This window comes from Pinus tabuliformis, chromosome 6, assembly GCF_031772625.1.
Source record: "Pinus tabuliformis cultivar Carrire ecotype Pingquan chromosome 6, CPIR1, whole genome shotgun sequence".
NCBI classification, from domain to species: domain Eukaryota; kingdom Viridiplantae; phylum Streptophyta; class Pinopsida; order Pinales; family Pinaceae; genus Pinus; species Pinus tabuliformis.
In genome coordinates this window covers 1,982,290,706-1,982,434,884 of record NC_142292.1, presented here as the reverse complement: position 1 = coordinate 1,982,434,884, position 144,179 = coordinate 1,982,290,706, and the positions used below count along the sequence as shown (strand labels likewise).

The following is a 144,179-nucleotide window of genomic DNA, read 5'->3' as shown; positions in this document are numbered from 1 at the left end:
AGGTATGGACTCGTAAGAAACCTTCTCTTGTACATCTGAGGGTATTTGGATGTGATTCATCTTTACATGTTTCAAAGGAGAAAATAACAAAGTTGGATAGTAAATATAAAAAGAGCATCTTTATTTTGTGTAAGGATGGTTTAAAAGGTTATAAGCTTTGGAGCCCAGTAACAAGGAATGTTGTGTACAGCTGATATGTGGTGTTTAGAGAGGTGAAAGATGTTATTAAACATGAATTCCTACCAAAGGAACCTGAGAAGATAGAGTTTGAGCTAAAGGAGGAAGAATTAGACTCTACAACAGAACAGAAATCAGAAGATGAAGAACCACAAACTCTGGTTGTGTGAAGATCAGTTCAAGAAACAAGGAAGATAGAAAGGTATAGTCCATATGCTTTATGTTCAACTTTTTCTTTATCTATTACTGATGATGATCCCAGAACTGTGAAGGAAGCGGTAGATTCAGAGGATGGAAAACTTTGGAAAGAGGCCATGGTTGATGAAATGGCATCTTTGCACAACAATGAGGCTTGCGATCTAGTGTAATTGTCAGCTGGAAAGAAATCCATTGGTAGAAAATGGGTGTTCAATAAAAAGATGAATGCAAAAGGAAAGGTGGAGAAATACAAAGCTCAATTGGTAGTAAAAGGTTATTCCCAGGTGCTGGGAATTGATTTTGGTGATATTTTTTCTCCTATTGCCAAGGTAGCTTCTATCAGATTACTTTTATCTGTTGTTGTTGCTTTTGATTTTAAGGTAGAACAGATGGATGTGAAGATAGCATTTCTTCACAGGGATCTGGAAGAAGAGATCTACATGAAGCAACATGAAGGCTTTGCAATGAAGGGTAAGAAAGAACTAGTATGCAAGTTAAAAATGTCTTTGTATAGGTTAAAACAGTCACCAAGGATGTGGTATCAGAAATTTGATACATTTATACAGGGACTTGGCTTCACTAGAAGCAAAGTATATCACTATATGTATTTTAAATTAATTGGTGATCGTGTTATTTATCTAGTCTTGTATGTGGATGATATGTTGCTGGTTGGAAATGACAAAGAAATTATTCAAGATTTGAAGACCAAATTGTCCTTCAAATTCGACATGAAAGATATTGGTGCTGCAAACTATATTTTGGGCATGGAAATTAAATGAGATTAGGCAGAGAGGAAGCTCTAGTTAAACCAGAGGAAGTATGTCGAGACAATATTACAGAGGTTTAATATGCAGGATAGTAAACCGGTGAAGGTTCCTATTCTTGTAGGTGTAAATTTATCTATTGAATAGTGTCCCAAGACACAAGAAGAGGAAGAGGACATGTCCCGTGTTCCATATTCAAGTGCAGTTGGTAGCCTGATGTATGCGATGGTCTATACTAGACTAGAAATTACACACGCAGTGGGAGTATTGAGAAGGTTTATGTCAAAACCAAGGAAAGAGCATTGGACAGAAGTGAAGAGGGTTTTTAGGCATTTGTGTGGAACTAGTGATTATGGTTTGTGCTACCAAGGAAGACCAGGATTGGAAAGAGTTTTGGACAATCATGGCTTTGTTGATGCAGACTAGGCTGGAGATCTGTATCAAAGAAGATCTACAAGTGGATATGTGTTTAACCTATTTGGAGGTGTAGCAGCTGGAAGAGTAACAAACAATATGTAGTGGCACTTTCAACTACATAGGAAGAATACATGGCAGCCACTCATGCAAGCAAGGAAGTAGTTTGGTTGCAGAGATTGTGTTCAAGTATGGGGTTAATACAACGAGCTATAAGGATAGACTGTGATAGCCAAAGTGAAATTTTCTTGGCAAAGAACCTTTCTTATCATTCAAAGACAAAGCACATTGATGTTCAGTATCACTTTGTGAGGGATATGGTAGAAGACAAAAATATGTTGTTGGTAAAGGTGGACACTTTGAAGAATACTGCAAATGCATTTAAAATGTTTGCGATAATTGAGAAGTTCTCTTGGTGTAGAGAAGCAATGGGTGTTGCAGGGTTGGATCAATGACTAAGCTCTCTTGTGGCCCCCTATGGAAAGAAAACAACAAGTGGGAGAATGTCGGGGTTGTGTTGTATTCTTTCCACGACTAACCCACGCACGGGGGGGTGATAGCTCCCCCTGTATGTTGTGTTGGGTATTGTTGGGGGGTATGCAAGGGGGCAGTAGCCCCCCTACACGGGGTCTAGGGCAGTGCCCCGGGAAAAAAAAATGGACCCTATATTAGGTGTGCGGACCTACCTATGGTTTTGTGCATGGATTTCGCACATGGTTTTGGGCATGATGGTTTTCGGTCCATGGTATTTTGTAGATCCAGTCAATGGAACTACGGTTATGTTCTAATCCAAGGTTAATGGATTTGGGTTTATGGATGCTTCAGCATGTATATATATGTATTGTAACATTGAAAGGAACATAATGAAAAATCAATCTAGTAGTCCCGGTTTTGGGACCCAAGGGAAAATCTGTGTGTATATTTTTTTTATGTGGTATGCTCTCGCCATTGTTTATTTTTTGTTTTTAGAATTCGTATGCAGGTAATTTTTGTACAGGGTTAAACCTACACTTTCACAACTCAACAAAGATGCGTAGAATCATAAACCAAATTGACATTATAAAGGTAGAAGAAGACAAATAAATCAGAGGTTAAGAAGCTTTAAAGAGGAAGCTTACAGCCACTTTAAAAATCTTCTAATAGCATAATTAGCAAATTCAAATTATGGAACCTTCATCCAACATATTCCCGATAAAATAAGTGAATAAAAAAACTTGAATCTCACTAAAGAATTCAATGAGAATGAGATTCAATCAGTAGTGTGGGACCTTAATCCGGACAAAGCACCTGGCCCCGATGGATTTTCTATTGCATTCTATCATTTCAATTGGCACATTATCAAAAAGGACTTGATAATAATGATAAGAAATGTTCTTAGGAAAAAGAATTTAGGAGGTTTCACCAACTCTTCCTCCCTTGCTTTTGTCCCAAAATAAGCAAGGCCCTCCACTTTCAACCAATTCTGACCAATCTCCTTGTGTAACTCCTCTTAAAAAATTATCACAAAAATCCTAGCCAATTAGAATAAGGCCCCTCCTCCCTAATCTGATCTCAAAAAATCAAGGAGTATTCATTCCTAATAGAAAGATCCTAGACAATATTATGATAGTCCAAGAAGATTTGCACTCAAGTGTATCAAGGAAAGAGCACAGCATCACTGTAAAATTAGATATGAAAAAACACATTCGATAGATTTAATCTATCCTTCCTATTAGCAGTCCTCAAGAAATTTGGATTATCAAGTGAGACAATATAAGCAATCAGAGGATACGTAGTGGGACCTTGGATCACCCCTCCGATCAATAGAAGTCCAAGTGAGTTCTTCCAAAGTTCTCGAGGTTTGAGGCAAGGATGCCCCTTATCTCCTTTTATTTATATAATAATGGCAAACTTGTTGAGCAGAACTCTAGAAAAGAGCAGAAGAGAACGCATATTAACTGGCCTCTCCATAACCTCTGGATTCAAAAGCATCAACCACTCTCTGTTTGCAGATGATACACTAATGATGGGAGGGTCTTCTTGCATAGTAGCCTGAAGGATAAAAAAAGTGTTGAATAATTTCATGGAGGTCTCAGGAGGACTCCTAAACAACAAAAAATGTATAATATATGGCTGGAATGCGCCTCCTCATACTCTTCAAGGAATATCTCATATTTTGGACATTCCCTTTATAGCAAAATGGAGTCATTTCCTCTATCTAGGCCTCCCTATATCTAAAGAAATCCTGAAGTCAGAACTATGGAACAATCACATAGATAAAATGAAAAAAAAGGTACAAAATTGGGGGATGAATTGATTCAATTTAGCAGGCATAGTGATCTTAATTAATTCAATGCTCATATCTCTCCTAATCTACCAGTTTGCTACAATTTTAGCACCTACTAGCATACACAAGAAAATAGAGTTAATAATAAGGGTATTTATATGACGAGGGAAATCAGAATCAAAAAAGTTTAGTTTAGTAAAATGCGATCAAGTTACCTTGCCATATGAAAAAGGAGGTCCTTCCATAAGACTCCCAGCTCATTTGAATTTGGCCCTTGGGGAAAAAATAGCATGGAGGCTTATCAAAGGGTAGGATTGCTAGTGGAAGAAAGTCTTGGAATCTAAGTATATGAATCATGCACGATCTGTCCTCCTTGAAAAAGGAATTCCGACCAGGCCATGCTCTCAAGTTTGGAAACTAGTTAAAAAATTCCTCCCGCTCATCAAGGAAAACACATCTAAACTCTCTGGCAATGGAAAAGGTACTAACTTATGGGAATATAGAATAATGGGGAACCCTTGCCTAGCCTCTCATTATTATCTCCTAAATTTAAGAAGATATATGATCTCAAAGGGAATAAGCACACTCGAAACAATCTCTCTTTGGAAAAACAGTAATTGGACAGATTGGAAGATCCACATCCTCCCTCAAAATCTCAAAAAACAATGGGACTCTTTAATCGTCCTTCTCAAGGGTGGTGTTCCAATTAATCAAGATTCCCAAGATTCATTTATATGGGACCCTAATGGAGGAGAGTACACGATGAAATCGGTATATTTGACCATTCAAGCACATCAAGATAAACAGGATTGGGCACCTTGGAGAATGGTGTGGAAAACTAAAAGCCTACCAAAGGTAAAAAAAATCATTTGGACTCTACTAAAATGCAAAGTCCTAACTATGGACAACCTCGAAAAAAGGGAATTTTAGGGCCCTCTAGGTGCCCTTTGTTCTTAATGGTTGAAGAAACCATTCAACACCTTTTCCTCAACTATCCCTTTGCAAAAGAATGTCGTAACCTCCTAGTTAGTCCCTTGGAGATCAATCTGAATCTAACACGGTCATTCAATGACTTATTTACAACTTGGAAAAGGGAATATCCATATTCTCTTTTAAAAATCACTCCATCAAAAGGTATTATACAAGTCTCCCTATCTTCCTGTGCTGGCAGTTGTGGTTAGTAAGAAACCAACAAATCTTCAATGATCGCCCTCCAATCATCGACAAAATAATGTCTAGGACTTGGGGTCTTACATCTGAATTCCTTTCTTCAAAAGCAATGAAACCAATTGATACAAATCAACTTCAGCAAAAGGAGATAAATTGGATTAGCTATGAAATTAGTAGGCATAATTGACCATGCACCCCAAGTTAAAGTTGGCCCTTCAGAACTCTAAAATAAGGCTAAAAAATGAAGAATTCATCCTTTGGATGAAAAATTTAAACAGACCCTACCTTTTTTTTATGGTGCTTCAAAGGAAAATCCGGGCAAAGCAGGAGCAGGTGGCATCCTCCTAGAACTAGGTGGAAACAACCCTACCACCTATGAATGGGGTCTTGGAAAAATCACAAATAACAGGGCAGAGGCCTATGGTCTATTGTTGGGCACGATGATCCTAAAAAAAAGGAATATTCATAATCCAGTCATATTGGGTGACTCGGTTATAATCATTCAAGCAATGGTTAAAAGAAGCAACCCAGCAAATGTTGCTCTGAGCCAATCCATAATAAGAATCAGGCAAAATCTATTAAATCTGGGCCAAGTCTCTTTCAAGCACATTCTGAGATAAAATAATATCTCAGCTGACATCCAGGCCAACTTGGCAATGGCACAGCCTCCTGGTGAAACTCATATTTGTTATAAAAATTATATATATGACAGAGAAAAGTAAGACATATAATATGCGAAAAACACAAACACATAAAACCAGAGAGACACAGATATACGTGGTTCACCCAGTTTGGGCTATGTCCACCTTGAACAGCGAGTCCTTCCTTTATATTATCCAGCAAAATGAAGAGACACAACCTACAACAAATCTGCTGTAATATCCTCTATTTTCTCTCACAGTCTCACCTCTCTGTTTCTCACTCTGAGAATACACAGATATTCCACAGCCTCAATACAATACCCTCATAAAGAGAGGGGTTGCCTTCTAGGGCAAAAAAACCCTAAACTAAACATAAATTCTACCATCAAATCATCTGCCTAATGAATGGCCCAGATTGACTAGAAATTAATATACTTTTACAAGGCAATTTTACATCTGTTTTTAGCTTCGAGGGCACTGCCCCCGAAACCCCCAATGGGGGACCACTAGCCCTCGGACCCCCCAGCCGGGGGGGGGGATTAGCCCCCCCGCCCCCGCCGCACCCCGCCACGTGGACGGGTGTACAATATTCCTAGGGTATACATCCGGTTGAAACAAAGACCTATAAATAATCATGCTCCACACCCAACAATATTCAGCAAGATATTACACATATTCCAATCCCATAAAATCTCCTTTAGAGCGATCTTGTCCATGTCTCTTCGAATTATGGATTGGAGTTTGACCAAAAGTATTTTTATTCCTCCTCTAAATTTAGATCTCCCTCATATCCTTATCGTAATCCTCACCTGCTCATGCTCATTTTCCAAGTCTGACGAGCCACTTCAGGCTTCTCGTGACTGCACTTTCACCTTATCCTCTCCTTTGTCTCCCCTTTGTCTTCTCCCTTATATCTACCTCATTTTCTCTCCCTTCTTCATCCCTTGTCATGGCTTCTTTTCTCCCTGCAATCCTGATTTCTTCCCTACTGTTGTGTCTCCCTCTGCGCATCGTATCACCTTCCTCCCCCTCTCCTGTTGGCCTACAATCTCTCTATCCAACTCTCCCTGCATCCATCAGTTGACCTCATGGTCTTCTAGTTTCTCTCTGCCAGATATCTCAGCCTCTGTCTTCCTATTTGATTTCCTCCATCAGGGAGCACCCTTTGCGGATCTTCCTTTCTCCTCCTTATTGATCTCTCAACTTCCTCTTACCTCTATACATCAGAGAACTATTTGTCCTTCCCTCGGCGTAGCAATGGAAATGAATCCACTAGATCGAACTTCCAAATACGTTAAGTGTGTAGTGTGCAGAGCAAACAAATTCATGATAGACCAGCTCCGCAAAATAGTGAAGGAAATAAGGCAGTAAGCAAAGTCAAAGAAATATCTCCTAAAAAACAGCTTAATGAATAGAACACTGAAATTGATTTGCTCAAATAAAAATTCTCCCACCTTGAGGAATCAATCATCTATCCCAAGGGACTCATCATAAACCAAACTGGCAAAAACTCAAAATTCCAAGGTAGCAGGATCAAGTCTCAGCAAGAACCTTCAATCAATCAGTTCTAAAAGACCACAGTAATGATTCTAATGTAGCATTCTTTGCATTTATCATAAGTTTTACTCATGTTATGTAAATGTATATTTTTTCTTTATCAGTTTGTAATACGGTATAATCATAATGTAGTTGGAAACCCGGGCTATTTTGGATCTAATGCCTAGGGTAATCGGGACTGCTCTCCTTCTACTTCCACTAAAATCAGGTCGATCTCCAATAATCTATATGTAATGGGAGCTTGCTCCATTTTTCTTTTGGAATAGAAAACAAAATAGTTGATCTTGTTAAAAAACAAATAATCCCAACTTCACTATGGTCATTTGATTCGTTGTTGATAATACAACCCAATGTGGCAAAAATATTTCACTCACTCTCAAACATAAATAAAATATTTCAATGCCCACATGACTTAATATAATTTCATATCAACTTTAAAAAGAGATAAAGTAATTAGAAATATAAAAAATGTGTCAGATATTTAAACCTTATACTTTTTTAAAACATTTCAACACACGATTTAAATAATTTATTTGAAGTTTTATGTTAACTAATTTATGTCAATATCAACTTCATAAATATTTATATATAGAAAGAGAATATTAAAATAATAATAATGTTGTATATGATGTGAAGTGATGCAAGAAGGAGATGCTTTGCGGGCCGAAACTCTGTGTAGAAATTTTGAATAATTTAACACATATTAAATGGAGATTATCCTGATCATGTACTATTGCGGAATACATACACAATACATAAGCTCCTCTACGTTGATCATCAAGATAGCAGCATCAATAACAATAAAACATCAAGAGCATTCACACATTAACACAGTATGTAACCCGGGGAAATCTTACAGCTGAAAACCCCACACTATCTGTATATTAATGATTGAGAACATGTAACATTACAAAGTACAATGCTTATCACAAGCAATCCAGTACCAGCTCAACCTATTACACACAATATAGCTCAGATCTGATCTCCAAATCTATTCTACTGCTTGCCTGCCTCCGCTGCTCAATACCTGCTCAAGAATGAATGAGAATGGATTAACCAAACTCGTATTTACCTCCAAAGAATCACTCACACTGGGAAAGACGTGAGCAGAGGCTATAATACTGGGCATATATTGGGCAATACTCATTCGCATACTCAATACCTTGATTGTGCAAATCCTCATGCCTAACAATAGTCACAACTGATAGCAATCTGATCCTCTAACACCTGTCCCTGTTGAACTGTACATGCATTGACATGCAACTGAGTTAACTGGTGTATTCTTTAGTTGCATTATGAGTTAATAATTAGTTTAACAACTCATCATTAGTCTATTTGCAGTTAGACTAATTACAACTAGTTTAACCAAGTCAAACTGAACACAACTCCATCAACTCCACAATCAACTCCACCAAACTCAACTGATTGAGTTCTAACTGAAGTCATGCATGCTACAACTCAACTGACCCACAAAGAAAGTGTATTTCCTTCTAACAGCTGCATGTGCCACATCTGTAGCTCAAACTTAAGTGCTCCAAGAGAATAAGATCAAGTTTATAGTCCAAATATTATTGTCTCATATTTGACTTTTCTATTTTTGATATCCAGTCTAAAAATAGACTTTGATCACTCCTGCTATGATCACTCCTGTTGTGATCACTCCTACTGTGATCATCCCTGCTGTGGTCACTCCTACTGTGATCATCCCTGCTGTGTTCACTCCTGCTGTGATCATCCCTGATGTGATCCAAAAATAGAACTTGCGCCATAATTTGCCTGCGGGCCCACTTAGTGAAGGCGACTCTTTTCACTAAGCTCCATCATCTTGTTGCAATCTCAATACTCCCTCTCGACAAGATATGGATTATCAGCAACCGCTATCCTGCATCGGTGGTATTCGAATTTTCTCCCGGTGAGAGCCTTCGTCAAAATATCAGCATCCTGATCCTCCGTTGGAATGTATGAAAGCAACATGATCCTCCGCTGCACACAATCTCTGATATGATGGTACCTGATGTCAATATGCTTAGATCTATCATGAAATACAGGATTAGCCGAGAGTTTAATGCAACTCTGGTTATCACAGTAAATCACAGTAGGATCCAAATGAGAACCGAACAAACCAACCAGGATCTTCCTCATCCATATAGCCTCGCATGCAACCAAACTTGCTGCCATATACTCGGCCTCTGCTGAACTGAGTGCCACGGATCTCTGCTTCCTGTTGTACCAAGAAATTGTTTTCGATCCAATACTGAAGACCCCTCCTGATGTGCTCTTTCTGTCCGTTGGGCTCCCTGCCCAATCTGCATCCGTGAAGCCACATAGCTTCACCTCATCCTCCTGTCTGTACCACAAACCATATCCCGATGTGCCTCTTAAATAATGCAATACATGCTTGCCCGCCTTCCAGAAGAGCTTGGTAAGATTAACCATAGCTTGTGAAAGCTAGTTAACTGCATAGCATATATCGGGTCGTGTATTGACCAAATACATCAGTGACCCCACCAACTGTCGATAAACAGTGGCATCCACTTCTTCTCCCGAAGTGGCATCCTCCTTCCTCCAACCTCCAGGAAGAGGAGTATCAACAAGCTTGCAGCCATGCATGTTGAACTTCTCCAGTATCTCCCGAGAATACTTGCCCTGAGAAACAAATAGTCCACCACTGTGCTACCATATTTCCAATATTAGGAAATAGTGAAGGAGGCCCAAGTCCTTCATCTCAAACTCCTTAGCAAGATCATCCTTGCATGAAAGTATCAACATCTCATCACCCGTTAGAATCAAATCATCAACATACAGTACAATGATAAGCAACTTGCCCTCCACCACAATCTGGTATAGGTTAGGATCCGCCTCACTCTTGGAGAATCCAAGTCCTGTGAAATAGATGTCTATCCGTGTGTACCAAGCACGTGGTGCTTGCTTCAACCCATACAGCGCTCTCTTGAGCCTGCACACATGCGACTCGCTGCTGAATACCTCAAAGCCTTCGGGTTGCTCAATGTACACCTCCTCCTCAATGACTCCGTTGAGGAACGCAGTCTTCACATCCATCTGATGAATGTGCCATCCCATCTGTGTTGAGAGAGCAAGAATCTTCTGTATGGAAGAATACCTTGCGATAGGTGCAAAGGTCTCCTCATAATCAATCCCCTTTATCTGTGAAAAGCCTCGAGCAACAAATCTTGCCTTGTACTTCTCCACACTCCCGTCAGCTGCCTGCTTAACTTTGTAGATCCATCTTGAACCCACCACTGATTTCCCTTCCGGTCTAGGAACAATCTCCCATGCACTGTTTCTGACAATAGAATCATACTCTTCCACCATGGCGTCTACCCATGCGGGATCCTCCACAGCTTCCTCGAAAGAGGATGGCTCGGTCACAACACACTTGCTCATAAGAGCCATGTATCCAGTGTACTGATCAGGTGACTGTCTCTGCCTGTGTTGGGCTGTAGGTGGTCCTACAACTTTCTCTGCATCTTGAGCCAGTCGCTCAGCTTCTGTCAAGCGCTTTCGCCCTCTAATGGTTGGAGCTGCATGAGTGGTCTCTTCCACTCCATGAACCTCGTCCTGTGGCTGATCCACGTCCTGAAGCTCATCCTTAGGAACTAATAGCTCCTCATCTGCATGCAAGTGTAGCTCCCTCTCAAACGAACACTTCATGGCTTTCTCCTCCTGAAATTTTATATCCCGTCGCACAACAGTTTTACCACTGTCTAGCAAATACACACGATAGTTGTGGGGCGTATCAGTGTACCCCACAAATATCCCAACCTCTACGGTCGGCCCCAACTTCTTCCTGGCATCCTTCGTCACATGCATGTAAACGTTAGCACCAAAAATCCTCAAATGAGAAAGATCAGGCTTCTTACCAGAATAAGCCTCCTCGGGTGTACTCATGCCAAGTATCCTATGAGGACAACGGTTCTGCACATAAACTGTTGTATTGCATGCTTCCACCCACAAGTGAAGGGGTAGGCCCTGATCATGCAACATTGCCCGTGCAGCACCCACAATCGTTCTGTTCTTCTGCTCAGCTACCCCGTTCTGCTGTGGGTTATGGGGAGCTATGAGCTCTCTTCGAATCCCTTCTGCCTTGCAGAAATCCTTGAACTCATCCGAGATGTATTCACCACCATTATCGCTCCTAAGAGCCTTCACCTTCTTCCCCGACTCCTTCTTGACCAGTGCTTTGAATTCACAGAACTTTGAATATGTCTCGCTCTTCTTCTGCATGAAGAAGATCCAGCACTTACGAGAGAAATCATCAACAAAAATCACATAATACCTGTGTTTTGTTGTCGAAGCAACTGAGAAAGGTCCACACACGTCTGTGTGAATTCTCTCAAGGATCATCGTGGCGCAACTATCCTTCTCGTGAAAGGTGGCTTTCACAAACTTCCCCAAAGTACACCCCTTACACTGATCTGACTATGCAAGAGTGCCTTTAAGAAGCCCTGTAATGATCTGCTGCAGTATCTTCAAGGCTCCAAGGTGAAGGTGACCCAATCTCCTATGCCACAACTCGCCATCATCCCGGCTCACCAATCCTTCTGCCTTGCCTACCATTGCTGCGCATCCATCTACATGCAACTGATAAAGGTTCCTCACTCGAACCCCTATCTTCCGGGTCTCACCAGTTGTCTTACTGCGCAGGAAAGCTTTTCCCTTGCTGAAAACAACATCATACCCCTTGTCTTCTAACATCGCCACAGAGATAAGATTCTTCTTCAATCCTAGAACATGCATGACTTCCTTCAATATGAAAGGTTTACCAGACTCCCTCTCAAAGGAAATGGTACCGATACTGGTCGCACTGTATCTACCATCATCGCCCATCTCGATGTGCACTCCAAGATCTTTGTCCTCCAGATCAGAAAACAAATCTCTATCTCCCGTCATGTGAAAAGATGCACCACTGTCCAAGAACCACACCGATCCCATCACATTTGAAACCAAGCATGCGATCAATGAAAAATCAAGCTCAAACTGTGAGGCTAGAGCCTCTCCTGCTGCAGATCCAGCAGCCTGCTTGTTCTTCTTCTTCTGCGGACAATTAGTGGCATGGTGTCCGTGCTGGTGATAGTGGAAACACTTCACCTTGGACTTGTTCTGCTTCTTGCCTTTTGCACCAGACTGAGAAGCTTTCTTGCTCTTCCCTTTCTTTTCTTTGGCAGCCAAAGTGCAATTCTCTTCATCAGATACCTTTGATGAAGATCCATTCTCACACTTATTGTTTCTGAGTTTATCCTTGAGCGTCAGGTCGCTCTTGCTTTGGAATAACATTTGCAATCCGTTGAAAGACATTTCAACAACACTGCTGCAAATTCGATTTCCACCAGCTCAAACTCAACCGCTTCAGAACTAAGATTCGTGAGAACACAATATTTCTCGTATAGAGATCAACTGTATGGGCATTCACCGGATATCTCACCTTCCAAAAGAAGGATGAATCTAGAGGCTACCTGGCCCGATTACAGACTCTGCCTGAAGAAATAGAATGTAAACACTTACTGAATAGTAGATCTGATGATCAACAACTCCAATACCATGTAGAAATTTTGAATAATTTAACACATATTCAATGGAGATTATCTTGATCATGTACTATTACGGAATACATACACAATACATAAGCTCCTCTACATTGATCATCAATATAGCAGCATCAATAACAATAAAACATCAAGAGCATTCACACATTAACACAGTATGTAACCTGGGGAAAGATTACAGCTAAAAACCCCACACTATCTGTATATTAATGATTGAGAATATGTAACATTACAAAGTACAATGCTTATCACAAGCAATCCAGTACCAGCTCCACCTGTTACACACAATACAACTTAGATCTGATCTCCAAATCTATTCCACTGCTTGCCTGCCTCCGCTGCAATACCTGCTCAAGAATGAATGAGAATGGATTAACCAAACTCGTATTTACCTCCAAAGAATCACTCACACTGGGAAAGACGTGAGCAGAGGCTATAATACTGGGCAATACTCATTTGCATACCCAATCCCTTGATTGTGCAAATCCTCATGCACAACTATAGTCACAACTGATAGCAATCTGATCCTCTAACACCTTTCTGTTGAACTGTACATGCATTGACATGCAACTGAGTTAACTGATGTATTCTTTAGTTGCATTATGAGTTAATAATTAGTTTAACAACTCATCATTAGTCTATTTGCAGTTAGACTAATTACAACTAGTTTAACCAAGTCAAACTGAACACAACTCCATCAACTCCACAATCAACTCCACCAAACTCAACTGATTGAGTTCTAACTGAAGTCATGCATGCTACAACTCAACTGACCCACAAAGAAAGTGTATTTCCTTCTGACAGCTGCATGTGCCACATCTGTAGCTCAAACTGAAGTGCTCCAAGAGAATAAGATCAAGTTTATAATCCAAATATTATTATGAGACACTAATATTTGACTTTTCTATTTTTGACAGCCAGTCTAAAAATAGACTTTGATCACTCCTGCTGTGATCATCCCTGTTGTGGTCACTCCTGTTGTGATCATCCCTGCTGTGGTCACTCCTTCTATGTTCATCCCTGCTGTGATCCAAAAATAGAACTTGCGCCATAATTTGCTTGCGGGCCCACTTATTGAAGGCGACTCTTTTCATTAAGCTCCATCATCTTGTTGCAATCTCAACACTCTGCAACGGACCATGGAAATAACCTAAATAGCACATGAATGGAGAGCTTATGGTGCTCACAGCTATGGGGAAAACAAAAATCTTATCACCATTAGCGGCCACAATAATTGTTTCTTACCTCCTGTTATTTTCACTATTTATGACCGTTCCTAGAGTACGTTGTCACCGCCTGCTAGTTGTTGCCCTCGCTCTTTGACTGCTGCTCCCCCCGATGGTTATAGTAGCCCTGATCCCACTGCAGCATGGATACCATGGATCTTGACAAAGTCGACTACACGGCTGACCCTAACCCTAACCAGCAAATTTTCAGGCGACCTAACCCTTCGTCGGCCCTAATCATCCCCTGTAACCCTGCCACCTCATTCTGCAACGGCTCTCCTCCTGTGGTTACCTTACCTGGAACATCCACCTCTAGCCTTCATTTTGACTGCCTCACCGAAACTAGACTGCCCGCCTCTCTCTCCGGTGGCCCTTCACCTCCTTGTTGCTTGCTTGCCCTCCTTATCGCCCTTCGAACCCTCTCCTCCCAATGAATTCCTCCGTGCACCCCACTTTCCTTCCACATCTGAACCTACCCCTCCAGGAGATTCGGAGCAACACCCCCACCTGATAATCCATCCAACGTTGCAGAGGTCACAAATATAGGCCTACCTTCTGGGTGTTTCAAAACCCCGACCGTCAAAATTTTCCCATCTGTTCAAGGACCACAGCACACGCCTCTGGGTACTGCTGACCCGCTTTTGGATCACCCCACCGCTCCCAGATCTAGAAAAAGGAAAACAAAGTGTGTGAGGGCTTCCCGGAAGGATTTCACCCTCACGTTCGGCAAAGGTCTCACCATGGGTGAAGTGGTCAACATGGCCGGGAAGGTCCTGGTGGGAAGGGTTAGAGGCCGAGCCTACTCTGCAGAGCGGCTCAATCGATGGGTAAAGGAAATCTGGGGAAACACCTTCAAAGACCTCCCTGAGGTACAAATTCTCCCCTGAGGCTGGTTTGCACTGCATTTCTCACTGGAAGAATACACCTCTCTGGCATTATCCCATTACTGGCACATTGAAATGGCCCCGGTATTACTGAAACGATGGAGTCTGCTTTTCGACCCTGAATGAGAGCAGATCGGGGTCGGACCACTATGGGTGAGACTACCGGGGCTCCCATTGCAATGCTGCTCTGAGGATGTTTTCGTCTGTATCGGGAATACCCTAGGTACCTATTTGGACTACAACAAATCCTACATTCAATCCAAGAACAGAACATTAGCTCACATTCTAGTGCACCTGGACACTAGGGAAGGTTTGGAAGAAAAAATCACTCTACAATGGAGGCATTTTACCAGAATACAAATACTAGACTATGAAGGAGTCCCCTTCAGGTGCTAAAGATGCCACAAAGTTGGACATCTTTATAAGGAATTCCCTCTGGTGCGAAAGGACAAGGAACCCTCTGCGGGAGCTGAGGATGCCACAAGGACACACATTGAACCCATTTCGGGACCATCTGCATCTGTTGTTGCGACAACTATCGGGTTGATATCCTCCATTCCTCTGGACACTCACAGCTAACCTCGTCCACCTTCCCCGCCGATGACCAGATCACGGGTTGTTGTTGAGGCTGCTCATACCTCGGGTACTCCTTCTTTCCCAATCTCTGATTTTATTTCCTCACTTGCATCCTTTGCATTGCATGTGCATGATGCATCTCTAGGAGACACTTTTACCCCCATTCCCTATCCCCTCACCCCTCATTCATCGAATTTCTCCACTACCCCCCCATCCTTCCCTCTTGATCCCCCCCCTTGTCCCCTCATGCTCCCCATCCCTCCCCCCAGTTTCTCCCCATCCTTATAACCTTAGATCCTGCCTTGTCACCCCACAAGATGGCAGATCTGGCCTGGGTCTAATACGCTCTGATTTTAACCATAAACCCATCCGTGGTCAAAAATCACATCTATCCAAAGCTATCCTGATAGCGGAGGCGAAAGTCGCCTCAGGCAGACAAGCCTCACTCAACCGGGTACTTAGAGCACCGAACACCCTTGCTCAACTGCCTCCATGAAGTGCCTATCCTTCAATTGTGTGGGCTTGGCTAGTTCGCCCAAAAAACTAGCCCTCAGAAGACTATTTGACTCTGAATCTTTAAACATTATATTCCTTCAAGAAAACTTGGGAGAATCTGACCTCATCTCCCGCACTCTCGGCTCCCTAAAGCCTAGCTGGATTTTTCAATCCCTGGATGTTATCGGATGATCAGGAGTATTGGCTTTAGGATATAATCCCTGCACCATAAACCTGAGGACCTCTTGGGGTGGTGACAGGTTTATTGGCATGGATATCTTCTCTTTTGATCTAGGAATGGACCTTCGTATTGTCAATGTCTATGGACCGTGCCACCACAGAGAGGCTTACTGGAATCGATTACTCAACCTATCGATCATGTCCTCAGATAACCTTATCATTGGGGGTGACCTAAACTTCTCCATTTGATATGGAGAATCTTGGGGTACCAATGCACAAGTTGACAGGATCACTGAATCAATGGAGAGGCTATTAGAACAACACCATCTGACAGACATTCCCATGAACAAGCCCCTTCCTACTTGGAGAAATCGGCGTACAAGAGAAGCTACATTAGCTAGAAGGCTAGATAGGTTCCTGATAAAGGACACTTTGATACAAAATCTATCCCTCTATAGACAATGGGTGGGATCTGGTGGAATATCGGATCACTCTCCCATATTCATGGAGATCTCGGGTCCACAAAAAAAACCGGGGGCACCTTACAAATTTAACTCCACCTGGTTAAATGACCCATCCTACATCCAAATGATAAATGAATTCTGGCGACTCCATCCCCCATCCAGAAGTAGTACTTGGGCTGAAGGTTTCTGCTGGAACCTCAAAATGCTCAAAAATCTCTCCATTAAATGGGCCAAGGAAAAATCCAAGAGAGATGATAATACCCTCACTACAATGGAGCAATCTTTGGCTACACTTCAGGATGAGCAAAACAAAGGGTTTACATCTGCTGAAGCCAAGGATCAGCTAATTTCTCTAGAAAATCATAAGATCAAAATCCTAAAGGAGAGGGAAGAAACCTGGCGACTTCGAAGCCGAGCAATCTGGTTGCAAGCAAGGGATGAAAACACAAAGTTCTTCCAAAACTACGCTAAAGGAAGGAAAATATCCAATACTATCTGGCATATGCCTTGGGAAGATGGAAGCATGGCATCTACTTTCAATCAACTCTCACAGTTAGGGTATACACACTTTAGAAATCTCTTCAGGGCTCCCCGTGAGACATCCATTGCTGAAATTATCCAAATAGCTGGACACTTCCCCTGTTTCATTGATGAGGACTCTTATGAGGAACTTAATTCCCTAATCACACTAGGGGAACTGGAAGGAATGCTAAAATGGTTCAAGAAAGACAAGAGCCCTGGACCGGATGGATGGCCCATAGAATTCTTCCTTGCTTTCTATGACCTCATTGGCCCTGACCTACTTAAGGTGGTGGAAGAATGTAAAACAACAGGGCATATGTATGATGCCATCAACACTACTTTCATTGCTTTAATCCCTAAATCTGACTCCCCAACATATTTCAATGACTTCCGACCCATCTCTCTCTGCAACAGCTTGTATAAAATCATAGCCAAGATCATAGCAAACCGGCTCCGCCCTATCCTGTCTAGACATATTTCCTCTGAACAATTTTCCTTCCTACAGAACATACAAATTCACGAAGCTATCGGCACTGCACAAGAAGCCCTTCACTCTATCAATCATAAAAAGATCAAAGGAGCCATTCTTAAAATTGATCTAGCCAAAGCTTTCGACAAGGTTAGCTGGCTATACATCAAAATGATCCTCACCCACCTTGGGTTTCCCCCTCCATTCATCAATTGGATCATGTGCTGCATAACCTCAGCCACTTTTAGTGTTCTCATAAATGGCTCTGCTTCGCATTTCTTTCATGCCGAGAGAGGCCTTCGGCAAGGATGCCCACTTTCCCCTCTTCTCTTTCTCATTGTTATGGAGGCCCTAAGCAGGCTCCTCACATCAGCCAAAAGGGATGGCCGACTACATGGATTACAATTGAATGACCTCTGCCACCTTACCCATCTACTTTTTGTCGATGATGTCCTCATCTTCCTCGATGGTAGCCAGAGGAACTCATCTACCTTCCATGACATCCTTAAACTCTTTTCAAAAGCCACCGGTATGGAAGAAAACCATACAAAGTCCACCATCACTCTCTCCTACACTTCACCCTTGGAAGCCAGATCTGCATCCCATCTTTTTCCTTTCCAGCATCATCTTTTGGAGGATGGTCTAAAATACCTGGGCTTTAGGCTTAAACCTCACAGCTACCATATTGCAGATTGGATTTGGCTCGTTACTAAAGTTGAGAAGAGGCTAAAAAACTGGAACCATCGCTTCCTTTCAAGAGCAGGCCGGCTAGTGCTCATAAAATCTATATTGGAAGCCACCCCTGTGTACTGGATGACTTTGGCATGGATCCCTAGAGGGATACTCACTCGCATCCAAAATATCTGCTGCAGATTCCTTTGGAATGGATACAAAGAAGGCAAGCCCTATGCATGGGTGGGATGGAATCAAATCGCTCTACCAAAAAAATGGGGAGGATGGGGATTAAAAGACCTCCCTGCATTTGCACATGCTCTAGCAGCTAAAATGGGATGGTCCTTACTCACTACTCAGAACCTCTGGACCAAGGTCACCTATCATAAATACATTTTGCCTCAACACCTCATGGACTGGATTCGTAACCCAACCTAGCCTCGAACTGGGATATCAATTGTTTGGAAATCCATCCTCCATACTATGCCCAGCATTCGAGAGGGACTTGCTTGGAAAATCAAAGAAGGCAACATGGCACGCATAGGTTTGGATCCATGGTCTAGTGGGGGCAATATGCATCACTTACCACCTGATCTTATACTATTCCTAAACCAAAGGTAGATTAAAACAATCGGACAGATCATAGACAAGTAAAACAGCTCCATATTTGAACAAGTCTGGTTCTCTGCATGACACTTGGGCATACTCGAACCCTGGCATCATTTCTGGGAGGGTTATATACATGCCCTCAATGAAGCACATGTTTGCATAATAGAGGGATCTGACGAACTAATCTGGTCCCCGGCAGACAACGGGAAATACTCTCCCAAAGTAGGATATCAATACCTGATATTGGATTGTCAACCACCTGCTCTCCTTGAATGGTGGTAAAAAATCTGGAAACTGAAAGCCCCCCCTCGAGCCAGACTTTTCATGTGGAATGTGCTTCGCAACAAGACTCCAACTGAGAAAACCTCATGCGCAAATCGCAATTTGGGCTGCACTGGTGTGTCCTCTATACACAGGCAGCAGAGACCAATGAACACCTTTTTTTAACCTGCCCTCTCACTGTTCAGCTATGGCAACAAATAATACACCTCCTCAAAAAACAAGGCAGTTGGCATGGACTGTCGATCACTGAGGCATGGATAATTTGGAATAGAGTGCATTCGGACAGCAAGACTCGATGCATACCCCTCCTCGTATGCTGGAAGATCTGGTTGACTAGAAACAAAATCATCTTCCAAGGTTCTCCAGCTCGATGGCCTCTCATCACTGCAAATGTTATAGCTTCTTATCATGAAATCCCTAAAGAGACACAGCCCTCTACAGCATGTTCTCATGCCCCCGAAATTATTGATCGAACTACCCCGTGGGCATACTTCGATGGTGCAGCCCAATCTCATGGATGTGGGGGAGGATCTCTTCTATACCTATCTGATCAACACTATTACAAAATCAAAATGGGATTGGGGGAGGGTACAAACAATTTTGCAAAACTAATTACTCTCAGACATTTATTGCACTTTGCACTTGCACACTCATGCAATAACATACAAATTTTTGGGGATTCAAAAATCATCATAAACTGGTTCAACAGCATAAATACCTGTCATGCACATTCCCTCAGAAACATTCTGGATGAGATTATGGTTTACAAGGCTCAATTTAACTCTATCATCTGCCAACACATTTACAGGGAATATAACGAGGCTGCTGACAAGTTATCCAAGGAGGCCACGGCACAACCCAGAGGACTGTGGATGATACTAGAACAACATGGAGCAGAACAATATCAGTTCTACCACCGGCCTTACATCAACAGATCTTATCCTCGGAGGGACCAGGCACAAAATTTTTGATGGACATAACAGCTCATTTTTTTATATATGTATATATTTATGTTGATAATCTATCTTTTTACGCAAACTCTGAACACCCTGTGTGGTGAATATGTACAACACTCTAATGGTTATGGCTTCGACACATATATTATTTTTTTGACAACTATGAACCTGGTTTCGACCATCAATTATGCATATGCCTATGGCATCTACTACATGTAATTTTTCAAATTAATGGAAGATTACGATTTTTCCCTGGGAAAAAAAATAATAATGTTGTATATAATAAAATATTCAATGTTCAAAGACAAAAAACGATTGAAAGGTAAAAATTAAAAATATCAAGTACTTCCTAATAAGAACGAGAACGAGATATGTAGGTGGATCTAATGTGCTTACAATAATTTTTAGGTATTTTCCATTAAGTTCTTAGTTGAGGGAATTGGTCGCGATGGGAGATCATTGGGGAACCCTAGATGCCTCCATATTTGGCTTCAGTTGTCGCCTTAGTCGTATATGCCTAGTTCATTGTGGCTTTGTTGTCGCCTCTTCCTCCTTTGTCGATTCACCTTGTTGTTGTTGACACTTCCTATGTTGGTCACCCTACTGTTATCATCATCGCCTAGTTGTTGTAGGATTCTTCTGGTCGAGGTTTGCCATGTTGTTGTGCCTCAGTCACTGCGGCTTTCTGCCTATGGGCACTGCCATTGCCTTCCTTTGATGGCTCCTCATTGTTGCCACATCTTCAACACTGCTCATGGTTGTGTGTGGGTTGTCACGAGTTGTGGTCTTCTCTAAAGTTGTTCTCAACTTCATTTTTTGTGGCCTTTTTCACCATCAGCCTTTGTTTTCCACTCCTTATACATTGACTCGTTGCTTAGGTTTTTAGCTTTCAAGTCTACTTGCTAGTGTGTATGTGATTTGGATTTTTTTGGAAGCCTTGTTATTTGTTATGGGGTTTTTTTCCTTGTTCTATGTATATGCTCTAATTTTATCAAATTGCAAATGTTTTTTTACTTTTCTCTTTTTGAGCGAAACCCTAGGGTTTTCTGTAAGTTCATGACAAAGAAATAAGAGTTTTTTTGAAAATGCACAATCTTATATGTGTAAGATCCACTAAATTTTGAATCTATCTATCCAAATACATGTGAGACATGTATCAACACAATGTAATTTATTTCTCTTTGATTAATAAAATTACACTTTTTTTCTGGGGTGGGGGGGCAGAAGGAGATGTGTAATTCATTCAATTCTTAATATCAAATTAATATGTTGACATTTAAAATATTCATAATAATAAAAAAATTCAATGTGGGTCATTCATAAAATGTTTTAATATGCAGTATTAAGTAATATATATTTATATTTAAAAATATATTAACCAACATAAATCTATCTTGACTTTGGATCTACCAAGCGTCAAGGGGGATCAAATTTCTCGAGATGCAAACCTATTTTTTAATGCAAAACTTGAGGCAAGGTTTGCACCTCGAGAGATTTGATTCCTCTTGGCTCTTGGAAGATATGGAGTTAAAATGGATTTATTCTAGTTTTGAGAAACAAACTAATAAAATATTTTAACTAAATATTTTTTCTATTTTTATTTGTTTTATATAATATTTACATAGTTGACATTGAAATATATTATTTATGTTTCACATTTTTCACATTAAAATGTTAATACATGCCCCCTTATATTCTGAGGTAGAGAACATATATCCATAGGATATAATCTCTCTCTCTCTCTCTCTCTCTCTCTCTCTCTCTATATATATATATATATATATATATAGAGAGAGAGAGAGAGAGAGAGAGAGAGAGAGAGAGAGATTATTTTTGTTATCAATATTTTTTGTGTGTGTAGAGTCAATTTTGGTTATCTTGGGTTGTTGGGTGGAATGCTTGTTATCTTCCTCACATGATTTCAATTCACCACTAGTGACATGATGAGGATTGACTTATTTTTGTTATTAAGATTTTTTAAGATGTTACATGTCAATTCATATTAAACATTAAAGGAATTACAAATCTCATTCATACTCTAAATTAGAAAGAACCTATTCATGGAACTCTCTCACTATCTCTCTCTATATTTCATGTTAAAATCTTTTACTCAATATACATATTGAAATATGTGATTTATATTCCATACTAAAAAAAATAGTTATTAATATTTTTTAAATGTTATATATCAACTCCATATTAAGAATATGAAAAGTGAAAATATACTTTCTCTTTATTTAAATTATTTTATTTTTCTTTGTTGATATAAAATTATGTTATTTAATAAGAACATGAAATATTTTATTTATGGATGACATTTTTTTGTGGTTAAATTATTTTTGTTTTAAATATTATATATCAATTGAACATAAAAAGAATTACACATCATGTAATATTAATTGAACAAATTACATATTAAGTAAATTATTTTTTTTCTTTCAACTACTTTATCTCTCTCTCTAAAGTTGATGTAAAATTAAGGTGGAAGTTGAAGTCATTTATTAATGGCCAGAATCGATTTTTTATTACTATTTTTAATTTGTTATGTAAGTATTATTTTATTATTTTAGAATGTAATGTTACATGACAACATCTCCCTCATACAGGGTTGTAGAGCGCCTCTCAACGCAATAACAAAAAAACCATTTTAATGTGGACAATGTAGTCCATACATAAAATGTCTCAGTGCACATGTTATGTAAAATATTTTAATGTCAGCTACATATATATTATATATTGTTTTAAAAAATTATGTATACAGAGCGATGGAGGCCGTCTATGGGTTTAGGGTTTCAGAAGACATTTGCGCCGTCGCGATCCCAAAATCTCTGCTCTGCTATGGAAAGATTAGAGGCCAAGACGCGGGATGCTCAAAGATCGTGGCTTCATTCAGGTTCTGGGCCGGAACTTATGATGGGAAGGATTTTTCGATCCTCAAACAGAGACTGGTGCAGATATCTTTCTTTTGGGCGCAGATCAATAACCACAGAGTGGCAATTTCTCTTCGCCTGGAGGTTATTACTCTAAATCGATCGGTTCTTACCCCGGCTCGATTTGTAGCACCCGCCACCTTGAATATTGTGCACAGATCTGGCAGATCTGCCTGCGAATATGGCAAGAGATTGGTCAACCTTTTGAGCGACAGGCAAAAGCCACATGCATGCATACTCAGGGGATGGCCTAAGGCAGATCCGTGCTTACAATCGCTGGTAAGGCCCTATCTTCGTAGATCAAGCTGGGATCCGTATGACAGGAACAGAGGTCACGCGCTCAGTTTTGACAGAGGATTTGCAGACTACGTCAGGCAAACGAGGGATAGATCTAACCGGAGGCCCGTTTTGGGAAACAGCACATCATATAGGGCCACACATTGTGGACCTGGGGCGGATCTATCAGATCGGGCCCGATCCAGGCAGAAGCAAATCGAATTTCCGCCAGATCCAGAATACAAACCCGAGGATGTGATCAAGGCAGACACAACGAATCTGAAGCCAATCTTTATCAGATCAACAGAAGGCAGACACGTTTGTGTTCAGATCTGGGAACGGATGAGTGTTTTGGAGTTAAAGAAAGAGATACAGGACAGATTGGGAATTCCAGTGGCACTCCAAATCCTAATATTTTCTGGGGTATGCATGCAGGATCAACACACTCTCCAGTATTACAAGGTTGCAAAGGATTCAACAATAATCCTCAACCACCGCTTGCGAGGTGGATCTAAGGGATCTACATCAAAACCTACAGGATCATATCGTGACGCAGCAAAAGGGAAAGAACCTCAAAAGGGGAAAGAACATTCAGCTGTTAATATACCTCCAGGGCAGTATATTGTGGATGAAGTACCAGAGAGCCCCTCCATTCCGCTGGATATCCCAGAGGTACAGGGCATTTTCTCAGATCTACAAAAAAAAGCAGTTATTTGTAGATTCAACGGCTTCTGGCCTAAAACGGATGCTTTGTACCAATGGATCCACACGGTCTGGACAACAAACTGCCAGATCCATCTATGCTCGAAGGGTTTCTTCATAGTAATCTTTCGCATTGAAGAAGAAAGGGAAAAAGCACTCACTGAAGGACCATGGTTCTGGGGCAGTGCGGGATTATTTGTTACCCCTTGGTTCCCGGAGTTTGATCCAAATACCATGGTGGTATCAAGGATGCCGGTATGGGTAAGGTTGCATAACCTTCCGATACATTTTTGGCACTTCAAGACCTTATCAGTTATAGGAAACACCCTTGGGAAAATGTTAAAAATTGATACAGAGAGACATTTAAAAGGAATCTTTACCTTTGCTAGAATATGTGTTGAGGTAGATCTCAGCCAAGGGTTACCGGAAAGCATCATTCTGGATTTCAACAATACTCAGTGGAAACAACCTTTGGACTATGAGAATACAGCTTTCAGATGCAGGGGATGTCAACAAACAGGCCATTTGTTCAATGCATGCAAAAGCATTAACAAGAGCAAGCCACAACAAAGGAAGCACAAAGGATGGCAGAACATAGATCATGTCATAAAGAAGAGAACTGCGGGAAAGAAAGCTCCCTCAGTATCAGAAGAGGAAGAAACAGAAGCAGAGGAGGATGATACCACCATAGAGGAAGTTGAAATAGAGAACCAGAAGGAAAATATAGCAACCAACAAGGATTCACAGCCACCCATAAATCAGGCAATGACCCAGAAAATTCAGGCAGAGATGACAAGCATGGATCAAAACATGGGAAGCATCAAACGGCAACATCACTCAGACACTTCAGATTCAGATAAAGAAACAGGGCATCCGAATGTAACAACACAGTTAGTCATTGCTTCAGCCGAGGCCACTGTGGGAGAGTGGCGCAAGGTTGATAAGAAAAAGGGGCGAAAAACCTGAAGCGTGAGTTTTTACTCACAGCCGAAAGTCAGGCCTTTTCCCCCTCTTTTTCCCTTATCTTTTCTCTTCTTATTTCTTTGTGCACGTTAGGTTCCTAACGATGCGGGCCATTTGGCATCTCTCTGAATGCTCTATTGCATATGCTGGTGTAACTTTTCATTATTTCTTTAATAAAAGGTTACCGTTTTTTCCTTTGGAAAAAAAAAATTATGTATGTATCATATAAAGCAATTAAAAAAATATTTTTTATGGTTAAAATGTTTGAAGGAGTCTCGTTATTTTAAATTTTGTCCTTTTTCTTTTTTTAACAAGAACCAAGGATAATTTTGTATTAAAGATGGCCTAAGAATAAAACTCAAATGTAAAACATGGAAAAGAAATTTAATGAGACTGTTTCTCAGAGCTACTATATATGTCTTCACCCAGTCTCTACTTTCTGAGTACATCGTATTTAGACATTTTGTGCAATTGGTCTCTTTATACCGCTTATAGAAGCACCAAAAAACATCAAACAAAAAGAAAAATTTATAGTTAATCTAGGATATTATTTCTAGTTACGTGATGGGTGATCCTTAGAGGCAAAGTTGACTTCAAATTTGCCTTCTCTTCAATCTTTAGTTTGTAGATGTAGAGTTGACAGACTTGCATTTCTTCTATATTGGTGGATATTTCCTAATGGATTGTGCTGAGATGGGTGTCATTGGCATTGTCCCATGAGGCCATAACTTGTTGGTAAATGGATGATAGTTGAAGGAAATAAGTATAGAGAACACATATTTTGATATTTGATATTGTCTTAACCTTGTGGGTTTTGTTGTTGAGTATCAGCAAGGACATTATCGAGATCATCTCTCTATCGGGAAATAAACCAGGGAACAACAATAAGATCTTCAAAGAGGCCATTTCGATTCCAGAGCCAAAATTTCCTAGGAGGGACACAACAAGGATTGGCTGAGAGGGAAGAACCACTGAAGAGAATTTTCAAATGTGCAAAGGACCCAGATAGAAGTAGAGAAAACAACCTAGGGGAAGATAGGTTGTTAAATGGAGATCCAAAACATATCAGGAGTTAACAATAACCACAATTAATAGCCTCAAAATGTAGGAGTACCTGGGGGCAAAGAAAAGATACAGGTCAGCAGATGAGTGAAGAAAAGAAAATTCAGATAGATAGAGGGAGTGGATTATCTCTATCGCGACCGATCCGAGATGAGTACCACAGATCATGAATTTCTACAAACCATGAATTTCACTGAGAATATTTCCATAGCCACGTATCTTGGTGGAACTTGATTTCAAAGGATGGATTTATAGTCCATATTGTGTTGTCAGGTGAGAATTTTTCCATCGATGTCCACTCAAAGACATCGAAATCATCATTACCTTTCCTTATGCCTGAAATCATGAATAGGTCATTTATTTTCCAAAGTGTACCATCCCACTTCCTTTGTTTATCCAAGAGTTTCCCCCTAATCGAAGTCGACCCTAAATTCATCACTGGCATCGGTTCGCTTTCCCATCATAAATGAGAATGCGTAAATGAATTCATAAGAACTTCCACTTCCCCTAGGCTAATTTTGATTGAGTCAATTTTCTATGGTCCTTCAGTTGTTGTCATTGTCGAGGTGCATCCTCTTATTTTCTGGATGTTAAAGGGATCCTTGTATCACATCCTTGTTCTAGCCTCCTTGATGTCAAGTGTGGGTTTTTTCATCTTATAAGTATATGTCCTGCCTCTTATCGGTTGAAGGGATTCCATCATTTCCTTTCTCCCATGGACTTTTCCCTATCAACCATGAAACATTTTTCTCTACAAGTTCATCAAGAAGCTTAGAACCACAATGTATGATTTCCCCATCGATGGTATATTTCACATTTAGTAGTACTTTGCATCATTGAGTGTTGATTGGTTCCTTCTGGTGTTTTACTCTATCACATCTATTCAAATAAGGGAGTATAATATTTGCTTGGTACCCATTTTTCTCATTGGTAGGCTACCTTGCATCTAGTATATATTACCATCAATGATTTCTAACTAGATAGATTCTCACATATTCAATATCAACTCATTATACCATCACAGATATTTATACTTGAGGTTGGTTTTGTTAAAAACTCTAGGTTTCAATGTTTTGGGCATGTATAACACCCATTTAGTTGATCATGAGCATATGTGTGTGAGTCCTTCCATTAAGGGCCTTCTTTGTCCCATATTTATACCCCTTCTAAGTGATATTACTTCAATTCACTCCAAGATATGTAATGATATATCATTACCTACCCCTATCATGTTTTTTCATGATCCCATTTTATTTGAAATGGCCCTTTATCATTATTATTCACGATCCCATTTTTAATTTTATTTGATACTCATACAAGCATGGGTATGTCCAAATTGTGGAAAAATGAATGGTTATTATTCACATCCATTGTTATGTTTGTAGGAATTTCCTCCTTCTTTCTAGTGGATGACATCCTCTTCTAAAACTTTAAGATTTACTTTACATATTTACGAAAAGTGATATATTTTATATGTGTGTTTCCTTCACACATCAAAGGGCATATACTAACATGTTAGTTTCATCACTTTGTGATAGTTTGCATTAATTCCTAAAAGAATTATAAAGTGGTCTATGTAATAACCAATCCAAAATTTGTTTGGAACTTTTACGAATTATAATCATCATTAATTTTATTTCCTTGCATAAATTTCTCTCTAAAAGTGTGCAATCACATTCATACCAAGACAAAATTAGCACAACCTTTTGTCTAGTCAAAATTGATTACAAGGTGTGTGTCTAACAAACAAATGGTAGACAAATTTAACTATGATCTTAGATAAGAGGCGAAATTGCAAATATCTCAAGATTCTTAAGTATTGATCATAAAAATCTTTAGACATTGTAAAAGGAACCAAAACATTATCAGATGGAAACCTTCACATAGGGTTCACATCTTTGGATTGAGAAGTAGGTTTTAATTCTTGGATTTTATAAGTGGGTAGCCATATTGTGTTGATATTTTTAAAAATCAAGTGCCTTTAGAAAGATTATCAGAGGAATGAATCCAAAAGAGTTGGAGATTGGAAACCACTTCTACATATGCATAAGGTAACATTATTATCGTAATCTAATAACATTTAATTAATCAAACATCTTTCTTCTCCCCTATCGCCAAATTTATATATTTTGATTAATAATGTTCGTGTGCTTTTGTTTATGTTCTATTAAATTATTAATGAGTCTGGGGTATCTCTCTTTTCCAAGTAAAAGTTAGGATTTGTCTTTTTAGAAGGAAGAAAACTTTTCTTTAGATGTAGGATATATTGGAAAACCATTGTGAATTTTTTTTGTCCTTCTCCTCTTCTTACTCCTAGAACTTATATAACAACCATTTATAAACTTTTTTGGATTGGTTCCAATTCTTTCCTATCTCTCAAAACCCTATTTTTTGTTTGAGATTTAATTGAATGTTTGTTTGCCTGGAAAGGGGTAGATCAAGCTATATTTTTTGTTTCTGGAATAATGAACCAACCCATTAGTGGAGTTCTATTAAAACCCTCAATACTAGAGTGTTTTGTACCAAGTTATGCTCTTATTCTTGAAAAATGAAAGGCATTAAGATACCTTAGTTTCACTTGACATCAGTTCTTTTAAATATTTTTGGTGAATTCAGAATTTTTTTGTTTAATGATCTCATGACTAAACATGTTTTCTAGCATTTTCAATGCAACACATAGACATATAAAGAATCAAGGACATGCCATGGTCACATGTCTCACTTTTTATACTTGTAGTCCAATTGTATAAATACGAGCATTAGAATTTAAAAGCAAAAAATGGTATAATATTCATAACATCACATCTATGCACATTAATAGCCTTAGTATGCCAATGTAAGAAGTATGTGGACATAGCCTTAGTATGCTAATGTAAGAAGCATGTGGTCATTTGTATTGATTTCAATATTGCAAAGGAAGATATTCACATTGATTTACAATGCAAAAAGAAAACTTCATAGAAAATCTCACAAGATTATCTCATCTTCTCCAAAATATTTAGATGGAGGGTAGTTCAATTGTCAACCATAATAACAATTGGTAACCTTGAGGGGCATGACCGAATTTGAACATATGACCTTTGTCCTCGTTGACGACATGCTTTGGGTAGATGGTTCAACTTATTGAACTAGGGCCTTGGATATTTCTTTTTTTTCCAAATGAACACTTCGTAAGATTTTCACCTCTTCCCTTTAAATAGAGAATTGTGTCATTTACCAACTACCAGAATAACTAATAATCTTAGAAAACTCAACTAAATTGAAATGTGTAACCTATAATTTCTCTTTATATAACATGTTTTCATAATTAGTTTAACCAATTTAAATAACCTTTAACATTGCAAAGATATACCTAAATAAATTTCAATAACATCTCATTATTTTAAAATATTTCAATAAAAATAATAAATTATATTACACTTATACTCTTTAGATATCAATGCAATTAAATAATTATAACTAAAATAAATAACCAAAGATATATCCCACCATAACATCTTGGTCGTAGATTCCCCATCCCTATCCCACCATAACATCTTGGTGATAATTGCAAGGTCGCTTAACCAATTTTGTGTAGTTACAAAATCGCATCCAATAAGGTGTATGGAAATACACACATAATTTAAAATTGGTGTATTAAGGTCCCTCAAGTTCACTTAACATCATTTATTTTAGGTATTTTTTTATTTTTTTAAATGAGTGATCTGGATCCCATTGTTAACTGTCACTTTTTAATTTTTCAATGCAATGCGTAGTTGGAATCTTTGTACATAATGTTGTCATGGATGTTTTTTTAGTTAAATTGTGTTTCTTTTAAATAATATTAATGATTAGTCGGTCTTCTAGTTAGCTTTTTTTTGACCAAAATAATGTAGGAGGGGAAATACGTATTATGAAAAATTGAACTTAATGTGGTGATTATAAACAATCCTTTATTAACTAATTATATAAATATAGATCATTCATTTAAAAAAAATGGTTTTGTTGTTAGTTCATAATATTATGTTTTATGGAATTTTATTTGAATATTTTTATTTATGGAGTTTTTATGGAATTTTATTTGAATATTTTTATTTATGGAGTTATTATATATTTAATGATTTTAGAAAGGAAATATATTATATGTGAAAGACAAGAAATTTTTATATATGTTATAGTTGTAGTTAACACTCGCCAAGATGAAGTTTGGATAAAACATAAAAAATTATGTTCTGGAAGAACTTATTAATGGCCATAATCATCAATATTACAAGGCATTCAAGTTTAAAGCATTATTCTAGTAATAGATTGATGTTATTTTCATTCTATAATCACTACACTTCTATTTGTATAATACGAAGTAAATGATCAATAGTAATTGATAGTACATAGGAAGGAAGAGCACACTTTAACCAATGGTTCTTACACTACTTTTAATAAGATTAAAGAGTGTCTTTAATTACCACCACTACCTCTACAATAAAAGGTTTAATTGATCAACTAAAGGTAATTTAGAAAAATAATCCAAAATAAAATACAAAAATCCAAAATTATTATGTTTAACATTGGAAGAATTATAAATATATAGTCAATGCCTGAACTAATATGCAGTTAGTAGACATATCAAATATTACATACCATGATGCATAAGTAACAAAACAATGATAAGTATCAAAGAGAACTTAATCATTTTGTAATATGCAGTTAGTAGACATATCAAATATTACATACCATGATGCATAAGTAACAAAACAATGATAAGGATCAAAGAGAACTTAATCATTTTGAACTTTTTGGCTATTTTTATTAAAAAATTAACATATTATTTATCAACAGAAATCATTTGTTGATTGTTTAACAAGTTATATCAAAGCCAATTTCTTTTTGGAGAGTCAGTTTGTATAGGATTTATTTACACAAAGTTGATATGGAGTCACTCATAAGTATTGAAAAACTTACTAGGATGAATTTCACAATATGGAGGCATTAACATTTGGTGATGTGGAAGACAACCATATAGAAGGAAATCAAGGTGTTCCATTTCTAGAGGAAGATCAAAGTCTATGTAGGGGAGAATAAAATGCTACCATTGTAGAAAACCTAGCCATATCAAGAAACATGGCAAGATATTAAAAGGAAAACAAAAAGAGCAAAAGTAAACCATCAACAACAACAATGAAGAAACTATTGTTGTTGCATCAGATGGTGAGGTATTAATTATTGTTTCTTATGAAGATGCATGTCTTTATATTTCTTGTCATAATAGTGATTGGCTTTTAGATTCTGGAACCTCCTACCATGCTATACTAACTAGAGAAAATTGTATTTCTTATTAATCTAGATTTATGGGAATGGTTTGCTTAGGTAATAAAAGTATTTGTAATATTGGAGGAGTAGGAGATGTACTAATAAAGATAGAAGATGGTTGTAGTTTATTGCTTAAATGGGTCAAGTATGTACAAGATTTTGGGATAAATTTGATTTTAGGTTGGAAGCTAGATGATGAAGGCTACCTTACCGTGTTTGGCAAAGGAGGTTGGAAAATTGTGAAGGGGTCACTAGTTATTGCAAAGAGGTAGAAAATTGGCACTCTCTACATATTAAAGTCAAAACTATAAAATTTTGATATTGTTGTTGTTAAGGAGTTTGTAATATATTTATGGCACAAAAGGATTGGCCACATGACTGAAAGAGTCCTAAAAATCCTTGTTGAGCGAAAACTTTTGCCTAGGATAAAAGGTACATAATTTAAATTTTGTGAGCATTGTGTTATGGGTAGACAAAAAGGGTATCATTTATGAGAGATGATCCTAAAATAGATATACAAATATTAGATCTAGTACATTTTGATGTTTGTGGCCCAATCAATATAATTTCACTAGGAGGAGCTACTTATTTTGTTACTTTTATTGATGATGCTTCAAAAAAAGTGTGGGCATTCCCTATTAAAAGCAAGGATCGATTTTTAGACATTTTTCGTAAATTTCATGTGGCTATTGAAAGGGAAACTAATAAATTATTGAGATGTATTGGAACAGATAATGGTGGGGAATATTACTCCAATGCATTCGAAGAATATTGTCACATACATGGCATAAAACATTTAAAAATAGTTCCTCACACTCTACAACAAAATGGAATAGCTAAGAGAATGAATCGGACAATAATGGAGAAGGTGAGAAGTATGCTTTCAAAGTCTGGTTTGCCTAAATAGTTTTGGGCAAATGTTGTCCAAACAGCATGCTACTTAATAAATCGGTCTCCCACAACTTCATTGGATGGTGGCATTCCTTAAAAGGGTATGGCATGGTAAATATTTGTGTTATGCTCATTTGAAAAATTTTGGTTGTGAAGCATGTGTGCATATTCCTAAAGAACAAAAATGAAAAATCATTAAAATGCGTTTTCTTAGGATATTTTGCTAATGAGTTAGGTTATTGTTTATGGGATCCTTTTAAAAAGAGAGTTATTAGAAGGAGGGATGTTATTTTTAATAAAGAAAAAATGTTTAAAACTAATGACGGAGATGTGGAGTTGAAAAGATTTGTTGAAATTCCAAAACAACAAGAAAATCAACCACCATTATAAGAAGACAAACCAAGAGATAATGAGCACCCATTGCAACAAAATGAAAGTGAGGAACAATAAGGAGAAAACAATGTAAACTTTGAAACGGAAACTCTGGCCAAAAAACCCCGTAAAAACATCAAAAACAGTGCTAAAAACGAAAAGTGTTGGTGCTGGAATAACACCTTTTTTTTTCTAGGGTAAATTTTCAACATGTTTTAAAAATGGCGGTGAAAACCAATTTTTTGTGCAAAAATTGTCTAAAAAAACACCCTCAAAATGAAGTGTTGATGTTCGAATAACATTTTGTTTTTTCAATGATAAATTTTGTGCAAAAAACACCCTCAAAATGAAAAGTGTTGACGCTGGGATAACAAAAAAAATTTCAAGGGTAAAATTTCAACATTTTGAAATAATGGCGTAAAATATTTTATCATGACCCCGAAAAACATTAAAATTTCAAAAAAAATTGAAAACATAAAATAAAAAACAAAAATCAAAATCAAATTAAAACAATGAAAGTGAAGCTCCAAGGTTAGCTCAATTGGTCAAGTTGGGGCCTTGCCAGATGGAAGGTCACAAGATCAATTCCCAAAAGCTTTAAGGTCGTGGAGGCAGCGTAGTGGTAAAGTCGGCCTCGTCATGACGGACCGGTCTTGTGTTCGATCCCGAGCAAGGTCGTAGCTCGTCGTGCGAGTAGTAACCGAACCGGGCCAAGCCCACTACCTTTTAAGGTCGTGGAGGCGGCGTAGTGGTAAAGTCGGCCTCGTCATGACGGACCGGTCTTGTGTTCGATCCCGAGCAAGGTCGTAGCTCGTCGTGCGAGTAGTAACCGAACCGGGCCAAGCCCACTACCTGGAAACGACTCTCGGCAACAAATATCTCGGCTCTTGTTACGATGAAGAATGTAGCGAAATCCAATACTTAGTGTGAATTGCAGAATCCCGGGAATCATCGAGTTTTTGAATGCAATTTGCGTCCGAGGCCTCGGTCGAGGGCACGTCTGTGTGGGCGTCACATCCCAGAAAAGAAAGGAAAAAAGAAGAAGTCCACATGGGGTAGCTCAAGCGGCAAGGGCCGTGGAAATGAAGTCTCACAGAACCGGAAGTCTTGGGTTCAAATCTTGGGCTACCCTGCCCCCGTAGAGGGGTACATAATGGACATGTAAATCGGAGAGTCCCACCCTAGCCTTACAAAAAAAAATAAAATAGCAAAACATAAATTAAAATATATACCAAAAACAAAACATAAAATAAAAATAAAAATAAAAAACAAAAAAAAAAAAAAAATCAATCATAAAAAATGTAAAAAAAAAAAAAAACAAATAAAAAAAAAAAAATTGGAAAAAAAAAAAAAAACAAAACAAAATTATATATAAATATATAAAGTTAAGTAACTAAAAATTAAAAAAAACTGGGAAAAGAAAAGAAAAGAAAATAAATAAAAATTAAAAATTAAAAACAAACTAAATTAAACAAAAATGGAGAATTAACCAAAAAAAATTAAAAACTAGTAAAATTAATATTAAAAACATTTAAAGAAACAAACTAAAAAAAATAAACTGAAATTACTAAAAAGAAAAACTAAAAAAACAAGAAAATTTTAAAAAAATATGTCTTTAAAAAAAAAAAAATTTAAAAACATTATAAACGTATACAAAAATGTGTTTTTCATTAAATATATATATATATATATATATATAGTATTTTTAATAAAATTTTCATTGTTAATTTAAAAACAAACCAATAAAAACATTAAAATTTTAATTTATTTTTTTTTTATTTTGTGTTTTTTATTTAAAAAAAATTATAAAAAAACTTTTCAATATTTTTTTTAATTTTGTTTTTATATTAACAAAAAAAAGTTAACGTGCCCGCCCGCCACCCGGTGGGGGCGCAGTAGTGGGCGGAGGGGCTCACGCAGCCCTCCGCCCACAGCCGCGCCCCCACCGGGCGGCGGGCGGGCGGCTGTCCGATTCAGGGAATCGGACAGCCGCCCGGTGGGGGCGCGGCCGTGGGCAGAGGGGTTGCGTGCAGCCCTCCGCCCACGACCGCGCCCGCCTGCCGCCAGGTGGAGGCGCAGCCGTGGGCGGAGGGGCTGCTTGCAGCCCTCCGCCCACGACCACGCCCCCACCGGGTGGCGGGTGGGCGCATTAAAAAAAAATAATAATAATAATAATGAAATTTTTTTAATATTTTTTTTAAATAAAAAACATAAAAATTTTCTTTTAATATATATATATATAATGTTTTCATTTGTTTGTTTTTAAATTAACAATGAAAATTAAAATATATATATATATATATATATTAAATCAAAAACACATTTTTTTATACGTTTATAATGTTTTTTAATTATTATTTTTTTGTTTTTAATTTAAAAAGACATATATTTTTAAAATTTTCATATTTTTTTTTGTTTTTTTTAGTAATTTCAGTTTATTTTTGTTTTTTTAGTTTTTTTAAATGTTTTTAATATTAATTTTACTAGTTTTTAAATTTCTTTTTGGGTTAATTCTCTATTTTTGTTTAATCTAGTTTGTTTTCGATTTTTTTTGCCTAGTTTTTATAATGTTTTTTTTATTTTTTTTATTTTTAGTTACTTAACTTTATATATATATTTTTTTTTTTTCCCAAATTCTTTTATGGTTTATGAGATAATTTTTTTTTAAGTTTTTTTTTTTTTTTTTTTTTTTTGTTTGTCTTTTTTTATATATATTTTTATATTTGTTTTTTTAACTAATCAATATTTAAAAAAAGAAAAATGAAACAACTTGAAAATTCGTTAAGTAATCATAATTTAAAAAATAATTGGAGATAATAAATTTTAAAGTGTGAAAAATAAGTCCTTTAAAAAAAAGGTATGCTGCATCAACACGTTGCATCTACACATTTTAAAATCAACATGAAAATCACTAATATTTAAAAACAAATATTTATATTTGATACATAAGAAAATTTAAAATGTCAAAAATATGCTCCCAACAAAAAGAAGTGTATTCTGTTTAACCACTTTTGAAAATCGGGTCACGTTTTTACTACCCCTATGAAACGGGTAATCGTATCGGTTATTTAAAGTGCCAAAAACTATGCTCTAAAAAAAATATGTGTGTTCTGCATCGCCCCTTTTCAAAATCGGGTCAATTTTTTGCTATCTCTACGAAACGGGTAACAGTATCAGTTCTCGTTTCAAAGTTTACATTGTTAGAAGAACAACAAGATCAACAATCATTAGCATAAATTCCAACATAAAATTCACCAATTCCACAGGTCTACCTAGCCACATAGGCCTTCGCAAAGGTATTCCCCCTTAGAATACATTTTATTGATTAATGAAAGTGATTGATAAAATAACATCAAATGTCAAAAGCTATGCAAGAAGAGTTAAAATCCCTGAATGATAATAAGACATGGGTTTTAGTTGAAAGGCCAAAAGGAAGAAAGGTTTTAAAGAACAAGTGGGTGTATCAAATAAAATATGAAGGCGAGGAAAATTAGTAAAGATTTAAAGCAAGGCTAGTGGTGAAAGGTTTTGGGTAAGAATAAGGTATTGATTTTATAGAAATTTTCTCTAGTTGTTAAAATGTCAGCAATACAAGTAGTGCTTGGTCTTGTAGCTACTCTAGATTTAGAATTGGAGCAATTAGATGTTAAGACAACCTTCCTATATGGTGATTTAGAAGAATAGATATATATGGAGCAGCTACAAGGATTCATTGCAAAAAGTAAAGAAAACTTGGTCTGCATCTTGAAGAAGAGACTATATGGGTTGAAATAAGGGCCTCGCCAATGGTATAAGAAATTTTACTCTTTTATGCATGATCATAATTTTAAAAGGCTAAATGCAAATCATTGTGTATATATTAAAAGAGATGAAAGATGCAATTTCATTATCTTAGTAGCCCTTGCCAAGGAAAGGCTATAGTTGTATGTTGACCACTAATAGTTTAGACCATGACAACTTCTAATGTATAACTTTGTAAATTATTAAAGTATTTTTTATTTTAATAATAAAAAACAATTTATTACCATTTGATTGGCTTAAAAATTTGTCTTATTTCAGCGCTTTTGACATGTGTCACATGTCACCCATGAAATTTGATTACCCTAAGAATTCGCCAATTTTCATGGAGATCATGATTGGCATTTTGTAATCAAAATAAAACTAAAACTAAATCTAAATCTATATTTAAGTAAATTATAATCAATTTTCTTCAATTTATTAACCAAAAAAATCAAGAGAAACTCTTCAAGATAATATATTTAAATATTTCCTATAACCCTTTCTCCAAACAAATTTATGATAATTTATGAAATTTCAAAATAAAAAAATAATGTGATACTTTCCTATATAATGTATAGTTGTTATACGTTAATTTATTTTAATTTAGTTAGCATTTAAATTTATTAAAACTTTTATTTTTACTTAATGAGAAAATAATAAATAATTTAATACTATATTAATTTTTTATAATAAAATGATTAAAATATATATATAATTTTATATTATATTAATTTTTTTATAATAAAATGCTTAAAATATATATTAAATATTAGCAATTCAAATTGGAAATAAATTTAAATTAGTTTGATATTTTTAATTTTTTATATAAAATTATTTTTTTAATAATAATTTAATGTAAAAATATTTCATATGAATTATTTAATTAATCTAAATTTAAATTGGTTTAAAGTTTTTAATTTTATCTTTCGCGTATATTTATATTTAAATTAATTTTTATTTAATTAATGTAACTTTAAATTGGTTTAAAGTTTTTAATTTTATTTTTCGTCTATATTTATATTTAAATTAATTTAATTTTTAAAATATTTTTATATATATTTAGATTTATTATTTTATTTAATATAATATTGTATTATGTAATGTGAGAGCATTTTCTTTTTATAATAAATTTCAAATAATACTTAAAATGAAGATTTAATTAGAACTTTAAAAAAAATTATTTAACTAGTTCAAAAAAGAAAGTTAATATAGCCAAGATTAGAACTAAATCTCATGAGCTTCATAGTGAAACCATTCATTGGGCAGTTCCTAAAACACCATGGATGGAAAGGTTTTCCCATCTCTGTGAGAATATGGACATCGAGAATAAAAATCACTTCCTCTTAGAGTGTCCAGCGTACAACCACATTAGATCTTAGTTTCAAAATATTTGTTGCAACACTGACCTTCCTAGCCTTTTACGTTGTCAAAATTACAGTGAGCTCAGGAGGCTTCTCTCCAAGTTTTTTGAGCATAGGAATAAAATCTTACATCAAACTAAATAATTCATTTCTTTAGGTCCGATAGACCAAAGTTTGGTCTCAGTGGACGTTAACCACCACCATCATCATCATAATTGTAACAACACCATTTAGTGAATACAAAATTAATATTATAACAATTTTATGGCAAAATATTTCATAATAGACCTTAAAACCAGAAGATTTAGTTGGATCTTAGTGATTGGCATATGTGATTAAAATGAAATATTTTTTTATTAGTCCTTGCCAAGGTAGGACTTTAGCAACCACTACTAGTTTAACATTGACCAACACAAGTTATAATGTTTAACTCTGATAATACAATATATATATTTCGATATTGTTGCAAAAATTAATTTTCAAACATTTAATTGGACCATAAATGAAAGGCTTATTGTAGCCTTTAGGCCATAATTATTGGATGTGGTTGCAATATTTATGTGATTAATCTTATATATTTCTAGAATGCTTTTTCATTATTAAGCTTCATAGAAAACCCAACCAAAGATAAGAAAATTTAGAATTTCATTGGATAGTAAAAATATTTTAAAAATTAAGGAACAAGACAAGAAAAAATGAAGTTAATTGTTTATTTCCATAAAATTGGTCCAGTGAGTTGTTATTTACTGGATTTATTGGACATGGAAATATCATACAAAAATGGTCGAATCCCCATTAAGATTAATAAGATTTTTTAATTAAAGAACAAAACATTAAATCTAAATAATTGATGATGATGATGATGATGGTTAACGTCCGCTAAGACCAAACATTGGTCTATCGGAACTAAAGAAACAAATTATTTATTTTGATTTAAGATTTTATTCCTATTCTCAAAAAGCTTGGAGAGAAGCCTCCCGAGCTCACTATAATTTTGACATTGTAAAAGGCTAGGAAGGTCAGTGTTGTAACAAAGATTGTGAAACTGAGATCTAATGTGGTTGTACGCGGGGCACTCTAAGAGGAAGTGGTTTTCATTCTCGATGTTCCTATTCTCACATGTATTTATATTTTTTATAAATACATGGTTGTCAATATATATTGGTATGGTTAGAAATGAAAATAAATGTGGCTTAAAAAATTAATTTTAATAAGTTTTATAGTGAAATAAAAGGTTGAAAAAGAAATAAAATAATTATTTGAAAATAAATTTTATAAAAGGTAAAATGAATAAAATAGAAAATAAAACAAACCATTAAAAAATAAAAATAAAAAACTATATATTTATAATAAAATCGAACTATATAAATTATATAGTAAAATTATCATATTTAAAAATGTTTTTTCAATTTTATAAATAATTTTGATTTCATATATATATTATATATAGATAACTTTTAATTTAGTATTCATTTTATACTTAACAATACAATCTCAGTAGAGGTTTCAGTCGAGCTTTTCAATAGGGTCCCATAATGTCAGTTTTTGCTTGGTTCCGCGGGTATCACCGCCGATCACCTAATAGCTAATGGCGGAACAACACCTATGGGAACAGTAGCAAATATTGAAATATTTTTAAATAAAATTTTATATCAATATCTCAAAAGAAACATGTATTGAATCAACTAGTTTATATTGATTCATTTTGGAGTATAAATTTTAATAGAATTTATTTTTCAAACAATTAGATTATATTAAATTATTTTTAACATTAAAATTTATAATAAAAATTAACGTTGAAATATATTATTTTATTTAGAAAATAACATCAAATATTGATTTTTAGAATTTAGTTTCAATACAATGAAAATTTTAAAATTATTAATAATTTTTAAACTATTTATAACTTTTAAACTATTATATCTTATTATTTTAATTTCTAATTCTATAAAATTATTGATAATAAAGTTTTTTTTTTATATTTCTAATTTTTAATCTATCTTAATCTATCATTTTAATTTCTAATTCTATAAAGCCATTGACAATATTGTTCATACCCTATTATGTAACTTCTAATTTGGGCTAATTCAGCATTGTTTAAAAAAAAATAAAGAAACCAAAAAGCACTTCATTATATATGAGTGAACAAAACAAAATTATGTTGTAGATTGAAATAAATATTTGAAAACCTCATTTCCTTATATTTTTGTAAACTTATGCATGGCAACAAATGGTGTATGAAGTCCATTTAATGAAATCAATGGAATACCAAACCAAAAGAGCATATAAATTGGCAACCAATCCAATACAATATGTTGAGATGAATTGAGTATATTTGTTACATAAGGTATTTAATTTACACTATCAAGGTAACAAATCCAATTCAATATGGTCAAACAAATCCAATATGTTCAAATAAAATAGTATTGGGAGATGAATTGAATATACTTATTACATAAGATATTTAACTTGGACTCTCCAAGTAACAAATCCAATCCAATATATTCAAACAAAATATTATTGGGGGAGGAATTGAATATAATTGTTAGATAAGATATTAAAGTTAATACGTCAAATTGTGAATAGAACATAATTACACGTATAACTCATAAAGTTGTCAATTAACAAAAGACTATTATATTATATTATATTATATGTAATGTACAAATTATGAATATAACAGAATTACACATATAACTTGTAAAGTTATCAATTAACAAGAGAATATATTATCTGTAAACAACAGTGTTTATGTCATTGTTAATATAATGGTCATTGTTAATATGATCTACTAATATCATTAGCAATCCAACCTCCTAGATCACAAAACTTTATGTTGTTTTTAGCAGTTGGATCATTATTGGATTGTATAACAGTGTCATTTGAAAGGAACTCCATATATATTATTTTATTATTTTCAAAATATTATATATCAACACTTGTATATCTTCTTATATTAAAAGTATCAATCCAAACTCCTAGATCACAAAATTTTATGTTGTTTTTAGGAGCTGCATCATTACTAGATTGTATAATAATGTCATTTGAAAGAAACTCCATATATATTATTATATTTTTTTCAAAATATTATATATAAACATGGTAAAACTTGCATATCTTCTTATATAAAAATATAACAATAATACATCTTTATATAAAAATATTTAAATCTAACTATCTAAAATTTATTGCCATCTTATTCACATTAATAGCATCATTTCTTTATTATCCCTGTTATCCTCATTCAGCTTTGATGAAGCATTAATGGCATATTTTGAAATAATAACTATGAAATGTCATTTCATATACTTTTCATGAACAAATCACAAAAGTTTATTAAAAAAATCTATAAAATATTTGACATTGCCAAAGTTATCTAAAATAGTGAATTGTATTTAATGTATTATAGAACACATGTTTATGATGTCCTCTCTAATGATATTTTAACATTGTAAGTAATGATTGTTTCCATTGCAAGGGAAATATTGAATTGTATCTAATGTATTGTATGACACATCTTTATGATGTATTTTCTAATGATATTTTAACATTGTAAGTAATGATTGTTTCCATTTCCACCTCGAATTAGATGATGTGAATCCAGGTATAATAGGTCATTTGAGTCAGTATAACAAGTATTGGATACATGTCCACAATCATTACCATGTAACATTTGTAGAGCTTGATCATTAATGGGCATGTATTAATGTCACAGATCATGTATTGAGACATGGAGGTGTTTCCACCACCACCATGAATATAAGTGACATCTGTCAGTTCTTACTCAAGATTGCATGTAGAAAAACCATAAACAATGGAAATGCAAATGGTTTTCTATTTCCTTTTCTTTCTTGTGTGTAGATTGAATTTTAAATTTTAGTTTTAGTCAGCATAATTTTAACAAAATGGCTGGAGAGATTTTTAGTTAGCATATTGTTAACAAAATGGCAGAATGGCATGAAAGGGTGGTGGAACGAGTAAGAAACTCAACATAGTGATGATAGATACATCAACCATAGATGTAATCATGATATTAAAATGTTTTGAATCTCATATTTTGTTACACAAGTGTTTATCAATGGTGTGCTCTCCAATTTGTGCAACAACAACCCCTCCCCTATTCACTACAAGGAGTGAGTAGATTATTCCCTTGATGGTGACATGATTTTTTTTGTTCGAAGTTTATGTACAAGAATATTGAAGATTGGGTTGTCAGGAAACAAAAATAGTATCATATTTGACAATTTTTGTTTCACGTTTTGCTTTTATATATATATATATATATATATATATAGTTAAAGGCATGGACTACGTTGCATCCAACATCACTTGTTATTATATGTTGATTGTTGAGAAAGATAAGGTAATGATTAACTAGTTAAAAGAAGAATTAAACAAGGTCTTTGCAATGAAGAATTTAGGACTAGCAAGAGATATTTTGGGGATGCAAATTATACATGACAGAAAAAGGATGAAATTATGGTTGTCACAACAATAATACCTTGGAAAAGTACTGGAAAAAAAATTCACAATAGTTGATGCAAAATCTCTAGGTACACTTCTCATTTCAAATTAACATCTAATTTAACAATGCCCCACTGCTATTGAAGAAAAAAAAGAAGTGTTCAAGATTCCATATGCTTCTACAGTAGGAAGTCTTATGTATGTTATGGTATGCACCCGCCCTAACATTAATACACATTCAATGGGAGTAATAAGTAGGTTTCTTGCAAACCTGTGGAAGGAACATTGGAGTGCAGTTAAGTGGGTTCTAAGATATATTAAAGGCTCAATTGATTATTGTTTGTGCTGCAGTATACTAATACCTTGTTGTAAGGATTTATAGATGTTGATTTTACAAGTGACGTGGATTTTAGAAGATCCACAACAGATTACATCTATACTTTCGCAGGGGAAGTCTCATGGGTATCTAGACTCCAAAAGTTGGTGGCTCTTTCTATCACACAAGTTCAATATATGGCAACAACGGATGCATGCAAGGAAGTGATTTGAATGAAGAGGTTCCTAGAAGAACTAGGCCTGCAGCAAGGAAAGTATGCATTGAATTGTGATAGCCAAAGTGCAATCCATCTTGCCAAAAATCTCACTTTTCATTATAAGACAAAGCATATTGATGTTATATATCACTCAATTCGCCAAGAATTAGATGATGGGCTACTACAGTTGGAGAAAATACACAAAGGATAATTCTTCTGATATGTTAACAAAAATTTGGCCAACTGATAAGCAAGATATTTGTAGAACCTTGGTTGGCATGTTGCAAAGATGATAAAAGGAGGTTTGGGAAAGCATCAACAAAGAGATAGAAATCTATATTTGGACTCAAGTGAGAGATTGTTGAGTGTGAGACCAAATAAATAAAATAAATGTATAATGTAGTATGATGACTTCTTGAAACTTCTCAAAGTGTTTACAGTAGCGGTTTTGGGTTTGTGGTTTTGGGTTTGTGGTTTTGGACTCATGTTTTTCATAGCACATTATATTGTGCCAATAATATTTTTATAGATTATTTGATGAGAGACTATTTATGTGTAATATGTATTAAACATTATGCTTGTGGTTGATAAGGCAAGACTATTGGAGTGAGTGAAAGCCCAAATAGTTCTAAGTTTGTATTTAATAGGAAAGTAACATATCTCTTTCCCCTTTTCCCAGTAAAGTTTTCAACCTAAATCTATTGCTTATTTTGGTTCTATGATTTTTCTTTCATGTTGTTATGCAGATCTAGGATTTGAATTAACATGCATATAGGGCATTATTCAATAGATTTGATATTTTTGTTGATAAATAATTTTTACCATTCTTATTTTTATGGGTAGATTTCTCAATGACTATTATAATGATGATAAAGGTAAAAATGGTAAAAATAATGAAAATAGGAAAAATACAATCCCCCATTTTGATCCACTCATCCCTTGTGGCAGGGATAGCAAATTTTCTTTTGTGACGTATTTTGTTTAATCTTCAAGAAATAGGTTGGTTGGTTTGACCTTTTTTCTTTAACGCATAATGCGCAATCCATTACCACCATGTTTTATGGGGTTACCAACCAATGTTAATGGTTAGTGGTCAACATCACCCTCTTCTAAAAAACTAATTGACAGAAATACAAAAAATGGCATTGACAAGATATCAACTTCGTCATGCTTAAGCACTCAAAAGAAATAAGAATTATTACTCTAAAAAATAAATGAATATAATAATAATAATAATAAATTATTTCTTTAATAATAATTATTATTATTGTATTTTGATTGAAGGTTTTTTTTAAGGTTGATTTGCATATCATTGTTATTTGAGAATATTTACATGGTATCTAAGTTTAGTTGTTTAAAGAATTATTCATCAAATGATGGAATCTACTTTGCCTTTAATTTCAAATAATAAAAAATTCAAAATTCAAATTTTTACAACCACATGTATAAAGATAAACATGTATGATATCTAAACTCACAATATAGTTGGCATTTAGTTAGAATTTATTTTTTTGCAGAAAAAGTTTTTTTGAAGATTCAATATTTTACAATCACACATATACAGATAAACAGGTATGATATCTAAACTCACAATATAATTGCTATTTAATTAGAATTTAATTTTTTTCAAGAAAAATAAATAAATAAATAAAATATTTGTTGACGTCTCTTACATTTAATGACATGTGTCAAAAATAAAGATAAAAATAATATAAAACAAAGAAAATAATAATAAAGTTATTTTTTTTATTGAAATTGGTTAATTAATTAAAAAAACACACAATAATAATATATTCACAAAATAGGCGGCGATTTGAACCCCAGAAACCTAGCTCGAAACCCTTGCAGTCATGGAAGCCACCGTCGGCATTCAGATCGGCTTGGTTTTTTGCGCAGACCTCAGGCAAGGGAACTGCAACGCAGATTCTCTAGTGCCCATCTCCCCCTTTCCCATGCCGTGGACCTAGAAGGGTGGAGTTTCGATACCAGTGATTCTTTGCGGGCATCACACGATTTGTCTGTAAATCCCGCTCAGAGTTTCCAGCCCTCTCTAGTTCATGAAGTCAGTGAGCCCCTGAGAAGAATCGGGATTCAGAATTTCACGCAGAATCACCCCTCTGTTCAACAGAATATTCTCTATGGCGATTCTGCTCCTCAGGGAAGAGTCGACAAAAAGGAGCCAAATTGTGGATATTTGTCCGACGAAATGGATGATTTGAAGGAGGAATTAGATGAGAACGCACAGCCCAAGGCATTGGTCTCCCCTAGTGCGGATCCCGGGATCTCTGTCTCATCCTCATTCCATTTTCGCGGCCGGAATGCTCCAGATCTCCTCTCTGCTGGAAGCAAGCAGCGAATCTGCTCCTCATTCTCGCCAGATTTGCTTGCAGAGGTTCCTCTTTTGAATCAGCCAGATCTGTCTGAAGAATCTCAAGAATTTCAGATCCAAGTCAAACTACTGGGCAAGACGAGGATGCATTGGGTTCGAGCAACAGATCTCGTGCAGGATCTTCTACAAAAACTCGAATGCCGGCTGGGGATCCCCTCCTCTTTCCTCAGACTGTTATATAAGGGTAAGCAACTTATGAATCCCCTTCCACTCTCTTTTTACAGCATTCATAAGGACGCCTCTATTGGGGCTTCTTTTCGTTTAAGAGGTGGTTCCTTTGGGCAGACCTCCTCTGCCCCTTCTTTCTCTTATAAAGATGCAGCTCGCAAAGACACTGCCCAACCTCAGTCCTCTTCGAAAGCAGCCCATCCAAATGGGGCTCCAAAGCCGTTTTTGGTAGACAAATCAGAGGAAATTCCTTCCATCAATTTCTCTCATCCTGAGATTGAAAATCGCTTACAGATCTTTGAAGAATCAGCACTCATTTGCAGATTTAATGGGCTTTGGCCTCGCACAGCAGATCTATACCAATGGATCCACTCCACTTGGACAAAAAAAAGCAAGATCTACTTATGCTCAAAAGGATTCTTCATAGTGGTTTTTGAATTAAATGAAGATTACCAGACGGCCTTAACGGGAGGCCCCTGGTTCTGGGGCTCGGCTGGGCTCTTTCTCACCCCTTGGTTTCCAGACTTCGACCCTTCTACAGCAGTCATCACCAAGCTTCCCATTTGGGTCAGGCTCCCGAATCTTCCTGCTCATCTATGGCATCTCTCAGTTTTCTTGGCCATTGGAAATACCTTAGGACGCTACCTGGCTACAGACTCCTCAAGAAAGGAAAATGGGCTCTTCACCTACGGCAGACTTTGTGCAGAGATAGATATTAGCAAAGGACTGTCGGATCAGATTAATCTCAAGATTGGAGATTTCCACTGGACTCAAACCTTGGATTACGAGAATACAGCCTTCCGTTGCCGCCATTGTCATCAAACGGGGCACCTCCAGAGTACATGTACCCAGTTCCTCGATAAAAAGAAAAATCTGAAACGCAAACCCAAATCCAAGCGTTGGAATCCTTGTGAGCCCCCCCGTCCTATGGACGATTTAGATTTCTCCAGCTCGGATGAGGCGGAATCTGAAGCAGATGTGCAGAATGATGAGGATACTGTAGCAGATATGCAGAAGGATATGATTCAGATGGACGCTCCCTCGGTCGGTCCGGAAGTCCCCTCTGACCCTCAGATTTCTCAGAAACGTTCTCATTTTTCTTCGTCCTCAGACTCTGATAAGGATATTCCGCCGCCAGTGCAGAATAGTCTTCAGCTTGTTATGGCTCAGCCAAACTCCTCTGGATGGGTCAAAGTAAGCAAGAAAAAAGGCAAAAAATGTCGTGTGGCAGGAACTGACCCCTCGGGGTAGTTCTCTCAGCTTAGTTCTATCTTTTTGTATTCCTGTGCCCTCTATGGCCCTTTCCTTGACTGTCTCTTTGGAGCGAGGTGGATAGCCTATCACCTGTGGCTCCCTTGCTTGTCTGCTTCGCTTGCGTGCAAGCTTGATTGTACTATACATTTCTTATCTTAATAGAATTAGTCTTTACTAAAAATAAATAAATAAATAAATATTCACAAAATAAATTATAAAATATATTTTTGTAAATTTTAAATCAAAAATTGAAAAGCAAAAAAATAATATTATTAAATAACTTGAGAAACTCCCAAGCAAATCAACATTAACAATCAAAGCAACTTGCAGTGGGATAATGCCTTTGTTATATGAAGAGAAGGCAAAAGGTGACTACTAGAAAAAGACACATATCAATGGCCTTTATAGATAAAGAGAACAAGCTATTGAGAAAAAAAAATCCCAAGAAAAATCTTAAAAAATTAGCATCAAATGTAAATCAAGATTTCAAACAATTAGAGAATGACTATCGTAATAAGATTTCAAATCCGTGAAGCGAAATATGCACGATGGATTTTTTTCTCAAGGATGAGTTGATCTCTTAGAGTAGCCTCGTCAACTTCTATTAAAAAAATGGGTTTACCATTGGATTTTCTTAAAATTGTTATTTAATATTGTATAGTTAATCAAATTAATTAATTAAATAATTATTAAGGAATTTTAACAATGGGATGATTTAAATGTGATAGTTAATTAGTTTAAAATTTGAAGTAAAATTTAAGGAATTTGTTATTTGATCTAGTCAATTAAATTGAACTATTTCTACCTTATTTTAAGGGAATTAGTTACATTTTGGTGCTATATATTGATGACTTTACTGATCAAAATCTATAATGAAATTTCTTGACAAGCTATTAGATTTTGTGTTTCTTTTGTATGATGAGTTATGCTCACTTGTGTTTAAGTGTTGGAATAATGTCTTTGGATGACGCCTTAATTGGTTGATTTAAAAGTGGTAGTTAATTAGTCTAAAATTTGAGGTAAAATTTAAGGAATTTGTTATTTGACCTAGTCAATCAAATTGAACCATTTCTACCTTACTTTACGGGAATTAGTTACACTTTGGTGCTATATATTGATGACCTTACAAATCAAAATCTATAATGAAATTCTTTGACAAGGTATTAGATTTAGTGTTTCTTTTGTATGATGAGTTATGCTCACTTGTGCTTAAGTGTTGGAATAATGTCTTTGGATGACACCTCTTCTTGGCATGTATAGCTCCTTGATAAATCTAATTCTCTATTTCTCCAACATGGAATCAAAGCTAATGGTTTGAGACCCAGCCTATTGCCTACAAGTCCTTCAGAGGTTGTCAATTGCATGTGGTCTTGATGAGTTGGAGTTGTTGTTTGGAAAATTAACTTATGGTTTCAACTTATAAACTAATTAGTGTTTAGAGCAAAACACTATAATTTTAAATGGTCACAATTATGTTGAATGTGTATAAGATATAAAAATCTTATTGAAGAGTAAGGTGCTTTGGTAGTTTACAAAGATTGTGCTTTCAGATCCTAAAGCTGGTCAACAAAAGTTAAACATTCATGAGAAGAAGAAAAAACGTTGTAGGGGTTCAACCTACATCCCTAAGGAGATTCCCTTTTGTGGTTCCAATCCCAAGGATGATACAACAAAAGTATATCCTTGATGGGAAAAGAACAAGGATGTACTAGTTCGACCTATATCTTTGGAGAGATTCTCTTTCATATAAACAAGATCCACTATTTGAATGAAATTAGGAAAAAGTTGACAAGGCCAACAAAATTCAAGTTGTTCAAAATGAGAACAAGTTTACCTATCTTGATCATCTCTCTTTTGACAAGAGTGAAGATCATTGGGCTCATGTAAAGGAGCTTCAATTGAAATTGGGTGAGGGCAAATTTAGTTTTTTGGATAAAAAGTGATTCACTCATAACGTCGATCCTTATGGATTTAAACACACCCTATGGTGTATTATTATATTTGACATTTCATGCTAGTGGGGCTTCTAGAAAAAAAGATAGTGATGATTATTCATTTCGTTCATTCTACAGTTTGCTAATTCGACCCTGGAAAATATTGTTTGCTAAAGGAAAACTTGAGATTAAGGAATATGCAGACTTGCTAAAGGGAAAAAGTTGGCGTAAGTATTGAGAAAGAGATCAAGTGGGCAATCGAGAGAGGAGATTTTATTGACCAAATGATTAAGAAGCAAAATGATGATGCAACTAGACTAAAATGGGTGGGAAAAAGAAGACCTATATCTATTACAAAAAAATTAGGATACATGGAGAAGGCTCACTAGCAAAAGACTAAAGACCTAAAGGAGAAAGTGAAGAAGCTTGAAGGAGATGTGATGATTGGAAAATCCACTGACTTGTAATACTAAACTTAGAAGGTAAGACATACAACTATATGTTTTCTACTAATGCTTCTTAGGCCTTCCACGTTCACACTTCTAAAAGTGAATGGATAGTAAACTCTAGTTGTCCCATCATATGGAAAAAGACGATGAATCTCTCGTTTCTTCATTAAGTCATAAAGGCTTAAAAGGCACTGTGATAAATGATCACACAATTATTGTTGTTGATTGTGGCATGATTGAATGACACAATGGTGTGAATCATCTCTGATGTGTATCTCACGCCTAGTTTGAATGCTAATTTGTTGCTTCTACCCTTCTAGTTATTGTGAAAAATATGAACAATAAATTTATGGTTGTTGGGAATGATTTGCTTGACCCCAACAACACCCTTTCCCAAAAAAATTCTAGGACATGCTACATTTATAGCAAAGGCTAACAGCTAGAGCAAAATTTGGCATGAAAGACTAGGACATCTAAATTTTCAATTCATAAAGCTAATGGTGACACATGATATGGTTATTGGACTACCTAGGATTGTGCCCTTAATGGTGTATGCGAAAGGTGTGTGCTTGGGAAACATCATCAAGTTGCATTTGAAATAGAGAAAGTTTGGATAGAAAACTCAATAAGAACTTGTCCATGACAACATGTTCCTTGAACAAACCATCACTAACAAATGCAAGGTATGTTTTGACTTTCGTTGTTAATTTTCCTAAGTATAGTTGGGTATATTTCTCAAAGAATAATGCTCACACCCTTACAAAATTTAAGGAGTTTAGGGCATTACCAAGAAATAAATGTGATTGACCTATCAAATGATTACGATTGAGACGAGGGAGAATATGTTGACAAGGCATTTGAAACCTACTTGTCACAAAATAGTATCTCTTCGTTGATGTGTGTACCTTCACCTCAACAAAGTGGTGTCAATGAAGGAAAGAATCATATGTCAATGAAATAGCATAGTGCTTGCTTCAAGCCAAAGGTTTCTTGACTAGCTTTTGGGTAGTTGCTTCTTTTGAACTTGATTTCAACCAAAGTTGTATAGGATATAACCCCCTTTGAAAAATGGAGTGGAAGAAAACCCTAAGGTAGTCACCTCCAAACATTTGGGTGTTAGTGTGAACTCATATCCTATATGACCAAAGGAAGATGCTTAGGTATTAGTGAGAACTCATATCCTATATGACCAAAGGAAGATGCTTGATGCAAAGAGGCATGTTCATGTTATGATGGGATATTCTAAATAGTTGAGGGCTTGCAAATACTTTTATCCAATCAAATAGGAATTTATTTCAGGAGAGATTGTCTTTGATGAAAAAATTCAAGGGTTAGAATTCCCATTTTGACTTGTCAAGGAGCGATCCATTGAAATTTTTGTAATGCTCTAGATCAACTAACTAATACACAAAACCATCAATTGGACAATTCACTTGTGCACCAAAACCAACTTAAAATCAACCTTCTATAGTAGAAACAACCACAAGAACACTTGAGCATTTCACTCATAAAGATTTTTGTAGAAGTACTCCTATAAAGAGAATTTGTCCTCTGAGATGGATAACAAAGGCAATTGAAACACCTAGCCCAATTTAAATAAGAATATGTCAAATCAGCCAATTGGCTAGGTCCAAAGGTCAATCCAACGACCAAACCTAAACAATGGACCAATTTGCACCAATTTAGTACCAAATCAATATAAAACAAATCAATTTCTCCTCAAATAGTGATGTGATGAATCCCTAAGGCTAAACAAAAAAACTAATCTAATTATAGCAATGTTGACAATCAATGGTAAAGTTAAATCCTTAAAAGTCAAAGGATCCTTTTGCTTTCAAGATGTTTGAATGATTCCAACCTTATCGAACTTCATATGGATGATTGAATGATTCCAACCTTATCGAACTTCATATGGAACAACATAGAATTTCATACCCTACTCAAAATTCAACAAATTCAACAACTTTCACATTTTTAGGATTTCATTAAATTCTATGTATGAGGATATGGGATTGGCATTTAATTAAAAGCATTAAGCCCTTTATGTACCTTGATGTTGGTGGTATTGATTGTTGGACTCCCCTACAACAAAAATGTATCATTTGAATCAAAATAATTGGTTAGGTATGTTTCAGTGTTTCAACCGTATTATAAAGTTAAAAAGACAAACCGTTGACTCGACCCAAAATAATTAATTAGGCATGCTAAGTTTTTTGTATTGTATTTTAAGGTAGAGAAATCTAGGTATTCTAAAGACTCTAAGCCAAATGATGTTCATGTAGCTCGCAGGATCTCATTTCTAGTGGTAGTGGTGAATTTGATAAGTGATTAGTAAACAAATGGCATAGTAAGCTAGTGGAGTAGTAGCTTGTAGCATGGATTCTGATCTCTGAAGTCCTTCAAAGCCATTAATGATTATGTACGTTGTTGCTAATATGTTGTGTCATATTTTAATATATTCACCTTTCCATGGAATAATTTTATTCTAACAATATCATGTTTGGAGTTTTTTAAATAATTTCATTAAAAAAAATAATTATCACGATGGTAGAGATGGAATAATTTTATTTTAATAATTCAGAATCATGTTTGGAGTTTTTAAAATAATTTCATTTAAAAAAATAATTATCACGATGGTAGAGATATTGTAATGTTTAAAACATTTTGACAAAGTCAAAATAAAATCAATTAAAATTAAATAAAAAAAAAAAAAGACAACATAAAACAAATTAAAATTAAATTAAAACAAAAAACAAAATCCAACATAGCACGGTAGAAACATTTAGTTTCCTTTAACATTTTCGGACTCCAACCCATGAATTTCCCCACAGCCATCTTCTCTAATGTAGCCTATTCAAAGTTAATAATTAAACAGCCTAGATCCATCTGCACTCCAGACCTACCAACTACCAAATATCGAGAAAGATCAAATTTCCTATCACTCTAAAAGAGAACCTAAAGAGAGAGATTTGATCCCTCCCAGTGCTTGGTAGATCTAAAGATAGAATGGATCTAGGCTAGTTTTAAAATTATTCAGTGAATCCAGTTTGAAACCCAACTTGATAAAGTTCAATGCAAAAACTGGTTCTTATCTTTAAAACTACGCTTGGGGCTAATGTAAAAGAGGTTAAGACTACAGGAAGACTAGAAGTCATAAACAACATGGCAGCAGTGCTATAATGGCAGAGGCGTGATCCTGATACATATGTAAATGCATATGGTCAGCTTGAATGGAAAAATGCTATGACCAAGAAGTATCAAGAAACACATGGGAATTATATGTCTTCACCCATCTCTACTTTCTGAGTACATCATATTTAGACATTTTGTGCAATTGGTCTCTTTATACCGCTTATAGAAGCACCACAAAACATCAAATTATAGTTAATCTAGGATATTATTTCTAGTTACATGATGGGTGATCCTTAGAGCCAAAATTGACTTCAAATTTGCCTTCACTTCAATCTTTAGTTTGTAGATGTAGAGTTGACAGACTTGCATTTCTTCTATATTGGTCAATATTTCCTAATGGATTGTGTTGAGATGTGTGTCATTGGCATTGTCCCATGAGGCCATAACTTGTTGGTAAATGGAGGATAGTTGAAGGAAATAAGTAGAGAGAACACATATTTTGATATTTGATATTGTCTTAACCTTGTGGGTTTTGTTGTTGAGTATCAGCAAGGACATTATCAAGATCATTTCTCTATCAGGAAATAAACCAGGGAACAACAATAAGATCTTCAAAGAGGCCATTTCGATTCCAGAGCCAAAATGTCCTAGGAGAGACGCAACAAGGATTGGCTGAGAGGGCAGAACCACTGAAGAGAATTTTCATATGTGCAAAGGACCTAGATAGAAGTAGAGAAAACCACCTAGGGGAAGATAGGTTGTTAAATGGAGATCCAAAACATATCAGGAGTTAACAATAACCACAATTAATAGCCTCAAAATGTAGGAGTACCTGGGGGAAAAGAAAAGATACAGACAAGCAGATGAGAGAATTAAAAAAAATTCAGACAGATAGAGGGAGTGGATTATCTCTATAGCGACCGATCTGAGATGAATACCACAGATCATGAATTTCTACAAACCATGAATTTCACTGAGAATATTTCCACAGCCACGTATCTTGGTGGAACTTGATTTCAAAGGATGGATTTGTAGTCCATATTGTGTTGGCAGGTGAGAATTTGTCCATCGATGTCCACTCAAAGACATCGAAATCATCATTACCTTTCCTTATGCCTGAAATCATGAATAGGTCATTTATTTTCCGAAGCGTACCATCCCACTCCCTTTGTTTATCCAAGAGTTCCCCCCCTAATCTAAGTCGACCCTAAATTCATCACTAACATCGGTTCGCTTTCCCATCATAAATGAGAATGGGTAAATGAATTCATAATAACTTCCACTTCCCCTAGGCTAACTTTGATTGAGTCAATTTTCTATGGTCCTTTGGTTGTTGTCATTGTCTAGGTGCATCCTCTTATTTTCTGGATGTTAAAGGGATCCTTATATCACATCCTTGTTCTAGCCTCCTTGATGTCAAGTGTGGGTTTTTTCATCTTATAAGTATATGTCCTACCTCTTATCGGTTGAAGGGATTCCATCATTTCCTTTCTCCCAATGGATTTTTCCCTATCAACCATGAAACATTTTTCTCTACAAGTTCATCAAGAAGCTTAGAACCACAATGTATGATTTCCCCATCGATGGTATATTTCACATTTAGTAGTACTTTGCATCGTTGAGTGTTGATTGGTTCCTTCTGGTGTTTGACTCTATCACATCTATTCAAATAAGGGAGTATAATATTTGCTTGGTACCCATTTTTCTCATTGGTAGGCTACCTTGCATTTAGTATATATTACCATCAACGATTTCTAACTAGATAGATTCTCAAATATTCAATATCAACTCATTATACCATCACAGATATTTATACTTGAGGTTGGTTTTGTTAAAAACTCTAGGTTTCAATGTTTTTGGCATGTATAACACCCATTTAGTTGATCATGAGCATGTGTGTGTCCTTCCATTAAGGGCCTTCTTTGTCCCATATTTATACCCCTTCTAAGTGATATTACTTCAATTCACTCCAAGATAGGTAATGATATATCATTACCTACCCCTATCATGTTTTTTCATGATCCCATTTTATTTGAAATGGCCCTTTATCATTTTTATTCGTGATCCCATTTTTAATTTTATTTGATACTCATACAAGCATGAGTATGTCCAAATTGTGGAAAAATGAATGGTTATTATTCACATCCATTGTTATGTTTGCAGGAATTTCCCCCTTCTTTCTAGTGGATGACATCCTCTTCTAAAACTTTAAGATTTACTTTACATATTTACGAAAAGTGATATATTTTATATGTGTGTTTCCCTCACACATCAAGGGGCATATACTAACATGTTAGTTTCATCACTTTGTGATAGTTTTCATTAATTCCTAAAAGAATTATAAAGTGGTCTATGTAATAACCAATCCAAAATTTGTTTGGAACTTTTACGAATTATAATTATCATTAATTTTATTTCCTTGCATAAATTTCTCTCTAAAAGTGTGCAATCACATTCATACCAAGACAAAATTAGCACAACCTTTTGTCAGTCAAAATTGATTACAAGGTGTGTATCTAACAAACAAATGGTAGACAAATTTAACTATGATCTTAGATAAGAGGTGAAATTGCAAATATCTCAAGATTCTTTAGTATTGATCATAAAAATCTTTAGACATTGTGCAAGGAACCAAAACTTTATCAAATGGAAACATTCACATAGGGTTCACATCTTTGGATTGAGAAGTAGGTTTTAATTCTTGGCTTTTATAAGTGGGTAGCCATATTGTGTTGATATTTTTAAAAAGCAAGTGCTTTTAGAAATATTATCAGAGGAATGAATCCAAAAGAGTTGGAGATTGGAAACCACTTCTACATATGCATAAGGTAACATTATTATCACAATCTAATAACATTTAATTAATCAAACATCTTTCTTCCCCCCTATCGCCAAATTTATATATTTTGATTAATAATGTTCGTGTGCTTGTGTTTATGTTCTATTAAATTATTAATGAGTCTAGGGTATCTCTCTTTTCCAAGTAAAAGTTAGGATTTATCATTTTATAAGGAAGAAAACTTTTCTTTAGATGTAGGATATATTGGAAAACCATTATGAATTTTTTTTTGTCCTTCTCCTCTTCTTACTCCTAGAACTTATATAACAACCATTTATAAACTTTTTTGGATTGGTTCCAATTCTTTCCTATCTCTCAAAACCCTATTTTTAGTTTGAGATTTAATTGAATGTTTGTTTGCCTGGAAAGGGGTAGATCAAGCTATATTTTTTGTTTCTGGAATAATGAACCAACCCATTAGTGGAGTTCTATTAAAACCCTCAATACTAGAGTGTTTTGTACCAAGTTATGCTCTTATTCTTGAAAAATGAAAGGCATTAAGATACCTTAGTTTCACTTGACATCAATTCTTTTAAATATTTTTGGCGAATTCAGAATTTTTTTGTTTAATGATCTCATGACTAAACATGTTTTCTAGCATTTTCAATGCAACACATAGACATATAAAGAATCAAGGACATGCCATGGTCACATGTCTCACTTTTTATCCTTGTAGTCCAATTGTATAAATACGGGCATTAGAATTTAAAAGCAAAAAATGGAACAATATTCATAACATCACATCTATGCACATTAATAGCCTTAGTATGCCAATGTAAGAAGTATGTGGACATAGCCTTAGTATGCCAATGTAAGAAGCATGTGGTCATTTGTATTGATTTCAATATTGCAAAGGAAGATATTCACATTGATTTACAATGTAAAAAGAAAACTTCATAGAAAATCTCACAAGATTATCTCATCTTCTCCAAAATATTTAGATGGAGGGTAGTTCAATTGTCAACCATAATAACAATTGGTAACCTTGAGGGGCATGACCGAATTTGAACATATGACCTTTATCCTCATTGACGACATGCTTTGGGTAGATGGTTCAACTTATTGAACTAGGGCCTTGGATATTTCTTTTTTTTCCAAATGAACACTTCGTAAGATTTTCACCTCTTCCCTTTAAATAGAGAATTGTGTCATTTACCGACTACCAGAATAACTAATAATCTTAGAAAACTCAACTAAATTGAAATGTGTAACCTATAATTTCCCTATATAACATGTTTTGATAATTAGTTTAACCAATTTAAATAACCTTTAACATTGCAAAGATATACCTAAATAAATTTCAATAACATCTCATTATTTTAAAATATTTCAATAAAAATAATAAATTATACTACACTTATACTCTTTAGATATCCATGCAATTAAATAATTATAACTAAAATAAATAACCAAAGATATATCCCACCATAACATCTTGGTCGTAGATTCCCCATCCCTATCCCACCATAACATCTTGGTGATAATTGCAAGGTCGCTTAACCAATTTTGTGTAGTTACAAAATCGCATCCAATAAGGTGTATGGAAATACACACATAATTTAAAATTGGTGTATTAAGGTCCCTCAAGTTCACTTAACATCATTTATTTTAGGTATTTTTTATTTTTTTAAATGAGTGATCTGGATCCCATCGTTAACTGTCACTTTTTTATTTTTCAATGCAATGCGTTGTTGGAATCTTTGTACATAATGTTGTCATGGATGTCTTTTTATTACATTGTGTTTCTTTTAAATAATATTAATGATTAGTCGGTCTTCTAGTTAGCCTTTTTTTACCAATGTGGTGATTATAAACAATCCTTTATTAACTAATTATATAAATATAGATCATTCATTTTTAAAAAATGGTTTTGTTGTTAGTTCATAATATTATGTTTTATGGAATTTTATTTGAATATTTTTATTTATGGATTTTTTATGGAATTTTATTTGAATATTTTTATTTATGGAGTTATTATAGATTTAATGATTTTAGAAAGGAAATATATTATATGTGAAAGACAAGAAACTTTTATATACAAATGTTATAGTTGTAGGTAACACTCGCCAAGATGAAGTTTGGATAAAACATAAAAAATTATGTTCTGGAAGAACTTATTAATGGTTATAATCATCAATATTACAAAGCATTCAAGTTTAAAGCATTATTTTGGTAATAGATTGATGTTATTTTCATTCTATAATCACTACACTTCTATGTGTATAACACGAAGTAAATGATCAATAGTAATTGATAGTACATAGGAAGGAAGAGCACACTTTAAGCAATGGTTCTTACACTACTTTTAATAAGATTAAAGAGTGTCTTTAATTACCACCGTCACCTCCTCGGATGCGGGTGACACGATGGGAGGTAATGAGGAGCCACATGCTAGTCATGTGCTGCCTCAGGTATAGAGCTGGCAATCAATGCAAGGATCGCCGCCAGGGAATAAAGGGCAGGGTGAACAGGGGAAAACATTCAATGCTCCGTCCGGGTTGTTGGATCGACTGCAGCGAGCAGTTATGGCGATCGAAGCTCGAGGTAACGATGAAAAGGTTAAGAAAGGTGGCGGGATGGCTCGGCATAAGCTGGTTCATGCTCAGCATTTGGTATTTGGTGTTCAGGCTCTTGCCTGGTCTTTGGCTCTCAGGAAAATAGCTCTTGCCTAGTCTTTGGCTCTCAGGAAAACAGCTCTTGCCGTCCCTCTGTCTGTTGGGTGCCGTTTCAAGCCTGAAAGGCGGGGTGGGTGCAATCTCAAGTTTGTTGGGTGCCGTTCGCTCGCCTCTGTTTCTATTCTGCCTTCCTATCACGCACTATTCCTTACCCCCGGTGCTCCTGCAAAAATGGTTAGGCCTCGACAGCGCCTGCTCAGCCGTCGAGGCTCTGCCCGGGGAGGGTCCTCTCGTCCTCCAGTTGAAGAACCCCACTCCCACTGCTGTCGTTGCCGATGCCATCGTATTGTTGAAGCCAACCCCATCCAAGCAAGCCAATTCATGGACTCCGACAGCCCAGATTCTGGCCCAGCACCTACGCCTACCTTTGGTTCCGCCATTTTTACCTTTAGTAGCTCTCTGGACAGACCCTGTATCAATGCCCACGTTTTGGTACTTTTCCTTCAGGAATCTCAGGTTGATAGCGATGGACAACGCAGCGAGGGGAAGCACCCGGGCGAGAGTTCAGAAATTGTCAAGGCGATGCCAGCGGAGGACGCAGAGCATGTTCCCAACCTTCCTCAGCCTCAGGAAGTGTCGACATCCAAGGGGGACAATGTCAAACTGGATCCCTACCCTTCTGCAAAGGAAATGGAAAAGTATGGTTGGTGTGAGGTGGTCGAGGAGGAGCCGGACGAATAGCTGTCCATCCACTCAATATACTCAGGTTTTGTTTTGGCTTTTGGTTTTTGTCATGTTGTCTCAATGCCTGTTCTTGCTATGTCTTTTGTTGCCCCTGCGTGGGATGAACACTTATGGTCCAGAGCCCCTGCGCGGGAAATTTAGTTTGAAATGGTCACATTTTTGGAAGTCTAAGACCCCTACGTGGGATGTTTTGTTCAGTCATGGAGCCCCTGCGAGGGCTGGCCTTTTGATTCCTTCCAATCCAGAGTGCCACAGGTTGGCCTCTGGTAAAAAGACTCTATGATTGTAAATGTCTTTCTTGTTCCTGTAAATAATAGATTAGTTTTAACGAGAAAAAAAAAAAATTACCACCGTCACCTCTACAACAAAAGGTTCGGTTGATCAACTAAAGGTAATTTAGAAAAATAATCCAAAATAAAATACAAAAATCTAATAGTATTATGTTTAACATTGGAAAAATTATAAATATATAGTCAACGGCTGAATTAATATGCAGTTAGTAGACATATCAAATATTACATACCATGATGCATCAGTAACAAAACAATGATAAGTATCAAAAAGAACTTAATCATTTTGTAATATGCAGTTAGTAGACATATCAAATATTACATACCATGATGCATAAGTAACAAAACAATGATAAGGATCAAAGAGAACTTAATCATTTTGAACTTTTTGGCTATTTTTATTAAACAATTAACATATTATTTATCAACAGAAATCATTTGTTGATTGTTTAACAAGTTATATCAAAGCCAATTTCTTGTTGGAGATTCAGTTCGCATAGGATTTATTTACACGAAGTTGATATGGAGTCACTCATAAGTATTGAAAAACTTACTAGGATGAATTTCACAATATGGAGGCATTAACATTTGGTGACCGTGGAAGACAACCATATAGAAGGAAATCAAGGTGTTCCATTTCTATAGGAAGATGTTATGAAACCAGCTCACAAAAAGATAGAAAAGAGAGATCCACGCCTTAGAATTCAGCCTCTTCGAGGGGGCAACCTCCTTTACATTACATAAATGAACAATTCTTGGATGATACAAATGAAAATTCCTCCCTTCTATATATAGGAGTCTATGTGGTCCCAATACAATCAAAGCCTACATAACAATAATATTGTAGGGCACAACAATAACAATAGTGGGCTTCTATGTGGCACAATAGTAACAATATGGGCACTACATGGGTACATCAATATAATAAGTGGGTTGTACTAATAACAATAAGGGGTTACACTAGTAATATAGGGGCCTAACATGCCCCTCTCCTTCAAAAAGCGTTGTCCTCAACGCTTGAGTAGTTCTTGTTGCTTCTGTATAAGATTCTTGTCCTCCCATGTGGAATCTTCAGCGGGTAAGTTCTTCCACTTGATGAGATGCTCTGAAATTGATCGATTTCGTAGCTGTCGGGTTCTTGTTTCTGTGACTGCTCCTGGTTCCAATATGATTTTTCTTTCCTCTTCAATTTCTGGCAACATTGTTTGAATTGGGATGTTTTGCAACTTTTGAATAAGTGGCCATACTTCTTTGTCCTTCTTCCATTCATCCCTTGCTTCGTTTATCCAATCTGGTTGGATAATATAAATAGCACAAAACAATGCTTCCACATCCTCATCCTTGAAGAGTCTTCCCATTCGATAAGGTCGCCATTTTTTAAGTGCATGTAGTATTGCCAACATTTCCTTCTCATAAATAGCTTGCTTGAGATGCAACAGTAAAAATACCCAATCACCTACATCAAAACATTTTTCACTACGATGTTGATCTACCTGTTGTTTCGTTTGATTTTGCACTGAAGTGGCGTTATCCTTTAAAAGTTGGAGAACTTGTTGTTGATGCTCAATGTGATCCTTCACTGCTTGAACCTTTTTCTTCTTGATATGTCCTTCTATCTCTAGAGTTTGAGGAGTGGTAATTTCTTCCAATCCTTTACAAGATGTGGTCGGATTCATTTCTTGATGCTCGATGTGATCTTTCACTACTTGAACATTTTTCTTCTTTATATGTCTTTCTATCTTGATAGTTTGAGGAGTGGTAATTTCGAACAATGAATTACAAGATATGGTTGGATTCATTTCTTCTTTCTCGATGTGATCCTTCACTTCTTGCACCTTTTTCTTCTTGATATGTCCTTCTATCTTGAGAGGTTGAGGAGTGGTAATTCTTGGCAATGCTTTACAAGATATCGTCTGATCCATTTCTTCTTTCTCTGGGGTGGGGTCCTGGCGTATATCTTCTTCTTTTTTTGTTTCTTGATCCTTTTCTTCCTCCTCTTCATATTCTATGTAAAATAATTTCTTCTCAGCACACTTATGACCTTTAGTGCATTTTCTATCACAATTGTAACAAAGCCCTTTTTCTCTTTTTTCTTCCAATTGTTGTGGTGTAACCCTTGTAGGTTGTGGAAGGCTAGGAGAAACAACACTTCCATATTTATAGTTGTGAGGGGTACACTTCCTGGTTTCCATAATTTTGCTTTCCACTATGTCACAAAGCCCTTTTACTCTTTCCAATTGTTGTGGTGTTGCTCTAAAGAAGGTGTTGCTCTTTGTATCCTCATAATGTGCTATCATTTCCTCCGTGAAAATTGACCACGTAACAAGTTGTTTACGAGAACAAAGCCCTTTGTACCATAAAAATTGATCTGGTTCTAAATATGAAGATGCAATACATACCTTTTGTAACAGTTGTACACCATGTAGATCAAAATATTGCTCCATCTGAAGTATCCAATTTACCGGATCCTTGCCATCAAACTTCCTCATCTTGCTTTTTCTTGATTTTAGGAGCTCAACCTTGAAACGACTGTAACTCTATACTTTTGGATCTTTAAGTTTTGAAATTGTGACCTGTCGTAGCCCTCTGTGTCCTCTTTCCAATGCCACCAGTCTTATCCAAATTGGATTCTCCAAGAAAAAGTTATGTGAAATCTCCCACAATGACTTGCTTTTAGACTAGTTCAGTAGAGAGAACTTGTACGACGTGCCACGAGTCACCGTTTCGACTTTTGGATCTGAAAAACACCCACAAGAAACTACAGTCCGTCCTCTTTCTGTACCTTTTTACGAAATTTCAATCTGATGCTCAGAAAGAAAGTTATGACGATTTTCCCCAGGTCACCTGTTTTGAGTGTAATTCAGGAGTCTGCAAAAAGACCAACTTCCTCAGATCATATCTCCGAAAATATCACGCAAAAAGTTCTGAAATTCGGACCCAAGATTCAGCGCGATTTTTTCTCAAATGGGTTTTTTTTGCGACTTCTGAAACGTCACAGAAAAAAAGTTATAGCGAAATTTCCACGATGACCTGTTTGGAGCAGCGAAACCCTAGAATCCAAAGCTCTGATACCAAATGTTATGAAACCAGCTCACAAAAAGATAGAAAAGAGAGATCCACGCCTTAGAATTCAGCCTCTTCGAGGGGGAAACCTCCTTTACATTACATAAATGAACAATTCTTGGATGATACAAATGAAAATACCTCCCTTCTATATATAGGAGTCTATGTGGTCCCAATACAATCAAAGCCTACATAACAATAATATTGTAGGGCACAACAATAACAATAGTGGGCTTCTATGTGGCACAATAGTAACAATATGGGCACTACATGGGTACATCAATATAATAAGTGGGTTGTACTAATAACAATAAGGGGTTACACTAGTAATATAGGGGCCTAACAGAAGATCAAAGTCTATGTAGGGGAGAATAAAATGCTACCATTGTAGAAAACCTAGCCATATCAAGAAACATTGCAAGATATTAAAAGGAAAACAAAAGGAGCAAAAGTAAACCATCAACAACAACAATGAAGAAACTATTGTTGTTGCATCAGATGGTGAGGTATTAATTATTGTTTCTTATGAAGATGCATGTCTTTATACTTCTTGTCATAAAAGTGATTGGGTTTTAGATTCTGGAACCTCCTACCATGCTATACTAACTAAACAAAATTTTATTTCTTATTAATCTAGATTTATTGGAATGGTTCGCTTAGGTAATAAAAGTATTTGTAATATTGGAGGAGTAGGAGATGTACTAATAAATATAGAAGATGGTTGTAGTTTATTGCTTAAATGGGTCAGGTATGTACAAGATTTTGGGATGAATTTGATTTTAGGTTGGAAGTTAGATGATGAAGGCTACCTTACCGTGTTTGGCAAAGGGGGTTGGAAAATTGTGAAGGGGTCACTAGTTATTGCAAAGAGGTAGAAAATTGGCACTCTCTACATATTAAAGTCAAAACTATAAAATTTTGATATTGTTGTTGTTAAGGAGTTTGTAACATAATTATGGCACAAAAGGATTGGCCACATGATCGAAAGAGTCCTAAAAATCCTTGTTGAGCAAAAACTTCTACCTGGGATAAAAGGTACATAATTTAAATTTTGTGAACATTGTGTTATGGGTAGACAAAAAGGGTATCATTTATGAGAGATGATCCTAAAATAGATACACAAATATTAGATCTAGTACATTTTGATGTTTGTGGCCCAATCAATATAATTTCACTAGGAGGAGCTACTTATTTTGTTACTTTTATTGATGATGCTTCAAAAAAAGTGTGGGCATTCCCTATTAAAAGCAAGGATCGATTTTTAGACATTTTTTCATAAATTTCATGTGGCTATTGAAAGGGAAACTAATAAATTATTGAGATGTATTGGAACAAATAATGGTGGGGAATATTACTCCAATGCATTCGAAGAATATTGTCATATACATGGCATAAAACATTTAAAAATAGTTCCTCGCACTCTACAAAAAAATGGAATAGCTGAGAGAATGAATGGGACAATAATGGAGAAGGTGAGAAGTATGCTTTCAAAGTCTAGTTTGCCTAAATAGTTTTGGGCAAATGTTGTCCAAACATCATGCTACTTAATAAATCGGTCTCCCACAACTTCATTGGATGGTGGCATTCCTTAAAAGGGTATGGAATGGTAAATATTTGTGTTATGCTCATTTGAAAAATTTTGGTTGTGAAGCATGTGTGCATATTCCTAAAGAACAGGGGTCCAAGTTAAATGAAAAATCATTAAAATGCATTTTCTTAGGATATGTTGATAATGAGTTAGGTTACTGATTATGGGATCCTTTGAAAAAGAGAGTTATTAGAAGCAGGGATGTTATTTTTAATGAAGAAAAAATGTTTAAAACTAATGACAAAGATGTGGAGGAGAAAAGATTTGTTGAAATTCTAAAACAACAGGAAAATCAACCACCATTACAAGAAGACAGATCAAGAGATAATGAGCAGCCATTGCAGCAAAATGAAAGTGAGGAACAACAAGGAGAAGAACATGAAGAACAACAAAATCAACAACCATTAGCAGAAATTCCACCACAAAATTCATCAATTCCATAGGTCTACCTGGCCACATAGGCCTTCGCAAAGGTATTCCCCCTTAGAATAAATTTTATTGATTGATGAAAATGAACCTACTTGTTTTCAAGAAGCAAGTGAAGGATAAAATAACATCAAATGTCAAAAAGCTATGCAAGAAGAGTTAAAATCCTTGCATGATAATAAGACATGCCAAAAGGAAGAAAGGTTTTAAGAACAAGTGGGTGTATCATATAAAATATGAAGGCGAGGAAAATTAGTAAAGATTTAAAGCAAGGCTAGTGGTGAAAGGTTTTGGGTAAGAATAAGGTATGGATTTTATAGAAATTTTCTCTAGTTGTTAAAATGTCATCAATACGAGGGAATATCTGTGCTCTTGAGACCTAGCCGCCCCTGCTGCTGGTTCTGGCCGCCGGCCAGCTTCGGCTCACGGGCTCTTTGCTGGAGGATTCAACCTCTCTCCTGCGCCTGACGAACTGCTTCGGATCTTTCATTTCTTGAGTGTTTTCCTGCTAGAAATGCAGTTGTTGCGCCCCATCGCAAAGCCTTGTAGAGCCCTTCATGGAGCCCAGCGGGGGCTCTGCCCCCCCCCCCTATACCCTTCCACCGAAGATTGCGGTGTTCAAAGCCATGGTAGCTGCCAGCTCGAAACGCCCTCCCTCAGCTAGCCAGCAGAAATTCGTCAAGAAGCTTGATTCCATCCCAACGGTTTCCCTACCCGAAGAAGAAATATGCAAAGCTGCCATGAATCTAGCTGAGAAAGGGTTGATAGGCCAGTTTACGGGTCTCTGGCCTTCCCCCAAGTCGGTGGAGATCTTGACACAAAGAAATTGGTCTCCCTTGATCAACAAAGGGGTTAAAAGCTACTTCGTAGGCAAAGGATTCTATGTGTTCGTCTTCGAGAGCTTGGATGACAGAAGCCTAATCTTCAGAAATGGCCCCTATTTTATGGGACAGCAGGGGTTGTATCTAAACAAATGGTCCCCGGATTTTGACCCCTCTCAGGACATCCCCTCAGCAGTTCCAGTATGGGTGCGACTTCCCCATCTGCCTCTACACTGCTGGAACCAAAAAACTCTACAGATCATAGGCAACGCGTTAGGAAAGTATATAGATCAAGCAGTAAGGAAAGATCAGTACTCATGCGCCCGAATCTGCGTAGAAGTTGATCTAGAGGAGGGTTTGCCTGAAGCAATAAAGCTCTCGGTGGCCGGGTGGACCCACGTTCAGGAACTGGATTACGAACAGCTCCCATTCAAGTGCAGATACTGTCATGAACATGGTCACTTTGCAAAGAACTGCAAGAAAAAGATCGAGGAGCAGGCAGACAAAACAAATGAGGACCAGTGGACTGTAGTCCAAAAAACCGCCCGACAAAAAAAAGGAAATGGCAAAGGCAGCTTGTCCGGAGCTCCAAGCGGTTTCAAGCCCAATCAAGAAAAGGAAGTAACCCAGAAAGGCGCAGAAAAAACCCAGACTATCCCTTCTACCTCGACTCAGGAAAATCTGGAGCACACAGCAAACCCATCCCCCATCAAAGAGGGGGAAGAAGCTCCACAGGTCGAGCCTGTGCAACGAAGCCCCTCCAGCCCCTCATATGCTGATGTAACAAGGAAAAAGCCAGAAGAAAGCTCAGGTTCTTCAGAGGACGAAACCTTTGAGCGACCTTCTAAAAGAGCAGGCAGGAAATCTCGCAAAGAGCTAAGGGAAGAGGAGGTCGAGCGACTCAAAGTCCAAGGAAGCCAGGCCACCATAGAAATGACCATGGGAAGAAACACTAGACCTAGGCCTTCCAAGGGAGGCCACACTCCCTTCCTCAAGTAAATGATGAAGCTCGCCTCTTGGAATTGCAGAGGGCTGGGGAACGCATCCAAAGCCGAAGCAGTCATGGACCTTCTGAAAATAGAACCTTCAGATATCCTCATGCTCCAAGAGACGAAGATAGAAGGGGGTGCTCTTCTAGATATCAGCAAAACAAAATGGAAGAAAAGCGCAGGCAAAGCAGTTAGTTCAAGGGGATCCTCTGGAGGGCTGGCAACTCTCTGGACCGAAGACTTATTTCAGCTAAAAAAGTCCCATGAAACCCAGCACTGGATCTTCACGGAGCTGTCACACTGTACAAGTAAGTTGTCCATCTCTTTGTTTAATCTATATGTTCCTGTCACATATTCCGAAAAACGAGATTGCTGGAACTCCCTCTCAGCTTTCCTTGAACAGCATAATCCAGACAACATTATCATAGCAGGTGACCTCAATATAGTTCTGAAAACAAAGGAGAAAAGGGGTGGATCCAGCAGCAGAGATCCAATGCTGGCTTTTGTCGAAGAGCTCTCACAGCAATGGGATTTAATAGACTTTACCCCAGTGCGCGGCCTTTTCACTTGGTCCAACAATAGATCTGGGCCGGATCACATTGCTGCCCGCCTGGATCGATTCCTGGTTCAAAGTTCGATCATGTTGAACAAAAAAATTATCAAGACCAAAATTCTGCCCAAGCTCACCTCAGATCACAAGCCGATTCAGCTTCTCCTAGAAGATGAAGAAAATCTGGGGCCCCTCCCTTTTCGCTTTAATCCTCTATGGATCGAGAGAGAAGGATTCATCGACATTGTGAAAGAAGCTTGGGCCAAACCTATCTCTGGATCTTCAAGCTTTGTTTGGGAGCAAAAACTCAAGGCTACAAAGTATGCGTTGAAGGATTGGATAAGGAAACCAGCCCCCAATCCAACCAATACAAGAAAAGAAGCAGTGCACACTTTGGAGAACCTGCAAGATAATATGGAAAGTAAAGAGATCACAGCAGAGCTGCTAGAGCAAGAAACAAAGGCCCAATGCTCAACCTATCGAGCCTTAAGAAAAGAAGAAGAATACTGGAGAATCAAATCCAGAAGTCTGTGGTTAAAAGCAGGGGATCGGAACACCTCCTTCTTCCACAGACAATATAGAGCTCGGTTGTCCAGGAACCACATCTCAGAAATAAAAACAGCAGATGGCCAAGTTAGACAGGGCTTCACCCAAGTTAAAGAGGCCGCAGACAGCCATTTCAGGAAATTATATAGCGAGGAACCTCAGGACTGCGAGGAGGAGATAACAGGTTTCCTCTCTAATATTCCCCAACTGATCAGACCTGAAGATAATGCCGTTCTCATCAGCGATGTCACTGAGGAAGAAATAATCAAAGTCATCTGGTCCATGGAACCTGATAAGGCCCCTGGTCCAGACGGCTTCACAATACACTTCTATAAAGTATGCTGGAACATCATCAAAGCTGATCTTCAAAAAATGATTAAAGGCTTCATGAGAAAAGCAAAGATTGGTGGAGGCACCAACTCCACTTATTTAGCCTTAATCCCCAAAGAATCTAACCCGGAAACTTTCACAAGATTCAGACCTATATCGTTATGCAATGCATCTTATAAGATTCTGGCTAAACTTCTTGCAAATAGGATCAAGCCCCTGTTAAAAAGGCTGATCTCCAGTCCCCAGGGAGGATTTGTGGAAGGTAGGCATATTCTCGATAATGTTATTCAAGTCCAGGAGACAATCCACTCCTTCCTCTTTAAAGTTCTCCTTACCTTTGGCTTCTCGCCCCACTTTGTCCATCTCATTAAAGCCTGTATTGAAAATCCCTGGATTGCCCCTCTAGTCAACGGACGCCCTTCCAATTTCTTTCAAGCCCAGAGAGGCATCAGGCAGGGATGCCCTCTCTCCCCCTTCCTGTACATTTTAATGGCTGACTCTCTTAGTAGGAAGCTTTCTGCTGAAAGATCTGCTGGCACCCTTCCTGGACTCAAACCCTCCCCTGGTGTCGATCCCCTGAACCATGCACTTTTCGCAAATGATTCTCTTCTTCTTGGAGGCGCTTCTTCCAGAATCGCCAAAGTCTTCGACTCAGTTCTCAAAAGTTATTGTAGAGTCTCAGGAGCGCAGGTCAACAAAAACAAGAGCGAAATCTACACCTGGAATATTGATAATCAAGAGCTAACAGGAATTTCGAATGCCCTGGGGTTCAGAGGCCATACCCGATGGGATCGATTCAAATATCTAGGTCTTCCTATCACAAATGGGCCTAATAGGAGGTCACTCTGGTCAGACATCATTTGCAAAATTAAATCAAAAATAGCAGCATGGGGCGGCTTCTGGCTATCTAAAGGAGGCAAAGTCATTTTAATTAAGTCTCTTTTATCTGCGCTTCCAGTCTATCAGGGAGCATTCTTACTAGCCCCCAGAAACGTTATGGAACAGATCTCTAAGCTCTTAAGAGACTTCTTATGGCAAGGAGGGAAAGGTAACGAAAGGAAGATGCATCTAGTCAATTGGGACTTGGTTAAAAGGCCAACAACAGAGGGAGGCCTTCAGATCCGCGACCCATCTCTAGTCAACCTTGCGCTCGGAGGCAAACTCCTGTGGAAATTGGTTAACGAACCCAAGCATCCGACCAGCGCCATCCTGCTGTCTAAATACGCTTAGAATTCGTCTCTCAGCAACTTGCAATTCGAGCCTCCTGTCAACAGTTCGCAGGTATGGGCTCTCTGTTGCAAAAGCAGCTCTTTCTTTAAAAAATCGCTTTATAAAGTCCCAGGCAACGGTAAGCGAATCAACCTGTGGAAGGATCGAATCATGGGACGTGACCCATTGGAGCAGATTGAGGAAATAACAGAGCTCAGAGTTTGGATGATGAGCGCAGGCATCAATAGGCTTCGCGATCTCTCAGTATGGGATCAACGAGGAGAGTGGGCCGGGTGGGACCTCCACGACGCCCCTGGCTGGTTATCTGCACAGAGAAATCAATTAATCGAGCTTCTGGAAGAATCGACGCCTGAGAATCGGCATATAAAAGATAGCTGGGCATGGGGGCAGACAGGCGTTTACACTACTGCAGCTGGTTACAAAGCCCTTCAGGAATTAAGGAACAACAACCACAATCTAGCCTTTTGGAAGCGAGTATGGGACAATCTTGCCCTCCCAAAAGTAAATTTTTTCTTCTGGACATTGATGCATAACAAAATTTTAACAGGAGACAATCTGGAGAAGAGGAATATAGCTGGGCCTCACAGGTGCGCGCTATGTAGAAGCAACAAAGAAACAGCCCAACATTTATTCTTGGACTGCCATTATGCTAAGGAAACGTGGGGCCTCATCCTATTGGGACTACAGATTCCTCCCTTACCCCAGTGTTCTGTAGCTGACCTTTTTGCCTATTGGAACAAGCAATACCCGCAAAGCATTCCCATTAAATCCTTCTGGAACAAAGTCTGGACAACCATTCCAAAATTTGTCTGTTGGCAGATTTGGTTGGCCCGCAATGATCAGATCTTCAATGGACATCAACTCTCCCCTCTCCAGGTTGCAGCTAAAGCCAAAGCCTTCCTTTTGGAAGCAGCCCAACAGCAGTTTCACAAAGAGGATCCTCTTCTCCTCCCTGAAGAAAGGAGATGGCTATGCCCCCTGGAGCCTTCTCCTCGAAAATCCCCTCTCACTCCCCAAACAGCAAATCCGGAATGGCGCAGAAGAGATCCCGAGGACACCTTCTCAAACTGGTGGAGATCCAAAAAGCTAACCACAATCTTCTTTGACGGGGCCTCCAAAGGAAATCCCGGAACTGCTGGTGCAGGAGGGATCATCTATTCCACAGATGGGACACTAAAAGACTGTTTTTGCTGGAGTTTAGGCCAGAAATCCAACAACCAAGCTGAAATTTATGGCCTTCTCAAAGCCTGCCAAATAGCAAGAGATCAGGGGGTAAAAGAGCTGCAAGTTTTTGGAGATTCCGAGATCCTAATAAAGAAATTAAATACGGAAGATCTTTTTAACAATGCTGCTTTAAACAAAATCCTGGGCAGATTGAAAAGAGTGCTGCAAGAATTCAACACCTATAAGTTCTACCATATCCTCAGAATCTTGAACGGTGAAGCTGATCAAATGGCGAATAAAGGATGCTCTCTCCCGAAAGGGCAGCTGATTGTAAATGGCAACATCTCCTTCCAAATACCATGAAATCGATGTAATCCAAAATCTGAAGCAGAAGGCTGCTCACTTTGTAATCGGGGCTGCCATGGCAAAGTCCCCTCTTATCTTTTCCACGTAAATAAAATTCATAACCGTTTCAGTTAAAAAAAAAAAAGTGTCATCAATACGAGTAGTGCTTGGTCTTGTAGCTACTCGAGATTTAGAATTGGAGCAATTAGATGTTAGGACAACCTTCCTATATGGTGATTTAGAAGAATAGATATATATGGAGCAGCTACAAGGATTCATTGTAAAAAGTAAAGAAAACTTGGTCTGCATCTTGAAGAAGAGTCTATATGGGTTGAAATAAGGGCCTCGCCAATGGTATAAGAAATTTTACTCTTTTATGCATGATCATGATTTTAAAAGGTTAAATGCATATCATTGTGTATACATTAAAAGAGATGAAAGATGCAATTTCATTATCTTATTAGCCCTTGCCAAGGCAAGGCTATAGGAATCGAAGGCTATAGGAATCGATTTGTTTGTTGACCACTAATAGTTTAGACCATGACAACTTCTAATGTTTAACTTTGTAAATCATTAAAGTACTTTTTATTTTAATAATAAAAAACAATTTATTACCATTTGATTGGCTTAAAATTTTGTCTTATTTCAGCTCTTTTGACATGTGTCACATGTCACCCATGAAATTTGGTTACCCTAAGAATTTGCCAATTTTCATGGGGATCATGATTGGCATCTTGTAATCAAAATAAAACTAAAACTAAATCTATATTTAAATAAATTATAATCAATTTTCTTCAATTTATTAACAAAAAATCAAGAGAAACTCTTCAAGATAATATATTTAAATATTTAGTATAACCCTCTCTCCAAACAAATTTATGATAATTTATAAAATTTCAAAATAAAATAATAATGTGATACTTTCCTATATAATGTATAGTTGTTATACATTAATTTATTTTAATTTAGTTATCATTTAAATTTATTAGAACTTTTATATAAAACTTTTATTTTTACTTAATAAGAAAATAAATAAATAATTTTATACTATATTAATTTTTTATAATAAAATGATTAAAATATATATATATAATTTTATACCATGTTAATTTTTTATAATAAAATGATTAAAATATATATTAAATATTAGCAATTCAAATTTGAAATAAATTTAAATTAGTTTGAAATTTTTAATTTTTTATATAAAATTACTTTTTTAATAATAATTTAATGTAAAAATATTTCATATGAATTATTTAATTAATCTAAATCTAAATTAGTTTAAAGTTTTTAATTTTATCTTTCGTGTATATTTATATTTAAATTAATTTTTATTTAATTAATCTAAATTTAAATTGGTTTAAAGTTTTTAATTTTATTTTTCGTGTATATTTATATTTAAATTAATTTGATTTTTAAAATATTTTTATATATATTTAGATTTATTATTTTATTTTTTAATATAATATTGTATTAGGTAATGTGAGAGCATTTTTTTTTATAATAAATTTCAAATAATACTTAAAATGAAGATTTAATTAGAATTTTTAAAAAAATGATTATTTAACTAGTTCAAAAAAGAAAATTAATATAGCCAAGATTAGAACGAAATCTCATGAGCTCCGTAGTGAAACCAGTGGTTGGGCAGTTCCTAAAACACCATGGATGGAAAGGTTTTGCCATCTTTGTGAGAATAGGAACATCGGGGATGAAAATCACTTCCTCTTAGAATGCCTAGCGTACAACCACATTCAATCTCAGTTTCAAAATCTTTGTTGCAACACTGACCTTCCTAGCCTTTTACGTTGTCAAAATTACAATGAGCTCGGGAGGCTTCTCTCCAAGTTTTTTGAGCATAGGAATAAAATCTTAAATCATCACCATCATCATCATCATAATTGTAACAACACCCTTTAGTGAAAATATAAATTTAATATTATAACAATTTTATGGCAAAATCTTTCATAATAGCCCTTAAAACAAGAAGATTTAGTTGGATCTTAGCCATTGGCATACGTCATTAAATGAAATATTTTTTTTATTAGTCCTTGCCACTTTAGCAACCACTACTAATTTAATATTGACCAATACAAGTTATAATGTTTAACTTTGATAATAAAATATATATATATATATATATATATATATATATATATATATATATAGTTGCAAAAATTATTTTTCAAACATTTAATTGGACCATAAATGAAAGGCTTATTGTAGCCTTTACACCATGTGGATAATTGTCTCATATTTTTCTGCCATAATTACTGGATGTGGTTGCAATATTTATGTGATGAATCTTATATATTTCTGGAATGCTTTTTCATTATTAAACTTCATAGAAAAACCAACCAAGATAAGAAAATGTAGAATTTCATTGGATAGTAAAAATATTTTGAAATTTAAGAAACGAAACAAGAAAAAATTAAGTTAATTGTTTATTTCCATAAAATTGGTCCAGTAAGTTGTTATTTACTGGATTCATTGGACATGGAAATATCATATAAAAATTGCGGAATCCCCATTAAGATTAATAAGATTTTTTAATTAAAGAACAAAACATTAACTCTAAATAATGATTTTTTTTATAAATACATGGTTGTCAATATATATTGGTATGGTTAGAAATGAAAATAAATGTGGCTTAAAAAATTAATTTTAATAAGTTTTATAGTGAAATAAAAAACTGAAAAAGAAATAAAATAATTATTTGATAATGAATTTTATAAAAGGTAAAATGAATAAAATAAAAAATAAAAAATAAAATAAAATTATATATTTATAATAAAATCAAACTATATAAATTATATAGTAAAATTATCTTATTTAAAAATGTTTTTTCAATTTTATAAATAATTTTGATTTTATATATAACTTTTAATTTAGTATTCATTTTATACCTAACAATACAATCTCAGTCGGGCCTGGAGTATGCCCTAAAACTGCTTCTGCTTGGCTAAGAGCTCGTCTTCCTCGGACGTAAGGAAACAGGTTAACGGCCCAAGACCCAGAGGCATCTGGCAGGAGTGAAAGCCTGCTCCCTTACGGACCACCAGCGGGTTATTTCAGGTGGCGTGGTTTTCCTTGATAACAGTGATGTGTCAACTGACATTCGTGGATAGCAGCCAGAGATGGCTGTCCTCACTGTTGGTTTGACAAACTGAGTTTGATAGGTTTTTCCACCTTTTGAAAAAAAAAAAAAAAACAAAAAAACAAAAAAAAAACAATACAATCTCAGTAGAGGTTTCAGTCGAGCTTTTCAATACGGTCCCATAATGTAAGTTATTGCTTGGTTCCGTGCGTATCACCGCCAATCACCTAATAGCTCATGGCGGAACAGCACCATGGCAGAACAGCACCTATGGGAACAGTAGCAAATATTGAAATATTTTTTAAATAAAATTTTATATCAATATTTTAAAAGAAACATTTATTAATAGAATTTATGGTTCAAACAATTAGTTTATATTAAATTATTTTTAATATTAAAATTTATAATAAAAATTAAAGTTGAGATGTATTTTTTATTTAAAAAATAACATCAAACATTGATTTTTAAAATTTAGTTTCAATATAATTAAAATTTAAAAATTATTATATTTATAACTTTTAAACTATTATATCTTATTATTTTAATTTCTAATTCTATAAAATTATTGATAACAAAGTTTATTTTTTATATTTCTAACTTTTAATCTATCTTAATCTATCATTTTAATTTCTAATTCTATAAAGCCATTGACAATATTGTTCATACCCTATTATGTAACTTCTAATTTGGGCTAATTCGTCATTGTTTAAAAAAAATAAAGAAACCAAAAGAACAAAACAAAATTATGTTGTAGATTGAAATAAATATTTGAAAACCCCATTCCCTTATATTTTTGTAAACTTATGCACGGCAACAAGTGGTGTATGAAGTCCATTTAATGAAATCAATGGAATACCAAACCAAAAATGTATATAAATTGGTAACCAATCCAATACAATATGTTCAAACAAAATATTATTGGGAGATGAATTGAGTATATTTGTTATATAAGGTATTTAACTTACACTATCAAGGTAACAAATCCAATTCAATATGGTCAAACAAATCCAATATGTTCAAATAAAATAGTATTGGTGATGGGGCCAGCCCACGTGATCCCGCCGTCAACGCGTTCCACTTGGTGGGTGTACAAACAGATAATAATGTTTAACAGAGATTTTTTTGATATATGCAAATTGTTTAACCGCGTTGAATTAAATGAGGGTTATGGTGATTAGTACGATGGTTTTTGTGTGTTGGACATCTGTCCCTCCTTGGGATTCCACGAGCCCGCCTTGGTATAGGGTTTCACCACCTTCGCGCTCATTCGGTTCATTCGTTATTCTCTCGGTCGTTTGTGCTGTGTGCTCTCGGCAGCCTCTCGCAGCTTCACTGTGGATTTCATTTTTGTTTATGGTTTGTCCACCTGATTCTCTGAGCTGTGTGCTCTTGGTGGTCTTCACGGCTTCAATGTGGGTTTCGTTTTTGCTGTCTTGCTTTACTGGTTCGGGACTCGACCTGGAAGTTTTTCCATTCGTCCGGCAAGGTTTGAAACCCTGGTAAGGTTTTCTCCCTTCGTGGTCTCCTTCTCGAATGTCGACTGTTATGGTATGCTTGGTATCCAACTTGGTATGTCTCCGTCTCTGTGCGTCCTTGTCTCGGTTCGTTATCTGTGCTTTCCATGAGTCTTACAGTCGGTTGTTGGTTGCGTTGTTCCTGGTAATGTTTCTCCAGCTCCGAGTTCAATTCCTCTACGAGCCCGGCAGAACTGAGGTGGCGAATTCCTTCGGTTCCTCCGCCAATTTATCTGGGTAAGTCCCCTGTTCTATGCTGGATATATGTGCTCCTTTTTTCTCAGTTGTCTAACGTCTTCGGCTCCTCGTGAGCAGGGAAAAACCTGGAGGAGTGGTTGCAATTATGGCTTGCCTCCGTCAGGTAACCAGATATGTATTGATTGTTTTCTTCAACTTTCGATTCCCCTTTGTTCCATTTCACAAGAACTCATTTCATTTGTCGTTTCTCTTTGCAGGTAGAGCCACCCGCGGGTTTTGGCGATGGAAACTTGGCCGTTCCAATTGCACACGAGTAGTGTCGTTCTATTCGTTAGTTGTTTTCGCTTGGCTTTAGTGCTACAACTGTAGGGTCGGTATCTTTGGCCTTTGAGCCGTTGTCTGTATTTGATTCTTTTGTAGTTTGTCACTGTCGTTGGGTTATGGTAATGAATTGAGGACTATGGGGTTTGGCTTCCGCTTGTTATAAGTATGAGTCATATATTTATGAACTGGGTTCGTTCCTTTGTTTCAAACAAAATGTAAATGAGCAAAGAATGGGATGACTGTATTTATGTTTTCTATGAATTCAACTCTGGAACTGATTTGGACTATATTTATAAATTCGCATACCTGGTGTTTACAGAATTTGTTTGCTTATCTGGACTTGCAATTTCCGACTTCGTATCGTTTGTTCACATAAATGATTTTATGTCTGATTGTTTGGTTGAGTCCGCCTGTAATCTAGGCGCTGTCACTTCTCCTCTGGTTTCGGTTATCTCCTCTTTCGTTTTATAACCTATAGTGGTATAACAACAATCTCCACGAAGTAATTTTACACAAATTATTATACACAGTGTTTGGGATGTTGTAGGGATGAATGTGCACAGAAAATTTATATTTTTCTCCTTTTTATTTCTTTGTCAGTCGAACCCTTACATTGTGCTTTGTCCCTCTTTTTAATATCAGTGTTCTCAAACTGTCACTAACTGTTGTTAGTTATGTTCAATTGGTTACATCAGTTATTCCTCATATGGAACTTTTCATGGTCGTCTAGCATATTTTCTTTTCATGTTTTTATAACAGTAAATTAACTGTCTGGAAACAATGACTCTAACTAATTCCTACTGTTCCTAATTACAATTTACTACATTAACTTAGGCAACTAAATAAAAGAAGGAAATAATAAAAAAAACAAGTACACTATCCATTCAGTGAATTAACTCCTTCGTCCCCTTCAGAGACCATATCACCTTCACTGTTGTCTTTGCCCTGTCAGCCAAATGCTCCTGCATCAGGCTCCCGGGGTAAAAGAAAATCATGGCTCCGTTCCATGAGCTCCTCCACCGAATAGCCAGCCTTCTGTATCTACGCCGCGTCGAGCCACGAACTGTCCTCCAACTTGGGTGTCACGTTCTAGCCGTACCACACTGTCTTCCTCTACTTGGGCAGTATATGGGAACAGGTCCGCCACATTGAAAATAGGTGATATGCCTATATCAGGTGGCAGCTAAATTTCGTAGGCGTTGGCTGAGAATTTACGCAAGATCTTGCAGGGACCAATTTTTTTAAATTTTAATTTATTATATGCGCCCTTAGGAAATCGTTCTTTGCGCAAGTGTGCGAGGACCTTGTCTCCAACATTAAATTGTACTTCTCTCCGCCTTGAATCTACTTGTTGCTTATATTTCTGCACGTTGTCCTGCAATTTTAATTTTACCTGTTCATGTAGTTCGCTCATTGCTTCGGCCAAATCTTCTCCATCCACGCTTCTCCGCTTCAATTTTCCCAAATCTCGCAGTTCATGTATTCCCCGAGGATGCATGCCATACAAGATTTGGAATGGGTTGTGTCTGGTGCTACGATTTGGCGAATCGTTATAAGCGAATTCTGCCTGAGCGAGAGCACGATCCCATAACCGTGAATTTTCCCCAGTCAGACTCCGTAATAAATTCCCCAAACTCCTGTTCACCACTTCCATTTGTCCATCAGTCTGCGGATGATACGCAGAGCTGAAATTCAATTGCGTGCCCAACTTTTTCCACAGGGTGCGCCAAAAGTGTCCTGTGAATTTTACATCCCTGTCAGAAACGATAGATCTGGGTAGGTTGTGAAATCTAACAACCTCTGTGAAAAACAGGTGAGCTGCATAAGTGGCATCACTAGTTTTTTGGCAAGGGATAAAATGCGCCATTTTTGAAAATGTGTCTACCACCATCACTGAGTCATACCCCCGCTGCTTTCTAGGTAGTCCCAAGACAAAGTCAATGCTGACTGAGTCCCATGGCCTGCTCGGAACAGGTAGTGGCATGTAAAGTCTAGTATTCTGACTATGTCCTTTCGCCAGTTGGCAGACTTTACACCTGTTCACATATCGCTGTACATCCCTGCGCATTCTAGGCCAGTGATAAAAGTGTCCGAGCTGCTCCAAAGTTTTGTCTATGCCAAAATGACCGGCTAGACCACCACTATGTTTCTCTCGTACAATATTTTCCCTCATCGAACAGTTCGGGATACATAACTGTCCACCTCTGAACAATAGTCCTTCCTGCAAATTGTAGTCCAACCATGGACTTGTATTCCTCAACACGGGATTTTGGCAGGCTTCAAAGGCTTCTTTGAAGTCTGTGTCGGTCTGGTACAAATCCTTTAGATGTTCGAATCCCATCACCTGTATTCTACTTTCCTGTAAGAGCAAAGCTCTCCTGCTCAAGGCATCTGCCACTTTATTGGCTTGCCCGCTAATGTGTTTTAACATGAAAGTGAAACTCTGCAAGTATTCTACCCATTTGGCATGCTTATGGTTTAATTTGTGCTGCTGCATCACATACTGCAGTGCTGAATTATCAGAAAATAATACAAACTCGTTGCCCAGCAGGTAGTGTCTCCAATGCTTTAAAGCTTGGACCACGGCATAAAATTCCTTGTCATATGAGGAGTATTTCTACCTGCTTTCGTTCAATTTCTCACTAAAGAATGCCACCAGTCTATCTTCCTGACTAAGCATAGCGCCAATAGCTGTCCCACTTGCATCACATCGAACCTGAAAAAGTTTGTTAAAGTCGGGTAGCCTTAAGATTGGCCTCTCTGTAATCTTCCGCTTCAAAAGCTGAAAGCTGTCCTCTGCTGCTCTGGTCCAACAAAAAGGCTGACTGGCCTTTTTGATGGTGTCTAGCATCGGTGCGTAGATTTCACTAAAGTTCCTAATAAACTTCCGATAAAAACTTGCCAGTCCGTGAAAACTACATACCTCAAATAAGCTCTTTGGTGACGGCCAATTCATGATTGCCGTAATCTTTTCTGGGTCCATCTTCAATTCATTTTCCGCAATTACAAACCCCAAATAGACCAGTTCCTTCTGCAGGAAAGTACATTTTTTAAGTTTATCAGCAGTTTGTTCTGTTGTAACTTCTCTAGCACCCTTCGAACATGTTGAAGATGTTCTCCCTTTGTTCTACTGAAAATCAAAATATCGTCAAGATAAACTATCACAAACTTGCCAATAAATTCTTTTAACATCTCATTCATCAATCTCATAAAATTACTAGGAGCGTTGATCAATCCGAATGGCATGACTAGCCACTCGTACAGCCATTCATTGGTCTTGAAGGTTGTCTTCCACTCATCTCCTTCTCTAATCCTGATTTGATGATATCCACTCTTCAGATCAATTTTCGTGAAATAAGCTGCCCCGCTAAGACAATCCATCATGTCATCCATTCTGGGTAGGGGAAATCTGTACCGAATAGTGATTTTATTGATAGCTCATGAATCCGTACACATCCGCCATTCTCCACCCTTTTTAGGTGCGAGTATTGTTGGTACCACACAAGGGCTCAAGCTTTCTCTGATCAGTCCCTTATCCAGCAACTCTTGCACCTATTTACGAATCTCTTCATTATCTTTCAGGCTCATTCTATATGCTGCCTTGTTCGGTAGGCTTGCTCCAGGTATGAAATCGATATGATGGCTAATGCTCCTCTTGGGAGGCAACTTATCTGGTAAGTCGTTGACTACAATGTCATTAAATTCTTCTAACAACTCCTGAATCTCTGCAGGAAATTCTGAATTTTTTGTGTTCAGCAACACTGTATTAATCCTCCTTACAATCACATAATTCACCTCGTTTTCCTCGATCTGCTTAACAAGTTGTTTTCCTCCCATTAACAATGATTTTGTTCCACTTGCTTCTGCTGTATCCTCCTCTTTGATGGGTACAAGCGTATGCTTGACTCCATCTTTCACAAATTTGTAACAATTCGTCTTCCCATCGTGCGTCACCTTCCGATCATACTGCCACGGTCTCCCTAGCAGTATATGGCACACATCCATTGGCATGATATCGCAGACAACCTTGTCCTGGTATTTGCCAATGTGAAATTCAACCTCGCATTGTTCATCAACTAATAGTTGGTGGCCTTTCTGTAGCCACGACACCTTGTAAGGTGTGGGATGCTTAAGTCGCTTCAATCCCAGCTTTTCCACCATCTCGGTGGCAACTAAATTATCTGTACTTCCATTGTCTATGATCAATTTACAACACTTTCCATGTGATTTGCAAACTGTTCGGAACAGTGCCTTCCGTTGGGTCTGCTCAGCCGTCTCCTTGGCTGGCTTCAACAATACTTTGTTTAAAACTAAAGCCTCTCCTGTTTCTGCCACATTTTCTACCTCCCGGGGCTGTGCTTCAGCTTCCTCAGGCTGCGCAACAAATGCTCCCCTCTGGCCAGCGTGCTCAGCTTCCGGGCATTCGAAGGATCTGTGCCCCCACTTATGGCACCTGTAGCACTGGACATTAGTCCCCCTTCCGCGACCATTTCCTCTTCCCCGCTGATATGGCCGACCTCCTCTGGTGCTATCTCCCTTCTCTGTTGTCCCTGAAGCTCTGGAGCTGCTGCCTTCTTCGTTGTTAGTGGTAGTTCTCCCTCTGCCGTAGGACTGTCCTCATCCTCTGCTATTTCCTCGTCCTCTCCTGTTATTATGTTTCCTGTTAATCTTCTCTTCAGCCTTTACAGCACTCTGAAAGGCTTCTTCTATATTCTGTGGAGAGAGAATACTGTTGGACACCTAATCCTAAATGGGTTAGTGTGGAAGCCGAATGGACAAAAGGAGTCCAAGAGACCTTGGGATGTGGAACCCAACGGTCAGATATTGTACTATAAATGTATATCAGTTGTTAATAAAAATTGTACTGCATGTTTTATCTTTCATATTTTCTCTTGCTGCCCATGTGTGTTTAACATGGTATCAGAGTGGGCGATTACTGGTCCTGCTCCAATCTGAGCCACTTGTTTTCTGGTTTGTTTTGTGGTCTCTGTATACATGTCAGTTCTGCCTTTCTCCTAATCAGAGTTGATCAGAATTGCCGCCTTATAAAGCATTTCACTATGTGCATTAAAACCACTCCTTGCTCAGACCTGCCATTTCTGCCCATTACTTGTAACGCTCCATTAATCTATGGTCTGCCAGAAATCCCCTGCCTCACCTGACTGGCATCTCTGTCACTGTTCTATCCCTGAGGAGTCAGTCTACTGCCCTCTCCACAGTCGCTGCTGCAAATCTCTGACATTATCTGCGGATGGATGGCAGCTTATGCGAGAGCGTTTTTGAAACCTTATGTGCGGTCTTTCTGTCTTTGAAGAAAACATAAGGTAACGGCCTCTCTTCTTTCCGGGTCTGGTGCATGGTTGTACATTGAATTGTTCCATATTCTCAAGTTCTATTTTCCGTAAGCATTTCTGCTTCTTTAGACCAACTGAGCACTGCGAATTTTACAATCTTCAATCGTGTTATACCACGACCAACAATTTATAATAGATTTGTGCGCTACTGGTTTTATCGTCTCAACTTCGCGCAAATTTGTGATATAAACGGTTCGAGATTTTTTTTCAGTAGATTTCTTGCCCATTACGTTAGCTCAGGACGAGCAGACTGCTGCGAGTTTTATAGTGTCAAATCGGTGCGGGCTCGTGTTTGCTGTTCAGCAGATTTCCTGAGGTGAAAATCCCTGAACAGTTTTGTTCAACCGCTAGCCATATGTTGAACGCTGCCCATATAAGTCTATTGAATGCTCCCACGCTGCGCTGCTGTGAACGCTGCCTTCGAATGCTGCCTTGAACGCCTCTCCTACCAGGTCACTCTTAGGCTCAGCATGGGTATCGACAGGCTTAGTGCACTTCGTTAGCCATTCCAACCGAGGGTTCTAACATCTAGGTGCTTTCTAGACCACTGAGTTTTGTCAATCGCCGGCATAAACCATTGGGTCCACTTCATTTTGCAGAAGACCAACCACAGAGAGAACTTTATTGTGCATAAGGACGGTGCACCCCGGCTCCAGCTGATCATTGTCAACAAAGGACAGAATGCCGACATAATACGCTGTCGATTATGGTTTGAATGAAACCATGATGCAAAATCCCTATGCCTATTAGGGTTTAATGCGACTCTATGATCACGATTTCTCGATCTCTGAAATTCACGTATATAGGTAGGTGCTTTTAAAACTTACAGCGCTGGGGCCTTTTTGTGAACAGCGCGGGATTCTTTTGACATAGGACTTCGTTCGGCCTTTTTGCGAACTGAGCGTGATTCGATTTACATAAAGGGACTTCGTTCAGCATTTTTGTGAACTAAGCTTGCATTTTGTGAGCGGGGTAACAGTGGGAAGCCGTGCAGAAGCCTCCGGACCCTTCTGCTTACGCTGTTTTTTACCTACACGAGCAGGCAGAGCAGCCGGCTCGTATTTCCTTTCCTTCGATCACCCCGCTTACGATCGCCCACAGAGTCTACATGGTATTCTGAATGTCATATGCTGGTGTGCGCTCTGTTGGATTCTGCGTTGAATTGAAGGCCTGAGTTGGTATGCAAGTGGTTTGTGGTATGTGTTGAGTTCTTTCCTTGAAGGTTGTGCCGATGTTCTTTAAAGTTTTCAATGACATGTATTTTGACATATATGGATTATGAACCTGTGTGATCCACAACGGGATGGTCAATAGAAGAGAAATGGTAATGAATGAAGATGACGTGTGTATACCATGTTTACTTTTCCAATACTAAAGTTTATCTCTCATATTTGAATTGATATCAATAAAGAAGCATCAGAAAAAGAATTCGATAAAGATTATGATAACAATAAGTTGTGGAACATGATCAAGGATACGAGCTCAGCCAACACTATTCCACTTATAAACATTTCTAGAAAGATACTCTCGAAGCTCTCGGAGGTGTTAGGAGTTTTTGAACAGAATTTTCTACACCATTGGTGTTGCTCGACCCTTTAGCTTTAACAAGGGAATCAAGCCTTATATGTCTATCACTTTGAGTTGATAATTTTTAAAGGAAGGAGGCCAAAACCATAGTATAATATACCAAGTTTATACATTGCATTCCCTTTCTAGGCCTGATATTCAATAATTTGGAAATCATCATCTTCCTCACCACGTGACTTCCTTAATGCTTCTTTGTTCTCTTTAGCTCCATCATTGATCCGTACTGGTTCAACCAATGGTGATCCATTGAAACTAAGAAAGCTAGCCACTACTACAGATGCAAGTTCTGCATAAAGCTTAACAGATTTCTCATACATCTGTTGTTGATAATAGGTATAGGCCAGTGTCATCTTAGATTGAAAGTTTCCACCTTCTACTCAGCAAAATTTCAGAAAGCAATAAGGCAAACACCCTCCATTGGCTACATCGTATTTCCTATTCTACTGCCATTGGCTTATATGCTCAGATTGAAGTATCGAGATAGTATATTGAAGTTGGTATTGAAGTTTTTTTTAATCAGTTTTTATCTAATCATGAAGGTAGAAAGTTGAAAATTAAAAGCAGCATTTTCTGGAGGAGAGCTCAGTCATTTCCTGCCATTAGAACTATTACACTTTGATTTTAATAGTGGTGCACTTGTTATGGCTCTAATTGGTGGTGTATTAGAGTTTCTCAAAACTCTGATACAATCTACTGTCGAAGACACAGTTAAAATCAACAAGAACACTCTTTGTGACATTAAAGCATGTCTGCAGAATACACAGGAAAAAATAGACTTTTTGGAGCTTGAATCTCAGCTTCAGCGAGCAGAATTACAGCAGTGGAGTCATCATTCTGAACCTGTTTCTGTTCAGAAGATTGAAACAGACTCCCATAAACAGCAAGTCAATAATGTTACAGTGCATTCAAATAAAGCAGCAATTGTACATGCAGATGCAGAAACTCAGTCTGCACTTCCCAAGCCCATCATTAGACCTTGGGAACAACTTGTCCACAAAAAGCACAGAACTGGTCTTGGATATGACAAGGACTTGTCCTTTCATATTCCAAACTACGCCAAGCCCATTCAATTTCAGAGTGTTGGATTCATTCATGACAGTTCACCTGCTCCTCATGACAGTTCAGCTTCAGCTGTTCCAGATTCTGCCCCTCTTCCACAGCAACAACAACAACAAAAACAACAGATTGTGAAATGCCAACACTGTGACCGAGTTGGCCATTTGAAAGATCACTGTTTTGATCTTCATCCATGTAAGCATTGTCATAAAACTAGTCATTCTTCACACAGATGCTTCAGAAATAAACATCCTGCAAGAACAAAGATTCATCTTGGATGGATCGCTTCTTGGCAATGGTCATCAACAGCCACGAAGATATTCCAAACACATATCAAAACTTGTTCCAGAGTATTGAACAGTCTTGCAGTTGAGTTTTCTCCATCATCTCACCTTGTATCTGACAGGGGGGGAAATGATGGTCATCTACAAGCTTCAAAGTCACATCAAGCGAGCCTGAGCCACAACATGTCACACCAGATTCAGAGTTGTAGCCAGAAACAAAGATGCCCGTGAACATGCCTTCAGTTGGCAATCTGGGACACTTTTTCTAGCAGAAGACTTCAGCTTCTTGCCAGTTTGGAAGAATCCCAGGAACAAAATTGAGAACACTTCCTCTAGCAGAAGACACCAGCTTCTTGCCAGATTTGGAAGAGTTCCAGGAATTGCATTAATCATTCCAGAGTTGTTGGTTATCCTTAAACCATCATAGGTTGATACTTCCCTTTTCAGGTTGAAGTTTTACCTTTTATGCGAGGTGAGGCCTCCCTTTTATGGTTGAAGGTTTCCCTCTTTAAAACAATAGGATCACTTCCTCTAGCAGAAAACTTCAATTTCTTGCCAATTTTGGAAGAGTTCCGGGAACTGCACTAAGCGTTCCAATGTTGTTGGTCATCCTTAAACCACTACCCTTTATACCAAAATTTCAGAGAGCACATTGAGCCTAGTGTTTCCATGCATATTTGCACATTTTTTATTACAGCTCTCTTCTTGGACTCATACATAACCCTTCGGATTAAGGGGGGGAATGTTGGACACCTAATCCTAAATGGGTTAGTGTGGAAGCCGAATGGACAAAAGGAGTCCAAGAGACCTTGGGATGTGGAACCCAATGGTCAGATATTGTACTATAAATGTATATCCGTTGTTAATAAAAATTGTACTGCATGTTTTATCTTTCATATTTTCTCTTGATGCCCATGTGTGTTTAACAAATACTGATCTCATCTAGTATTTCCAGCCTCAAGCCATTCATGTATCTCACTGTCTTCTCTGGAGTATCATCAGTATAACCAGCCCACAAGTTTACACGATAAAACTCCTCTGTGTATTCCTTTACGGTCATACCTTTCTGTCTTAAATTCTGCACCCGTCGATAAAGCTCAACCTGATAGTCTTTAGGCAAAAATCTGCCTTTCAGTTTTGCCACCATCCTTGGCCACTTCCTTATCGGTAGTGTTACACTAAAATTTGTCACCATGACTATTTGCAGTCAGTATGGCTCCATCAATTGTCATACTGTCCTCCTTGGCGAGTCTTATACCTCTACTCCTCATGTCAAACTCCTAGAAAGAGAGAAAGTCCTTAAAATTCAATATAACTCTGGTTACGCAGTTTCTCTTACCCTTACCTGCGTATACGCACCTCAAGTTCACAATACCTGCATACTTGTACGCTTTGTCTGTAAACGGGTGGGTGCGTACTCCTGTAAAGGTCAAAAGGCGCAAGTTTTACTTCAAAAAAGTTACGTGTGGCCAAATCTAGAGCATTCTAGAAGATGGTTTGACGTGGATTGAGCGCCTCCAGATGGTTCATGCATCCCAAAGAAAGAGGAACTTATCCCATGAAGAGGGGAGCTATCCCATTGAAAGAGGGGCTTATCCCATCCATGGTGGACCTGATTAACTTCCTCCAAAGCATTATAAATATAGGCATTGGGCTAGAGGGAGGGGAGGTTGAAAGCTGAACATTCCTAAGGGTAGATGCTGCTGAAATTAGGACTCCCTTATAGAGCTTGAGAGGAGAGATTCCAATCCTTTCTTAACTTCATTTGGAAGTGGGTGAGCTGATCAAAGTAGAGGGACCTGCACAACACCAAGGCACTGGTTGTAAGGTTTCTTTTGTTTCCAATTAATACAATTAAGTTCATTTTTCTCAACAAGTTGTTATATATAATTTGTTTCATAAACTCCTTGGTCTTTATGATGAATATGTTTTATTATATGAGTTATTCAGGTGCTATGTAATCGTTTTCTTGTTAGTGAATGCAGGCTTCAAGGAAAAGGAGGAGCTCATCTGGATCGGAGAGGCTTGGCTGCTACAAACAGCGTTGGACTAAAGGTATGCTTTAAACACCTGGTTGCTTTTATTTTAAATGCATATTTAGGGAAAGATAGTGCTTGATTGTTTTGTTTGTCACTAGAAAGCCTTAGCTTCTAGGGAGGTCAATTTTGTCCGCAAAATTGACTCTTTCCGCATAACAAAATGGCAACTCCGCTGGGGATTCCATGGATTTGATTGATTTCTCTTTTGATTGACACTTTGATTTGAGAAAAGTCGATTTCTTTCTAGTTTTTGACTGATTGAGTGTGAATTTGGGTGGAATAGCTTAGGGTTGAGTTAGATTTTTATTTTTCTTGGTTTTGAGAGCAGTACGCACCCTCTACGTTAAGCACAGTGCGTACCTGTACGCACTTCTGCTTTGTACACAGAGCGTGGCCGCACCTGTGCAAACAGGCTGCCTACTTACCCTGTCAAAAGTTTAGAAAATTTCAATTTTTTCCTTTTTACCTATTAGATTTTTTTTATAGTTTGTTTATTGCTGCCCAGATCCACTGGTTACCTATCAGAAGTTTTCATCTAAGCTTGTTTCATTAGCATCAAGGGTTTTAGTGAAATTCATAGAAATTCTAGCCCTAGGTTTGATTTTTGCATTGGTCTTGTAGTGAATTTGGCTTTAGAAGTTGTAAAAACCTTGTATATCCCTGGTCTTTTCAGTCTTCTTAGGAGTCGGAGCTTTCGTAAAATCCACCTTTGCGAGAAACCTACCTTTGTGTTGTCTCTTTGCGGAATTTCGAGAAGGCTTGTTTGTTAAGCTGTGAATTTCATTCTTAAGAAAAAGAACAAAAGCTTTTTATTTTTGTTTTTGACTGGTTTATGATTCTGCGTGAATTAGTCCTTGGTTGAATTGTAACTGAGTAAAACAACCTGGAATTATATTTTGTAGGCTTTTACCTCATTAGATTTGCTTTTAGGTAAATTTCTCTTAGATTTGCTTTCAGGTAAATTTCTCTTAGATTTTCATAGATTTTAAAATTGATTTTTGTTAAGTAGTTTTATATGCTTTGTTAAAATAGGAAAAAATACAAAATCTCTTTTGAGGAAAGTTTGTTTTAGTAGCATTTGAAGTCTTTGAAAAGAGAAAGGAAGTTTTCGTGAAATAATTAGTGGTCATGTGTTGTGTGCTTTGGAAAAGATAAAGAGATTGCTTCTTTGATTTTCATTGCCAAGAAAGTTGTTTTTATAAATTTTGCATTCTCCAACTCTCTTAGCTAGGGAATTCATTGAAAAGGAAAGATAGTTTAAATCATCTTAGGTGCATCTTTTTAGTGGATTTGAGTCGAGTCTACACACCATCAGTTTCATCTCCGCCACCTTTTGTCCTAAAGAAAAGCCATAAAAATTAACGCTTAAAGTAAAATTAACTTAGTAACTTTTTATTTACTAGGGCTCTGAAACACCAACATAGATCAGGCTAGTGTCTTGGAGTAGGAGAGTAATTAACTCTCCAAGACAGTAAAAGCAAAGAAGTAGCTCATCTTGCGATAGGATAAATCCAACTGTTACATTTATGCTCTGGGAAAGCTCCTCTTAAAGGAGAAGCACGAGATCGTGTCAGAACCAGTGAGGGGATCAATCCTCCTTCATTGGGAACGACGCCAGATATGCACGTACTACAAATGGTAAACCTCGGATTAACCATTGTCGAGGAGCCTGGGGTCACTTGTCGGTAAACCTTGGATTATTGTCAAGGAGCCGGTAAGGGGATTGAGGTTGTTACTCTGCCCTTCGTGCTATCGGATCGTAGATTGTTCCCCCAGGTATATTTGTTGTTGTTGGTGACATTAGTGACTATTATCTTTAGGGTTCTACCCAAGGTGACGGTGGAGGGAAGATCCCACTGTACCTGGAGCAGACATCGGCTAGACTCACTTGGATTTTCTGGGGGGTTCACTTCACTCGAGACGGTTAAAGTGGAGGAACTTGTGCCAGTCTATTCATTAAGTAGGTTGTCGGGGTAACTGTTCCACCCGCCACTTCTATACTGAATTCTACGATGTTGGGCTTCATCACCAACTAGTGTTTTCGGTCCAGAAGGTTACTGTTTGTGTGTGGTTTGACACCCTAGATTCTTTAGGCATGTGATTCGAATTTGTTTGGTTCTTTAGAGACTTTATGCGGTTTGTTTTGAGATTTTACTTTGTTTGCGTGTACAGTAGTTAAAAGTTTTAACTATGGTTGAATTACCGAGACAGTCCCGTAGACTTCGGGGCCAGTCTCCTGAGGTTGTAACCGTGGCCGATTTGTTGAGGAAGTCCCGTAGACTTCGGGGCCAACCTCCTGAAGACGTTCCGGGTCATTACGAAGGTTTGAAAGTCCTCGTAACTCCTAGTGGCAGTAAAGTAGGGTCACCTGAAGAAGGAGAGTCTTCGTTGGTTGTTCATCCTGATTACCAAACTCTAGAAATAGGTTATAATCCTGAAGCTATTTCGGTTTCCAAACTTGCTGGTAGTTTTTCATCTACTAGTGATTAGGCAAAGAACCTGAGATATCTAAACCTGTTACTCCAACAACGGGGTTAGTCTCTCCAACTTCTAGTGCTCCTGATTCACCTAGGGTAGAAAGAGTCATCACCGAAAATCTTCCTTCTGGTTTGATAGCTATTGAAGAGCTTGCTCCGGAAGAAGAAATAGGCATCCCTATCCCTGAAAATCAACCTACTATTGATTTAAGGGAGCGTGAATCCATTTTTTACAGTCCACCTAGAAGTACTACTTGGTATCTTTCTTTAACTTATTATTTGGACAACTTAGGGTTAAACTGTTTTTCACCACCTCGTACTCCTTATCCACCTAGAGGTTTTTATACTCCTGTAAATATGTCTGGTCAGTCGTCCATGTTTACTCAATCGCCTGAATCCTTTTTGTACGGCGGTCCTTCTGTTCCCTCTGTGTATCAGTCACTTTCTGGTACTTTTGCGGGAGCGTCTCCTCAACCCATTGAACATGGGTTATTAACTGGAAACAATGGTAATAAACCGTTGAGCGTAGGAGACATTTTTATGATGTCAGGTTCTATTCCCAGTTCTCAACCTCAAGGTGGCCAGTTACCGCCTGGGGGGCAGCCTCAATTAACACCTAGGGGGCAACCTCAAGGTACACAAATTGCGTCTGGGGAGCAACCTCAAGGACAGTATGTACCCGTGATGCAGTACATTCCTCAAGGTCAACCCCAGACTCAATATGTACCCCAAGGTCAACCTCAGTATCAATTTATACCTCAAGGTCAACCCCAGTATCAGTACATGCCTCAAGGGTATCTACCCCAAGGTCAGTACTCGAATCAAGGTTTCCAACCACCCCAAGGTCAATCTTATGTTCAAGGTATGGGAAATGTACCTTTCAATTATCAATCCTACCCTCAATCCAGTTATGGATCTCAATATCCTCAACCTGTTATGGGTCAATACCCAGGAATGAACATAGTGTGGGATCCATCGCAAATTCAACAGGTATTGCAGCCAAGTGTACAGTTGTCATCTCAAACTGGACAACCCTTAGTTTCTGGTTCACCCCAACAACCAGTCCAGTCTAATATTTAAACTTTTGTACCTTCGGTAGTTTCTCAGTCTGGGCCTATTGCACCTAGTACTCCATCTCAAACAACTGCTGCAACTACCGCAACATCTGTTCAATCTACCCCACCTACTTCTGGAGTATCGACAGCTCCGGTTTCTACTATCTCTGTAACTACTCCTCAGATATCTTTACCATCGTCTGGATCCACGATTCAAACTACGATTCAGATGCCTATAGGACAACCTGGTTTAAGTACGGTTGTCACAAGTCAACCACAATACACTTATCAACCGTACGAGGGACAGCACCAATTCGGTCCTACTGTCCAGCAGCTAGTTTACCAGTATCAACCGTATCCTGGGTACACTTATCAACGATCACAACAACCCCGGTACAGTCCGCTTAATCCTAGTTTTCCGGGAGGATACAATATCCTGAACGCAACTCCTATTCCAAGTTATCCCAGATATCCTCCTCCTGGGGCTGGTATCGTGACCCAGAGTTTTAGGGATCCTAATCGGCAGTTACCGTTTATCTCAACTTTGGACTTGCCTGATTTGTCACGCCTAACGAACGATCCAATAAATTATCTTCCGTTTTGGCCGCCAATGCCGAATAAGTTGCCCAGTGACATTCCCAAGTTCGAGAGTAGGTCTGGAGAGGACCCGTCGAATCATGTGATGACTTACCACCTCTGGTGTGCCTCTAATTCCATCTCGGATGATTCGATCCGCTTACGTCTTTTCCAGCGCACTCTCATTGGTCTTACGGCCAAGTGGTACATTGAGTTACCACGGGCCTCTTTTTATAATTTTAGCCAGTTAGCTACCTCGTTTTTAACTCATTTTCAGTTTCCGGTCAGATATGATAATGGCACGGAGTTACTAACTTCGTTAAAGTAATCGAAGTCCACTTATATTTCCGATCATATTCATGAATGGAGACGTCGAAGGCGGTTAGTGAAAGTTTTTATCCCGGACCAGATCTTAGCTGAATGGTTTGTTAAATCATTGTTACCGAAGATTACTAAAGACGTAGCTAAGGCCGGAGTAGTTACTGAGGAGCAAGTGATTGCTCAAGCGCAGTACCTTGACTTAGTTTATACTCAGTCAGGTACGTTACACAAAAAGATCCCAGATCTTCCTAATTCAAATCAAATCGCTGCCGCTCCTTCGGGATCTCATGTTGCTGATGGCATGATTGGTACGGTGAACACTAAAAGCAAGAAGAAATCCTCAAAGAATTCTTCTCCTATTATAACCTTGCCTGATTCCCCGACAGGAGATTCTTCTGCTGAGGTTTCCGTCGATATTCACGCTTTAGAGTCATCTACGGCTAAATCAAAATCCGGTGGAAAGAAGAAAGGGAAGAAGAAGAATAAAGCAGACAAAGCTCCAAAGGAGAAAACTGAAAAGTCGGAAACCAATGACGAAAAACGCAAACCTCGATATCCTTGTCTTATTTGTGAAGAGGATCATTTTACAAGAGATTGCCCTCATCGGGCAGAGGTTGCAAAAATCATCAAAGGTTCCCAAACTCCTGCGGTTTTGAAAGATCCATTTCCAAAGCAGGATAGTAAAATCATAGGTTCTTCCTCGAGTGCCAGTGAAGAACCCATATTGATGATGTCTCATGTAAGGATTGCGACTCGATCGCAAGATTATGGTAGTAAAGGTCATGTTGATGGCAAAGAAGCAGAATCTTCTCATTCTAATCCATCAACCTCAGCTCCCGGTTCCGATCCACTACAGATCGAGAAACCTAACCTGGACTTAGTAATCAAATCGCCCGCCAAGGGTATACTTCGAAAGTCTGCTTTCAATCCACATGCGAGAGTGGCCCAGAATTATAACATTGTTGAGGACTTAGCTGTTTCAGTCTCAGCAATGTCGGCTTTGGAAGTGTTGCAATCATGCCCAGCACAGCGTAAATTACTTTTTTCAGCTATAGGAGCTGTTGATGTTCAGGACCCGAACCTAATAATCTTTGATCTAGAAAATAGTACACCACGTTTACCTCATCAAATGGCTTTCCAGATCCCAGTGATAGTCAAAAACAGGCCTATTCATCGGACTGTAATTGATGAGGGAGCTTCCACATGTATTATGTCGATACAGTGTTGGAGATCGCTTGGTTCTCCTTCACTGAATCAATCCCCGACAATTCTTAAGGCCTTCGATGGCCGTGGGTTTCATCCTTTTGGCATTCTACAGGATTTGCCTATAGGGGTTGAAGGAAAAACCGTTAGTCTAGATGTGGAGGTGGTTGATGCCCCTCTAGACTACAACCTTCTCTTGGGTCGAAGTTGGTCTTACGTTATGACAGTGGTCGTTTCATCGGTCTTTCGAGTAATAAAGTTTCCACATAATGGAAAGATCGTAACAATAGACCAGCTGGTTTACTTTTCATCTGACCCAGCCTCTTCAGACAGTATTCAGCATGTCGGTAAAACGACTATCCCATATAAGGATGTTGGAGTAGGATTAGTTAAAGATGCCGGTTTACTGGGAACTTTTCCTTTCCCTCCAATCAACGCATTGTCTTCATTTGCATCCATTCATATGATTACATCAGACACCATTGTTTATGACGATCCTTGGATCGTTCCTTCTGAATTTGAGATAGACTCATTTGGTGACGCTATGCCTTTGAGTCCATGTGAAATTGCCTATGAAGCCGTGCAGTCTTTTACCGACCCGTGTTCAACCAAAATCGACCAAATGAATGTGGTCCGTGAGGAATCACTTTTCACATCAACCTCGGAGTTAATAGCGTTTCCCGAAGTTGTGTCATCTGACGAGCAACTTCGTGAAGTCCTATGTGTAGACGATTTACCATGGGAGAATCTCCATCACAGATCTTCGTTTTTACCTGAGGATGATCGTTTTGAAAATGATTTCTCATCAATCTTTACAGCTGAATATGTCAAGGAAGCTCAGAATCCCATGAAACATCATGATTCAGAGCTAAATTTGGGAAATATCTCTCGAACTATTCCCATTGACATTTCGGTTAAGCCTGGAATTCTTGAGAACATTCATATAGGTTCCTCGTGTACATATGACAAAATTCAGACATACAAGGCCCTATTTCAAGAATTCTGCGACGTGTTTGCATGGTCCTATGAGGAAATGCCAGGAATTGATCCCGCGATTGTTGTTCATGAGATCAAGACTTACCCGGACGCTAAACCCGTCCGGCAACGTTTGCGTCAGATTCACCCATGAAAAGCGGCTGCAATTGATTGAAAAACTGTTGAAAGCAGGTTTCATTTATCCGATCCCGTTAACGGATTGGGTATCGAATATTGTTCCGGTTAACAAAAAACAGGGAACAATAAGAATATGCATCGATTATAGGGACATTAATCGAGCTTGTCCAAAGGACAACTACCCAACCCCCTATATCGATCAAATAATTGATGATTGTGTCGGCAGCGAAATATTTTCCTTTATGGACGGTTTTTCTTGTTACAACCAAATCAATATTCTACTTGTCGATCAACCAAAAACGGCTTTCATTTGTCCATGGGGAACATTTTCTTATTTCAAATTACCTTTTGGGCTTAAGAATGCCGGGGCAACTTTTCAAAGGGCGATGTCTTATGCGTTTCATGACATCAAGCACATTGTGTAACCGTATCTCGATGATTTTCCTGCTCATTCGTTACATCGAGCTGATCACCTTGTCCATTTACGAGCAATCTTCATGAGGTGTAGGCATTATCATATTCGGTTGAACCCACACAAATGTGTCTTCTGTATAGAAGTGGGACGATTGCTAGGATTTGTAGTTTTGAAAGCCGGCATTCACGTCGATCCCTCGAAGGTAGAAGCTATCATCAAATTGCCTCCTCCTTCGAGTCTTCGCCAACTCCAAAGTTTGCAGGGGAAAGCAAACTTTTTACGACGATTCATTCCTAACTACGCCGAGGTTACAAAAGGTTTTACACGGTTGTTAAAACAAAATACTCAATTTTCTTGGGATGAGATCGCTCAGAAATCTTTTGATGCACTCAAGCACGCGTTGACCCATGCACCGTTGCTGCATCGTCCCAACTACAACCAGGATTACTTTTTGTACCTCGCCGCCTCCCATTCCACCATTGGAATGGTCTTAGTTCAGGAAGATGAATTCGGAACGGAACATGTGATATATTACCTTAGTCGAACGTTAAACCTAACTGAGCTAAAATACTCACATGTGGAGAAATTGGCATTGGCAGTCGTTCAAGCTGTCCAACGTTTTCGTCACTACATTTTACTTCGTAAAACTACAGTCATTTCGGATTGCAACCCTATGATCTACATTTTGACTAAACAATTGCTAGGGGGCAAGTACTCTAAATGGATTGTTATCCTGCAGGAGTTCGACTTCGAGTTTGAGAAATCTAAGTCTAAGAAATCTTTAGTTTTTGCAGAGTTAATGTGTGACTTCCCGCATGCTGACACGGAAACTGTGGCAGAGGAGCCCATTGCGGACGAATCTTTGTTTCTAATCAGCACTTTAGATCCATGGTATGGGGATATCATCATCTATCTCCAGACCCAATCCTTTCAGCCCGAAGTTTCAAAGTTGGAACGTCGGAAAATTCGATTCCAGTCCCAACAGTACAAAATTATTGGAGATACTCTTTATCGCCGTGGGGCGGACTTGGTTTTTCAACGTTTCTTAACTCACGAAGAGGCTGAAAGGGTTCTAAATGACTGTCACTCTGGAGCTTGTGGCGGTCATATGTCTGGGTATGCCACAGCCCAAAAGATATTGCGCGCTGGCTACTTCTGGCCGTCCTTGTTTAAAGATTGTATTACTGCGGTCCGAAAATGCCACAACTGTCAAGTGTTTGATCGAAAGATGTGCGCTCCACCTGCTCCTCTCCACCCTATAATTTTCGTTGGTCCTTTTGCCAAATGGGGTATTGATTTTATTACATGTAACCCTCACTCGGCTGGGGGGCATGCGTATATCATCCTTGCGGTAGATTATTTTACTAAGTGGGCCGAGGAGATGCCTACATTCGAGGCAGACAGCAAGACAGCTGCAATTTTCATGTTCAATCATATAATTGCTAGGTTTGGTGTCCCACAAGCGATAATCACTGACCATGGGCGCCATTTTCGAAACTTTATGATGACAGAACTTACAGGCCAGCTTGGTTTGCGTCATGATAGCTCAACTCCTTATTATCCACAAGCGAATGGTCTGGTTGAGTCCATCAACAAAGTTTTAGTTATCATGATCCGAAGAATCATTGGTATTCATCGGTCGAATTGGAACAACATGTTATTTTCAGCGCTTTGGGCGTACCGAACCTCAGTGAAAACATCAACAGGGTTCACTCCTTTCCAACTAGTTTATGGTTTGGAAGCTGTGCTACCCATTGAATGTGAAATCCCGTCACTGCAAATGACCGTCGAGATACTTCCAGCTACTTCCGAAGAGGAAAAGCGTTTATTATACTTAGCTCAATTAGATGAGAATCGACGTGATGCTGCATTGGCGATCGAGACTCACACAAAACGTATGAAAGCTCAGTATGATCAAAATGTGATCCCTCGAAATTTTTCGGAAGGAGACCTAGTGTTATTATATGATCAAGCTAATGATAAATTAGGTGCTAGAAAATTCGTTCCTATGTGGCATGGGCCCTATATTGTCAAGCGAAAGCTAGCAAAAGGGGCCTATGAGTTGGTAGACTTTGACGGGGACTCTTTGGGTAAACCCAGAAATGGACTTTACCTAAAGAGGTATTATGCTTAAAAGATGGGTATGGAGATTTTTAGTTAGGTTATTTTTTCTTTCTAGCTGGTGTGTTTGTTAGTTTAGACAGTGTGCTTAGCTTAGAGAGTGTGTTTTTCGTCGTTATTCTGGCTTATCTTGGTTTTACTCTTGATATTGCAGATGTCGATGCCTCTCCAAACATACATTGGTTTCGCTGATGGTGCTTGTCGTAGTACACGGAATATCTCTTCCGTAGCTTGGGTTATCTATTCGCCCTCTGACGAGTTAGTTTCTATGCATGGGGTAAGCCTCGGTCAAACAACGAACAACATTGCCGAATACAGTGCAGTGATTGAGTTATTGTCTGAATCTATTTCATTTGGGATTCGAAGTTTGATAGTGAGGTTAGATTCTGAACTCGTTGTATTACATCTTAATATAGTGTACGCCATTAGAAATCCAGTGTTATTAAGGTTATTTTTGAGAGTCCGTCTCTTGGAATGTGAATTTGATTACATTGAATATCAGCATATTCCAAGGTCTTTAAATACATTAGCAGATGAAATTGCTTCTCGAATGTTGAATAGACATTTGCAATAATCATACATGTAAATTTAAAAACATTTCATTACACATGTTTAACAAAATAAGCCGGTAATAATGATATATATATAGGAGTGTGTCAAAAATACATCGTCTTCGATCATAGGTTGAGAAACACCTTATGATCGGCAAAAATGATAAGTACAAAAAACCAAAATGTCACATGTGTCTACAAAACGACCATCCAATCACTGGTGATGATCTCTATATGACACCACTGCACAGGCCCCCCTACACAAGAACCTCCTAAAAGGTCCTGGGACCCCGACTACATAGCGCTGAAGCCTGATTGGAATGTCATCTATGGTAGTCTCCGGTATATCTGCTGTAAGACGCTCTAGGTCATGTTCCAACTCAGCTAAAGTCTCTGTGGCCTCGTCCTGTGGGGCCGGTGCCGCTGCAACTGGTATTCTCCTTTCGAAAGGTCGGAGATTGGCTAGACGACGTGGGCCTACATCTGCATTTTGAAAATTATTACTATCATTTTTGAGACGATATAAAAAACAAAAAAAATAGATAGTTTAAAACTTGTGGAAAATGAATTACCTGTATCATCCCATTGTTCTCCCAATGGAAGAACCATGTCCGGATCTCCACAAAAATCAACTCCGGCATAAGGAAAATCCTGTATAGAAAAGACCTGGTCTTCTAACCAATGAAATTACTCCTAAGTAAATCGAACAACCTCCGTTCCCTCATAAGGATGACGGGCCATAACCGCAACCCATCGCATCAATTTGGGCTCTCGAGGAAGCCCAGCCTCAAGAGTGAGTTGCTGTGGGATCAGCATCGGAACCCTCTCTAAGCCAAAACTCACAACTAAAGGCCCATAACCAAAAGTCTTCAGTTGTCCGTTTTTGGCTCTAGTCAGTTGGCCTTTTACATTGGCCAACACAGCATCACACCAGTTGAAAATGGTGCCTCGATAGCAGTCAAACCCCATCTGCATCTGGGATCCAGTGGCAATGTGTAAAGCGGCAGCCCCGCAAAGTCTGGTAACTGTAAAAGCAATCACCATAAGTTTAGGGTGGGATATAGTTTTGATCTCTATCCCCTTCTCCTAAGTCTGAGTGTTACACCACTCTAGTCGGAGACTAGCGATGGACTGGCCACCCGGCCTAGTCTCGAACAGAGTCAAGTGTTCGCCTCTCTTGGGCAAACCAGTGAGAAAGAAGATATCTGCGGGCTCCATCTCGAGCTGGTGCCCTCCAATATAAAAACATTGGTCCTGAACGTTCCATCTTTCTACCAGCCATTCTAGAAATCTCACTTGGGTCCTCATGCCAGGTATGGCCCAGAATTTATAAAGGCTGCATGCCTTCAAAGCATCAATTGACGGTTGATGATTAATGGCAGCCAAATCAACAACTTCGTGCTCTCTCTCGCGCCAATCAAGCATGGTAAACAATCTACACACCAGAAAACATCCATTAGAGTCCGTAAAATCAAAAAAATTTGGTCCAATTTGGAGAATTTGGGGTTTGAAAACACGTTTCGCGGGGTACGCACCCCGCCTTTAGGAATAGAGCGTGGGTACGCAGGTTCCCTTAAGGCAAGGTGCGTACGCCCGATATTTTCCCAACTGAGAAAATGTCGGGGTACGCAGGTCCCTAGTGTGGCACCTGCGTACCCCGAAAGGCGGTTCTTGAAACCCCAAAGCCTCCAAAAAATGAAATCTAGGGCCTAAAAAGAATTCTAAACGGATGAAAATGAAGAGGAGGATGTTGTAGAATACCTAAAAGAGACGGCGTTCGATTTCGACGGTCGGATTCTCCGCAGTGTCCACGGGAAGTTTCTTGCCAAAAGCCCTTTTTCTCTCCTCAACAGTAAAATGGTAAAAATGAATTGGTAAAAGCCCTTTTTATAGGTTTTTTGGGTAAATAAATGGTAAATTTGTTTATTTTCACCATGAAAAGGTATTTTTTAAAGTATTTTTATCTATCTTCAACAGGTATGAGTAATGTGTTGCTTTTTGTGCAGGATAAAGGATATTCAGAGAAAATTGTCATTTTTTACAAACAAAAACATCAGAGTCATCTTTAAGCCCTTTTCTAACTCCTAAAATATGAAAAGATTGCCGAGCATTTCTTTTACACTCGTTAAAACGGAATTAAAAGACGGTCCTCTTATAGCCCTTTTCTGACCGTAAAAACATGAAAAGATTGTCGGATTTTTGTCGTTTCAAATTCGATATTGGAAATAAAACGACGTGTCCTTGATCGCTTTTTACTTTTCAAGTCAGAGACACTAATCATGAAAGTACTCCTTGGTCGTAAAGATCAAGAGGTTCTCTCAAGTATTATTTTATAATTTTTCGAGCTTGGGAGACACAAATTTACGAAAAAGGTCAACCCTGGAGTCTTCTTAAGTTTTTTCAGACTCTCTAAAATTGAAAAACGTCGAGTTTCTCCTATACTGGACTCGTTAAAATTTCACAGTAAAGGACCTGTTCAATTACGAACAGGAACGGACCACTCCTTCTTAGGGTTCGAATCTAAACTAAGTTTGACTCATCCGAAGGATGAGCTTATAATCAAGCATATGTTATCCTCCTCAAGCTTGTAAAAAATAAAGAGGTACTTGCCAGAAATGGTGGGGGAAAAGAGAGAGAAATGAGCCTATTTGTTATCTTTTGTCTCAGAAAAACCTTATCACCACTCTTGAACACGACACTTTTCATTCACCTGGGTTGGGAAATCATTTGCCTAATAGTTTATCAAACCACATTGAAAATCTTCAGCCGATTTTCGGGTATTAACTTTGGGTCAATTGTCACCAAGCCATCTGTGGTGTCGTTATGTGTTCAAGAGGTCACTGCAAATAAACCATTCATCTACAAAATACCTGTCATCCATCTTGACCATCCCTGAGTCAGTCTTTACAGCTACATTTCTTCAACTTGATTTATGATTTCATGTTGTGGGCTTGCCTGCAACGGATCGCTTTCTATCTACATCAGCACATTATCTAGAAAGATGATCTAGAAATCGTCAGTACCTTGAGATCTGCATGCCTCAATGGCAGGGTTCTCGCCTTTGACGACAGTTTACATCATTGACTTTCAATCGAAGGATTCCGTGACATGTTCGACATCAACACATTCATTCACATCTCACAGATTGTACTGGGTACTTTGAGAGCCATTGACATCACTGGTGGTTTCTCTCACACTTGTTAATAGTTTACATCATCGACTGGTAATCAAGTGGTTTCTACCATGTTCGACATGAACTCATTTATTCGCATGGATAGAATCGTACTATTTCGGGAAGTAGAAATGAAGACCCTGGATCTAGTTTCAGGCTGCGAGGAGTTTTGTATTCATTATATAGTAGACTAATCATAAACAGATGGCTGTGTCCATACTGTATCTACATGAGTCTATGATTATGATGTACTGCGAAATCATTCCTATATCAGAGCAGTAGTTAGTTTGTTAGTTAAAGTTTTCAATCTGAGTATGGGAATGCCTACCTCAGCGATGATATGATCTCATATATGTATTTTGTGTTGAATATTTGCAGGTTCCAACTGGGCTCTCCACAAGATAATCCTTGAAATGGTAAAGTGCTTCACCCTTCCTAGATGATATGAAACCCTAATCTACTACAGGCTTCGCACTTTAGGGGGCAATCTGTTACACTAAAATTTGTCACCATGACTATTTGCAGTCAGTATGGCTCCATCAATTGTCATATTGTCCTCCTTGGCAAGTCTTATACCTCTGCTCCTCGTGTCAAACTCCTAGAAAGAGAGAAAGTCCTTAAAAGTCAATATAACTCTGGTTACGCAGTTTCTCTTACCCTTACCTGCGTATACGCACCTCAAGTTCATAATACCTGCATACTTGTACACTCTGTCTGTAAAGGGGTGGGTGCGTACTCCTGTAAAGGTCAAAAGGCGCAAGTTTTACTTCAAAAAAGTTACTTGTGGTCGAATCTAGAGCATTCTAGAAGATGGTTTGACGTGGATTGAGCGCCTCCAAATGGTTCATGCATCCCAAAGAAAGAGGAACTTATCCCATGAAGAGGGGAGCTATCCCATTGAAAGAGGGGCTTATCCCATTCATGGTGGACCTGATTAACTTCCTCCAAAGCACTATAAATACAGGCATTGGGCCAGAGGGAGGGGAGGTTGAAAGCTGAACATTCCTAAGGGTAGATGCTGTTGAAATTAGGACTCCCTTATAGAGCTTGAGAGGAGAGATTCCAATCCTTTCTTAGCTTCATTTGGAAGTGGGTGAGCTGATCAAAGTAAAGGAGAACTCTTGTTGGACCCTGGGAGGGACCTGCACAACACCAAGGCACTGGTTGTAAGGTTTCTTTTGTTTCCAATTAATACAATTAAGTTCATTTTTCTCAACAAGTTGTTATATATAATTTGTTTCATAAACTCCTTGGTCTTTATGATGAATATGTTTTATTATATGAGTTATTCAGGTGCTATGTAATCATTTTCTTGTTAGTGAATGCAGGCTTCAAGGAAAAGGAGGGGCTCATCTGGATCGGAGAGGCTTGGCTGCTACAAACAGCGTTGGACTAAAGGTATGCTTTAAACACCTGGTTGCTTTTATTTTAAATGCATATTTAGGGAAAGATAGTGCTTGATTGTTTTGTTTGTCACTAGAAAGCCTTAGCTTCTAGGGATGTCGGTTTTGTCCGCAAAATTGACTCTTTCCGCATGACAGGTAGCTTGTTCATCCTCTTCCTATCCGCTTGCACACTATCCCACCATAAAGTAGTGTGTCCTTTTAACTTGGTTGCAGCAAATCTGACTCTTTTGTCCTCACTGATCTCTTTGTTTTCAAAATACTTATCTAACTCACTTACCCAATCCAGCAGAACATCTGCGGATAGACTGCCATCATAGTTAGGGATCTCAGGTTTGGGTTTGCTGCTGGCTAACAGTACCGATCTCAACAGTCTTAACTCTGGGGCTTCTTCTGATCCGTTCGTAGCAGTTACTGCCTCCTCTTCACTGTCATCCCCAAGTTCTAGGTCTCTTCTCCTTCCTGCCTCCACTGCTTCCAAGCAAGCAGTAAGGGCCCTCAATTCTTCCCTCAAGCCCTCGTCTGCTACTCTGCGCACACCTCTTCCACGTCCTCGTCTTTGAACCTCCATCTCCCTTTTTTTTCAAATCCTGCTCTGATACCACTTGATGGGGCCAACCCACGTGATCCCGTCGTCAACGCGTTCCACTTGGTGGGTGTACAAATAGATAATAATGTTTAACAAAGATTTTTTTGATATATGCAAATTGTTTAACCGCGTTGAATTAAATGAGGGTTATGGTGATTAGTATGATGGTTTTTGTGTGTTGGACATCTGTCCCTCCTTGGGATTCCACGAGCCCGCCTTGGTATAGGGTTTCACCACCTTCGCGCTCATTCGGTTCATTCGTTATTCTCTCGGTCGTTTGTGTTGTGTGCTCTTGGCGGCCTCTCGCAGCTTCACTGTGGATTTCGTTTTTGTTTATGGTTTGTCCGCCTGATTCTCTGAGCTGTGTGCTCTTGGTGGTCTTCGCGGCTTCAATGTGGGTTTCGTTTTTGCTGTCTTGCTTTACTAGTTCGGGACTCGACCTGGAAGTTTTTCCATTCGTCCGGCAAGGTTTGAAACCCTGGTAAGGTTTGCTCCCTTCGTGGTCTCCTTCTCGAATGTCAACTGTTATGGTATGCTTGGTATCCAACTTGGTATGTCTCCGTCTCTGTGTGTCCTTGTCTCGGTTCATTATCTGTACTTTCCACGAGTCTTATAGTCGGTTGTTGGTTGCGTTGTTCCTGGTAATGTTTCTCCAGCTCCGAGTTCAATTCCTCTACGAGCCCAGCAGAACTGAGGTGGCGAATTCCTTCGTTTCCTCCACCAATTTATCTGGGTAAGTCCCATGTTCTATGCTGGATATATGTGCTCCTTTTTTCTCAATTGTCTAACGTCTTCGGCTCCTCGTGAGCAGGGAAAAACCTAGAGGAGTGGTTGTAATTATGGCTTGCCTCCGTCAGGTAACCAGATATGTATTGATTGTTTTCTTCAACTTTCGATTCCCCTTTGTTCCATTTCACAAGAACTCATTTCATTTGTCGTTTCTCTTTGCAGGTAGAGCCACCCGAGGGTTTTGGTGCATGGAAACTCGGCCATTCCAATTGACCACGAGTAGTGTCGTTTTGTTCGTTAGTTGTTTTCGCTTGGCTTTAGTGTTACAACTGTAGGGTCAGTATATCTTTGGCCTTCGAGCCGCTGTCTGTATTTGATTCTTCTGTAGTTTGTCACTGTCGTTGGGTTATGGTAATGAGTTGAGGACTATGGGGTTTGGCTTCCGCTTGTTATAAGTATGAGTCATATATTTATGAACTGGGTTCGTTCCTTTGTTTCGAACAGAATGTAAATGAGCAAAGAATGGGATGACTGTATTTATGTTTTCTATGAATTCAACTCTGGAACTGATTTGGACTATATTTATAAATTCGCATACCTGGTGTTTACAGAATTTGTTTGCTTATCTGGACTTGCAATTTCCGACTTCGTATCGTTTGTTCACATAAATGATTTTATGTATAATTGTTTGGTTGAGTCTGCTTGTAATCTGGGCGTTGTCACTTCTCCTCTGGTTTCGGTTATCTCCTCTTTTGTTTTATAACCTGTAGTGGTATAACAACAATCTCCACGAAGTAATTTTACACAAATTATTATACACAGTGTTTGGGACGCTGTAGGGATGAATGTGCACAGAAAATTTATATTTTTCTCCTTTTTATTTCTTTGTCAGTCGAACCCTTACATTGTGCTTTGTCCCACTTTTTAATATCAGTTTTCTCAAACTATCACTAACTGTTGTTAGTTATGTTCAATTGGTTGCATCAGTTATTCCTCATGCGGAAATTTTCATGGTCGTCTAGCATATTTTCTTTTCATGTTTTTATAATAGTAAATTAACTGTCTGGAAACAATGACTCTAACTAATTCCTACTATTCCTAATTACAATTTACTACATTAACTTAGGCAACTAAATAAAAGAAGGAAATAATAAATAAAAAAACAAGTACGCTATCCATTCAGTGAATTAACTCCTTCGTTCCCTTTAGAGACCATATCACCTTCACTGTTGTCTTTTCCCTGTCAGCCAGATGCTCCTGCATCAATTGGGAAATGAATTGAATATATTTATTTCATAAGATATTTAACTTGGACTCTCTAAGTAACAAATCCAATCCAATATATTCAAACAAAATATTATTGGGGAACAAATTGAACATAATTGTTACATAAGATCTTAAAGTTAGAACGTCAAATTGTGAATAGAACAGAATTACACATATAACTCATAAAGTTGTCAATTAACAAAAGACTATATTATATTATATTATATTATATGTACAAATTGTGAATATAACAGAATTACACATATAACTTGTAAAGTTATCAATTAACAAGAGAATATATTATCTGTAAACAACAGTGTTTATGTCATTGTTAATATAATGGTCATTGTTAATATGATCTACTAATATCATTAGCAATCCAAGCTCCTAGATCACAAAAATTTATGTTGTTTTTAGCAGTTGGATTATTATTGGATTGTATAACATATTCATTTGAAAGGAACTCCATATATATTATTTTATTTTTTTCAAAATATTATATATCAACACTTGTATATCTTCTTATATTAAAAGTATCAATCCAAGCTCCTAGTTCACAAAACTTTATGTTGTTTTTAGGAGTTGCATCATTACTGGATTGTATAACAATGTCATTTGAAAGGAACTCTATATATATTATTATATTTTTTTCAAAATATTATATATCAACATGTTAAAACTTGCATATCTTCTTATATAAAAATATAAAAATAATACATCTTTATATAAAAATATTTAAATCTAACTATCTAAAATTTATTGCCATCTTATTCACATTAATGGCATCATTTCTTTTTTCTTTATTATCCCTGTTATCCTCATTCAGCTTTGATAAAGCATTAATGGCATATTTTGAAATAATAAATATGAAATGTCATTTCATATACTTTTCGTGAACAAATCACAAAAGTTTATTTAAAAAATCTATAAAATATTTGACATTGCCAAAGTTATCTAAAATAGTGAACTGTATTTAATGTATTATAGAACACATGTTTATGATGTCCTCTCTAATGATTGTTTCTATTGCAAGGGAAATATTGAATTGTATCTAATGTATTATATGACACATCTTTATGATGTATTTTCTAATGATATTTTAACATTGTAAGTAATGATTGTTTCCATTTCCACCTCAAATTAGATGATGTGAATCCAGCTATAATAGGTCATTTGAGTCAATATAACAAGTATTGGATACATGTCCAGAATCGTTACCATGTAACATTTGTAGAGCTTGATCATTAATGGGCATGTATTAATGTCACAGATCATGTATTGAGACATGGAGGTGTTTCCAGCACCACCATGAATATAACTGACATCTCTCAGTTCTTACTCAAGATTGAATGTAGAGAAACCATAAACAATGGAAACGCAAATGGTTTTCTATTTCCTTTTCTTTCTTGTGTGTAGATTGAATTTTAAATTTTAGTTTTAGTTAGCATAATTTTAACAAAATGGCTGGAGAGATTTTTAGTTAGCATATTGTTAACAAAATGGCATAATGGCATGAAAGGGTGGTGGAACGAGTAAGAAACTCAACATAGTGATGATAGATACATCAACCATAGATGTAATCATGATATTAAAATGTTTTGAATCTCATATTTTGTTACACAAGTGTTTATCAATGGTGTGCTCTCCAATTTGTGCAACAACAACACCTCCCCTATTCACTACAAGGAGTGAGTAGATTATTCCCTTGATGGTGACATGATTTTTTTGTTCGAAGTTTGTGTACAAGAATATTGAAGATTGGGTTGTCAAGAAACAAAAATAGTATCATATTTGACAATTTTTGTTTCACGTTTGCTTTTATATATATATATATATATATATATATATATATATATATATAGTTAATAGGCATGGATTGCGTTGCATCCAACATCACTTGTTATTATATGTTGATTGTTGAGAAAGATAAGGTAATGATTAACAAGTTAAAAGAAGAATTAAACAAGGTCTTTGCAATGAAGAATTTAGGACTAGCAAGAGAGATTTTGGGGATGCAAATTATACATGACAGAAAAAGGATGAAATTATGGTTGTTACAACAATAATACCTTGGAAAAGTACTGGAAAAAAATTCACAATAGTTGATGCAAAATCTCTAGGTACACTTCTCATTTCAAATTAACATCTAATTTAACAATGCCCCACTACTATTGAAGAAAAAGAAGAAGTGTTCAAGATTCCATATGCTTCTACAGTAGGAAGTCTTATGTATGTTATGGTATGCACCTGCCCTAACATTAATACACATTCACTGGGAGTAATAAGTAGGTTTCTTACAAACCCGTGGAAGGAACATTGGAGTGCAGTTAAGTGGGTTCTAAGATATATTAAAGGCTCAATTGATTATTGTTTGTGCTTTCAATATACTAATACCTTGTTGTAAGGATTTATAGATGTTGATTTCACAGGTGACGTGGATGTTAGAATATCCACAACAGATTGCATCTATACTTTTGCAAGGGAAGTCTCATGGGTATCTAGACTCCAAAAGCTGGTGGCTCTTTCTATCACACAAGTTCAATATATGGCAACAACGGATGCATGCAAGGAAGTGATTTGAATGAAGAGGTTCCTAGAAGAACTAGGCCTGCAACAAGGAAAGTATGCATTGAATTGTGATAGCCAAAGTGCAATCCATCTTGCCAAAAATCTCGCTTTTCATTATAAGACAAAGCATATTGATGTTATATATCACTCAATTCGCCAAGAATTAGATGATGGGCTACTACAGTTGGAGAAAATACACAAAGGATAATTCTTCTGATATGTTAACAAAAATTTTGCCAATTGATAAGCAAGATATTTGCAGAACCTTGGTTGGCATGTTGCAAAGATGATAAAAGGAGGTTTGGGAAAGCATCAACAAAGAGATAGAAATTTGTATTTGGACTCAACTGAGAGATTGTTGAGTGTCAGACCAAATAAATAAAATAAATGTATAATGTAGTATTATGACTTCTTGAAACTTCTCAAAGTGTTTACAGTAGTGGTTTTAGGTTTGTGGTTTTGGACGTTTTTCATAGCACATTATATTGTGCCAATAATATTTTTATAGATTATTTGATGAGAGACTATTTATATGTAATATGTATTAGACATTATGCTTGGGGTTGATAAGGCAAGACTATTGGAGTGAGTGAAAGCCCAAATAGTTCTAAGTTTTTATTTAATAGGAAAGTAACATATCTCTTTCCCCTTTTCCCAGTAAAGTTTTCAACCTAAATCTATTGCTTATTTTGGTTCTATGATTTTTCTTTCCTAAATCTATTGCTTATTTTGGTTCTATGATTTTTCTTTCAGGTTGTTATGCAGATCTAGGATTTGAATTAACATGCATATAGGGCATTATTCAATAGATTTGATATTTTTGTTGATAAATAATTTTTACCATTCTTATTTTTATGGGTAGATTTCTCAATGATTATTATAATGATGATAACGGTAAAAATGGTAAAAATAATGAAAATAGGGAAAATACAATCAGCCATTTTGATCCACTCATCCCTTGTGGCAGGGATAGCAAATTTTCTTCTGTGACGTATTTTGTTTAATCTTCAAGAAATAGGTTGGTTGGTTTGACCACCTTTCTTTAATGCATAATGCACAATCCATTACCACCATGTTTTATGGGGTTACCAACCAATGTTAATGGTTAGTGGTTAACATTACCCTCTTCTAAAAAACTAATTGACAGAAATACAAAAAATGGCATTGACAAGGTATCAACTTCGTCATGCTTAAGCACTCAAAAGAAATAAGAATTATTACTCTAAAAAATAAATGAATATAATAATAATTATTATTATTGTATTTTGATTGAAGGTTTTTTTTAAGGTTGATTTGCATATCATTGTTATTTGAGAATATTTACATGGTATCTAAGTTTAGTTGTTTAAAGAATTATTCATCAAATTATGGAATCTACTTTGCTTTTAATTTCAAAAAAAATCAAAATTCAATTTTTTACAACCACATATATAAAGATAAACATGTATGATATCTAAACTCACAATATAGTTAGCATTTAGTTAGAATTTATTTTTTTGCAGACGAAGTTTTTTTGAAAATTCAATATTTTACAACCACACATATACAGATAAACAGCAATGATATCTAAACTCACAATATTATTGCTCTTTAATTAGAATTTAATTTTTTCAAGAAAAATAAATAAATAAATAAAATATTTGTCGATGTCTCTTACATTTAATGAGATGTGTCAAAAATAAAGATAAAAATAATATAAAACAAAGAAAATAATAATAAAGTTAATTTTTTATTGAAATTGGTTAATTAATTAAAAAAAAACACACACAATAATACTATATTCACAAAATAAATTATAAAATATATTTTTGTAAATTTTAAATCAAAAATTGAAAAACAAAAAAATAATATTATTAAATAACTTGAAAAACTCCCAAGCAAATCAACATTAACAATCAAAGCCAAGCAAATCAACATTAACAATCAAAGCAACTTGCAATGGGATAATGCCTTTGTTATATGAAGAGAAGGCAAAAGGTGATTACTAGAAAAAGACACGTATCAATGGCCTTTATAGATAAAGGGAACAAGTTATTGAGAAAAAAATCTCGAGAAAAAAAATCCCAAGAAAAAAAATATAAAAATTAGCATGAAAGGTAAATCAAGATTTCAAACAATTAGAGAATGACTATCGTAATAAGATTTCAAATCCGTGAGACTGCTTCTCAGAGCTACTATATATGTCTTCACCCAGTCTCTACTTTCTGAGTACATCATATTTAGACATTTTGTGCAATTGGTCTCTTTATACCGCTTATAGAAGCACCAAAAAACATCAAACAAAAAGAAAAAATTGTAGTGAATCTAGGAGATTATTTCTAGTGACGTGATGGGTGATCCTTAGAGGTAAAATTGACTTCAAATTTTGCCTTCACTTCAATCTTTAGTTTGTATATGTAGAGTTGACAAACTTGCATTTCTTCCATATTGGTGGAGATTTCCTAATGGATTGTGTTGAGATGGGTGTCATTGGCATTGTCCCATGAGGCCATAACTTGTTGGGAAATGGATGATAGTTGAAGGAAATAAGTATAGAGAACACATATTTTCATTTTTGAGATTGTCTTAACCTTGTGGGTTTTGTTGTTGAGTTTCAGCAAGGACATTATCAAGATCATCTCTCTATCGAGAAATAAACCAGGGAACAACAATAAGATATTCAAATAGGCCATTTGGATTCCAGAGCCAAAATGTCCTAGGAGAGACGCAACAACGATTGGCTGAGAGGGCAGAACCACTGAAGAGAATTGTTAGATGTGCAAAGGACCCAGATAGAAGTAGAGAAAACTACCTAGGGGAAGATAGGTTGTTAAATGGAGATCCAAAACATATCAGGAGGCAACAATAACCACAATTAATAGCCTCAAAATGATCCGGATTTAAACAGGAACGCAACAAATTACAGAGATAACCATATACACAAAGATGCAGCGGAAATAATACTTCATTTCATTAATGGAAAAAATATTGAAATATGCTTACAATCAGAAATGGAAATAAATCAGCTAGCGCGATGGTAGCTTATCTCTGAGAAGAGATGTGATGGCTACATGCCTCTAAACTGTGTGACAATGAGGCTCGAAGGCCTATTTATTGTTGAGAAACAATGGAAAACCCTTAACATTCCAAAACCTAACCCTAGGAGATGAAACGCCAAAATGTGGGCCCCGTTTGGGGTAAATTGGTACATCAACTTCCCGGGGTCGTAACGTTGGCATATGATCTCCGTTTGACGCGTACAATAGCTCGTTAGAAAGATCTATCCGAGCACTATCATTGTTGGAACAGGCAACATCGATCCATTCCATGGACCCATGTTTCCCCCGGATTCCCCAAAAAACGTCGTTTATGGCCTCAAAACGGCTCCGGAATTTCAGGACCCGAAAAACTGCTAAAAATAGTAAGTTGTGCTACAATTAAGGAAACTGAAAATGCTGAGAAAGACAATGGTGGGGGTCCAGGTGGACTTGGCAAGTGGCCACCAATATCCACCTGGATCATTCCTCCCCCCTTAGGAAGCAATGGTCCCCATTGCGTTGAGCTCCTCCATGAGATGAGGAAACTTCTGCTGAACTTGTTCCCTGGTGAGCCACTTGCCCTGCTGAAGGAGTTGGCATGCTTTGAAAACTCGATACAGTTGGATATTCTATTGGCGAGTGTTCTTGATCTGTGTGTCCATGATCCGATCAGTTGCAGCTTGTTCCATGCAATCTGGATTTAATTCTGTGGGTTTGAGCTGTTCTGCAATGTCGGATGTGTCTAGCAATGGTGGAAAGTATGGCCGAAGGCGGTCCACATTGAACATTGGGTGCAGGCCAAGGAATGGGGGAATGCTGAGCTCAAATGCATTGTCTCCCATAGCCTTAGTAATGGTGTAAGGACCATATCGGAGTGGTCTCAATTTCCGATAGGCACCAGTAAGGCGTTCCTTTTGCAAATGCAACCAGACTTTGTCGCCCACCTGAAACTTGTGTGGCACCCGATGTTGATCATGTCACTGCTTGTACTTGGCATTTAATTTCTCAAGAATGTCATGGACTTGCTGGCGAATATGTTGGATACGCTCAATGAAGCTGGTGGCCTTATCTGTTTCGGACTGGACATGAGCTGAATTCATGTGAGTAGCGGCAAGTGGCATGGCCACATCAATGGGGCATAGTGGCTGGAATCCCAAACCCACCTGAAAAGGGCTATGGCTAGTGGAGCTGTGAAGAGCTCGGTTGTAGCTGTGCTGAACATAGGGGAGGCTCTCGTCCCATGTTTGTGGATGCTTTGAGTTATACATGCACAGAATGTGCACAATCGTCCTATTGACAACCTCTGTCTGGCCATCAGTTTGAGGATGGAAGGCTGTGGACTTCGTGAGTTTGGTGTCCAGCATTGACCAGAGACTAGACCAAAATGTGCTGAGAAACCGACTGTCCTGATCTGAGATGATAGACTGTGGGATCCCAAAGTGAACCCACACTCGTTCAAAGAAGAGTTTAGCCGTGGCTTCTGCTGTGATATTCTTCTTGCAGGCCATCATAATGGCCATCTTCGAGAACCTGTCGACGACCACAAAAACACAGTCATTTCCATGCTTAGTGGAAGGAAGGCCTGACATGTAATCCATGGAGATGGATTCCCACGGTCGACTAGGGGTAGGCAACGGGGTATAGAGGTCGTGCTTCTTAATGGCCGGTTTGGCAATGGCACAGGCAGTACATGATCCGATGTACTTCCCAACATCCTGTCGAAGATTCAGCCAATAGAAATAATTTTGCAATACTGCCACTGTTTTCTCGACCCCGAAATACCCAGCAGCCCGACTGTAGTGTGCTTCCCAAATCATCTTGGCACGCTCGCTTGAAGGAACACAAAGGTGACCGAGGTGGCATAATAAGGCATCCTGGAGGTGAAAATCTGCAACATGCCGACCCTCCAAGAGTGTCTGGTATGTGTGGCCGAATTCTGGGTCGCTTTTGTAGAGAAGTGGCCAATCAGAAGTCTCGTGCCCACAAGAGTTGAGCATGGTGGTTAGTGCCATGATCGGTGGTCGACTGAGGCAATCTGCAACATTATTGGTGCTGCCCTTTTTATGCTTGATATTCAAGTGAAACTGTTGCAGGTATGTAGACCACTTCTGATGGCGATCATTCTGCAATTTCCCTTGGGTCTGTATGAACTGCAGAGGTCGATGGTCTATGTGGATGACCGTTTCCTTCCCCAGAATGTAATGCTTCCATTGTCGGCAGGCCTGTACAATGGAATACATCTCTTTATCATAAGTGGGGTACTTCCGGACTGTGTCTGAAAGTGTTTCATTGTGATATGCCACTGGATGTCCATGTTGAGTAAGGACTGCCCCAATAGCATAGTCAGAGGCATCTGTCTCGACCTCAAATGGTTGTTGTAAATCTGGTAACGCGAGCACTGGTGTCGTGCAGAGGCGATCCTTCAACTCCCTGAATGCCTTCTGTTGAGATTCAGACCAAAAGAATTTTGCTTTCGCCCCGCCTTTGGTGACTTGACTCAAGGGCCAAGAAATATGAGAAAACCCCAACACAAATCTGCGGTAGAAGTTGGCAAGACCTAGAAAGCTGCGGAGCTCTGTTAGAGTGGTTGGAGAGGGCCAATCCCGAATGACTTGGATCTTGGCTGGATCGACATGCACCCCCTGTTCATCAATGATGTATCCCAGATACTGAACCTGGGTCATGCCAAAAGTGCATTTCTCCAAATTGGCACATAGCTTGTGTTGCCGCAGTGTTTGGAGAACCTGTCGGATGTGGTGGAGGTGCTCTTCCCAACTCTGGCTGAAGATCAGAATGTCATCCAAGTATACTACTACAAAGGAGTTGGTGAATGGCTGCAAGATGTCATCCATTAGCCTCATAAAGGTTGCAGGAGCATTCTTCAATCCGAACGGCATGACCAACCATTCGAAGAGGCCCTCCTTGGATTTGAAGGCAGTCTTCCACACATCGGAGGGTTCGATTGGTACCTAGTGATATCCTGACTTCATATCGATCTTGCTGAAATATTTCGCCCCCTTTAGTTGGTCTAGGAGGTCGTCAATCCGCGGGATCGGGTACCTATTACGGACAGTGATCTTGTTCAGCGCCCGATAGTCAATACAGATTCTCCACGTCCCATCCTTCTTCTGTACCAACACGATCGGGCTCCCACAGGGCAATGAACTCGGACGGATTTACCTTTCTGCAGGAGCTCCTGAATCTGCCTCTTGATTTCATCTTTCTCCAGAACGGAGCGCCGATAAATTGGTCCATTGGGTAGCGGCGCACCTGGGGTCAGATCGATGGAGTGCTTGACTTGACAGTGCAGAGGAAACCCTGCCGGGGAGGTGAAGATGTCCTCGTACTCCTCCACAACCTTGTCCATCTGTAATTGTCGTGCAGAGGGACCCCATTTGGAGGCCGCGGCCACTGTCTTCTTCTTTCCTTGAGGGCGTATCATCAGGAAAACAAATTTCCTGGTTTTGGAAATGATCTTACTGCAATGTTTCGCAGTAATCAAAGAGATGGCGGCAGGTGGTGCTACCTCTGGTATCCTGAACAACTTATTTCCCAATGTAATAATAACAGCACGGGGCCTTAATTCATACACAGCATGTCGCTTCCACAAGTATGGTTGTCCTAGTAATACATCACAAACTTCAAGGGGAGCAATGTCACACAATACCTCATCCGTGAAGGGCTTGATGTTGTATGGAAGGCGACACTGCTGGCTCAAGCGAAGATCTTGTCCTTGGTGAAGCCACCCAATGGTGTATGGTTGTGGATGTGCTGTGGTCGGTAAGCCCAACCGCTTCATGACCTCTGCCGAAATGAGGTTCTTTTGACTCCCGCTATCAACAATGAACTGTATCGGGGAGCCCTTTACCCACATCTGGGAGTGGAAGAGACGCTCCTCCTCCTCTGGATCTTCAGGTTCATTTTTCTGGATCTTTGCGGTAGCAACAGTGGCGCTGGGATCCGCATCAATGATCTGCTTCCCTTTTTCATACCCCTTATCGGGTTCTGACTCAGAGTCGGAACATGCATATGATTCTACCTTTAGCTCAGCCACCAGTGACTGCTTGGCCCGACACTCACTTGTGTTGTGAGTGGAGCTCTTATGGAACTTGCACCATTTTCCAGTGTCCTTTCTCGGCTTCGCGGCGTTGTTCTTTGCTTGCAGCTTCGGCTGGTTGTCTTGGGCTGTCCCGCCTTGGCTTTGTCCTTTGTTCTGTGGTTTAGGGGCACCTTTCCCCTGCTTTGGATTCGCAGATCCAAAGTCTCGCTTCTTTTGTTTAAACTTCTGCTCGACCTTGACGGCATATCGGTATGCTGCGCCGAGCGAGGGGATGTTTAGGAATTGTATTTCTTCCTGGATGTACTTGTGCAGGCAGCCACGGTATTTGAGTATCAAATGTTGCTCCGAATCCTTGATACCCAACTTTTTGCGAAGGGTATGGAAAAGATTTGTGAACTCCGGCACGTCTTGGTCCCTTCCCTGCCGCAGCGTGGTCCACTTTATGTATTCATCCTCATAGCTTCCAACAGGGTAGTATTGCTCCTTGATGGCATCCTGGAACGAATCCCAGGTGGGTGCGGCTGAAAATAGTGAGCCAGTACTTTCATCCTTATGCTCGCAGTAGGTTTCCCACCAGTCCTTGACGTGGGGGGCTGCTTTGAGAAAAGCAAAAACAATATTTTCCCGACTCGAAAATTCATGAACAGAAAAATAACAGAATAAATTTCTCTCTAAAAGTGTGCAATCACATTCATACCAAGACAAAATTAGCACAACCTTTTATCTAGTCAAAATTGACTAAAATGTGTGCGTCTAACAAACAAATGGTAGAGAAATTTAACTATGATCTTAGATAAGAGGTGAAATTACAAATATCTCAAGATTCTTAAGTATTGATCATAAAAATCTTTAGACATTGTACAGGGAACCAAAACATTATCAAATGGAAACCTTCACATAGGGTTCACATCTTTGGATTCAGAAGTAGGTTTTAATTCTTGGATTTTCTAAGTGGGTAGCCATATTGTGTTGATATTTTGAAAAAGAAAGTGCCTTTAGAAATATTAACAGAGGAATGAATCCAAAAGAGTTGGAGATTGGAAACCACTTCTACATATGCATTAGGTAACATTCTTTTTCCGGGGAAAATGGAGTTCGTAATTTCTATTAAAAAGGAGATAATAGAGATTACATGCTATTGATGCCAAGGCATATGCAGAAGTGTGGTATATAACCACTTACAATAACCAATACTTCAGAGAAGTATGCAGATAAAGCCCTCGGACAGGGCATCCAGAAACAGGGTATGTAAACCCCAACAGGAGTGTACGCCAACCCAACAAGCTAATAACTAATAATAACAGTAAATAAACGTTGACTCAAAAACCCTCAAAACAGGGCAGCAAGAAGAATGGATCAGTAAACCTCAAACAGGAGGATACCACAACCCATCTCAATCTAAAAACAGAAAAATAACAAAGGCTCCTGTAGATAGAGCAGAAAATTCGAATGACCGCCAAGACAAAGAGGAGAGGCACGAAATGGAAAAAGGGCAGCCAGATAGCCACACCCCCCACCCCCTCAACTCTCCTGCTGTGAGTAGCCAGAGGAAGATACCGCCCATGTCCAAAGAAGCCATAAGACATGGCCGTCCAGTACAAGCCATTGAAGAGACGGCACGAATCGGTGTAGAGACAGATCCACACCACAATCCCTCAACGCTTCCAATAACTGTCCAGGTAAGCCAGCGAAAAACCAAAAATAGTACCCCATAGCTCAGCAAGTGAACCCATCAGGGCCCAACAGGAGCCATGGAGATTCGGATCCGGGGGCAGAGGCGGCTGGGGCAGCCACCTCGCCCCCATAAGGCCAAGCAAGCCCCCGCTCCCGCTCCAAGGATCAACACTGGTTAGGAGGAGCCCTCAAAATAGAGGTCCGAAGAGAGTCGAAAACCCCGAAGACCCGAAGGGGATGAAAGCAGCTCCGCCGCCGCCCAAAAACAGAGCACTAATAACCGGAACTCTGTTTTATAATATGCAAATACAGAAACTCAGAGGATGCGCCGAAAGCCGCCGAGATTGTCTCACTCCGCCGCCGCCCAAGTGCCGAGCTCCAGGCAAAACCGTAACCAGAGATGCGCTGTCCCCAGGAAAGAGGGTAGCGGTGACCGAGATTGAAACCCTGTCACAAGATACAGGAGCCGCAGAAACTTCGGTACCCCACCAGGTGCAGCGGGCCCGTCGGAGCACCAAGCAGAGTCGGGGCGGCCTGAAACCCAAGGAAGCCCTGCCGCCGCAGGCGCTTACAGCAACCAGAGCCGAAAGGCGAAAACCTAGCCCCTTAGCGTTCGCCTCCGAGATCTCACCCTGCATTAGGTAACATTCTTATCACAATCTAATAACATTTAATTAATCAAACATATTTCTTCTCCCTTATTGCCAAATTTATATATTTTGATTAATAATGTTCACATGCTTTTGTTTATGCTCTATTAATTTATTAATGAGTCTGGGGTATCTCTATTTTCCAAGTAAAAGTTAGGATTTATCATTTTAGAAGGAAGAAAACTTTTCTTTAGATGTTCATGTGTAGGATATATTGGAAAACCATTGTGATTCTTTTTTGTCCTTCTCCTCTTCTTACTCCTAGAACTTATATAACAGCCATTTATAAACTTTTTGGGATTGGTTCCAAGTTCTTTCCTATCTCTCAAAACCCTAGTTTTAGTTTGAGATTTAATTGAATGTTTGTTTGCCTAGAAAGGGTTAGATCGAGCTATATTTTTTGTTTCTGCAATAATGAACCAACCCATTAGTGGATTTCTATTTAAACTCTCAATACTAGAGTGTTTTGTACCAAGTTATGCTCTTATTCTTGAAAAAGGAAAGGCATTAAGATACCTTAGTTTCACTTGACATCAATTCTTTTAAATATTTTTGGTGAATTTAGAATTTTTTTGTTTAATGATCTTGTGACTAAACATGTTTTCTAGCATTTTCAATGCAACACATAAACATATAAAGAATCAAGGACATGCCATAGTCACATGTCTCACTTTTTATCCTTGTAGTCCAATTGTATAAATATGGGCATTAGAATTTAAAAGCAAAAAATGGTATAATATTCATAACATCACATCTATGCACATTAATAGCCTTAGTATGCCAACGTAAGAAGTATGTGGACATTGCCTTAGTATGTCAATGTAAGAAGTATGTGGTCATTTGTATTGATTTCAATACTACAAAGGAAGATATTCACATTGATTTACAATGCAAAAAGAAAATTTCATAGAAAATCTCACAAAATTATCTCATCTTCTCCAAAATATTTAGATGGAGGGTAATTCAATTGTCAACCATAATAACAATTGGTAACCTTGAGGGGCTTGACCGAATTTGAACATATGACCTTTGTCCTCGTTGACAACATGATTTGGGTAGATGGTTCAACTTATTAAACTAGGGCCTAGGGAATTTCTTTTTTTCCAAATGAACACTTCGTAAGATTTTCACCTCTTCCCTTTAAATAGAAAATTATGTCATTTACCGACTACCAAAATAACTAATAATCTTAAAGAACTCAACTAAATTTAAATTTGTAACCTATAATCTCCCTATATAATCTCCCTATATAACATGTTTTGATAATTAGTTTAACCAATTTAAATAACCTTTAACCTTGCAAAGATATACCTAAATAAATTTCAATAACATCTCATTATTTTAAAATATTTCAATAAAAATAATAAATTATACTACACTTATACTCTTTAGATATCAATGCAATTAAATAATTATAACTAAAATAAATAATCAAAGATATATCCCACCATAACATCTTGGTCGTAGATTCCCTATCCCACCATAACAATAAGGTGTATGGAAATACACACATAACTTAAAATTGGTTTTCCCGGTGCTTGAAGATGAAAAGTATTAAGGTCCCTCAAGTTCACTTAACATCATTTATTTTAGGTATTTTTTATTTTTTGTAAATGAGTGATCTGGATCCCATTGTTAACTGTCACTTTTTTATTTTTCAATGCAATGCTAGTTGGAATCTTTGTACATAATGTTGTCATGGATGTCTTTTTATTAAATTGTGTTTCTTTTAAATAATATTAATGATTAGTCGGTCTTCTAGCTAGCCTCTTTTTACCAAAATAATGTTGGAGGGGAAATATGTATTATGAAAAATTGAACTTAATGTGGTGATTATAAACCATCCTTTATTAACTAATTATATAAATATAGATCATTCATTTTTTTTAAATGGTTTTGTTGTTAGTTCATAATATTATGTTTTATGGAATTTTATTTGAATATTTTTATTTATGGAGTTTTTATGGAATTTTATTTGAATATTTTTATTTATGGAGTTATTATAGATTTAATGATTTTAGAAAGGAAATATATTATATGTGAAAGACAAGAAACTTTTATATATAAATGTTATAGTTGTAGGTAACACTCGTCAAAATGAAGTTTGGATAAAACATAAAAAATTATGTTCTCAAAGAACTTATTAATGGTCATAATCATCAATATTACAAAGCATTCAAGTTTAAAGCATTATTCTGGTAATAGATTGATGTTATTTTCATTCTATAATCACTACACTTCTATGTGTATAACACGAAGTAAATGATCAATAGTAATTGACAGTACATAGGAAGGAAGAGCACACTTTAATCAATGGTTCTTACACTACTTTTAATAAGATTAAAGAGTGTCTTTAATTACCACCGTCACCTCTACAATAAAAGGTTCAATTGATCAACTAAAGGTAATTTAGAAAAATAATCCAAAATAAAATACAAAAATCCAATAGTATTATGTTTAACATTGGAAAAATTATAAATATATAGTCAACGGCTGAATTAATATGCAGTTAGTAGACATATCAAATATTACATACCATGATGCATAAGTAACAAAACAATGATAAGTATCAAAGAGAACTTAATCAATTTGTAATATGCAGTTAGTATACATATCAAATATTACATACCATGATGCATAAGTACCAAAACAATGATAAGGATCAAAGAGAACTTAATCATTTTGAACTTTTTGGCTATTTTATTGAACAATTAACATATTATTTATCGATAGAAATCATTTGTTGATTGTTTAACAAGTTATATCAAAGCCAATTTCTTGTTGGAGATTCAGTTTGTATAGGATTTATTTACAGGAATTTGATATGGAGTCACTCATAAGTACTGAAAAACTTACTAGGATGAATTTCACAATATGGAGGCATTAACATTTGGTGACCGTGGAAGACAACCATATAGAAGGAAATCAAGGTGTTCCATTTCTAGAGGAAGATCAAAGTCTATGTAAGGGAGAATAAAATGCTACCATTGTAGAAAACCTAGCCATATCAAGAAACATTGCAAACTATTAAAAGGAAAACAAAAGGAGCAAAAGTAAACCATCAACAACAACAATGAAGAAACTATTGTTGTTGCATCAGATGGTGAGGTATTAATTATTGTTTCTTATGAAGATGCATGTCTTTATACTTCTTGTCATAATAGTGATTGGGTTTTAGATTCTGGAACCTCCTACCATGCTATACTAACTAGACAAAATTTTATTTCTTATTAATCTAGATTTATGGGAATGGTTCGCTTAGGTAATAAAAGTATTTGTAATATTGGAGGAGTAGGAGATGTACTAATAAAGATAGAAGATGGTTGTAGTTTATTGCTTAAATGGGTCAAGTATGTACAAGATTTTGGGATGAATTTTACTTTAGGTTGGAAGTTAGATGATGAAGGCTACCTTACCGTGTTTGGCAAAGGAGGTTGGAAAATTGTTAAGGGGTCACTAGTTATTGCAAAGAGGTAGAAAATTGGCACTCTCTACATATTAAAGTCAAAACTATAAAATTTTGATATTTTTGTTGTTAAGGAGTTTGTAACATATTTATGGCACAAAAGGATTGGCCACATGATCGAAAGAGTCCTAAAAGTCCTTGTTGAGCAAAAACGTTTGCCTGGGATAAAAGGTACATAATTTAAATTTTGTGAACATTGTGTTATGGGTAGACAAAAAGGGTATCATTTATGAGAGATGATCCTAAAATAGATACACAAATATTAGATCTAGTACATTTTGATGTTTGTGGCCCAATCAATATAATTTCACTAGGAGGAGCTACTTATTTTGTTACTTTTATTGATGACGCTTCAAAAAAAGTGTGGGCATTCCCTATTAAAAGAAAGGATCGATTTTTAGACATTTTTTCGTAAATTTCATGTGGAAATTGAAAGGGAACCTAATAAATTATTGAGATGTATTGGAACAGATAATGGTGGGGAATATTACTCCAATGCATTCGAAGAATATTGTCACATACCTGGAATAAAACATTTAAAAATAGTTCCTCACACTCTACAACAAAATGGAATAGTTGAGAGAATGAATCGGACAATAATGGAGAAGGTGAGAAGTATGCTTTCAAAGTCTGGTTTGCCTAAATAGTTTTGGGCAAATGTTGTCCAAACAGCATGCTACTTAATAAATCGATCTCCCACAACTTCATTGGATGGTGGCATTCCTTAAAAGGGTATGGAATGGTAAATATTTGTGATATGCTCATTTGAAAAAATTTGGTTGTGAAGCATGTGTGCATATTCCTAAAGAACAGAGGTCCAAGTTAAATGAAAAATCATTAAAATGCATTTTCTTAGGATATGTTGATAATGAGTTAGGTTATCGTTTATGGGATCCTTTTAAAAAGAGAGTTATTAGAAGGAGGGATGTTATTTTTAATGAAGAAAAAATGTTTAAAACTAATGACAAAGATGTGGAGTTGAAAAGATTTGTTGAAATTCCAAAACAACAGGAAAATCAACCACCATTATAAGAAGACAAACCAAGAGATAATGAGCACCCATTGCAACAAAATGAAAGTGAGGAACAATAAGGAGAAGAACATGAAGAACAACAAGATCAACAATCATTAGCATAAATTCCACCATAAAATTTATCAATTCCACAGGTCTACCTGGCCACATAGGCCTTTGCAAAGGTATTCCCCCTTAGAATACATTTTATTGATCGATGAAAGCGAACCTACTTGTTTTCAAGAAGCAAGTGAAGGATAAAATAACATCAAATGTCAAAAAGCTATGCAAGAAGAGTTAAAATCACTGCATGATAATAAGACATGGGATTTAGTTGAAAGGCCAAAAGGAAGAAAGGTTTTAAAGAACAAGTGGGTGTATCAAATAAAATATGAAGGCGAGGAAAATTAGTAAAGATTTAAAGCAAGGCTAGTGGTGAAAGGTTTTGGGTAAGAATAAGGTATTGATTTTATAGAAATTTTCTCTAGTTGTTAAAATGCCATCAATACGAGTAGTGCTTGGTCTTGTAGCTACTCTAGATTTAGAATTGGAGCAATTAGATGTTAGGACAACCTTCCTATATGGTGATTTAGAAGAATAGATATATATGGAGCAGCTACAAGGATTCATTGCAAAAAGTAAAGAAAACTTGGTTTGCATCTTGAAGAAGAGTCTATATGCGCTGAAATAAGAGCCTCGCCAATGGCATAAGAAATTTTACTCTTTTATGCATGATAATAATTTTAAAAGGCTAAATGCAGATCATTGTGTATACATTAAAAGAGATGAAAGATGCAATTTCATTATCTTATTAGCTCTTGCCAAGGCAAGGCTATAACAATCGATTTGTCTGTTGACCACTAATAGTTTAGACCATGACAACTTCTAATGTTTAACTTTGTAAATCATTAAAATAATTTTTATTTTAATAATAATCAAACAATTTATTACCATTTGATTGGCTTAAAAGTTTGTCTTATTTCAGCGCTTTTGACATGTGTCCCATGTCACCCATGAAATTTGGTTACCCTAAGAATTCGTCAATTTTCATGGGGATCATGATTGGCATCTTGTAATCAAAATAAAACTAAAACTAAATCTATATTTAAGTAAATTATAATCAATTTTCTTCAATTTATTAACAAAAAATCAAGAGAAACTCTTCAAGATAATATATTTAAATATTTCCTATAACCCTCTCTCCAAACAAATTTATGATAATTTATAAAATTTCAAAATAAAATAATAATGTGATATTTTCCTATATAATGTATGGTTGTTATACATTAATTTATTTTAATTTAGTTAGCATTTAAATTTATTAAAACATTTATATGAAACTTTTATTTTTACTTAATAAGAAAATAAATAAATAATCTTATACTATATTAATTTTTTTATAATAAAATGATTAAAATATATATATAATTTTATGCTATATTAATTTTTTTATAATAAAATGATTAAAATATATGATGATGATGATGGTGGTGGTGGTTAACATCTGCTAAGACCAAACATTGGTCTATTGGACCTAAAGAAACAAATTATTTATTTTGATTTAAGATTTTATTCCTATGCTCAAAAAGCTTGGAGAGAAGTCTCCCGAGCTCACTATAATTTTGACATTGTAAAAGGCTAGGAAGGTCAGTATTGTAACAAAGATTGTGAAACTGAGATCTAATATGGTTATACACGGGGCACTCTAAGAGGAAGTGGTTTTCATCCTCGATGTTCCTATTCTCACATATATGGCAGATCCTTTCCATCCATGGTGTTTAGGTACTGCCCAACGACCTGTTTCACTATGGAGCTCATGAGAATTCGTTCTAATCTTTGCTATATTAATTTTCTTCTTTGAGCTAGTTAAAATAGAGAGATACTTTTGATCTACTAGGGTGGGGTTGATGACCTTCTTATAATAACTTAATTTTCTTTTAGCCGCTAAATCTTTCTCTTTTTTCTTTGAACTTAGAAGTAACAATATCTTTAATGTTGTTAATGTTTTGCAATGTATCATTCTCGTTGATCTCCCAATAGTTTAACCAGGCCCTTGTGTCTTAATGCCACTCCCGATTGAGCCTTAGGTGGTTTTGGCAAGAATTTAAAGCTAGCTTAGGAAGTCTATGATCGTCTATGTTATTGAGTTTGTGCTTGTACAGCAGAAGCCAAATCATAGCTAGGCTCTCAATAGGGGAAAGACCTGCTTCTATAAGGAGAATAGGATAGGGTTTATTACTTTTAATTTTCAGGTTATAAGTTATAAAACGCTTCTGGATTTGCTCAATATTTCTCCATGATTCTCTGGAGAAGATGCAACCCCAAACCTCACACCATATAATATAACAGGAGTGACTAAAGTTTCAAAGAGGAACTTCTTTCGGTCCCACATTACGAGGTTTGTTGTTTTACAATTATTTTCAAGACTAAAATAAGCTTTCCACCCCCCATTAATCCTTTTCTCAATGCTATGGTTCTAGTTGAGCTTGTGATGAATATCAATTCCTAGGTACTTGTCAGAATACACTTCCTCCAAGTTATTATTGTCATGCATAGCGTAAGTGTCCTTCTTGGATTTGATAATCATAACTTTTGTTTTGTCAGTGTTAACAGTCATACCCATGGTAGAGCAGAAATCCTTAAGAAGCTTGAGTTGCTTATCAAGATTAAATGGGCACCTTGTGAAAAGAACAATATCGTCAGCATAGAGAAGAAGGATGGTGACTATCCCAGCTAAGATCATGCCATCACATCCTACTTCCTCTAAATAGCCTTCGAGCTTATCGATGTAAATTCCAAATAGGGTAGGGAGAGGGGGCAACCTTGTTTAACTCTGATGTTACATTTAATATCTTTTGACCACTCCTCATTGCTCTTTAGCTTGGCAATTACATTCTCGTATAACCTTATAGCGGCAGCTCTCAACTTGAGAGGAACCTTTAGCTTCTATTAAATATTAGCAATTCAAATTTGAAATAAATTTAAATTAGTTTGATATTTTTAATTTTTTATATAAAATTATTTTTTTAATAATAATTTAATGTAAAAATATTTCATATGAATTATTTAATTAATCCAAATTTAAATTGGTTTGAAGTTTTTAATTTTATTTTTCATGTATATTTATATTTAAATTAATTTATATAAGGTAAGACAAAGGATAGAGTGTTTTTTCGGAGCTCCGTCGGCTCTGCAATGCGACTTGCGTTGTCCCTCAAGCGTTAACCCCATCCCCTGTTTCCCTACGGCTTCTAGCGAACTAGCCACAGAACTCCCGTTGATTTCTTTATCATGGATTCGCCCTCGGGAGGGGCAGGCTCATCCCCCCCTCCACACATCAGTACCTCCTCTGACAAAACTACACTTGCAGACGCTCTGCTTAATCTAGGCGCTCTCCCAGGGAAAGATCAAGGTACAGAACCTGCCAACGATGACGTTGGGAACTTAGCAGCACGTGATGCGACAACCAATGATAAAGGCATGAACCAAAAGACCCCAACGTCATAGACAAAGGCATCTTCGGCAACATGCATCCCGAAAACTGCAGAAAGAATCAAAGTCGATCTACCCAGTCAAATAATCAACAGCCAAATCCAATATATGAGGGATCATGCACTCATAGGCAAGTTCCTCGGATTCTGGCCAACTAAAAAGGCCTTGCATGGTTGGATAGCTTCCAAATGGAAGCCTAAAGGACAAGTCACTCTACAGCTTGGTCCCAAAGGCTTCTTCACTACAACTTTCAACTATTTGGAGGACAAATCTCGCATATTTGAGGGAGGCCCATATTTCTTCAACTCTTCAGGCCTGTACCTTCGAGAATGGAAAGAAAGGTTCAACCCAGATAAAGAAGACTTCAGTTGGGCTCCAGTATGGATACGCATGTATTCTCTTCCTTTGGAATACTAGAACAAAGAGACTTTAACGGACATAGGCAACAGCTTGGGGGTTTTCATCAAAGTTGCTGAGGAAACCAAAACTCGAAGATACACCTCATACGCCAGGATCTGTGTTCAAATGCCTTTGAGCAAAGCTCTTGCAGACTCGGTAAGTCTATTTCATGATGATTTTGAATGGATCCAAACAATAGACTACGAGCATATTCCTTTTAGTTGCAAAAAATGCCATAAACATGGCCATCTTTTCAGGGATTTCCCTCTGAATCTTCAGCCCAAAATCCCAGCTAATGATACCAGCAAAGACTCTGAAGGATTTACTAAGGTCCCTAATCGCAGACGGCATGCAAAGAAAACTCACGTAGCCCCAGAAAGCTCTAAAAAACCTGACACCCGAAACAGATTTGACATTCTTACCTCTCAAGATACTACAAAGGATCAACATGTAGCTCCACTAGCGGATCCCTCTCCCTCCTCAACCCCCCAGATTCTAAAATCTTCTCTTCCATTCTTAGCCTCCACTCTCTCTAGCCTTCCCGCCCCGACCTCTTCTGAGAAAATCGTTCCAGAGATCGCCCTGCAGTCTTCTTCTATGGAGCTAGATGTTGCTCTAGCCCTCAGTACTCACGAAAAGACAATCGAGGAAGAACAGAACACTCCGATAAACATGGATGAGGATCCAGAGAGCGTAAATCTGGAAGGTCTGGACATTCTCAAATTGGAAACAGCATGCAAACAGAAATAATTCAACACAATACCACCCTGGGAAATCGAAAGGCTGGAAGGAGTTCTAACCAAAGCTCAGCATAACAAATGTCTAGGTATTCAAGCCGGCAGTCCATGGGATGGAAAGAAAATCTTGAAAGAAACGAAGAAAAGAGGGCGCAAAATGGATTTGCAAAGGACCATAATCATAGGAGAAATGCTAGTGGAATCTGGGAGATTCCCCAAGCTGACAAAGTTCTACAAAGCTCATCCCCACTGTTCCTCATGAAGCTCATTTCATGGAACGTGAGAGGGCTTAATAGCCCCACAAAACACAGAATATTAAAAAATTTGATCCAGCAAGAAAAGCCTACATTAGTCTTTCTTCAAGAGACAAAAAGTAACAGCACTGTTCTAGAAAGGATTCTAAATAAGGTCTGGTTAGGATGCCGCTCAGTCTCAGTGGACGCTTCAGGTGCTTCAGGAGGGCTGGCAATCTTGTGGAACCCGCAGGTACTCTCCCTTCAAGACTTTCATGCCTCTCATTTCTTCATCCAAGCAACCTTCCATCTCATCGGGACCAACATTCACGGCCATCTCTCCAATGTATATTTTCCACAAAATTTACAACAAAAACTGGATCTACTGGACACACTCACAGCTCTCAATTCAAACAAGCAGTTTCCCCTCTAGATTCATGGCGGTGACTTCAATATCATAACATCATTGGACGAGAAATCAGGCGGTAGATCGAAGCTAGAAAGTGACAGTATTGGCTTCAAAGACTTCATTCACAGCAATCAATTAATGGACATGCAGACTTCAAATGGAATATATACCTGGACCAACAAACAGAGGGGACCTCAGCATATTGCTTCCAGGCTAGATCGTTTCCTCATATCGGATAATTCCATACACCTGGGTGGGGACTTTCATGCCTCAAGCAGGCTCTAATCACTGACCCATTATGCTACAATGGACGCGTCCAGGTACAAAGTGCAACAGACATTTTCGCTTTGAAGCCTTTTGGTTCTCTCATCCCAATTTCAAAGCAGTAGTCAATGAGGCTTGGAAATCCTTCAAGTTCATCCCCCTGAAGGAGCCAAGATGTTCCAGTTCCAACAAAAATTAAAAAACCTCAAGCAAGTTCTCAAAACATGAAATCGAACTCAGTTTGGTAATATCTTTGAACATCGAAAAAATATGGAGCAGCAAATGTGCTCACTCCAACAGAATATCATCTTGGAGGGAAGAACAGAAGATCATGCGCAACAGGAGCAGACCCTCTTGACCAAAATTGAAGCACGAAGGCAGCAAGAAGAAATCCTGTGGTGACAAAAATCCAGAATCCGGTGGCTTAAGGAAGGGGAAAAAAATAAAATATAAAAATTCCATAGAGCCACTATCCAAAGGAGAATGCACAATAATATCGCCTTCATTAACAATCGTCAAGGGGAGAGATTAGAAGTGCATGAAGAAATGGAACAGGAATTCAAAGAGTACTTTCAGGAAATTCTTCGGGAACAACCAGGGAGTAGAGAACAAGCCATTCGATCAATCACGCAGCACATTCCTAAAATCATAATGGAGGACCACAACAACATGCTGCTCCAGCCCATCTCAATGCAAGAAGTGGAAGATTCTATGGCCCAACTTAAGGATGGCAAGGCGCCTGGCCCTGATGGCTTCACAGCCAACTTCTTTCATGACTTTTCGGAGCTCATCAACACAGAGGTATGGGAATTAGTGGAGGAATCAAGATCCATGCACTGGGTGCTCCCTTCCCTAAATACTACCTTCATAGCGCTAATTCCCAAAGGGGATGAACCCAATACGCCCGACAAATACAGGCCAATTGCACTGTACAAAGTCATCTACAAGCTCATATTCAAAGTCTTGGCGAATAGGCTCAAACCTCTTCTCCCTTTTCTCATCTCGCCAGAGCAGACTGGATACGTAGAAGGGCGACAGATAATGGATGGCACTATTCTTTCAAATGAAGTGATCCACTCTCTCAACCTTATAAAAAAGTCAGGTATGATTCTTAAGCTAGATCTCTCCAAAGCTTTTGATAAACTCAGCTGGAACTATATCCATCAGATGTTATTGGCATTTGGCTTCAGTGCAACTTGGACAAGGTGGATCATGAATCTCATCTCTTCTCCTTGTTTTTCGATCCTGCTTAATGGTTCACCCTCTGCGCCCTTTCGTCCATCACGCGGTATCCGTCAAGGGGATCCTCTTTCCCCTTTCCTATTCGTTCTCATGGCTGAAGGTCTCAGTCGCCTGCTTCATTCTGCCATCTCCTCACATACCCTAAAGGGCATTTATCTTCATGGTCTTCACCCCTTATCCCACCAACAGTTTGTAGACGATACTATGCTCTTTGGCCACCCGTCAACTCAAGAGGCTTCTGCCTTCAAGACCCTGCTCAATATCTTCTCTGAAGCCTCTAGAACCTCCATCAATGCCTCCAAATCTCAGCTCTTCTTTTTCCATACCCCTACCATCACTCAGAGGAACATTGCCAGGATTCTGGGGTTCCCTATAGCCGCACTTCCCTCGAAATATTTGGGAGATCCTTTACTGGACTCAGCTATAAAACACGCCTCCTGGAGAACCCTCCTCGACAAGTTGGAATCCAGACTCTCTTCTTGGACCTTCTGTTCGCTCAATATTGCTGGTAGGCTCATCCTGATCAAATCAGTTCTCCAGGCCATGCCTCACTATCTCTTTTCCATTTTGGCAGTGCCCAAACGGGTTCTTAAGATCATCTGCAATCTACAGAGAAATTTTCTTTGGGGATCCTTAGGTATCAACAGGAAATGGGCTCTCGTCAATTCGAATGAAGTCTGTCAGCCAAGATCAGCTGGTGGGTTGGGCTTGAGGGATCCCCTCCAAAGCAACAACACAATGGGCGCCCGCATCTGGTGGAATTGGATTTCCAAACCACATATACCTTGGGCATGGCTATGGCAAGCAAAATATGTGCCAGGCAGTCAATGGGACGACCTTATCAGAATCAGTACAACAACTCCCAGCTCTTTGATTTGGAATGTCGCCAAGCTACACAGTGCCTTTATCCAAGAGCACAGTTTTTGGGAAATCCACTCAGGCACCACAGCTAGATTTTGGGAGGACTCATGGCAACAACTCCCTAAACTAGCCTCACTCTTCCACAAGCCCATCTAGCAAGCTTCAATGCAGCAAGATGATCAAATCCATGTTCATCATTTCTGGCAGCAGCAATCCCCCAAGACTTTCAACTCTGGAAATCAGCCAGCACCTGGCAGGCAAATTGGCAAGGGGAAACCTACACAGAGATCGATCAGGAGCTAAAACTCAGGAAGATTAAACACTCGGATCAAAAGGACAAGCTGCGATGGGGACACACACCAAAAGGAATGTTCACTACCAAGGAAGCATACCAACTTCGCCATCAACCCTCGCAGGCAGACAAGGATCAGCTTTGGGACAAGGTATGGCAACCAGGAATCTGGCCTAAGGTTTCCACTTTTCTATGGCTTTTGAGCAAGCAGTGAATCCTCACTTGGGACAATTTGCAAAAGCACGGATTCATTGGACCATCTAGATGCCCCAACTATAATCTCAACTCAGAAACCATCCTGCACCTCTTGGATACTTGTCCTCTAGCAACTCAATTATGGGAGAGAACTACTCAATGCAACAGAAGATCGGGTAGACGTTTGGGAGATATTATAGACACCATCAGAAACTGGCCAAAGCATCCTTTCCAAAGCCTTCTTCTCAATTCATTGTGGAACCTCCTCCCGGGCTTTGTCTATTGGATCTTATGGAAGGAGAGAAATAATAGAATCTTCAACAACATCAGCAGGCCAATTGACACCCTGTGGCTTCTTCTTAAACAAAATCTGCAAGAAACTCTTGCTCTAAGACATTGGCAAGACTCGGACCTGCCAGACTCTCCTCAGGAACGCCTCATTCTGAAAGATTGGAACTTGGACCTCACTTTTTTGGCTCAAGCCAAGACTAGACCCCCAATCAGTTCTGCCTCTCCCCTCAATTGGTCCCCTCCTGCTTCCAACTCTTACAAATTGAACTTTGATGGGGCAGCCAAGGGCAATCCTGGGCCGGCTGGTTATGGTGGTGTCTTCAGGAATGAAATGGGCTCAGTATTGCATATATATCATGGATCAATTGGCAAAGACACCAACAACGCTGCTGAATTGGAAGGATTATGGAAAGGCATTTGCATAGCAGAAAAGGAAAACTTTTTCCCTCTTGAGGTAGAAGGGGATTCTCTAATCCTAATAACAATAGCCACAAGGATTCAATCAAGCACTTCGGCAGCAAAGATTGCCTCAAGTTGGAGGCTTCTCAGTAGACTGGAACAAATCGAAGAACGGCTCAGGACTTCCCAGAGCATCACCTTCAAGCATATAAGGCGCACTGCCAACAAGGTAGCAGACAGATTGGCCAATCAGGGGGTCAATCAGCAGCTCCCATTCTTCTCAGGTCCTCTATGTGATTCAGATGATGCACAACTCAAACATGAGTGCACTTCTTTGGTGCAATAGGATTATTCTCTCCTGGATGCGGGTGAATAGTCAGGTTAGTGGTACGAAGGAGGCGTGGAGGGTGGGCGCGTGGCCACTCACAACCGCCAGATGGATTTGCAGGAGGACGGAGATATGGTTTCACACAAACTTATTAAATGTAGCATTAACGCTGCCCTCCCTCGATTTTGATTTATCTGCGATGGCGCTTGGCCTGGACCTCATTCCTGCTTCTCCTCCGCGCGCCTTTAGGTTCAGCAAGGTGGCAGCTCCTTGCTCTCAAAACAGAACTGCGCACTGTCAGGCTCTGGTTCATGGTGCTGGCAGTTATCAGTGCGCTCAGGCTCCCTTTCATTCGGTGTCTATACTCCTTTGTCGCCACCTCGCCATTCCCTCTCCGATTGTTTGTTCTACTCACCTCAAAATGCCAAGAGAACGCACCAGGATGGGTTGCAGACGGGGCAGCTCCCGTGGCCGTGTCTCCCGCCAGCCTTCCTCAACCACTTCGGACCCCTCGTCTGAAGCTTCAGAGTTCTGCTGCAATAGATATCCTGCAACAAGAAGTGGCAGGGGCAGGGGAAGAGGGCAAGTCATCACAGAAGTCTACTCTCATCATTCACACTCGCACACAGCTCGCTTCCGCTTCCCCTGTTCTCTAGGAAACTCATCCTTCATCGTGTCAGTTACCGTCGAGATGTGCGAGGATGCTGTGGGTTCGGGGGAGGTCAATCCTGGGGCTCCTCTGGAACCTCGGATGGCAGACCAGAACGTCTCCCAGCGCAGAGATTCAGGCGGCTCGCCAATTCTGAATTCAAATGCACACGCCGGCCCGAGCGCACCAGCAGGAGGTGATCCTTCAAGTTCAGAGGCCCATCCCTCTGAATTCAAAGACACAGACCAATTTGGGTGCCGAATTGTAGAAGAACAGCCAACAACCTCGGATGAAGATTGAACAGGTCCGCGCCTTTTGGTTTTTGTCAGTTGCTGAAGGAAGACGCTCAATCCCCTCCGGATACATAGTTTTTCATGTTTTTAAGCTCCCAGAATCAGGTCTCTATCAACTCTATTTGTCGGTTTCCCCTGTGAGGGCGGCATTCTCATGTATGTTGGCATCTGTCTATGTTGGTATCTGTCTAAGAGCTAGCTGTTTACAGGTCAGTTTTGGTCAATGTATGGGTCAGTTTCTGGTCATTGTCATGGTACTGAGTCTAATGTCTTCAGATACTTCAAGTCCTGAAGTAAGTCACTGTGCAGGTCCTCCAGTAAGTACATCAAGCGTCTTTTGTAAGAATGCCATCTCTTGGGCTAGAACTCTCGAGGCATCAGCCTCTATGTAATCATATTTTTGTATCAATATAGGAGTAGACCAATTAAGAAAAAAAAAATATTTAAATTAATTTTTATTTATTTAATCTAAATTTAAATTGGTTTAAAGTTTTTAGTTTTATTTTTCGTGTATATTTGTATTTAAATTAATTTAATTTTTAAAATATTTTTATATATATTTAGATTTATTATTTTATTTTTTAATATAATGTTGTATTATGTAATGTGAGAGCATTTTCTTTTTATAATAAATTTCAAATAATACTTGAAATGAAGATTTATTAAATCTTTATAAAAAATGACTATTTAACTAGTTCAAAAAAGAAAATTAATATAGCCAAGATTAGAACGAACTCTCATGAGCTTCATAGTGAAACCAGTTGTTGGGCAGTGCCTAAAACACCATGGATGGAAAGGTTTTTCCATCTCTGTGAGAATACGAACATCGAGGATGAAAATCACTTCCTCTTAGAGTGCCCCGCGTACAACCACATTAGATCTCAATTTCAAAATCTTTATTGCAATACTAGCCTTCCTAGCCTTTTACGTTGTCAAAATTACGGTGAGCTTGGGAGGCTTCTCTCCAAGGTTTTTGGGCATAGGAATAAAATCTTAAATCAAACTAAATAATTCATTTCTTTAGGTCTGATAGACCAAAGTTTGGTCTTAGTGGACGTTAACCACCATCATCGTCATCATAATTGTAACAACACCATTTAGTGAAAATACAAATTTAATATTATAACAATTTTATGGAAAAATCTTTCATAATAGTCCTTAAAACAGGAAGATTTAGTTGGATCTTAGCGATTGGCATACGTCATTAAAATGAAATATTTTTTTTATTAGTCCTTGCCAAGGTAGGACTCTAGCAACCACTACTAGTTTAACATTGACCAATACAAGTTATAATGTTTAACTTTGATAATAAAATATATATATTTCAATATTGTTGCAAAAATTATTTTTCAAACATTTAATTGGACCATAAATGAAAGGCTTATTGTAGCCTTTACGCCATGTGGATAATTGTCTCATATTTTTCTGCCATAATTATTGGATGTGGTTGCAATATTTATGTGATGAATCTTATATATTTTTGGAATGCTTTTTCATTATTAAGCTTCATAGAAAAACCAACCAGAATAAGAAAATGTAGAATTTGATTGGATAGTAAAAATATTTTGAAATTTAAGGAATGAGACAAAAAAGAATTAAGTTAATTGTTTATTTCCATAAAATTGGTCTAGTAAGTTGTTATTTATTGGATTCATTGGACATGGATATATCATATAAAAATTGTCGAATCCCCATTAAAATTAATAAGATTCTTTTATTAAAGAACAAAACATTAACTACATGGTTGTCAATATATGTTGGTATGGTTAGAAATGAAAATAAATGTGGCTTAAAAAATTAATTTTAATAAATTTTATAGTGAAATAAAAAGTTAAAATAAAATAAAATAATTATTTGAAAATAAATTTTATAAAAGGTAAGATGATTAAAATAGAAAATAAAAAATAAAATATAATAAAATCAACTAAATTAAAATGATATATTTATAATAAAATCAAACTATATAAATTATATAGTAAAATTATCATATTTAAAAAGGTTCTTTCAATTTTATAAATAAATTTGATTTCATATATTGTTTATTTTATATATATATATATATATATATATATATATATATATATATATATATATATATATATATATATATATATATATATATATATATAATACATATTTTTTAATTTAGTATTCATTTTATGTTAAGCTCCATTGATTTTACACAAAAGCTACCTTGATTTATGGAATTGCCGCTTTTCTTAACTTATGGAAACCAACTGCAGTAGTTTCCTTAAGTTAAGAAAATTAACTGCAATTACTAAATTTATAATTGGGAGCTACTAAAGTGGTCCATCACTTTGATCTGATCTCTACCTTGATTTGTGGTTTTTCTAACACATAGCTTGATGGAAGCTTAGCTATATGTTCATCTGTTTGGTCCCCAAGCTCATATCTCAATCCCCTTCAGTTCTACACCATCTAGTTGAGATAACAGAGCTTGGAAGTGCCTTCAGATCAGCTGTCTTCTTTCCTTTTTGCATGTGCAGCTGGAGCGTGGTGTTTCAGAAGGAAATTGCATCAACAGTTTCACCAATGGCTGGAGGTAACTCGTATCCCTGAGCATTAAGTTTCAGCGATTCTTTTCAGTTCTTTCCGCATGCAGAATCACTGTTTAAGTTTAAAATTGTTTTACATTTGGTATCAGAGCGTACATTTACCTCTGCCTTGGTGTGAGATTTACTTATAAATATTGGCACAATACTGGTTTTGCAAACCAGAGCCGCGAATTGACTATGAATTTAAATCTGATACGACTGTGCTATTGTTTTCTTCTTTTCGTTACCAGAATTGAAATTTCTGAAAAATAGCATTAATTATATATTAATAATAAAGTTTTAGATCATCAACTCATTCAAAGTTTGCGTTGTATGTCATTTGATATTACTGCGTATTCTTATTTTGATGTTAAATCCAAGAAATATGCACCTACAGCAATGTGTCATTAAACTGTTTGGCTAAATGCGCCATTGAAAACTCAGTTAAATCTCAGAGATTTTAAGGGGAAATTTTGAGATATCGCAGGAGGGTATCTCATAGTAGTATGAGAACATGTTCTTGCACAGCTGTGAGGGTCAAAGGGGCAGTTTGTAACAACAGTTAATGAGGACTTCGAATTCAGTCGTTTTTTAAACAAATGACATTTTATATATTTACCTCTAGAGTGATTCAATCCAGCCACTAAGATTCTGAATCATATGAATAATTCTTTGGGCATGTTGGTTATATATTAGAATGGACGGTAAGAGATTCAAATTATTTCTCATGGCTCTATAAAAATTTGTCCAAACATATACTATTATAGGCTAACGATTCGTTTGACGATCATAATAATATATTGCCATATATTTTAGCAAAAGCAAGATTCATATGCTTTTTTATTAACATTCATCCGAGCGTTTAAACACTTATTTTCAAAGTGTTTGTAGGTGAGTATATCAAATAATTATAACAAGCGATTTAACGAATAGCTCAATTAATTAATGCAATGAGGACAGATCTTGATAGATTGGTTTTGAGATTTGGATTAGAGAAAGCGCAAGCTCTGTTGAAGATCTTGATACCTTTATTGTTGGTAATTAGATTTCCGTCATTGACTTTGCCCATATTTTCCCTTTTGCCCCTTTTCGTTCTTCCGTCTGCTTAAATTTGTATTCCACGTTTTCTGTTTGAAATTTATAAAGGGGCAATAATGCAAGTTCGAAAGCAGCGTACGTGGGTTTAATTAATTGGGTTCTGGTTACACATCCAGTTACTTGAGCTACTGATAATGCATTGAGTCTGAAATAGGAGTAATGTCCTCGATATTTATCATATATGCACTGTTTCTTCCAGAAATGATAACATGTAGAAGCGTTATTAAATTTTATATGTAAGAAGCAGCCTGAATCTCTTGTGCGGTATTGGTGAATCTACTTGAATTCTTATTTGAGGATTAATATTTCTTATTTTGTCTCGATTTTGACTGAGTAGAACATCACCTCATTTATCTTGTAAGGTATTGGTCGAACGGCGTGGTTTTGAAAATTTATTGGAAATTTAGTATTTTGTGTCTCTGTTTTTTATTTAAGTGGGTACTGAACCACATCTTTTCATGGCATAACCCTTTTTGAAAGACATTGATGAGCAACATGCAAAGTAGACGGGAATTAAAGTGAGTTTTTGCTTTTGAATTACATAGCCATCAGAAGTGGCCCTCCTTTGCTTGTTTTTTCTTTCTCCACACTCGCACATTGGGTGCATGTGGTGGGGACGTCATGAGCATATAATTGACATATTTTAATATATCAGACACATGATGGTATAGTCTAGTATTTCTTTTAATGGTTTTGAAACATGTTATATGCATGTTTGCAAATTAAAAGAAATCGTTATACATTCTTAAATATGTGAATATTTCACTATTTGAATATTTGAAATAATTTAGTCTTTGAATATTTCAAATTTGCAGTTTTATTTCCAAATTGTTTAGAGCCCATTTTATAATTAATTTAAGAATTAGTCTTAAATAAATTATGGGACAGTTAGACTAAGGAATGTAAATTTGATTTTGCTGGAGAATTATTACAGTTATATGGAGTTTATTAAAATGTCATTTTGACTTACTCCTTTCAGTAAACATTATTTTTCTCTCTGGTTAAGTTTTGTTTATGCAACAAAATAATGTCTAGTGATCCATATGATTTTAATTAATTAGAGAATAGCCACAGCATCTTTAATTAAATAAAACTATATATTGATAGGCAAGATCACATAAAGATTATTTAGACATTAAATTGTAATTAATTACACTGAATATAATAAATTTTATCCCACAGGAATTTTTATTATATTTATGTGATTAATTAGGATAAAATTTCATAACCTACCCACAGGAGTTATGAATTAATAAGTTTTATCATAAAGTTTTATTGAATCTGTTTGAATTGAAAATTTAGCCCACAGGCAATTTTCATGTCATTTGATTCAATTATTTTTAGCATGTTTTACATTGGTAAAACATGAAAGTTCATAAAGTTTTATTGAATCTGTTTGAATTGAAAATTTAACCCACATGCAATTTTCATGTCATTTGATTCAATTCTTTTTAGCATGTTTTACATTTGTAAAACATGAAAGTTCATAAAGTTTTATTGAATCTGTTTGAATTGAAAATTTAGCCCACAGGCAATTTTCATGTCATTTGATTCAATTCTTTTTAACATGTTTTACATTGGTAAAACATGAAAGTTCATAAAGTTTTATTGAATCTGTTTGAATTGAAAATTTAGCCCATGGTCAATTTTCATGTCATTTGATTCAATTCTTTTTAGCATGTCTTACATTGGTAAAACATGAAAGTTCATAAAGTTTTATTGAATCTGTTTGAATTGAAAATTTAGCCCACAGGCAATTTTCATGTCATTTGATTCAATTCTTTTTAGCATGTTTTACATTGATAAAACATGAAAGTTCATAAAGTTTTATTGAATCTGTTTGAATTGAAAATTTAGCCCACAGGCAATTTTCATGTCATTTGATTCAATTCTTTTTAGCATGTTTTACATTGGTAAAACATGAAAGTTTATTAAGCCTCAACATAAGCATGTGATTTTTTGTTTTGATGCAGTAGTACAACCTGCAAATTTCTCTGAAATTCGTTCTGACATTCCCGAACTTGAGGAAGTAATCTCGTTTGTTTGTTATGAATCTGATATGGTTAATGTTAATATTAACACATGGTGGATTGATTCTGGATCGACAATTCACATTTCGAATTCCTTGCAAGGTTTGTAGAACCTAAGGAAGCCAGTGCATGTGGAAGCTATAGGAACATGTTATTTAGCTTTAAGTAGTGGTTTCGTTTTGGAGTTAGAAAAGACCTTTTATGTTCCAAGTTTTTCTAGAAACTTGATTTCAGTTTCAAGGCTTGTACCTTTGGATATTCCTTAAACTTTTCAAAAAAAAAATCTTTCAGTCTATTCTATAAATCTGATTATGTTGGGAATGGTATTTTGTCTAATGGTCTTTACTGCATTAATTTACAAAACAAAGTCACATATGATTCAACGCATGTTCACACTGGCACTAAAAGATGTGTTATTAATGAAGTTTCCTCTAAATTATGGCACCGAAGACTAGGTCATATCTCTATAGATAGAATTAAAAGATTGGTAAATGAAGGAATACTTAATACTCTAGATTTTACTGATCCTGAGACTTGTGTGGACTGCATGAAGGGAAAGCGGACCAACAAGTCAAAGAAAGGTGCCAATAGGAGTTCAGACACATTAGAAATCATACATACTTACAAATTTTATTGTCCATCTCACAGCACTAGGATTGTGGAATCAAGAAATGCAAAGTTTCTTGAAAATGACTTGATCAGTGGGAGCGATCAAACCAAAAACATAATTTTTGAGAAAGATCATTCAGAATCTCAACCTTCCACTTCAAGTGAAAGATTGGTTACTATTCATAGCACCCCTCAAGTACAAACTGGTGTTGAACAACCAATTGTTGGAGTTCCACAAGCTGCTGACAATATTCCAGTAGATCAAGGAGTTCAAGAGTTGCCAAGAACTTTTGAACAACAAGTTGAACCACATACTTCTCAGGAAGATGATGGTACAATATTAAAAAGATCTACTAGACCTAAGAGATCAGCAATTCCTAATGTATGCTCAAGTCTGCACAAGACCTAACATTGCATTTGTTGTGGGAATGTTGGGACAATATCAGAGTGATCCAGGTTTAGACCACTGGAGAGCTGCAAAGAAAGTAATGAGGTACCTTCAAGGGACCAAAGACTACATGCTTATGTATAGACGGACGGACAACTTGGAAGTAACTGGCTACTCAGATTCTGACTTTTCTGAATGTGTTGATTCACGCAAATCAACATCAGGATACATTTGCCAAGCAAACCTTGATTGCCACTTCCACTATGGAAGCCGAGTTCGTCTCCTGTTTTGAGGCTACTTTACATGGTGTATGGCTTAAGAATTTCATTTCTAGGCTTAGAATTATGGATTCTATGTCTAAGCCATTGAGAATATATTGTGATAATTCAGCTGCTGGTTTTATGGCTAAAAAAGTGGGAGTCGAAATAAACACATCGAAATTAAGTATTTAGCTATAAGGGAACGTGTTAAAGAAAATAAAGTGGTCATTGAGCACGTCAGCACTGAGTTAATGATCGCTGATCCTTTGACTAAGGGCATGCCACCGGTTAAATTCAAGGATCATGTATTGAATATGGGACTTGGTTCCATTATGCAGTTTTTCATTGTATGGACAATGTTAATGAAATTCTTAATTATTGTGATGTTTTTTCTCATATTTATGTGCACCTTAAGTTGATTTGAGAAAATTCATTTAAGAAGGACCAAGAATAAACATAAGGTTTATTCATTAAGAAATTGTTGCCACATAAATTAGAATAAGAATAAATGCATAGTAATACATGGAAGATAATACTCATCATTAGAGGACTTATCGCCATGATTCATGTATCTATTACTTAATAAAGATTGTCAATGGTTTTTGAGACATTAAGTTTGGAAGTATGGACCAAGTGGGAGAATGTTAAGCTCCATTGATTTTACACAAAAGCTACCTTGATTTATGGAATTGCAGCTTTTCTTAACTTATGGAAACCAACTGCAGTAGTTTCCTTAAGTTAAGAAAATCAACTGCAATTACTAAATTTATAATTGGGAGCTACTAAAGTGGTCCATCACTTTGATCTGATCTCTACCTTGATTTGTGGTTTTTCTAACACATAGCTTTTAGAAGCTTGATGGAAGCTTAGCTATATGTTCATCTGTTTGGTCCCCAAGCTCATATCTCAATCCCCTTTAGTTCTACACCATCTAGTTGAGATAGCAGAGCTTGGAAGTGCCTTTAGATCAGTTGTCTTCTTTCCTTTTTGCATGTGCAGCTGGAGCGTGGTGTTTCAGAAGGAAATTGCATCAACAGTTTCACCAATGGCTGGAGGTAACTCGTATCCCTGAGCATTAAGTTTCAGCGATTCTTTTCAGTTCTTTCCGCATGCAGAATCACTGTTTAAGTTTAAAATTGTTTTACATTTTATACTTAACAATACAATCTCAGTAGAGGTTTCAGTTGAGGGCAAGCGCTATTTCCACCTCCATAGAAACATAAATACCTATCCTTTACAGCCCAGACACCCCTCCTTCTTACGTCATTGCATGTTCCCGACCATGCATCCATCGAATGTTGATGTAAGGAGGGGTGTAAGGACGAACATTTATGTTTCTATGGAGGTGGAAATAGCTTTCGCCTTAGTCGAGCTTTTCAATAAGGTCCCATAATGTCAGTTTTTGCTTGGTTCCGCGGGTATCACTGCCAATCACCTAATAGCACATCGCAGAACAGCACCTATGGGAACAGTAGCAAATATTGAAATATTTTTAAATAAATTTTATATCAATATCTCAAAAGAAACATGTATTAATAGAATTTATTGTTCAAACAATTAGTTTATATTAAATTATTTTTAATACTAAAATTTATAATAAAAATTAAAGTTGAAATGTATTTTTTTATTTAAAAAATAACATCAAACATTGATTTTTAAAATTTAGTTTCAATAAAATGAAAATTTTAAAATTATTAATAATTTTTAAAATTATTAATAATTTTTAAAATTATTTGTAACTTTTAAACTATTATATCTTATTACTTTAATTTCTAATTTTATAAAATTATTGATAATAAAATTTATTTTTTTAATATTTCTAACTTTTAATCTATCTTAATTTATCATTTTAATTTCTAATTTTATAAGGCCATTGACAATATTGTTCATACCTATTATGTTAACTTCTAATTTGGGCTAATTTGGCATTATTTAAAAAAAAAATAAAAAATAAAAAAAAAAACACCCAAAAAGCACCTCACTATATATGAGTGAACAAAACAAAATTATGTTGTAGATTGAAATAAATATTTGAAAACCTCATTCCCTTATATTTTTATAAACTTATGCACGGCAACAAGTGGTGTTTAAAGTCCATTTAATGAAATCAATGGAATACCAAACCAAAAATGTATATAAATTGGTAACCAATCCAATACAATATGTTCAAACAAAATATTATTGGGAGATGAATTGAGTATATTTGTTACATAAGGTATTTAACTTACACTATCAAGGTAACAAATCCAATTCAATATGGTCAAACAAATCCAATATGTTCAAATAAAATATTATTGGGAGATGAATTGAATATATTTATTACATAAGATATTTAACTTAGACTCTCTAAGTAACAAATCCAATCCAATATATTCGAAAAAATATTATTGGGGGACGAATTGAATATAATTGTTACATAAGATATTAAAGTTAGAACGTCAAATTGTGAATAGAACAGAATTACACATATAACTCATAAAGTTGTCAATTAACAAAAGACTATATTATATTATATGTACAAATTGTGAATATAACAGAATTACACATATAACTTGTAAAGTTATCAATTAACAAGAGAATATATTATCTGTAAACAACAGTGATTATGTCATTGTTAATATAATGGTCATTGTTAATATGATCTACTAATATCATTAGCAATCCAAGCTCCTAGATCACAAAACTTTATGTTGTTTTTAGCAGTTGGATCATTATTGGATTATATAACAGTGTCATTTGAAAGGAACTCCATATATATTATAATTCTTTTTTCAAAATATTATATTTCAACACTTGTATATCTTCATATATTAAAAGTATCAATCCAAGCTCCTAGATCACAAAACTTTATGTTGTTTTTAGGAGCTCCATCATTACTAGATTGTATGATAATGTCATTTGAAAGGAACTCCATATATATTATTATATTTTTTTTTAAATATTATATATCAACATGGTAAAACTTGCATATCTTCTTATATAAAAATATAAAAATAATACATCTTTATATAAAAATATTTAAATCTAACTATCTAAAATTTATTGCCATCTTATTCACATTAATAGCATCATTTCTTTATTATCCCTGTTATCCTCATTCAGCTTTGATAAAGCATTAATGGCATATTTTGAAATAATAAATATGAAATGTCATTTCATATACTTTTCGTGAACAAATCACTAAAGTTTATTAAAAAAATCTATAAAATATTTGACATTGCCAAAGTTATCTAAAATAGTGAACTGTATTTAATGTATTATAGAACACATGTTTATGATATCCTCTCTAATGATATTTTAACATTGTAAGTAATGATTGTTTCCATTGCAAGGGAAATATTGAATTGTATCTAATGTATTATATGACACATTTTTATGATGTATTTTCTAATGATATTTTAACATTGTAAGTAATGATTGTTTCCATTTCCACCTCTAATTAGATGATGTGAATCCAAGTATAATAGGTCATTTGAGTCAGTATAACAAGTATGGGATACATGTCCACAATCGTTACCATGTAAAATTTGTAGAACTTGATCATTAATGGGCATGCATTGATGTCACAGATCATGTATTGAGACATGGAGGTGTTTCCACCACCACCATGAATATAAGTGACATATGTCAGTTCTTACTCAAGATTGCACGTATAAAAACCATAAACAATGGAAACACAAATGGTTTTCTATTTCCTTTTCTTTCTTGTGTGTAGATTGAATTTTAAATTTTAGTATTAGTCAGCATAATTTTACCAAAATGGCCGGAGAGATTTTTAGTTAGCATATTGTTAACAAAATGGCAGAATGGCATGAAAGGGTGGTGGAACGAGTAAGAAACTCAACATAGTGATGATAGATACATCAACCATAGATGTAATCATGATATTAAAATGTTTTGAATCTCATATTTTGTTACACAAGTGTTTATCGATGGTGTGCTCTCCAATTTGTGCAACAACAACCCCTCCCCTATTCACTACAAGGAGTGAGTAGATTATTCCCTTGATGGTGACTTGATCTTTTTTGTTCGAAGTTTGTGTACAAGAATATTGAAGATTGGGTTGTCAGGAAACAAAAATAGTATTATATTTGACAATTTTTGTTTCACATTTGCTTTTATATATATATATAGAGTTAATAGGCTTGGACTGCGTTGCATCCAACATCACTTGTTATTATATGTTGATTGTTGAGAAAGATAAGGTAATGATTAACAAGTTAAAAGAAGAATTAAACAAGGTCTTTGCAATGAAGAATTTAGGACTAGCAAGAGAGATTTTGGGGATGCAAATTATACATGACAGAAAAAGGATGAAATTATGGTTGTCACAACAATAATACCTTGGAAAAGTACTGGAAAAAAATTCACAATAGTTGATGCAAAATCTCTAGGTACACTTCTCATTTCAAATTAACATCTAATTTAACAATGCCCCACTACTATTGAAGAAAAAAAAGAAGTGTTCAAGATTTCATATGCTTCTATAGTAGGAAGTTTTATGTATGTTATGATATGCACCCGCCCTAACATTAATACACATTCAATGGGAGTAATAAGTAGGTTTCTTGCAAACCCGTGGAAGGAACATTGGAGTGCGGTTAAGTGGGTTCTAAGATATATTAAAGGCTCAATTGATTATTGTTTGTGCTTTCAATATACTAATACCTTGTTGTAAGGATTTATAGATGTTGATTTCACAGGTGACGTGGATTTTAGAAGATCCACAACAGATTACATCTATACTTTTGCAGGGGAAGTCTCATGGGTATCTAGACTCCAAAAGTTGGTGGCTCTTTCTATCACACAAGTTCAATATATGGCAACAACAGATGCATGCAAGGAAATGATTTGAATGAAGAGGTTCCTAGAAGAACTAGGCCTGCAGCAAGGAAAGTATGCATTGAATTGTGATAGCCAAAGTGCAATCCATCTTGCCAAAAATCTCGCTTTTCATTATAAGACAAAGCATATTGATGTTATATATCACTCAATTCGCTAAGAATTAGATGATGGGCTACTACAGTTGGAGAAAATACACAAAGAACACATATTTCATTAAATCTGGAAGTATTTTATTACAAGGCCTTCAACAACATTCATTCTTTTCTAAATCGCCATATTAACTTGATTCAACATTAAAATAATTTGCAAGTAATTTCAAACCAATTAGAGATCATGAATAGGTCAAACATGGGGTTGTTATGTACAATAGTATAAATACACAATAGGAGTGTGAAATCAAATTCTTAGAAGAAATTGATTTAAGCTAAATCATATTGGTATGTCAAACATCCAATAAACATATTATAGTTATGGATAACATGCTAGATTCCTCAATGTTTAAATTTTATGTCTGGCAACTCTAACCCCCTTTCCCCAAACCTACGGGTATTTGTTGATTGAATGATGGTGATGTGAGGATCTTATTGTAAATGACAAGGATAGGTGTCCCTTGCATTGCATTGAAACTAGTCTACTAAAACCTTAGTAAAATGTTCATGTGCTCAATTTCCTACGGTCCCTTTGTGCCTTTATGAAGCACTAATGAGGGGGTCATCATTCATCTTCATAGCATGCAGGCATCCACTATAAAAGTTATACATTGTTGATCTAGGTATTTCAAGAAGTTTAGGCACCATTGATCTATCTCCACTCAAATCCAAGTACATCAAATGAGATTTCTTAAATGGGTATTCAAGTCATTCCATTATGATGGACAATGTCACAAATTGAAGTAAACAAGAAACTTTAGTGGTGACTTCTTGTAAGTAGTGGAGGCAAGGGTTTTCAAATATTAGCACAATTGATGGTAGTGTGGATATTGATCTCTCCTTGTCAACATTGTTAAACCAATAATAGTCTCGATGTAAATTTAGTGTCAACCATTTGTATGGAAAACCATGATTGACCATTACTTTCACTAAGAAGAGAAAATGATAAGCATTTTTAATGGGGAAGAAATAAATGTGAAACATAACTCCTGTATTTTAGTTGAAATTTATATAAGTCCCCGTGTCCTTTAATTATTAAATACCTAATGTAAATAGAAGTAAGTTACCATTAAGATATTGATTTTGAAGATTAAATATGTATTAAAAGGCATTCATCTATGACACTTGATTTTTCATGTAGCCTGAATAAACCACTTAAAGCTGATTATCAATTAATCCTGAGTAGTTTTGTATAAGATATATATTTACTTGCATTAATAGCTTTATTTCAAAAATAAATTACATTTATAAACTTATATGAATACATATAACTAAATGAAATTCAATAAATAACTTTTGAGTCTTGTTGGATTCTATGAGATTATTTTAAGTACAAATAGTTTATTTAAGAATTGAAATTTAGAAAATGTTAATATTGATGGGAAAAGCATGTCATATGCTGTAAAAAGTTTAAAGGCATCCATTTATGTCTCATCTCTTGAATGAGCTTAAATAGTCTACTTAATGCTCATGGTGAATTTATTAATCCATGTTTTATTAGAAAAATCATTTTCTTTACATGGTTTTTTATTCTAGAAATAGAAATTTCACATTTATACATTCATATTAAACCACATGATAGTTAAATAAAAATAAATTAATGCTTTCTTGACTTATTGACTTATATGACATGATTACATATAGGAATAATTGATTTAATAATGCATAGTTAGAAAAAGTTGTCAATTCAAAATAGAATAAACCAGTTAGAACTCATAAATAATTGATTTTAAATTATTAATTTTCTAAAAAATATATTTTTTACTTACATTGAGATCTTTATTTCAAAAATAAATTCCATTTATACATACATACATTCTAAATATAATTTAATACATACTTGTTTGTTGGCTTCTATGAGATTATTTCAATTACAAATAATTTATTTAAGTATGGGGGTTTACGCAGTGCATTATATTAGATATCATTTTGGGATTCAACTGCGTTAAGTAAGTCATTCACGTATGACCATTTCCATGAGAGGTAGTCGTAACTGACTAATTTCTCATGATTTTTGAATAGTTCACTTAGCACTCATTGCATCGAGTGATGCTCACAGGGGTGAAGAAATGGGATTGAAACTAGTGAAATGAATCACATAGCATCAATCATCATTTCCGAGGCTTGCACCCGGTAACCAGGACTTCCTAGGAGGTCACCCATCCCAGAACTCCTACTCCTCTGGCTCAAGCGCGCTTAACTGTGGAGTTTTCCCCACAGTTAAGCGCGCTTAACTGTTGCATAAAGTTTAAATACATTTATTTATGACCCGTACCTTGAAATAACTTTAACAATCTACTTAACATTCATTACCAATTAATTATTCCGTGTGTTGTTAGGAAAAACATTTCATATACATGGAGTTTTATTTTTAAAAAAAAGTGCCACATTTACACACTTAGTTTAAATCTCATGATATGAAAATAAAAGTCGATAAAGGGATTTATATAGACTACTTAAAAATCATTATCAATTAATTATAATATGTTTTGTAAAATATATATATATATATATATATATTCTTAAATTAAGAGTTACATTTAAAAATTGCATCGCACTTATGAAATTCTATCAATGCATATAGACAAATAGAATTTTTCAAGTCATATTGGATTCTATGAAAATATTTAAACCACAAATAAACTATTTAGGAATTGAAAATGACAAAATGCTAATATGGATTGGAAAACCAATGTCTTATGGTGCAAAAAGTTTTAAATACAACCATTTTTTACCCATCTGTTTAATGAGTCTAGATGGTCCACTTAACAAATTGTTAATTAATTATTCCGTGTTTTATTAAGAAGAGAATTTTGTTTTCCATGGAGTTTTGTTTCAAAACAATACAATATGAGATTAATATAGTCTTAATAGATTATGTGATAGACAAATAAAAGTCAATAAATGGATTCCTTATTAAATTAAATGAGATAAGATGATTGCATATACAAATAATTGATTCAAGAATATATGAAAAAAAAAATATGGGTTAAAAATTGAATGTCCTAAAATTTAACGAGTAGTATTCACTTATGAACGATCACCCGTTAGCCTAAATAGTCCACTTAATACTTATTATCAAGAAATTAAAAGACTTATTTTTCAAAAAAATGCATCATAGTATATGGCTATTATAAATCACATCTATACACTCATATTAATGGACATAACTAAGTACAAGTCAATAATATAATTATAGCTCAATTGATATGATTTCAGTTTATTTAAAATATAAATTTACAAAAAATGACTTTAAATAATGAAATTAGATGCCTTACGGTTCAAAAAGTTCAATGACATAATTCATCCTGATAGTATGTAATCAAACCTTGATAATCCACTTATCAATCATTATTATCATATATATGTTTTTTTAAGAAATGCAAAATTATTTACAATATATTTTTATCTAAAAAATTACATATCACATTTTATGCATTCATATTAGTGCATTTTATATGTAAACAATGAATAACTGACTTTGTGCCTTGTTGATTTTCAATATGATATGATTGCAGTTACAACCATTAATTGATTTAAGCATATAAATTTGTGAAAACTATCGATTGATAAATCACATATCTTATGCTTCAAAAAGATCAAATCATTTACCTATGACACATTTATCATTAGCCTTAATAGTGAATAATGCATTGTGAATAGTGAACAATGCACATAACATTTACCAAGTAAATTATTGT

General features: G+C 36.9%; 1 non-coding gene across 1 annotated transcript; it reads left to right on the top strand.

Annotated features, from left to right (window-relative positions):
• The first annotated feature begins 33,428 nt into the window (after positions 1 to 33,428).
• LOC149267154 (5.8S ribosomal RNA) lies at positions 33,429 to 33,582 on the top strand. The gene has a single exon (XR_016261404.1). It is a non-coding gene; the product is annotated as a 5.8S ribosomal RNA (ribosomal RNA).
• The last annotated feature ends 110,597 nt before the right edge of the window (positions 33,583 to 144,179 follow it).